Below are 144,179 nucleotides of genomic sequence, written 5' to 3'. Positions count from 1 at the left end.
GCTCTCCTTGCTCAGCGTGGGCTCGGCACTGGGAAACCAGAGAGGAAATTCTCCGAGCCGCGAGGGAGCCGAATCAAAGAGCCGGAGCTCGGAGACCTCTGGCACACTGAACTCGGACGTGACCCCCCCCCCGACAATCCTCCATCTTGCTCGCAAACACACGTTCAAACAGCCACTCACAGAGATCAATTCATGCCTCCGCTACAAACTTTGGACTATTGCTCAACGTTTTTGGACTTGAGCCTTCCCTTTCATTCCATCCTTAGTCATGTGTGCTTCACTTGGCTTCCATTTTGTCAAAAGATGAAATGATTGATTTTTTGCCAAACTTCCACTGGGTACAGGAAACATTGATATTGGTGGAGCTAAAAGTAACACTGCAGTCCATTTCACTGGCTAGCAGAAAATCATTACTCAAGTCCTATACAGTGTTCTGACTATTTGAGCTCATCCATGGATGGATGGATGGGAGTAATTCAGCTGCATACAGTTTCGATCTGGCATTTGTGGTGTGGTCAATGATATCTAACATTGGGAGCGTTGAGTTTGAACATACTCAATGATTTGGTTAAGTAAAATTTATCAGTGTTTTTTTTTTCATTAGTTTTTTTTTTTTTTTAGACTGGCCTCGCATACTCAACACACAAATATTAAATATGTTTTTTTTTTTCTGCTCATATACAGTACCTGAGCTTATGACCCTCTAGCTCAATGTTCTTTCACCCCTCTATGCTCAACTAAGGTTAATGAATTACAATTACCTAAAATAAACAATTATTTTAGTACTTACTATCTGAAGTAAACTTTAGAACCTAAAGTATTTGAGTACTTTGCACTTGAGTACCGAAAGCAATTTATTAACGCGGTACTTAAAGGGACAATGTGTAAGATTGACACCCTTTTCGTTATGGAAAGCAGGAGGTGCTGAATTAACCATTGTCCGTAACTATAACAAACATGGCAGGCTCCGGAGAAGTTCCAACCTCCATGTAATAACATTTCATCATAACTATACCTACGATTATATTTAAAACATAATGTTGGTTGTTAAGAACACATTTCTTTGCAAGTTTTTGCAACACTGCATTTATTCTTTTTTTAATAAAAAACGGTCTAAATCTTGCACAGTGTCCCTTTAACTAACAAACATAATTACTTCAGTACTTAAGTAGCTATAAACTATGCAATTAGTTTAGTTTTACTTTTTTACGACATATACATTTACTTTTTTTACTATATATATATATATGTATATATATATATATATATATATATATATATATATATATATATATATATATATATATATATATATATATATATATATATATATATATATATATACATATATATATATATATGTGTGTGTATGTATAAAACCTACTGCATAAATATCTGATGTTACGACCTGCAGCTTATAGTCCGGTGAGGCTTATCTGTGAAAAAAATGTTTTTTTGCTCAGTTTTTGCTGCTGAGGTTTATATGCCAGTGCATCTTATAGTCCAAAAAACAGTACATTTTTCCTAGACTGATTAACCTATTTACTTGAGTACCTAAAGGAATTGATCATTGTAATACTTTATTACCTAAAGTAATTTATTACTTAGTGCCATAGTAACTAAAGTAAGTCCCTTTACTTTTAGTATATAAAGCTTACTTTAATTCTTAATTAATTAATTGATTAATTCTTAACAAATGGGCTATTTTTTTTTTATCCTCATTGACCCAAACACTGGGGAAAAACAAAGAAACAAACAAACCTAAAAAAATTATTACCATTTGATATCATTTCTGTGGATGATCAATAGTTTACCAACACTTCCACGCTCCATTCAACCCACACTTTGGCTCCCTGCAGTGTTCCATTCAGCTTCATAAAGATCCTGCAATTTGTAGTACGAATATTTGGAATTTTCGAATACTGCGTTGACTTGGAGGCCACATCTATGTTATGCTTTGTCAGGTGGTTATTGATGAAAACACAGAACTGCCTTAGCTCCTTTCCTTGTTTAAGATGTTTGTTCTTATGCTTTCAAACTTGATGATTGCAGCTGTTTTCTTGCTGTTGAAATTCTCCCCGGATGGAGAATAGCTTTTGTTCCAATTTTGTTACAGCTCAGGTTTGTTCCATTGGTATGCAGGAAAACAAATAGCTACAGAGCTAACATTCAGCTCCCGAGCTCACGGCTGGTGTGAACGGTCACCGCCCAATCGTATCGATATTTTTTGGTATGGACATCAGTGTACTGTTTCAATTCAGAGTTTCAACAAAGTTTTCCAGAAAAACAAGTTGTTTATTGTTCTACTAATTTGCATTACCACGGCCTTTAACTCTACCACCATATATGACAGTAAAAATATATTCCTGCTGCATTCTGACAGCAGAAACATTTGCAGCGGGTAGCATGAGAATTTATTTTTTTCCCTTTATTTCCTCTTACAACCTAACATTGTCTGAGTTTCTTAATATTACTGGCATGGTCCTTGTGATTTTAGGGGAGGTTGTTTGTAGCATAAAAAACGTTCATTGGGGTGACCTACCTAGACACAGAAGCAGTTTAAACTACAAGACATTTCTATGTTATTGTCTTTTAACTAATTCCCTGCCAGCCCAGTAAAAATTGAAATTTGACATATATGGGCATTGGCAGTTGTGAATGATTGAATTAGTTAATTTTTCTGTGGCCAGGAAGGATAGGAAAATAAAGTTAGTCGATATATATATATATATATATATATATATATATATATATATATATATATATATATATATATATATATATATATATATATATATATATATATATATATATATATATATATATGTAAATATTACCCACATTTGTTCACGGGGCAGTGAGGTGCTCAGCCAAGAATCAATTAGCCCTCATTATAAAACTCTCCAACAAATGCGAAGACATGGTCGACTCGTGATGATGATGTAATTAACCACGATATCCTTAAAACGCCGTGTTGCCAGGAAGTGCGGCTATGCTTCGTGTCCCTTCCAACCTCTCAGTTCTAGCGCAACACAGGACAACACTGCGAATCTTTTCCACCCCAGCTCTTTCTTAAGGGGACTGTCCACAATGGCCACCACTGGGACTGGGTGCGGGGGGAGGCTTCTTCTTCCATACCAGTGAACAATTTGAGAGCCGGATGGATGAAGTCTCATCCCAAATGAAGTTAAAGACAAAAAGCCACTGAGAACACAAAACTTTGTGTCATACTCTGAGTCCATTTATGATGAGGCTCCAGGTGAGGGAAAGGGTGCAGCTGGCTCATCATGAATGAAAGGATGGTCTCCCCTCTGACCTTTGCATGTCTGTGCAGTGGAGTAGGAGGCTGGGGAGGGGGTGCAGCATGGATAGAGGGGTACAGGGCATGAGGGAATGGACAATGCAACGTTCAGATGCCACCACAAAAACGTCAGGACGAGAGGAAGAGAGCTGCTCAAGCATGGCGCCTTGTTCAATCCCTTTTTATCGCTTTTAGAAGATCTTCTGTTTGGAGGATGGGAAGAGTTATAATGACCTTGTAAATGATTGTTCCCTGACAACCTTAAAAGAAACAAATTCAAATAAATACTTGTTGTTTGATTTGAAACAGTTGGATTAAACACAACCCATTATGGGGCAAAAAGGGACAGGACCCATTGAAGTTTTGTTGTTCATTTAAGACAAGAATAAATTAATAACTCACAAAACAACCCAATTTGGGGGATTATTTTGTCCAAATTGACCCGACTATTTAGGTTGGTTTTATTTTTTTAGTTTTTAGTTTTTCTCATTTAACACTTTGACACTTTGCATGAAATTGATAACCCATCAAGTTGGATCAACTAAATAACCTAAAATATAGCCCAAATTTGAGGGGTATTTTGTACAAAACCACTCAACATTTTTAGGTTGTCTTCTGTGTTATTAATTTCACACAACATGTATAATGAAAGTGATAACTCAAAAATTAAGGTCAACCCAGTAAGCAACCACACGTTTCAGGTTATTTTATGGGTTATTCAGTTCATACAACTTTTTGGAGAGAAATTAATAATGTAGAAAGTAGTGTCAATTTTGCCCAGGTGGTAGATGGCCTTTTCTTGACCCATCATTGCAGTGTTTTTACCCAAACGTTTTCAGAGAAGAGGTTATTTGAAGACTCAACAGTGTCCCAAGGTGTAAAAGTTAATCCATTCCAAAATCATTTGGTTTAAAAAAATAACCCAATTTGGGCCAAAGGAGAATCGATCCACCATTGGTATGGTAATGGTTTAGCCAAAGGTTTGGCTTGTTTTAAATAAAACAACAGTTAAAACAAATAAAATGAAAACACACAACAGTTTTGTGCAATACAACCCATAAATTAGGGTCAAATTGACTTTCACAATTAATCAGCCCTTTATTGAACAAGATTGGGTTATTTTTGACCCAACTGGTTTTAGGGTGTAACTTTTCAGATGGACACCAAGATGGTGAGGAGGTGACTGGATACAAATCAGCTTGCAAAGCGCATCAATCAAGATTACTTTTGATAATTTAACAAATAAAATATTTCTAAATTGAATCATGATTAACAATCAATGGTGGTGATCCAATTTCACCATGGAATATTCTCACCTGTTATATACCTTACTTCTATGCATCTATGTGTGAATGAGGCTCAACTTTTGGAACGATGTGACCCTTGTGTTGTTTGAATGGTAACTTAAATAACGTGAGAAAGTCAGTCGTTGCCACTTTAAAAAGACAAAACATTTAAATCCTGCGTCCTACTTTTGTACGTGATAGGACAGGATGCAAAAAAAAAAGAGATGAGCAACATTGTTACTCTCTGGCTGATAAATTCGGATGTGAGACAAAAAGCAATGTTAAAAGCACTGAGGCGTGAAACAATTATGTCAGTAGCAAAGTTGGTAAAATTTTGTTAAAAGAGGTTAGACGCTGTCCTATTTTGCTTCATAGAGCCAATCAAAGCCACTATTGGATGATAATCATATGCCTTGGATGCTTCATGTAAACAAGGTTCATTTCACTCAGTCATAAAAGTGTAATTGCTCTTCACCAGAGTTTATTCAAACATCTTATCTTTTTTTTTTTGTCAACTTTGTTGCTGTAAACATAATCATTGGCTCCAATGTTTGGATTTTTATGGAATTAAGTCATCCTCTCTCCGCTAACTAAATCTTAATGACAATAAACATTTACCCATCTTCACCCAATCTTTAAACTTCCAATCTTCGAATCATTTCAGAGATTAGCTATCATGAAAGTGTCATTTCTCCCTCTCACATGTGTCGTCATGCTCTTTGGTCACAAAACGAAAAGGAATTAAGGTAACGACTGTGAGATGGCCTGTCTCTTTTTAAACAAAGCTTTTCAGATGAATTCCTCTTTTCTTCATGCCACGCCCGCTAGATTTGATGCTAGTGTCTGCCACCATTTTCATAATGACAGTTTTCTCTTCGTCCAGTCCAGTTTTCACAAATTCAATTTTTTTCTGCTTGTTAGTAAAATCAAGTTTGCAAAATACCCCAGACGTGCCTGAACTAAGCGCTAAGGCTCATTTAGAAAAAAGAGAAATTAGTCGCTTGGTGAAATGAACCCTAATATAAAAAAATATAATTTGATGACCAGAAATTGAAAGCTTGAATCCTGTTCTTCATTTTTGCCCCATGAGAGCCTTCAAAAACAAGGTGTAGAAAGGTATAGAAAAGTACAGCAGCAACAAGATTTTGATTTATTTTGAGGTCAATTGGTACATATTGATGCTTTGAGAAATATGTTAAATCTGTATATAAACAATGTAATTTTGAACAGCAACAATAATATTAATAAAAACAACTCTTTTGATTTGCTTTAAATCATTAACAATTTTATGTTATGATGGCAAGAACAGATGTTTTGACGCTCTTAAATGCAACATTAAGGTGAGCCAGGAGGATCCTTTAAAAGACAACAAGATATAGTGGCGGCCTTCAGGCACTGTTTTGTTTTAAACTGTGGCATATACAGTACACTGAAAAATGAGGTTATGCACCAACCCCTCAGCCCCTCCCTCACTTTCAATAACATAAATTACATATATATTGAGTGAAAAAGGCTCTGCAGCTTTCGTTTATCCATCAATATCATACGTAGAACTCCCGACTGTTCTCCCACTCGCTCTCCCTGTGTATCCTTTTTGATCTTCACCTCACTTTATCAGTAAACACTTGTTCCTCCCTCCCATCAAGGAGGCGAGAGCAGGATGACTAGAGGACTCCAAATAATGCAATTAAACACTGACCGCAGGGTTCAGCGCTGCTTATCAATACACCCAGCAGGGGACCTGAGGAAGGCTCGAACCGGAGCGCCGGCCGGCTACTGGGAGGAGACGAAGCGTTTTATTAGAGCGCCTCTCAAAAACCCACTTAGCTGGAAATTAGACTGGAGATGGCAAATAATGAAAAGAAGGAACAGGTAATTGTTAAATTCTAAATTAAACCTTATTCTCAGGTGTGACAGAGGGACAAGGACACACAAGGCAACACACCTCATAAACTTTCACTTTACTGCTTACTGTAAGTTAAATGACATAAAATTATGTTTTTCTAAATAGATTCTTAGGAGTACATTCATGGACCACAATTAATCGATAGTGCATATGCAGTTGATGGGTATACACACACACACACACGCACGCACAACACACGCACACAGTGTTGGAAATAATCCATTCCAAAAGTAATGTTATTACTGCAATGCATTACTTTTTACTGTAATGCAGTAATGTAGTATATCACACACATAAAATAGTAATATTGTAATCATTACAAATGAGAGTACAGTAAAGCATTAGAATGCATTTTTACAATGCATTTTTAGCTTGAAAGTGATGTTTCCCCCCAAAATTTGCCAAAAACAACGCAAGATCGAAGAAGAAAAGTCTGGGGCAAAATCTTTATCTGCAGATCTACTACAGCTGAGATGAAACAGCAGGTTAAATATAGACAATATGTACACAAGATGAACATATGACCAATACTTTCAGTTCTTCAGCGATAAAGACAAGAAGAATATAGTCATTAGGTGCACTTTGTGCCCGACACCTAAAAAGCTGTCCATTTCGCAAAATAGGACCAGTAATTTGACAAACCATTCAGAGAGGGGCCATAGTAACATGAAGTTAGCGATAAGGAAACAAGTGGGGCATTGTGCTCTCTGTGACACGTCAAGAGGTTGGGAAATTCGTTAGGATATATGCTGGCGCTTTCCACAGTGGATTCACCAGCATTTGGAAGCCTTGTCAGCAAGATCCCTGTAACAACTAGCAATAGTGACAAGGTAAGCCAACGCTAATTTGCATTTACAATTGCTATTAATAATACTCTATAAATAGTTCTGGTCAATGTGTACCAACATGAAGCATACAACACTCATGTTAGTCAGTACATTAACCACCTTAACAATGATGTAGGCTAGCTGCTAACGTTAGCCTCACCAAAATGATCTATTTTTGAAACATGTCTCTAACCTAGCCAACTGATCTTAAATTTGAATGTAAACATTGAAATTGGGAAATGCGCTAACTGTTTTTGCCTACAGTTTAAACAATGAATCACTATGCTGTGAAACTAAATTTTAAAGGAATTAAAATACAAAAAATATTTTGTATATTTTCTTTAAAGATTTACAATTCAATACAGTTTAGGTGAAATGTTTTGTACGGGTTTTAGGCTTAATCCAACCTTTCACTGGATGTCTAATGAGTGTAATGAACTCCATTTAGAATGGCAAATGCATATTTTCCAGTTATGGTGGTGAGAGTGATACAAAAGTAATGTAATAGTAGTGTAATGCATTATATTCCAAATACAGTAATGTTGTAACGTAACTAATTACTTTGAATGACAGTAATACATAATAAATAATGCATTATAGTTTTGAAGTAACTTGCCCAACGCTGTATTTTGTGTAGGAGCCACTATTTGTGGAAATATATCTTAATTTGAGTTCAAGTCCGAATTACTCACCAAGGGCCTGACCAATTAATTGGCTGACCAATTAATGGAGCAAGTCTGAAAATAAATTTTACACACGAGCTTAGGAATTGCCGTCCAAAATTGTGGGCCAGTTAGAGTTTGGAGTTGAAATGTTAGGTGGTAATCGTGTGTTCATAATACAAGCCATGTTGCACAAAGACACCTTCTGCCGACTTGCTTGGTTCCGCCTGGTTCCACTCAAAGGGAGCGCAGGCATGTTTAACACACTGAAGCATATGCTAATTAAAAATCCACACGGCACCGCCCAATCAATATGCTTAATTAATTTGTCTATACATCACCTTTGCATGCATTTGTTTTTGCACATACGGTATGTACCTTGCTTTAGAAATGACTTTCAAATATTTTTTTTAATATCCTCATCGTTCAAGATACACATTCTGACTCAGTTTTGTGACCTACCTTTGTCATAATGGATTTTATAATGAATCATTACATTTGACTTCTTGGAAGAGGCAGCTCATCATCCAGGAGGTGAGTGAGAATGATATACATTTCACCTGTGATTAATGTTAATGCAGCTTTGGAGCTAGCCATGCATGTCTGGCTGCTCTGCACCCTAATTAATTCTCCCTGAGAGTTGGAAACACGGGAATAGTGCTTTCCTCCAGGGCTGGCAATAATCAGAATTGTTCCCTCCTCCACCATTCACCCTCCCGAATATTCTCGCACTTCAACCCAGGCGGGAGCTCAGGATTCTTAATTCAGCACTCCAATTTCTTTAGAAAGTGCTAATTTGATGAGATTCAAGTATCAGTGGGGAAGAAAGGGTTGTTATAGTCCCGTGGACTTTTTGCTATAAAAAGATTGCAATTTAATTTTGAAACACAGGTGAGATTTTGCATGCGATATTTTTTGTTACTTTGTCCCACTTTTTAAATATTTTTCCTGGATACATACGGGACAATTATCATGCCTTTTTTTTTTAAGTGGCCTGCATAACTAATATAAAGGATATGGGTTGAGCACCTTTATGGAACTTGCTGTAGTAAGATATAGTGGCTGTTTACCACACCATTTAATCATTATGCCGAAATTTCCATTTCATTGTGTTTTGGTCCTGTTTGTATAGTATATATATATATATATACAATCAGCCCCCTGCTTACGAGCATCCCGATATGCGAACATTCCGCCTTACGAGCGTGGATCAGGGAGAATTTTGTCCTCCGCTTACAGCAAACCTCTCGTCTTGCGAGCATTCCGACAAACCAGCCATTGAGTGTGTAGAAATGTTCTCGCCTAACTGCGTCAATATATTCAGCAGTTGCGTCATCTACAATCATTAATAGGTACTTATGGCGGTAACGTGAACGCTATTGGTCTTACAATCTCACACTGACTGTCTCACTCACGGTGTCTAAATATATTACCATTTAAGTGTAGTGTTTGTACAGCTAAAGGGAAAAACAGCTGACATGAAATTAAATGTGCCGATTGCAGGACAAAGAATTGTCATTGGTTTAAATGTGTGTTTTTTTTTAATTAATTGTCAATACATTCCAACCGTTTAAAAAAAAGTGCGAATAATTATCAGTCAGTCAAGGAGACGCCAATATGCTATTGGTCGATTAAGGTCACCCGGTCTCACTCACGGAGATGCTATTGGCCGGCGTCACACGTCAATCACAGAAATGCCGATGTGCTATTGGCCGAACGCCTTTATCTAGCTTGATGGGACAGGATGGAAGGAAGTAGAGAAAAACGGAATGTTTTGAAGACTTTGCAAACTTTATCTGTTAGACATAGCTTCTAAAATTACTAGCAGCGGTAAAGGAAGAAATAAGAGGATGATGTTTTAGTATCTCCGTGATTTGCACCATGACTGAAAGAGTTACTGTAACACTGTAAGACCAATAGCCTACCAGCGCTGCCGTATTAACTCAAGAGGTTAATCTCTGCACCCTATTGCGGGTGATGTTACAGCGCCATATAATGGTTGCTTGACAAGATTGCATATCAGGTTCGTCGGCGATCTCCCAATGTGCATTGAGACAGCGTCATTGTTGCAATTTTGTGAGTTGTAACGAAAGGTGAACTGACGCTCGAACAAGCCATAAGTGTGCTGCCTATAAAATGCAACACACACAACCACCTCTCCGCTTCCACCGTGCTCAAATCACGTCGGGAAAAACAGTTGACATGAAATTAAGTGTGCCGATTGCAGGACAAAAAATCGTCACAGATTTAAATGTGTTTTAATCAATAAGATGTCAATACATTCCAACCGTTAAAAAAAAAGTGCAAATAATTATCAGTCAGTCAAGGAGACGCCAATATGCTATTGGTCGATTAAGGTCACCCGGTCTCACTCACGGAGATGCTATTGGCCGGTGTCACACGTCAATCACAGAAGTGCCGATATGCTATTGGCCGAACGCCTTTATCTAGCTTGATGGCACAGCTGGTTGGGATGGAAGGAAGTAGAGAAAACCCTGACTGAAAAAGTTACTTTGACACTGTAAGACCAATAGCATATCTGATTTACCGTATTGACTTAGAGCATTCATCTCTGCTCATCTCTGCTTATCTCAGCACAAGTCACGTCTTTCCAAAGGTAAAAGTCATTTATCCTTTGTATTTGTTATTTAATGGAACTGTACAGTAGATTATGTCACTTAATATTAATTTATGTATACAGCGTGATGATTTTACCTAAGGCTTCTGCGCGGGTTGCACGCACTCACGAATTAACATGGGTTTGGATTGCCCGCTATACGAGCAATTCGAGATACGAGCGTAGCCGCTGAACGGATTAAGTTCGTAACCCGGGGGCCCACTGTATATATATATATATATATATATATATATATATATATATATATACTGTATATATATATATATATATATATATATACAGTGGGCCCACTGTATATATATATATATATATATATATATATATATATATATATATATATATATATATATATATATATATATATATATATATATATATACAGTGGGCCCTCGTGTTACGAACTTAATCCGTTCAGCGGCTACACTCGTAACTCAAATTGCTCGTATGGCGGGCAATCCAAACCTATGTTAATTAGTGAATGCGTGCAAAAACCTTAGGTAAACATCACGGCTTTATACACATATTAAAAATTAGTCACGTAATCTACTTTACAGTTAAATGAAATAACATAAATATACATACATTTACCTTTGGGGCGACGTGACTTGAGCTGGGTGGAGGCGGAGGGGAGCAGAGACGAACCCGCAGAATTTATTGATTTATTTTCTTAAACAAGAACTTTTCTCAAACTAGAACATATCACCAGCGATTTCCTTCTCTTTAATCCATAAGAGAAGAAGCCTCTCCATTTTGTTGTTGACCGAGGTCTGTCCCTTGGCCAGGTCAGTCTTGCCCTTAAAAGACTTGCTTGCAATCATAGCTTCCTTGTTATTGATATGTACATATTGCCGAGCAGTTACGGCCATACTCACTAGCACGGTTAACTATGCGTGCGCCTCCATCGTACTTTTTTATTATCTCCTGCTTGGTTTCTCATCATTGTCATGATCCTCTTAATTCTTCCTTTACCGCCACTTGCAATTTTAGAAGCCATGTCTAACAGATAAAGTTTGCAAAGTCTTCACAACACACAGACCAGCTGTGCCATCAAGCTAGATGAAGGCGTTCGGCCAATAGCATATCGACATTTCTGTGATTGACGTGACGCCGGCCAATAGCATATCCTCATCTCCGTGACTGAGACTGGGACTGTGAACTTAATCGACCAATAGCCTATCGGCATCTCCGTGACTGACACCGTGACTGAGACAGTGACTGTGACACTGTAAGAGCAATAGCATGTCGGATTTACAGTGACATGTGAGAACAGTTTATTTCGTTCATGCAGCAAAGTGAAAAACATAGCACGGTCACATTGACCGAAATCTTAAAGCATGTTGCATTGTTCGTAAGACGAAAGGTTCGTGTGTAACAGGGGGATAAAAATCGCCGCACACACACACACACACACACACACACAGTGGTGGGTCCCTGTTTACGAGATTAATCCGTTCCACACCTGTTTACGAGATTAATCCGTTCCACAGTTGCGATTGTAACTCGAATTCACAGTATTTGGGCAGTCCAAACCTATGCTGATAAGCTAGTGTGTGTAAAACCCCAGGTAAAAACATAAACATTGTATATAAATATTAGAAACTGGTATCAAAATAGTATAGTGAGTGCTACTTATATATAATATACATGTATACAATTAAATAACATCATAAATGAAAAATATAGAAAGGATTTTTTTACCTTTAAGTTACTTGACGAGGTTCTTATGGCCATATTCCATAGTGAGTAGGCAGTCTAGGTAGCCTAGCATAGCCTTCGTCATATTTCTTGATTATCTCAAGCTTTGTTTCCCTATAAATCAACTTTTTACTTCTCTCTTTAACATCACTAGCAATCTTGGGACCCATGGCTAACCAATTAGAGGTTGAATCAAGCACCTCTATGTTTTTTAAGCACTCACAGGGCACCAAACCTTTAACGTTCCGCCATTTTGAAAACCGTGGAAGTAAATTGACAACACCCATATCCAAAATATTTGAACCGGAAGAAAGATGCATTGTGCTTTTTTTTTTTTTTTTTTTTGTAAATTCACATTAACATGAATTTTGACAATGAAACTGCAACGGCACTACCTGGTACTGTAGACATGTAGGTACACAACACAGCGCAAAAGCAAAGCCCGTTTTTCCACATACACACCCTGCCGTCGCATGGCCCCTCTATTTGAGGACTCATCTAGCCCATTTTGAGGCATTCATCAAATTTTCTAATATTAGGGAGTGCACCTCTCGAATTTTAGAGATTTTTATGTTCATCTTATTTATTTTTTTTTACAAGCAAGAATTTTAAAGGAAAAAAAACTTACAGTACAATGTGTGAAAGTAATATTTTACCAACAAAAATACAGTACATCTCCTTTTGCTTAAAAAATAGTTAGATCTACCTCACCCCTGCCACTGAGAGTGCGACGCAAGCACCACCGCAGCTCCTGTCAATGTAGAAAATCAATGTGTAAGCGTACCATGCTTTACCCAGAACCATGGACAAATTTCTTACATTCTATTTGACATTTCTTACACTCTATTTAACATGTGTTTGGATGTGCATGCTTGTATAGACAGGTAGCTTCATGGGTACATAATTGTTTTTTTGGGAGACAAGGGCCAGGTTTAGGTAAGAATTAGCCTAATAGATTGAATGTTGTATTTTTTAATAATGTAAATTGAATCAATGCATCAATTTGTCTTATCAGTTATTAAATGCATTGTTTGTTTATCTGCCTTTTTGGTAGTACAGAAAGAATGAGATGGCATAGGAAGGGGACTTTATATAGCCTTTATACTTCATACGGCCTACTGTATTTTATTATTTGACAAATTAGTTGACATTTTTATATGTATCCTCACATTCAATACCACATAAACACTTAACATATATCTGTTGACCATAAAATATATGATTAAACAGTGACGGGCGGTGAGTTTTGGACCCGAGACTTTCATTTGTATTAACCCTGCTGTTGGGGACATGGCCAAAGTCTCATTTTTTTTTTCTTCCTCCTCCACCCCTTGTGTTTTCTCTCCTCATCTAAGTGCTCTGTAGTGAATAGTGACAGGCCTTTCTGTACTGTATACCGCTTTTGGGCATTGTCTTTATATGTTTCTTGCATGGTATGAGTGTCTGAAGTGAATTTCGTTGACTTGTACTTGTGCAGGTGTAATGACAGTGAAGAAACATTTTGACCGTTATTTTAATTTATTTGTTTTTCCTTTACTTTTATTTTGGCTTTCATAAATCCTTGAGATGGAACAGTTTTACCCACCCACATGAACACTGCTTAACCGCCTGGCATACATACACGGTTGAATCACACACACTATTGTGACTCAGTATGCACATGTTTGGACGTAAAAATGTCCGTCTTCTGTTCACATCGTGTTTGTTAATTGTATCCGAGGTCATTTGGATAAATGTTATGTGTATCTGTGTGTGTGTCTGGGAATAACATTAACTGTAATTGCTGTCGTTGGTGATGTCCATGCATGGTATATTTGTTTGCTTCTTGTCTCCAATCAGGCTCATTTTGCTTGAAGCAGCCCTGCAGCGTTTCTTCGCTTTCCTAGTTTAATATGACCCTGTAAAGACCTCTTTTTCACACAACACAGACACATACACACACGTACATGTACACTTACAAAAACAGGCACACACACACAGACTACCTACACGCACACAAATGCACATACACGGTTGATTTAACCTGACTTGTTAAACTGCTCGTACAAAAGAAAAATAACTAAACTAATAAAACATGTAGGCTACTTTACTTGAGATAACTGACCTAAGTGAGAGTCAATATCTGATTTTTACTTTTTGTGAGACTCCTCATTTAGGTTAGAAAGACACCATATGTATATATATCTTGTCAGCAATCAGACCCATTAAGATACAATTCAATGGACGGTTTTGTTTAGAAATAAAATGACACAAAGTTAAATTACTATACCAAAAAAATCAGGCGAAGACCACTTGTGAAAGGTGACTATGATGGATCATGTTTTCCTGGAGTCCCTGCAAAGTTGTTGAAAAGGCATGAGGCAACATCTGTACACACACACTCACACACCTACATACACACACACACACACACACACACACGCACACACGCATAACGTAAACACAAACAACAGGCCTGCTGAGTTGGATTTACTCCTATCAGCTGCTTCTGACCACAGTGGCCACCCTGACTCTATATGCAACACTTTGATCAAGAGGGAAAAGTGGGGGGTGGAAAAGGGGTCCAAAGGCTGTGCTGTCGTAGGGCAGTATGGGATCAGAGTGGGTACCTCTACCAAATTAAAACACAATCAATGTGAATCACTCTACCCAGTGATTTTTTTTTCACAGTCACCCCTTCATTCTCTTGAGGCCCGATCCCCGGCCCCCAGCACCTCCCCAAAACTACTGCCCTGCCCCCGTCACATGCACACCCAGCAGTGCCATTGGGTAGCCTTAACTTCAACTCAAATGGCAGTCAATAATTACAAAAGAACCACAAGGCGGTTCAGTAAATTGTTTTTTACTTGGAACAGGCATCATTACACGATTTTGTTTTTTCATACATGTTTGCAACATTTACTACAGTATTGTGTAGAAAAAAAATGAAACATTTAATATGCACACATTAAACCATTCCTATCATGTCTCAAATGTAAGCCTAGAAGATATTTAAAAAAACATATTTTTTTGTCTTTTTAATATTTCTTGTTCCCACAAAGCACATTTCTGGGTAAACATCCGTATCACTGTCCCATTTAATCTCACCCAAAAAAGTAGCAAAAGTGATACTTGTATGGGCAAATCCGGTCACTCTCATGCAAGCGTTTTTCTTATTGTGTGAAAACTCTAAGTGAGAGCATCGGGAGCCGAAAGAAAAGTGACTAGCACGTGTGTCAGAAGTGAGAATGGAAAGGTGAGGTCACATGCATGATTATGATGGAGGATGCTTGTCCATGGAGCCGCTACTAAAACACCCACAAATGAATACACACACACACACACACACACACACGCGCACACACACACTTTAACATGAGGAGGCCTAAGCAAGGAAACATACTGTAGGTGTTAGGAGCCCCAGAGGCAGTTTTGCGTGAGTAGCAGCAGGGGGAGCAGCTCCACTGTGATTCTGAATGGATCATGGTTCAGCCCAATGGGTCAGGAAGAGTGCGTGTGTGTTTGTGGGTACTGCGTGGGTTCAGCTTTTGTGTGTTTAGCTGTGGTTTTTGCCTCTTTTTAACATGGCACTTTTTTTTTTTTCTTAGCAGGATGGCATGCAGACTTCCACAAAACTGTGTGCCGAGACAGGGCTTACAGTAACTTCACTTATTCAGTAAGGTCAAGATAATGTAGCAAAATTCAAGCCAAAGCTAGGCATGTCGGTATCTAGAAAAAGTCTACAGTTTCTTCATGCAAACATAAAGTAAGTGTGCCGGCAGCATGACTCAGTGATAGAGTGATTGTCACCCAACCAAGGGTTGTGAGTTCCACCAACACCAGAAAGATTTGGTACAGCTCACTACATTGCCGTTTTTGTTACTATTGCTAGCTGTGGCTGCAGTTACAACTGAGTGCTTTGCATTGATGTGTCAGTCTAAACATGTGGCGCTTCTCTAATGAGCTACCTCCTTCTTGTAAAGAGTGCAAATCATCTTGATCAAAAGTGCCACCGGAATGTTTTTTTTAAATTTTTTATTTGATTGCCTTTTCATCGAACTGAAAACTATCACATGCTCTTCCATGTTTACGTTTTCTTTCTGCTCCTGAACTTGCCTCCCCACAACAGGAGCCTATCTAGTTATGTCCAACACAATTACAGCCAATCAGTGTCCACTTTAGAGTGTGATTGATTTTTGTTTTTCAAACCTCAACAACTCAGGCACAAGAAGACCGATGCATAAACACGGATGTAATCAGCATTCAGGAAACATGAACTTATGGAGAAAAAAAATGCATTAAATAATTTTTAAATTATTTAAGTAGAAGTGCAATTAAATGATTAATTAATATCTCATTTAATACTCTTTCTGAAATCTCACACAAAATACCACCCGTCAACTGTGGAAAAGTGCAAAAAAAGAGAAGACCAATATGGCGGCTTACCAGTCCTTCTTAATTTTAGCCTCGAGTGCAAGAGTCCAAATACGACCTTGTTACATCTCTCTCTCTCTCTCTCTCTCTCTCTCTCTCTCTCTCTCTCTCTCTCTCTCTCTCTCTCTCTCTCTCTCTATCTATCTTTAAACTCTCTCTCACACTTTGTGATACTCTTACAACCCCCTCAGTAATTCTGGTGCTACAAATGTTGACAAAAAGAAGCCTCCTGTTTTGGCGGCTGGCCGCTAACGAAAGTGTTGACAGTTTACGATGAAGGCTAAACAAATGCTGCTTTCAAATGCATTTGAATATTTCAAAATCAGGCAATATTTTGTCTTATTTACAATATTACAGTATCATCGCGATTGATTACATATTTATTGATTCATTCATTTATGTATTATCAATGATCTATTCCACTGTCCAATTCACCAGGCATGGGTTGAAGAGTATCAACGCTTTTTTTTTCTGACTTCAAGCACAGCTATAGAATATGGACTAATGAATAAAAACAAGAAAAAGATTGTTTGAATTTATGGGTGACTCAGAGCAACTTATTTCCAATTTAATAGAGATTTCTTGTAATTTGCTTAATGAGGATGACACTGACACCACATGAGCTGTGGCGTCTCTAGTATGAAAGGCTGCGTGGGGCACCAGAGTGGGATCGAGTAGCAAAACCAACACAATAAATTTTATTTCAAATTTCATTTGGAGCAGTGAAAAAGTTTCAGATCATGCTACATCATCAACTGCAGCAGAGACAGGGTGTTGCCAGTGTGCAACTCTGAGTGACTGTACAGCAGATTTTAGTAGTACAGTACATTCAAAGTCAGCACATGGAGATGATTTGCTGAATAATGAGCAATACCGCTCCTCCTTTTAAGCAATCCACGGTATCACAGGCTTCATTCATAATTTCTGCAGTGTTTGTTTTCTTCTGTATCATCGGTGCTGTCTTTCTCTCCTGAAAGATGTCATCCACTTTTTCTATCCCATTTCCAGCAACTTTCTAATCAGTTAGCCATGTTCCTCTTGAACCATTGGGTTGAATGTGCAGATTTTGTTCTTTCCTGCTTGAACCATGATAAAATCCAGTGATGCAGTGCTAAACCTTCAATTTCAAATTTTTGCTCGAGTGGCAAAGCGATAAATCCTTGATATTGATGAGTTGCATCATTGCATGAGCTAGTTTGCTGCCACTATCCGCCAAAACGTAACCAGTTTGTTACGTCTTGTGTCTGACGTATGTCACTCCAATATTTTATTTGGCTGATTTCGGCCTTAGAGTCAAATTGACCGGGCCCCCCCTGGCTGTCTACTCAGAGCGGTTAAAGACATGCGCACTACGGTTTTGGAGGCTTGTCAGTTAAACAAACACTCATCTTTTTTGTTCAGCAACTAAACTAACATTACATAATTAAAGACAGCAAACAGTTTTGAAGAAAAAAAAACAACCATACTGTATATTGACCAATAGTACGGCCAATAGAATTTTTTTTAAATAGTGACTTTTTTTTGTTACATTTAGTTTTTTTTTTTTTTTTTTTTTGCCACTCTAGGATCGTCTGACTTCATGTTTCTGAGATCCCTTACTAGGTCTTGCCCCTTAAAGTCATACATAGCCATCTACAGCAGTGAGTGTGTGTGTGTGTGCGTGTGTGAGTGTGTGTGTGTGTGTGTGTCTTTTGCCTGATATAGACTCCATAAAACAGTTTACATGCATATTTCTCTTGATGGTTTTTAGTGGGCTGTAAAAGAATAATGGTATTGCATTCATTATTATGTTTTTTCATTCAGGAAATATTTACATCCAAATTAAATGATACAGTTGAAAGAATTAAGATTCTTATTCTTATGTTTCAAAGCTATTTATTTCTAAAATCAAACAGCTTTTCTGGAAGGTTCTTGATGAAGGTCAAAAGCTGTCAGGAAGATGAGCCTGACACACACATGCAGTTTCCATCAATCTTTTCTTTCATTTTTGCCATCATTCTCTTCCCCGCTGCACAGACCTGAGTCATTTGCCATTGGCCTTCTGTGTGCTTGTGTGTGTGCGTGTCCCTTCACCACCAATGGGACGTGCCACCTTGCCCGCCACAGCCCCAGCGACAATGACCTTGACTTGGTCCCCCACACCATTAATTCTGACGCTTTCTGCCCATATCCACCTCAAAGCCTCCATCTCTCAAACCTCATCTCCCATGGATTCACCTGTGTCCTTTCCACATGTGTTTGCGTGTGTGCGAGTCTGCAGTGTCTCCCGCGGCTCGGTGGGTCCGTTGAAGGTGACACCTCGCACCTCGTGAGGGGATAATGAAGGTTTTAACTTCACGAACCAGACCTATCAGATTTCAGCAGCGGCCCTCGACACGAGGGAACAGGTCGTCGCCCTCCATTTCACGTGCACCCGAGCGGCGTGGAAGTTCTCCCCCACCCAAAAGGCCTCTTTATCCTTATCATCACAACAATCATTATACCAGTGGTTCTTTTCTGGTTGTACATTTGGCATAATGTTTAAGAAACCGTCATGGCACATAAAGAGTCAAGATGTCAGTGAAATCATGAAAATAAGTCCATCCTCAGGGCTCCTTTTCCAAACCTCCGCTCACCTATTCGTTCTCCTTTCATTGGCCAGGCCTCCTTTCCATAATAAAAGGAACCTGTAGAACTAATCCTTGCAAATCTCCTGTGCTTTCTTTGCCATACCTCCAGGCTGCACAGCACCACTGAAAATCCCCATTTGCATGCCTAAACTGTGCTAACTGTGAATAAACCCTTTTAGCTGCTAATGTAATAACATCTCCATTTCAGGGGAGGGGGGAAAAGAGGGGGAGGAGGTTCAGCCTTCAGAAGCAAACTCTCCCTCCTCCGTAGTACAATTGGGCCGGCGCATGCATGTATACAGATGCTTATCAGGCTACATCTAAAGTGAGGGTCATCTGCAATCTGGAAGTGAAGCCTTGATGACAAGCTGATAAGGCAGCACACACACAAACTTATTAGTGAGCAACGATTGGCTTGCTTTCATTAAAACGCTGCAGAACATGTTTTTCTGTTTTTCTTTTTCTGTTCACACATAGATATAGTACATACAGTACATGGTAGTACTGGCTCTTTACTGCTGCAGGTTATGGTGCTAGTAATAAAGCTAATACTGCTATGACCACTATTACATTGTGTGTGATATGTTCCACGTTTACTTGCAACAATGCTAAGAAACATGTTGTCGTCGCATTGCATCATGTTTGTACAAGCCATATGAGTCTCATATATCACTCAGAGATCACTTGTACTTAAAATGAGCTGTTTTAAGATATGTGTAGAATTGCTGAAAATTAACTTGGTATTTTTTCTGCTTTAGGGACGTTGGAGTCCTTAATGCATTCTGGTAGGATTAAAATGGTTTGATTCGGGGTATAGACAGGTATGTTTGCTGTACACACACAACGGCCTTGTGATGACAGATCTGATGGGTTAAAGACATTTAGATGTATGTATATTTGTTTGATACAAGTTTTGTTTTGGATATTATTGAATTGTGCAACTGTAACTAATGTTAAAGCAGGTGAGTACAATGCTGGGTTTGGGCTTTTTTGGGCTCATGCCTGCTTTTGAGAGTATTAAGCTAGCAGTTGTAGCTCACCTTGGTAGTCAAAATTTCAGCTTTTGCTTTGGGATCAATGAGTGTGACGAGACTCCTTTAAAAAGGAAATAAGAACTAGGTTCTTTTTATCTCTATCCAGAGCACAATTTCCACATCTTATGATGACAAGTCCAAAGGTGGCGGATTAAAGATTTTTCCAACATCAAAAAAGGCCCCAAGCAGTAATTTTACTTTTTTGGAGGATCTAATTGGCTAGTGGAGCACCAGTCACCTGACAGAACCTCGCCACGTTTCATGTCCAACTCATTTACATTAGCGGCACAAAAACAAGCAGGCTTTACCACAGCAGACACACTAAACTAGAAAACGTACAACACATCACAAGCTTGTATCTGTGAGAGATGACACGCGGTATCACATTAATTGTCCAATTACATGAAATAAAACCTCCTGCTTCTCCTCCCCAAATGTTCTCCTTCGACATGGTGAAGATAACTGAGACATCGCTTATGTCTCTCACACGCATACGCACATACACAGACATCACTCCCTTTGAGAGTAGGGGGTCCATGTGAATAATATTAACTTCAAACTGATTTTTTTTTTTTTTGAGCAAGCCATCTGATCAAGCTGTGCAGTACTGTATATCAATGTGGCACGCCTCCTCTAACACAGCATACACACTGCCACACACACATATATACTGACTGTATCTGCTGACGCATAAAACATCCATTTATGAGAACTCTATTACTTAAAAAGACCCCGGTGACATTATTATAGCTGCAAGACAAAAATCTATTATTACCACATTGTTATTGATATCGTCACTGATGGGGTATTTCTACACTCACCCAACAGTTCCCATCTAGTGACTTTGTGCAGGTGAGTGTAAATGTGTGTTTGCTTCTGCATGTGCCTAAAGCCAAAAAAATAAAGGCATTTTTCACAAAGGAGTCACTATAAAACAATTTAACATAAAGTTCTTTCATGTTCCAATTCATTTGCTATTAATTTGAAACAAAAACCATCCTTTTCCTATCATAGCATTTTAAGTAATCATATTAGATTTTCTGATACCAACAGAGATCCTGGTAGAATCTCAAATGCACACAAAAAGCTTTCATGCACCCCCAAGGGTACTCATACCCCTTTTTCAGAACCATTATCATAGAGCAAGCATAGGTAACAAAGGTAGTCAGTATTCCTATTGTGCTTATATGTCCCAATATTCAGGTTGGATAAAGGATTACCCTAGGTTATTATTCTGTATGTTTCTACGTTAAGCAAGTGACCTTACAAAACTCGAATATTGCCAATATTCAGGTTTGTATTAAAAAGCATATTTTACCACGGCTACTGCAAGTACAACAACTTTTTCTGCTCCTGTTGCCGAGCTACAGTTAGAGGCAACTACTCATAATGCATCCTAATAACAATAATACTGCAACGACTATCCCATTAAATATGTTTTCAGTCCAATGCAACGTCATATAAGAACGTGAATAAATATTAACCACATCTATTCACAAAAGGATCATGTTGGTGCATCCAAGCCATTGAACAACCATCCCCCTCCCTCCCAAAAAATGCCCAGTGAGCCTGGAAACACACACATGAACAACTTATTGAGGTCTCTATCGCCATGGCAACACAGAATAGTTTTGATGATGCTCCTTCCCAGCCGGCATGCAGGCAGGGCCTCATCCGCCGAATCACAGCACAGATTGGCGCGCCGCGGCTTGTTACTAAGGGCGGGATTCGAGCAACAAGAGCGATGGGGCCGCAGATGGTTGGACCAATTGGCACTTTGAAGGGAGCCCCTGCCCACACTCACAACTGGGTCCTGCAATATTGATTTGAATGGATGCAAGGGAGGGAAAGCCAGTTGCCTATGAATAAGTAAGTCCTGGAAAAATATGAGCTAAATCAAAAGCTACTCAAACTCAATCAAATATGGGCTGTCCATTGCCGTTTTTCTGGAGGCCAGCCTGAAACAGTAGAAGGCAAGACAACAATCGCTGAAATCTCTTAATAACCGAGATTGTATTTGACATTGTCTAGAACTGAGCCAGCAGGTGTGTGCCAAGTAGAAATACAATAAATGCCAACTTGTCGTCTTTTCTGAGTGTCTATCCAAATAGATAGTTCATGTCTCTGCATCCCACTTCTTACACCATTCATGGAAAGTAATGTATTAACTTGGACAATGTAAAAAGACACTAAGTAATCAGCATCTCTGGTGAGAAGAATGTAGGCCTTTTGATCTTATTTATTTATTCATTGGTCAGGTTAATTTATGAGTATTGATTCTGCCCTGCTCTGTATGATGTGACAGCTGTATATTGTTATACTGTATGTTAGTAAGGTACTGATGATTTCTATAATTGCAACACAGCAGGGGCAATATTAAGGGGTGGATTGAGTTGACTAAGTCCACACTGAAGATCCCAGTACCAATGGGGTAACATGAAAATGGTGTAACCTTTGATAATTAATATATATATATATATATATATATATATATATATATATATATATATATATATATATATATATATATAAGGTCTGCACTTTTGGACAAGTTTGAGAAGTGACAGAGCATACTTTCATAATTTTGGAAGAAGAGGCATCAAAGTGTATGGGAAAAAGAAAAGGTAAGATTTATGATTGTATTGAATTGAATTTTCGCAAATACGGACTACGTTAAAAACATAATTGTCTTTTGAAGGCTTCAAGGCTACTTTGGGGCAGTTAATTTATTTTCAGAATGTATTTCCTCTTTTTCATACAGCTGAGGTATTGTAAAATATAACCATAACTCGTCCCTGCAATTTTCATGTTTTGAATGATTGGAAAAAAACTTTTGTTGCATTATCATCCCTACACTTCCTACCCATTAAAAATAGTAACCTCTCACCTAACTATATCTATACTTGAACTTAGAAATGACACCTGACACCCGTGCTATAAAGTATTTAGCTGTTTTTTTTTTTCTCCTGAGAAAGCAGATGGTAAACTTACCTGCACACACATTGCAATCACTGGTCTAGATTTTCAGTGTGGACATTTTCCCTTATGAGCCCACTCAGGCTGTTATCTGAAAGCAATATGGCGGTTGCACATACATGTTGTACTGGTCTAAATACTGTATCGCTCTTTTTTGCATTTTTAAACAAGCCTCTTACGTGGCATGTCACACAGGTACAGTACATTTTGTAAATATTGCAAAACATGACTGAACTTTGTAAACACCTTCAAATCCACCATATTTCTCTCCTATATTTCTCCCTAGATTGTTACCTAAGTCTATGAAGAAATGCACAAAGAATCATTTCCAAAAGTTAAAAATACCTACCGTATGTTTATGATTTTAGATTCTTTAAAGTAGGCACCTTTCGCCAAGGTTGACATCTATGCACAAGTCAGTTTTATGATGTGAAGGATACTTTATGAGCGTGAATGACTAAAAATCTGCGGTTTTAGATGTGTGTCAGAAGTCTACAGAAAGCATCACAGTGGACGCTGGGAGGGGCCCCAATACAAGTCACAAGCTAGCTGGACACCATGTTTGACACGACGGCGCCACTGGCAGCATTTCCACAAGCGGCTGTGTTCAACACCGTCCCTCTGTCATCTCCCCTTCTTTCACCTTTCTCAGCTGTCTATAAATCCCGCCACCCCTCCCCAAATCAGCCCTTTTTCACTTCAACCTCAAAGCACGTGGCGACATGGCAGACAGGCAGCGATGCAGACAGGTGACCGTAAACAATTAATCAACATGGTGACACCTCTGCATCTGGCAGGCCCAACACATGGAGGGGGGCTGTCAGCTAGCAAAACAAAGCACCCCAACTCTTTTACACACTTAAAAAAAACACACACAATTTGGCTCCTGAGAAAATAATGAAGTATGAATTACAAATTGCAGTCTGAATTTTGTCCATTAAGAGTTATGCATCAAGGAATGAAAAATTAGGAAGGACAAATGCCTAAAACTCATAACTAAAGGGAATGTGAATTTAATGTAGCATCTTCTTTTGTTTGTTGTTTCCTCAATCTGCCTTTTTTTGGTCCTAAAAAGGACGTATAGTGTGTATTCCTTCGTGGTCACTCCTGGGGGGGTCAAGGATGTTTTCCTTCATATGCCACCATTGTTTGAGCCCATCCCCCTCTTGGCATGGAAATGCCCTACAGGCCTGAGAATGGGATTGAGCAGCATATTCATATGGATGAGTAACAGGTGATGGATGTCACAGAACCGCTGGTGGTCTTTTGTTGCCATGGGACCAACCACATTGTGAGGGAGGTAGATGCTCATCGTCATTGAAGAGACTGAAATTAAACCACATTTGCGGTAAGTGAATACAGAAAGGCCTGAAATATTTTTACTGAAATTTCATACATCGCTGAAAACATTCTCTCTCTTTTTGACTTTGCTGCCACTTTTGGGTTATTTGGGGATGATTTGTTACAGAAACTGTAAAACAATAATACCACAGTGAAAAATTAACAGCTTTAAATGATACATTACCAGTCAAATGTAGAAACAGTTTTTAATTCAGTGTTTCTTTTTTAAATGTTGTGATGTATTTATTCATTTTCTGAATTGTAGATCAGTAATCAGTGATCAGCATTATGTAGAAATATTGATGGAATTATTTGGTAAGCAAAAAATTGTTATTCAAAACAGAATATGTTTTATCATTAAGATTCTTCAAAGTAGACACATTTGGCCAAGATAACAGCTTTGTACATGGTATTTTCTCAGTCAGCTTTATGATGTGAAAGTTGCTTCATGACTTGAAGAGGCTTTTGCTTCACGCTTGTGCATTATCAGTTAAAAACCAGAATTTCTTGATCACTTAGTAATGCATCACATTATAAATCCTATACTATACAGCGTTTGTTATATGTGAATATGTAAATGAAATAAAAATATCTTCAGTGAGCAACACGGGTTTTGCAAACAAGTAAAGATACAGTATACTGTATTTTTTTGGACTATAAACCATAACGTTTTACTGATGATTTCACTTTATAGTCCAGTGCGGGTTATCTGTCGTTTTTTTTTTTTTTTTTTTTCTGGCTAGCCACCATTTTACAATCCACCAGTAAAGAACATGTGTCAAAAAAAAAGTAAATATTATATATATATATATATATATATATATATATATATATATATATATATATATATATATATATATATATATATATATATACTTTTTTTTTTTAATTCTAATATAGCTTATATACCGGTGCGGTTTATAGTTCAGAAAATACAGTACATAAAATCTTTCTGATTCAACACAATTTTAACTGAAATATGGGCCCTTATAAAATACAAACACTATTCTAAAACAACAATATTTAAAAAACATGATCAAATCAATCATTCAACTAATATGTGTATCGATTAATACAATTAATAAATCGATTACTCAATGTGAATGTATGAGGACTACTACCCTGCGTACACACCCACGCACACGCAAATGAGCTCCCTCTGTTCTGGCAAGTGGATGAAATCATACACTGCTAATGTACGTTATGTATTGTATCATATGACATTTGGATCGGGGCATTTTGCACCTATTATTGACCGAGACCGCTACTACTGAAACATCACTTGAGACAGCTTGTGGTAACCGTCGTTCATGTTGAAAAACACCAGACACGCGTTTAGAACGGTGCTTTCCAAGATTGACTCTGTCTGACGTTCAAATGCTGTTGGTTCATGTTAATGTTCCAAATGCCATCTGCCGTTTTCTGAAATAAACATTGGTCGCTACTGAGCATCTAGAAATGGCGCTCTTTATGATGCAGCTAGGCGTAAAAACCGGCGTAAAAAATGGTGTTCCAGATGCGTCGCCTACAGTGCAACAGATTAGCGTTGTATAATTTCATCCATTTGCCATATCACTCACTTACTACTAGCTCGTAGTTCCCTCTCAATGTCGCTTCCCAGACAGCCGACTTTGTTTATTTGGATGGAGGGAAAAGTTTGATTCATTCACTTTTTTTGAGACACTTCAGTTTTGTTTTAGTTTTGGTTTGTGTCATGGTTTTCTGTTCCTCTCTGTTCTGGGTTTTTGTTGGTTTTTGATTAGTCTTTGCACATTCTAAGTTGTTTGTTTTTTTCTTCATGTTTCTATGGATCATTGTGTCCACCTGTCCTCATTAACCCTCTTGCATTCCCCTCCCCTTTCCACCTGTTTTATGTCCAGGTGTTACGTGCTGTCACTTTTGTTTGAGTGTATTTAGTTTCCTGTCACCTTTGAGTTCTTGTCGGGTTATTTTCTAACTGTTGTGGTGTCCTATCAAATCGTTGCAATGGTTTTGTTTTGTTGCTTTGTTCAGGGAGTTTTTAGTGTTTGAGTATTTTGTAGTAAGTTTATTTCCGAGTTTTGACGACTTGAATGATTTTAAATAAGCGTGACTTCTAAAACCGCAATATATTGCCAACCTGGGGTCCATTCCATGACTGGTTTGCATCAACCATTCATAGAATATTACATTGCTATAATACATTGTGATTGACTCGCTTGTGATTTGTTCCCCATGGGCTTATTGTTCAATTTCATTGTTGCTGGTTTTGACGACAAGATGCATATTAATCTTTGAAACCAATAAAAATACACTTTTTTTGTGTTTCACTTAGGATGTATAGGTTATATTTCACACTAAAATGTGAACATTTTTTGATATTATTTTTTTTTCTTCCTTTATATTCCAGAACTTTGCATTTAACAGGGATTTATTGATCTTAAATAAGCATTCAGACTAAATGGTCATTTTAGTAGTATAAAATATTTTGTTCGCGTCAACAAGGTGTCATGATCAGATTGTATTTCATCGTCAATTATTTTTCTTTTATCATTTGTAAATAATAACATAATTGCTGCATAGGGTTTGTTTTTTTCAAATTCTCAGTGGAGACATCAGCTGCATTAGCATTATCAGTGATAAAACTTGGTTCATCATCTTAAATGGCAACCAGTGAAGGGTGTCTCCCACCTTCTGTCTGAAGATTGCTGGGATAGGCACCAACACGCCAGCAACTCTAATGAGGATAAATGGCTGTGGATGGATAGATGGATGGATGAATTTGAGATTTCTGCCACTGTCAGTGGGGGGGCATTAGTGGGATGCATTTTTGGGGGCTTGTTGTTGTTGATATGAAAAGACCCAGGAAGGTAGATTATGCCTCTACACCAACACTCCTGGGGATGCTAATAACAATGCTGGGGTCCCAGGGAGCCACAGAGGTGCGAGAGCTGTCAGGCCCTTTGTTTCAAGAGCCCACTCATTACATTACAATCCCAAAGATAAGGCTTCCTTCATAGGCTACAGTAAAACCCACGGAGGAGGAGCTTTTGTTCCTCACTGCATGCACACCTCCGTGCTTTTGTAAATCTACAGGAAACGTGCTCCTGTAAGAAGGAAAAAAAATAAAATAAAGGCAGACCGATGCAGCCCTATGAAAAGATGGTGGGGAAAGGCAGCCCTTCACCACAAGAAATAAGAGTGGGTCTTCTATGAAGGTGATCATTACTCTGCCAGTAGGAAACTTGTGGGATGAGAGCTGATTGCGTTTGAAAGGGAGGTGACGTGCAGGGTGGTGGGCAACATGTTTGCAAGGATTTGGGATTTTTTTTTTTTTTTTTTTGCAAAAAAGTGCTGTTGGGGGGATGTGGTTGGCTTCTCCCCATGCATCATACTGAAAGTGTCACATAAGAATGTACGGAAAAAAATGAGACTCACATGACAGAGGGGAGAAGTAGGTGTGAATTGGGAAGCAAAGGGGGAGGTCTCCACAGGGAATGTGTGTTTTTTGGTTTATATATGGCAAAACGTGTGCATGTATGTTTGTGTGTATTCGTGGGTGTCTGTTTGAATCCTCATGGGTTATCACAAAATTACTGTTATCGTGTCGCCTAATCAAACTTCTAAGGATTCATCCACACCTATCAAACCTTAATAATAATCTTTCTTTTAAGAGTTACCCACCAAAATTTGGTGCATTTTCTGTATGTTTTTAAAAAAAAATTTTTTTTACAGGATTAAAACCAATAACTTGGCTGTATGGTTGCTGCAAAATTGGTGGATTGCTGACTCATACTAACGAAGAACATTTTTCAATTTGGAAAAATCAATGTATGGAAAATAAAACACAACCAACTATTGGAAGCCTTTAAAAATATATGGTAAGACTTAAAAATACATGTAAGACATGCTTTTTTGTGTATGTGTGTGTGTGTGTGTGTGGGGGGGGGGGGGGTAAGAAGTTTGTTTGTTTGGTTGGTTGGTTAAATATGAAGAGTGAGGACGATTGGGAAAGGTAATTGCCAGAGTAATTACAATGGAAAGTGAGGGTTTACTATACTTGTTTACCTGTTGGGAATTGAGAGTGCAAAAGAGAGGAGAGTCAGTGGAATTGATGTAAGGGCCCAGGAGCGATACAATTAAGACATTAATCTCTTGATTTTTAAAGACTTTAGCTCCAGGATGACAAAAAAATGTACAGAGCTTTTTTATTTAATTGAGAGTCGACACGACAAATCGAACGACTTAACGATTAGCATCGAGCCTGCATTTTCAGGAAAAAACTCATTGTGTTTTGATTGAGATCTAATTTTTAGGCAGCTCTGTGTATAGAGATGAACCATATCAGTACTAAGTGCACAAGGCACAGCACCTCCGTCATGGCATGGTGGATTAAAAGGATTCAGTTAAACAAGGTTGAGCCATAGAGGGATAAAGCAATTTTCAAAAGGATCGTGTCAACTTAAAACAGTGCAGTCGTTAAAAAGGTCTGCAGGACGAATCCATAATGAAAGAAGTCGCTCATGCCCTTTCATCACCTCGCTGACTTTTCTCAGCTTCTTTTAATGTAGGCCAGGCCGGACCTTATGCAAAGATGAAAAGATGATCATTGATATTTTTTCTCTGATACGTACATTGCTTAGGTTGAACTTGCATGCATTTACTCACGATATACTGTATGCTGCTATATTGCTGTATCAAAGATTTTTTTTTTCTTGGAAAAAATATGAGTGATTTTAAGTCCCCACTTTGATAGAAAAACTCTTGTGTGTGTGTGGGTGTGTTTGCGTGTGTGCATGTGCATGTATGTGTGAGTGCAAATCAAATTCGATTTATCACAAAACAAAGTTTTAATCAAATTAAAAAGAGAGGTGTTAATGCTGTTGGCTGAAGAAGTTCACATACTGCGATGCATATCAATGGTGAAACAAGTGAGTGTGGTTCCCCCCAGGTGCTGGGCAAATGAGTGTGAATATACTTCTCCTTCCAGTAGACTCTCACGACACTATATCAGCCCTCCCTGCTCGAACACTGAGCATATTCTTCATCACATCAGATGATAATATCAATATATCGATACGTTGCAATACAAAGTGATGCAATACGCTTATTGTTTATTGCTTAATGTGTGCTCATGTTAATGTATGGCTTCTGAAAAAGAAAATATTGAATTTGTCTATTTTAATAATGTCCGTGTGTTTTTTAGGTCATTTTAATATAATATAATATAATATAATATAATATAATATAATATAATATAATATAATATAATATAATATAATATAATATAATATAATATAATATATTGAAATGAGCCTTTGCTGTATCACAATACATCAAATGCACTAAAGACCCAATACCCAGCCCTAATATATATATATATATATATATATATATATATATATATATATATATATATATATATATATATATATATATATATATATATATATATATATATATATATATATATATATATATATATATATATATATATATATATATATATATATATATATATATAGTTTTAGCCCATTAGAATTCAGCTAACTTGTGTCGCCTGTATGGCTGCATGTTATCTGCCTTAGCCAGAAGCCAGGGCATTCGCATCAACACGGTTTCAGGCTTTTGCGCAAGCGCAAATGGATATGTGAGTGGCCCGTATGACTTAATTGACAGTAATAATAGCCAACCGAGTAATAAGATTGCTATCTAGAGGCCTCACGTTGAATGTGACCTGAGTGGATACTCACTGCAGGAAGGCAGTGCAAAGCTCAATAAGCAAGCTAAGCGGTGTTGGCTTTGCCAGATTTCTTTAGAGGCGTAATATAGCTATTGGGTAACCTGTCCCGATTTGGGACATAGGCGTGAGCTAACCCTGGCAAATAGTTCTGCTGGGAATGCCTTTTGTTTGCAAAGGATCAATTGGGTATTTGGAGCTATATTGGATTTGCAAATCTCACTTGTTTAAACAATGCAGCAACGAGACACCAAAGCAAGCCTGGACACATGTGCTACAGTGGTTTTAAGAATTCCTTGGGACACCTTAGTGGATGTGCAGTACTGTACACCTCAGTGCGAAGAGAAAAAGAGCATGAAGAGGCGGTATAGAAAAGGCTGATCGATAGTGACCGCCGTTTTTTTTGGTGAATGCAATCTTTTTCTTTTGTTTCATTTTTAATATGTTTGTGTTATTTTATTTCATTCATATTCAGTTAATAGTAAAAAAAAAAAAAAAAAAGAAAATGATGTTCTTCTTATATTGAACTGCGATTTGTAATTAATAGTTTTTGACAGCATCACTTATGACAAGTTTTATTGGCTGATGCGAGTTTATTGATGTTTAAAAGCTCCGGAAAATAGCCTGTGTAGCCCAATGCGTAGGTATATATATATATATATATATATATATATATATATATATATATATATATATATATTGTTATAAGTTGTATATATAATATTATAAGTTGGATTCAGAATAAGGATACTGTCACCATTGTGAAACCACTACCAAATCTTTATAAAATAGGCGTATGAATTAGTTATTCACTTCATCTTCCAATCATTCTTTTTTACCAGCATGTGTATGGATGTTAGTGGGCCCGAACTTGCATTCGATATTGATCCCAATGCAAACAAGTTGCCAGTCCTAAACACCACATCAAGAGTCATCTGAGCACACCACAATATCAGCGCAACGGGACGTTTCATTGCGGGAAGCCACAGGAGTATTGGCACTACTGCAGGGGCTCTGTACGTTGTATTTGGCGTGTGCATGGACACATGCTTGCGCTGGTACATGCATGGGTGCACATGTGAGAGGCTAATCATCTGTGGGCTCGTGACTTGATGGCAGACATTTATCTGGTCAATAACAGCTATCAGGAATATTACACACTGAAATAACAATTGAGATATTATATTGTATGGACTACCTCACAAAGAAGACAATGATGATCAACTTCCTCCTTGATGGCTGCCATTTTTTTCCTTGAAGGTCCATGTTTTAATCCATTGAAACCCCTTTTTAACAAAATAGGTACTGAGAAATAATAATTATTTTCAATGTGCAACAATTTTTTTTACGTTTTTGTTTGGTCCTGCAATTTTCCGTGAAATGACAGTTTTTTATTAAACAGATGCACTGTATTATTGTTTCATCTTATGTTGTAACATCTATTGATAGAGCTGTCCGCATGCTATTTTTGTGGGAAAAGGCCTGTTCCTTACAAATCATACCCTAATAAATGTAAAAAATGAAACATTTGCTCTTTCTGTTATTCTGTCTTGAAAAGACTAAAGTAGTAAGATGGTTCTTTGATACAAGCAGAACTAATTGTAAACTGAATCAAATCAAATTGTTTGAATTGAAAGTTGTTTTTCAATCAAAAATCGATTCTGAATCAGAGACCCAACAATCATAATTGAATTAAATCAAAACACACTGAAAGATTCCCACCCCTTTTAAAAACCATTTGAGTTTCAAACTTGCGCCTTCAGTGGAGTTTTTGTCACCTATTGGTTAAGCCTATCAAGCCTTGTCTGAACAGGAAAGGACTATTTAAACTCGGATGTTCTCCCCCCTTCATTGTGTCAAAAATTTTTGTCCAAATGGCATTGTTTATTGAAAAGAATTGCTGCTACACAAATCCGCAGAGTGCGGTTTTATTCATTGACAAGAATGCCAAGCAGTAGAGTCGCCAAATCTTGTCTGATGAGAAAGAACTTCCATCTCTCAACGTCTCAGCTCGGGTTCATGCTTGATACATGCTAACGTGGATCCGGAGAATTTGGCAAATCTCCACTTTGGCCAGTTTTTGAGACCTTTGGTTTTGATGAAAAAAAAAACAAACAAAAAAAAAAGCCTGGGCACCTTATAGCAGATAGTGCAAACCAGAAACATTTACCACCTGTTTGCAAGAACGCCAGCTACATTTGTAGATTCACAGACATTAGTCTGTAGACTCGTTCCCAAACACTCTCTCCCACATGAGCAGAGCAGAGATTTTGGCTTTTGATGACTTTTATGTTGATTCTGAATAATTGATCTCTAATGTACCACTTAATATTGCTTTGGCATAACTTTGAAATATTGTTTTTGGACATCATCTAATACCATGCTCTTTCAATTTTATTTCGAGACAAAATTTTCACAGTTTAAAGTTCACTTTTATAAATTAACTTTGACTAGTATCTTTTGGAAGTGTTTTCATTCAGAGAAAATAGATTGGTTGGTCAAAATGTATTTTTCCAACGATAGATCATTTTGATTTCAAATAATATTATAGATATCTTTGATTACGCTGTATGTCAGGTGTTTACAGGACAAAGATGAGACAAAGGCCGAACAAGGACCTAGGACAGCCTATCCTTCCTTTTATGTGGTCTGCAGCTATAGGGGAGGCGATTATAACAATTTAGAAAATTGTCGATCATAATATGCTATTTTGCCATTTTGTCTCATCTGCTTGTCAGGTTGAGAAGTTCGGAGCAAAAACTTAGAAGACAAAACCGCTCAGGATCTGGATCTTTGTACACTTGGGAACCACTTGTTATAAAAACTGGTATACCAAGTGCAAGTTTTTACTTGTTATACTTTCAGAAAACTATAAACACACATCCTAAGTAAGTATCCATCGTTCATTTTCTGTAGCCACATATCCTCATCAGGGTCGCAAGGCCTGCTGTTCCCTATCCCAGCTGTCTATGGGCAGTAGGCAGGGGACACCCTGGACTGGTTGCCAGCCAATTGCAGTCCTTAAAAATACAAAACACATGTGCCTAATAAAAGCCGTTTTTGCCTCTTTAGACTGTTGGCCGAAAGCAGCTGCTGTGCCCATTGATGGGTTAAAATATGATTAAAAAAAAAAGAAATGACTTGTGATGATTGGCTTCCAAATGAACAGCCCCTTCAAAGAGCCTAAAGTCCCATTATTATAACGAATGAAAGGACGAAGAAACTCACTTATCACAACGCCAACGATAAGGCGCAGAGGAGGCGAATCAACAGTATGATTGGCTAAAAGAAGACCCAAGGATTTCTACAAGTTGTGCGTGTGGTCAATGCCTACACTCTGTGAAGGCATTTAAAGGAAAATACAGTATTTGCATGGAAACACAAAGAAACTCAGAACTGTGTGGACAAAAAAAAAAAAAAAAAAAAAAGATCTCACAAGAACTTGAAGCTGCATGGCCAAGACATACACTAAGAAATAAAAAGAAAAAGTCAGCTGGGGATAACTATTACCAATTTAGGTTTGTAATTTTCTGGTATTTGGGCTCCCAGAAGAAGCCTTGAACGCCCTGACGGCTCACCACTGGTAACGACCCAGTTAAAATAAATAAAAAATCACTGATCGCGAAGTCAGGGTTTCGTTGTAATTAACAAAACATGGTTGGAAAAGTTGTTGGAGAATAGCAAAATGATTAAAGTCCAAACTACTTTTTTTGAAACAGCATGTGTCTCAAAGTTGGTCAAGTGCCACAAGGCAACCATTTTAAAGCTTCTCGATGGCACAGTGATAATTTGGGGGTTTGGATAGAGGAAACTTCATATCGGAACCTATGACCTCTACTTGTGTCTTGATGCAGGTCCCCTCGGGTGGGAGAAAATCGTTCAGACACCACTGAGCGAAGGAGCGAGCGAGCGGGCGGGCATGGCTGCAGCCCACCAGGGTCAGATAGGAAAAAGGCAAGCTGTTGGTGTTCTTAAGGTCACACTAATTGTGGCGGACATACGGCATGCCTATAGTTAGACTGTGCTGAAGAGAATGGGGGTGGGGGCATGTGCTGGTGTTACAGGTGTGGACCTTTAATTAAATATCACTGAAAAGGTTAATGCGCACAACCAGGAAACTTAAACACATCTTAAAGTACGAGCCACACTGAAAGCACACTGCAATTAAAACTATTTGCTCCAGCGTAAAAAAAAAAAGCACAAGTTTAAAAGTAAAGTCCATTTTTTTAAATCCAGTACAATATTTGCTATTTTTTTTTAACGACGCAAATTTCTCACAATAATTTGTTGTATCATAATTGTTTTGTTACTCTTGATTTCGCACATTTTAGCAGCGTAGTGTCAACTTTCATTATGTATAATGATTTTGTTATAGTTTGAGAATAGTGTCACTCACATTGCTTCGTTTCACTGACCTTACTTCACTGCAAGCACTATTGCTTCATATCCCATCAGCGCAGGTGGGAAAGTGTGTGTGGAGCTCTACATTATATATTAACAACAGTATATAGCATTTTAAAGGGAATTAAGTGTAGAATTAGAATTGAAGACTAAGTTGATTTATAATTTTGGAGAAAAATGCTTGATTTTGTGAAAACGCATTGTATAGATCTTAATTTCAGTCTGAAAATAAGAATGAATCTCGCAATATTTGGGATTATTTAATGTTAAAAGTGTTCATATGCATATGACTGAGTCAATGCTCCCAATATTAAAATAATCCAAAATATTGCAAGTTGCATTAAAAGGACTCAGGCACATTATTTCTGTTCCTTGCAAAACAATAATACATATTTTGTATCAATTTTTTCAAAAGAAGAATGTGAAAAATGGCTGGGCTGTTGGTTTCCTCCCACGTTCCCCAAAACATGAATGGTAGGTATATTTGACTCACTAAAATGACCTTAGGTGTGTTTGTGAGTGTGAATGGTTATTTTTGTCTGTGTGCCCTATGATTGGCTGACAACCAGTTCAGGGTGTACCCCGTCTGCTGCCAAAGACAGCTGCGATAGGCACTAGCAAGCCCGCAACTCTTTTGAGGACAAGTCGTTAAGAAAACGGTCGGTTGCCTCCATGAATGAATACTAGATGACACAATGCAGCATTTTAGAGCATAACGTACCATGTAAAAAGTGCAAAATGAAGCCGCTAGTCCCAACAACATGGCGGTAAAACTTTCCAAACAAAAGAGTGAAATCAAACACAAAATCACCCAAGACATATACCATTCATTTTCAAATGGTTATAATGAACATGAAGAGTGTTTGTTGGAATCTTGAGTAATTTATTTTATGCTTACCTATATTCAAGATTCAAGAGTTTTATTGTCATATGCATGGTAATACCACACAATTAAATTCTTGTTGTGTTCCCTAAGCTGACTACATTCCATAATCGAGCAAACAATAAGGTAGGCAATTAAAAAAAATTGAATAGAATTACCCTTGGCGGCAGTCACTCCAAACTTATCTCAGTCATTTCCAAGGTTTCAAATGCAGCGGCATGCCTCGAAGCTGCCGCCACACCGGCTGTGAGCGCCGACTCTGGCCTCTTTTCAGATGCCGCGGTTGCACTCGCCCTCAAGCTCTCACTTTGCCTCCCTTCTACATCCTCTGCTACCCTTTGGAGAGTGCCCAATAGGGGCAACCAAAGCCGCCATTTTGACCCTGTTGGATGAAACCGGCTTGCCAAATCATCAACGCATTCCCAAGTAACAGGTTTGATCATGTGATATTTATTGTACGAACTGTTCTATAAACGTATCATATCAAAAGCATTTTAGTGTGTAAACCCTGACTGAACTAATATCAATATAAAACCCTTAATTTTTTGTGTTATGTTTTTAAATAAAGGAAAACAACTGCATTGTGAAATAAATATAAAAACAAGGCATAACAGAGGCGACTAAAGAAACTGAGTTTTAAGAAATGAGTTTCATAAAGAGTAATTAAGTTGAATGTCATGCACACACTGTAATAGTTGTCTGCTGATTTGTCTTCCAAGACTTTCAAGCATTTGGCTTGTTAAATAAACAGCTGAAATCTCATCTATGACTGTTACTTACTTTCCTTGTTTGTTTCCACTTTACTTTGGCTATCTGCAACTCATTTAATGAAAAAAATAAATCAAAAAAGAGTGAAAGGCAGCAATAGGAGATTTCCTAATACTTGCAAAAACTTCAAATTCTATTTCTGAGAAGTCACTTGAAAAAAATATTTGCATTTCGCAAAACCTCGTGCTCACTAATTTTCACCTCAGTTTGAACTAGCACCCTGTTGGGAAATTACTGTCACAAATTAGCTTATAATTAGAACTTGCTCATAATTTAATTTGCAGCGCCCGTGAACTGAACATCACAAATGATTATCATGTCAAACATATCACAAAAGATGCGAAGTTCAAGGGAAAAAAAAAATCCTCCTTGATGAGTGTGAAAACAAGAGGCATCTAAAAATGACACCAAACCTCAACTTGCGCTCTTCCAATTAACAAAGTTTGTTTTTCATCTTAACTTCATACAATACTTTTAACTTAATTCTCCAATGGATCGTACAGAAAAGAACCTGAACGGTTCTCTTGGTCATTGCAGCTTCTTCATACAATATTGTTTATTCATGCTGATTGAAGAAGCAACATTCAACAGCAGCTCTGTGCTGGCACCCTGGGCAGAGCGGCATAATTAAATGTATTGACTTAACGGGATGCAATGAATATCCAACACATATTCGACTCAGGCGTGCAGATAAATTAAAGCTAAGGGGACTGAAGAAGGAAAAAAAAACATTAATTTATTTGAAGTACTAGAGGAGTTTTAAAAGTAAGTGAAAAAGAACTGTGGGCTAGTCATTTTCTTGCCATTCTTTAATTCTTTACCAAAGAAACGTTTGGAATCATTTCCATTAAACATGTTTGAATTTACACAGGTCAGGCGTTGGGCCTCAAGGACATGTCATCTTTTGTTGAATTTTCAGTTGTTTTTTTTAAACCTGTATATGATTGGTCAGCCTACAAGTTATTTTTACATATATAGGCAAAGTTTGTGTTGGGTTTTGTTTTGGTCCTTGCGGTTCATGTTTTTTGTCCCTTTTCAGTGTCTTTGCTTTAATTGTGTCCATCTGTCCTCGCCAAGGGTTAGCCAATCAGCTCCCTGCACTCCTTGTGCCTTGGTGTTCATTGTTGTCTTGTCAGTTTGTTCTTTCAAGTGCCTTGGTTTCCTTCTTTTCAATGTTTTTCTTGTGATTAAATTACATCATCAGAACACACCCTGCCTCCCTACTTGGGTCCACAAACCCCCATATCCATTTCAGCCTGACAATTGCAAAAATATCTTTGGGAAAATCCCTGCACCTTTAAAATAATCCACAAAAATGAATCGAAGTCAATCGACTTTCTTGGTTGTCGAAGACCTTTTCGCTTGAAACTATAATTATTCGAAGAAAAATTAGAAAAGCGAGGAGAAGTAACAATCACAGCGAATTAGCATCTTTGAAACTAACATTTTAGATTTCCAAGATGTTCTTGAGTCCATTTTTCTTCAAGACAACTTTTTGTCAAAGCTACATGGCCACTAGAGCTCATACTAGCGTCAACTAGGAAAAAAAAAACAAAAGAAAGTATAAAAAACTCATAAGTAGGAGAGCACAAGTATGAAACGCAAGTGGGTAGTTTATGTACCGATACCTACACTAATGTGCAAGTGTGCGTGGTGAATAAAATAAAGTGCATGGTAGGTTATGTATCAGACTAGATTTATTATACATCCTTTGTATGGTGATCAATACGTAAATTGGAAGCCCTATCAACCATCCATTCATCTATCCATTATCAACGCCCTTTATCTTCACAAGGGTCGTGGACGTGCTGGAGCCTATCTCAGCTGTCTTCGGGCATTAGGCGGAGTACATCCTCAACTGGTCTCCAAATTGGTGCCCCTATCAACCAAGTGAAATCAATTTAAAAAACAGTCTATTTCCCCAATTTGATTTGGTGCATGAAGAAGAAAAAAATGGATGGATGGATGGATGGATGGATGGATGGATGGATGGATGGATGGATGGATGGATGGATGGATGGCTGGATGGATGGCTGGATGGCTGAATGGATGGCTGGATGGATGGATGGATGGATGGATGGATGGATGGATGGATGGATGGATGGCTGGCTGGATGGATGGATGGATGGATGGATGGATGGATGGATGGATGGATGGCTGGATGGATGGATGGATGGATGGGTGATTTCTACTTACTAAGTTAATAAAGTGATAAGGTGACGGTTATAATAGGATGAGCAATCCTGTTCATTACAGTGTGGTAATTAGTAAAGCATTGTGAGTGTGCATCTGTTTCTTATTTGTTAAATAAATATAGAAATAGAAATCAACTTTATTTATATTGCGCAAGACAGCGGACTAGAGGAGTTCATCATGAGCTGTTCATTTGTCACCATAAATTCAGTTTTTTTTTGTTTTGTTTTTTTTATACTTAACCTCTATCCTACCTTTGTTTTTTCTTTTGTGCATGGAATTATTTGTGTGCAATTGTGTGCATGGAAAAATTGTACAAGAATAATTAGAGTGCAAGACTATGCATAAATCATATAAATTTAATTGTGAATGTGCCAATGTATGTCTGAGCAGTCTTTTTTTGTTCTTTGGATATTTTTCTCATTATTCTGTTCAGTTCTGTTTTGCAGGATGGCAGTTGTCATAAATAACAAGCTAGAGAAGATATTGTATTCATCCAGAAATAGATTTATGACAGTGATCCGGAATTCTGTAGATTTATAATATAACATTATAATTCTAAAGTTGTTATTTTTAGGACATTTTTTTACAGCTCACAGGAAACACACAATTATGAAATTGTCACTTCAATTGGTGGTAGGAATTTTGAACTGACACAAACATGATTATTCAAAACTAAAAACAAAATGTGTTTTATGGGAATACAACATCGGTTGTTGTTACACAAAAAATGAATTAATCCAATGTGTTATTTAGCTGGGAATCCTTATAATTCCATCCTCCAATCTGCTATCTTTCTTATTTTTAGTTTTTGTGAAGGAAATACCACTTAATGTCACACTCTCAAAAGAAAAGAAGGCAAACATAAATATCATACTCCCTTCTCTTGCACTGATAATGAATTAAAGCCCGTAAAAATGTTGCATGGAAAAGCAATTTTTGACACTGTAGCATAAAGAAACAACAAGCGGGTGAAATGATGTTCTCTGAGTAGCCGTGAACAAAAGCTACAAAAAGCAATCCCCAGCCTCCCACTACTACTACTACAAAGACATTTGCATAGTGGGCCCAACGATGACTGCACATTGTGATGTAAAGTGCAGGGCCATGAATCTAAATCCAACGAGCACTAAATTGTCCAATTCCAGTGCTCTTACAGTGCCATCGATTTAGAATGCATCAGCATTAGAATTGCAGAGGAGTGCTCATGTTAGGAAACACTCGAGGGATGTCTGGATTACATTCAATTGTTGGAGCTAGGCTGAAAAAAAAACACAATTCATAGTAAAGGTTGTAGAAAATATGAATAGTTGCTGTGCATCTTAATGCAAGGAAGTGCATTCTATAAGTGGCCCATTAAGCATTCCTTCAGGAAAATGAGTGTTCCAAGCTCGTTTCTGTTTTACGGTCTGCCTACTGAACAGTAGGTAAAGTAGATTGCCTTGAAAATCCATTTTAAATCCTAGGAAACCATAGTGGGGTGTGTCGCAGAATAGTTGATTTTTGTCATGATGGACTTGCATACTGGGTTTTTTACTAGGTTTTGCTTTTCTGACTGAAACGGTGTTTGCCGTAGTTAATCACACAAATTATATTTTGGTACAATTATTTCTTTGTATGCCCTTCCTGATGCGGCCTACTAATTTTTAATCCAATCTGGGGACCAGCCATGGCAGGAGTGAGGCAGTGATAAGGAGAAGATTGTATTACCACTGTCAGGAGCTCCAGTCGTGTACAAGACTGATGTTGTGGAAGTTAACGTTGAGCCCTTCTACCTTACCTTGGTGAAGGCTTTTGGTTGTCTCTATGAACTTAGTTGTCTGGCACTTTATGCCCCTGGTAGAGTTACCAATGGCAAACGGGTGATGAGAAAACAATTTGACTTCAATTTACGTGTGTCACTGACCCCCTACGTGGGGATCTGGAGAAGGTGTTTGACCGTGTCACTCTGGGAGTTCTGTGGGGGGTGCTTTAGGGGTATGAACCCCCATTAAAGTCTGAAATAGTGTTTCAAAATGGAGAGGTTCTGTTTTTAACTTTTCATTCAAGTGCATTTTCATACTAGGGCATCTTTTGGAAATGTGAAACAAACTGATGAGTTCTATGGTATAAAGCAAGTCCTTTAAGTGTTCATTTGTTTTAATTGACTGACACTCATACTAATTCTTGCAGTGTTCCATTGTAGCTACATGTACACATTTTCTACAAAAACTGTGGAACGGCAAACTGTATATTTTGCCGTGTTGTTTGCTGGTTGCAATCAAACAATGCAGTATTTGCTTTACCCGGCCAGAAGCACAAACAACAAGGCTTTTTTTTTTTTTTTTTTTTTTTTTAATCTTGCAAACTGGGTAGGTTGGCAGTGACGCCATTGTCACACGGGGCATACCTCAAGCAGAGGTGGGGCCACTGTCCCTTGGGTCTACTATCACAGCAGGTTAACCTGGCACTGCTTTTCTAGAGGACTGATTGCCAGGCCCCCTGCCGCTCCAGGTAAACCAACAATTTTCCATCAGCAGGGAATATGGCTTTATTAGTAAACGTAAGGGAGGGGTAGGAGTTATATGCAGGAGAAAAGTGAATATAAGTTCATAAAGTGGTGATGGAAGACCTTAATCCTTTTAAGGGCACTTACTGAAGTACTCAAGATTTTAAATTGCAACCCAAGACGATTATTAAAGTAATCTTTATTCCTCTTGAACTTTGTGTTTTATTTGAACTTTTCAAAATATATGTACAGTAAAACACAATTAAAAACGATGGTCTTTAGATTTTCCCTTTTTTTCAAACTAAGTCTTTTTTTGGATTCATAGTGGAAAGGGCGCTAAAGGGAAAGTCAAACCCCAAAGATTCATTACAATAATATATTCAATGCACCCCCTAATAGTCTTAACATGGCATTTTGGTGTCCACTGAATTTAAAGTAAGCACCACAATTCAAATGTTTTTATACGTCTTACGGGGCAAACATTTTGTTACTTGCTATGGACCAAAAAATATTTTCCAGTTAATGATCTGGGCTTCGGTGATGACCAATTATGGATCACCTGTTTCCTGAGTTTGAAGTGACATTCACAAGATTATCCTTGATCAGTTATTACCTGAGCGCCAAGTGACCATGATGTAATTTTCAGTTGACAGCAATTGTTTAAATGGACGCCACCCGAGATGGATGAAAATGCATGGATTTTGTTGCTTAATTCATACTCTGTAAACCCAATCAGAATACTGTGCATTGACAAATTTGGCTGCACACAATATATTGTGATTTTTTTTTATTTTTAAGTTGAGCCCTATTCAGACTTACTTCATATTTAGCAAATATGTTCAAACTACATTTAATTATATATCACTAATAGTTGATGACATTCACTTCAGTGAAGACATTAATCATGTGACTGGTTTTACTAATTATATTAAAATCAACAATTATTTAGGTTATCTAATAGATCTCTATGACATTAATATTTAAAAACTTTATTTGAACATCATTCCAAAGAAATAACAAAACAAAAAAAAACAAAACAAAAAACAGATCTTCTCCTACAGTTTCTCCCCAGTAAATGTGTCTGTCCTACCTGGGTCATTTTACTCTTCCCTGCCTGAAAGGAGAAGCGATGACTGCTGAAAGCTGAGCGAGAACGTTGTCTCTCACTGCAGTTGGACGAATCTGAACAGCTCATGTGTGTATTTTCATTAATTTTGATGACTAAACTGTGATTACTAAATTGTAATATCACTAAAACATTGTTTGGTTATATCGCTGCAAAAAACTAGAAAATAATTGTATATATTTTTCTGTATTTTCACAACTACTCAGGAGGAGAGTGGAGAAGCACAAGGCAGAGTAGTGCTGTGTAGAAACTGTTGGTAGAGAGGCAAGTTACCCAGAAGTAGCCCTTAAAAATGGTTTAAACACATTGAAGAAGCAATTAAATGAAAATATAGGATATTTAACAGCTAGCGTCCATGCTAACATGTACAGAAAACACTTTTTCATAGATACTATGTGTCTTTCAAAAGCATCGCAAAACTCGATACAATTAAACTTTCATATCATTTCTTGACAGACCTGCCAGTGTGAAAACATCCACCGAAACAAAATAACACGGGAAGAGAATCAATAGCATCCTCCAGACACTTGAATTTCAAGAAGGCAACATCACCAAAAAGATATAAAAACACAATTAGATCATTAAAAAACAAACAATTACAGAGACACGTTAGAGGGCAAACAAGACGAGCCGTATGGTTTTCAAGGTCCCCATTTGTTTTTCTATGTTCCATGTCAGGCTGGTGAGCCGTTGAGGGTTCAAAGGCCATCATTGGGATTACAGCACATGTAAGGACCCCATACTGTGGTTTGACATGTCGACCAGCTTACAGTGCATTTTTCTCTGACAAAGAAGGGTCACACTCGGTCGAGAAGGCATGAAATGCTTTCAAACATACACCCAAAGTGTTGTCAAGTCTTGAAAAAAAATGGCGCTTGAGAGGTTGTTTTCATAAAGGGTCATTTTTGAGGGTTGACAAAGTCAAAATGAAACATCCACCAGCTACAGTGGAATGGCTTGACATCAACCAGACACAGTGAAATGTTTGTTAACGTATGAAGGCATACATCTGTTGTGCTTTTCCACAGCTGACCCTCAAGAGAACCCATATTTCTTATCTCTTACTTGTGTTCAACAATACCCTAGCGCATAATCAAAAATACTAATTACAGAAATACTAAATGAACTGTTGGAGGAAATAAAACAGTAAAATTTACACTTGTATTTTTTCTGAATATAGTTTTTTCTCCTCCAAATGTATATTTTACTTACAAATGCGATAGTTTAAACTGAGAACAAATGTAATCTTCTTCCATAGGAAATAAAACCTTACTTTTTGCTTGTAGGGTACTTGTAGGTGACAGATGACATAAGCTCATATGTGAATTTTGTTTTGTCATAGCAAATATCGTTTCAAAGAAAGGCTTCAGCGGATGAATGCAGTCTGAAACACAATGATGTTTCATAATAGACATGATAGCTTTTTGTAGTTCAGTTCCAGGGGAATACATTGAATCAATATACATCACATGTGTGATTAAATGCATCCAAGGCATTATAGTGTGGGTTTAGTGTGTTTTGTCAAAAGTCAGCCTACCTAGCTTTGGCATTTGTGATCAATTGGCTGTAAATTTAACCTTTATTATCTTGGGCAAGGGTTTTTGTTTTTTTTTCAGAGGATGGGGGCACTGTGGCGACCTGCGTGATGATGAAAATTTGGCTGATCGACCAACGATTACAGTTTGGGTAAACTTCCAAAAACGAAGCACCGATGATGCGCAAAAAGGGGTCCACGTACAAATGGGACTGCGGTAAATAAAGGACCAGAAGAAAAGTTTAAAATGCCCACCTATGGTTGGAAAATATTGTTTATTGTTTCATTAAATCTTTCATTCAAACAAATATTCCTTCTGCCATTGCTCATTGTAATTTTTATTCTAATGTTGCCATTTGAAAGAAACAGACATTCACTATACAAGGGATTTTCAAAAATAAATTCCACCCATTGAAAATAGACCAGGATGTGGCTTCAATGTATGTATTCAATGCACACACATTGAATTGAAAAAAAAAAAAACTGGGAAAAACAGCCATAATTAAAAATCCATATTGATTGACAGGGTTGCGTATGAAAACACAACCTCCTCTGCCGAGGTCGTTATGTCTCACTAGTAGGTGCTTAAAGGCTTCTTTAACGAGGCCCGTTTGTGGATCAACCATTACTCTGGTGTTAATGAGCGGCCACTGCGCACAAGGACACGCCGAGGGCCGGGTGGTAGTTACCGATCAGCATGGGAGCTCCATAATCCTTCCGCTGATGAACTCATCTGTCTGTATGTCCACTCCACCCTTAGACGTGTGCTAACATGCCATGAACGCTCCTCGCTACTGCTCTTACCCGGGGGCACCTCAGCCACCTGATTAGGACCCGGGCTCCCCAATGGCTGTGCCGCTTAATTCCACCCTTCGTCTTCTCTGCGCCTTGTCCATTAAACGGTGGCTGTGGCGAGGGAGGGAGGGCAGGGCAGGGCCTGCTTCTCTCTCTCATTGTATAAAAAAAAAAAAGGAAAGAAAAAGCCTCCCAGGATTATTTTTCATCATCTTGCAGTAGCACCACTCAATCTGTTTAAAGTGACTCACGAGAACGTGAAAATATGTATGCCACCGATGTCCTTCTTTTCAAGCAACTGCCGCCACTGTAAGCAACATTCAACAAAGTGTTTGATTTATTTGTCAAGCTTCTATGGGACAGGAGTTGCTCAACCCCCACAGGGAGGGCAAAGGAAACTTCAGCCTCCTCCCCTACTCAAGAGACTGAAGGTGGCAAGTAAACTGAAGCAACACCCCTGGAACTCCTGGGTGCCGTTATGCACATACCAAATCAACGCCTCCTTTGCACGAGAGCGAAAGAGCCAAAAAAAAAAAGACAGAGAGAGGACGGCATGTCAGACTGCAGTGCTTAAAGAACCTTTTTTTAAGTCATGTTTATATTCATAAGTGGAAAAATGAATGCAGATCCTTCAAAAACATATTCATCAATCTGACAGCACGCTGATACACGCATGATACGCTGACATTGTTTACATGCGTGTAAACACATCACTATCCATCACATGATGTCAAGTCAATGTCCTACAGTCATATCTGTGCTATGAAATCTTTGTTACACATTTGCTTGCACATTGGGATGAAGCGCATGACTCTCATGATGCTGGAATCTTATTGTGATTACAGTTAAATGAAAATTGACATTTTTATATGAAGATGACTTGATATTAGTTTAGAATTTAGGTTCTGACCTAATTTGGTGCAATTCTGTAAACTAGCATGGTGGGTATAAACTACACAGACTTCACATTAGTGTTAATTAGCATTGTGATATGATGCTAATTAACAGAAACAGTGAAAAACAGCAAAGTGTGAATACACGACACGTGACGAAGAAGATGTTTAGAGTCATTTTTTGCAACTCTGGAATATCATTGAAACGCAAACATTCTTGCAACCTTTTTCTCATGATTTGAGCCCTGCGATATTTAGGAGATTGCGGCTTATGAGCAGGTTTTTTTTTTTTTCTTACCCTCGCCACCGGCAGGCACTCCAACAGTAAAACAACTGTATGCATGTATCAGTCATTTTGTGGAACATCTATGAAATATAGCTGAAAAGATGTGACTCAAGGGCTTTGTTCAAAAAGAGTTTTAAAAATATAGTATTAGTATTAGTAATACTAAAATGTATATAAAGCAATAATGATGTATAAAATATATATATATATATATATATATATATATATATATATATATATATATATATATATATATATATATATATATATATATATATATATATATATATATATATATATATATATAAATGTGAAATATGTGAAATATATGCAATATGTCGACTGTTGCTGTAAGCGGGCAATTAAAAACAAAAAGCTTTGAAAAACAAAACATATTTACACAACTTCCATGTAGTGCCATATTTATGCATAAAAATCTGATGACATGACCTGCGGTTTATAGCCTGGTGCGGCTTATCCATGACAAAAAATGATTCTTTTTTTTTTTTTTTTTTTTGCTCAATTTTTGTTGGTGCATCTTACAGTCCAGAAAATACAGTATGTCACCTCAGTCACTGACTTACTGTCATTGAGAATTACAGTATTAAAGTAAAAAAAAAAAAAGTCAAGCTTGGCTCGCAGGGACAGCGTTAATATTTGTAGACCATTAATAAAGTACAAAATAATAATTAAAAAAACCACCAAGCTGTTCAATTCATAAAATATTAGGTGACACCAAAGCTTCACTCAAATGAAACTAAATCATAAAACATCTGTTAACTTGCTGCCAGAAAACCTAAAATTTCCAACCCTGAACTTTAGTGGATATGACTCATTTAACAAATACTAAATTATTAAATAAAAAATGGAAAGTTGTATTCCTTTGCAGTTGCAGAAACGAAACTAACATGTAATCATATTACACCTATATTATTTTTCAAATTGGGATTATTTGGCAGATTACAATTGCCATGCGCACAGCAAGGTGGATGAATTCTCACAATATGTCGCTCAATAGGCTTTCTGCTTCCTCTAGCACCATAGTTGTAAGCAAATAGGGGAACATCAGTGAAGTGGCCGTTTTTTTTCATCCAAATGCTACTATTTTAAAAGCAAAAAATGAAGAAAGTGATGACCTCAGTTTATTGTTGTGATTCTGCTGAAAATAATTTAGTTTTGGTAGCACTGACACAGAAGCATGAGCTTTCTTTGGGTGGAACTAGCTGGCAGACCGCTCACCTACGTCAAATGCTTTACTCTCCTGTCATCACCACCGGATTATTGGTTTGAAATTTTTGAACTTCACTTTACCAATAAAACCTGATAAAATTGTCATCTGGACTACTTGTTTTTTCTGGGGGTTTTTTTTGCGGACAACACACATCGTGATCATCTTTGTATCGTATTTATGGTGTACACTATATAAGTGCACATGCATGTGCGTGCATGAGATGAAAGCAGTGAATCCATTTCCATAGTACAGTGAAAAAGTGAAATATATATTTGTTTTGATGTTGAACTCATTTTGTCCTAATTCAGCCTATTTGTACAGTGGCTGATGGGCAAACAGGCAGAATGTATCACATAGAGGAATGAGGCAAACAAAAACAAAAAGTCAAAACACAAAAATACATATAGCAAAGTTGGGTCACTCCTTAAAGCCTTTCTTTTTGAATCTCTTCACTTCAATTCACACATAAATTGTCACAAGTATTTCTCTGCTGTGCTTGCCAAGTGTTTGAATTGTTTTGTTTTCTGCTGCTTTTGTTGTTGCCTCATTCATGCGTTGGTAGATTTTTGGTGATTGCCATGTGTTTGCCTCCATCTGCCACTGTAAATTTAGTATTGGAGTAATCCAAAAGTAATTAGAAACACTTTCCACCCCTCAAAATATAGTCGCATTTTTCAAAGACAGAAATATATGCCAGCTCTCAAGCAAGGTTAAGTAAATATAAACAGTAAATCAGACTTAATCTATTGTACGACTGACAGGAAAGCACTTTCCCCATTTTGATTCTACGGTTGTAATTATTTGCAATTCATCACAAAATACTAAAATGTAAAAAAAGTGAAACAGCACTCGAGCAATTTTTAACTAGTTCTAGACAGCAAATAAAGATGTCAATCTATTAAGTTGCTTGTAAGCATCCGGGTTCAATCAATGACACATAAACACAATCCGTCATGACAAGAGTGAACAGCACATTGACGTGTTGAGTGCTAACTGACTTGCCGTCAATACGCTTACTGACCAGAAAGGTCTCTTCACCGTGGTGAAGACAAACAAAAAAATGGAGGTGAAAGTCAATCAAATTAGTTCCTTGCAAGCCGTGGTGAGGCCTGCACCGGTTAAAATCTAAATCACCAACCGGCAACTTCTCCAAAACACCAAATAAAAATATACAAAGACAGGAAAAACTAGCAAATGGTCGAGGGAAGAAAATGAAAGTTTTGCATTGCTCATTTACATGACAAAGCCAACACTAATGTTGAATTTGTTTGTCTCCTGAGGTGACGGGAACCCTCCGGAGAGCAGCAGACAGCCAAAATATTGTCCAGATCACAGTGATAATGACTCGACCAACAAGAGTCTACCGAGGTGGGGACCGCGTCTGGTTTGATCCCTGTTCCTCTTTATCTCTGTTCCTCTTTCATTTGACTATCATTAGGTGATAGTGACAGCCTTTTACCACCGACATGACTTAAAGACGTTAAAGGTTCGATGCAGTCTTGTCACAACATCTTTCATTTTAAATAATCACCAATATATAGAGAAACTGAGCTCATATTGTTTGCACCATGTTGTTTTTAATATCAGGCATGTGCCGATGTCTTAGAAAGTCTCATTAATAGCGTTCTAGAACCTGTTTTCAAATATTCTCAGTGTTTGTCTGGGACTATTTTGTGGATCTACTTTTTTGGGACCTACCACCATTGCACCTGAATTAACTAAATGTTCACGCAAGTTGAAAAAGTGCAGTGCATCATTATACGAGATGGTGTCAAAATTAAGACTTTTGTTGTCTGATCTCATCTAAGGAGACTAGCACAGTAGAACGAAAGATCAATTAGATGTGGTTTATTTAATGTTTTATTTTTAAATACACTTTTAAACCAGTGACCCTTGTCATTGACTGAGGAGAACAAACTGAATCTTCGAAAGAGATTTTGCACTGCTGGCGGAATAAAAATTTAATTAAAAAGAGGGCACTTCAAGCCATTCATTAGATCAGACAATTCATGTTACATTATTCAATACTTTTTAATCAGGCATTCTTTTTTTTTCCTATAAGTTTGTCTAAGAATTCTGAGAGCAAAACAAACTTTCACAAATGTTTTGTAGCAATGAAGAAATGACTATTTTGTATCTTAAGATATGTGGTTGTAATCCATTTCTTTTGATGAGGCAAAAAGGTCACACTATCAACTTTTAAGTGTCTAGTGCATATAAAGGAATCAAATTTTTTTTGTGCGTGAGAGAATCCACAGTATCTGATTTTTTGGCACTCCAATGTATTCTATTCGTGGTAAAAATAGACAACATTCATTAGTTCTTCGTTATTTGCATTTTTCAACTTATCACGGTAACCTTTGTCTTTGTCACCATATTTTTCAGAAAATTATTTTATGTGGCCTGTGGGAAAACAAACTGCTCTATCTGTATGCTTGTGACTGATATTCTTTATAATTCCTTTATAGGTGCAGTCAAAGTTTCAATATCTACTTTTGCTTATTTCTTTCGTATTTTTGCCATCTTTATTTTGTTTCAATAATAAAGTCTTTTGATATTGGTACATTGGAAGTATTTTTTAATAAGACAAGTACTCATCGAATATTTTTGAAGCATCATTTCAATGTGACTTTAAGGACACTAAATAGCAGGTATTCTTCGTTGACCTTAAGTGATAATTGCTAGCATGCTAATGTACATCGTAATTGCTAACTGGTCAGCATTGTGAAATATTATTGGTGTCCAAAACTTCATATGTAATGAATATAATAAATAAAGAAGACGTATATCCACTCACTTCAACTCATGTTCAACCTCAACCATTTTTGTGATTATTCAAAGGTATAATCAATAGTATAATCAATTTTAAAAGGATTGAATTGTGACAGGTTGAGATATTTAGTATGTCACCTTTGTCCCAAATTGCAAAAATGCAAAAAAAAAAAAAAAAAAAAAAAAACATTCCACATTATTTGAAATGCAACAGATGCTATGCATTCATATCTGTCACAGGTCGAATTGTCCCAACCACCTTAAACTGTTTGTAATATAAACAATGTTTGACACACAAGTTGAGAATCACTAACAAATTAATCTTTATATTATCTTTGCTGTGGTCCTAAATTGAACAAGTTCATGAATTGAGCTCTGCTGTTACTGCTCCTGTTTCTTCCGAAGTGGCCTTTCACACCAAAACTTTCCCAGCAAGCACCCGCCCCAATACCTACTCTCCTCCCCTCCCTGAAAAAGATGTGATGCAAAATAGCCACAAGATTTGTTCCACTACTTGCCAGCTTTCCCTATTAAAAAAAAAAAAAAAAAAAAGTCCACACCACCCAGTCACCGTCCTTCACGGGGTCCCTCAGGGCATGTTCCTGGTGTGTTTGAAGATGAAAGGAGGCGAGGTAAAGGCAGCATGTTTACAGGTGTTGGGTAAATTGAAAATTTCCTTGGAGAAGTGTGGGGCTGAATGGAGAAGGAAGTTTCTGCAGTTTGTTTTTCTTTTTTTCTGGCATCTTGCTCACATTCCAATCCAAATTCAAACACAAGCCCCAAGTACAAGGAATATAGCTTTGTTCTTTTAAAATACATTTTTTTTCTTCATAAGAAATACCTGCAAAGAGTTTGGGTCAGAAAGTAACTCCCATGGGTGGAACTAGCAGCCAGCAGGCCTGTTGAAGGTACATTTTGGTTTTCCGGGAATGTTTTATAAGCTGTGATTTAAAAAAAAAACAAAAAAACGTTCTACCCTGTAAAATCATTGTTGATAATTATTGTGAAGAATCTTTAACATGATCAGTAATGGGTTGGACATACTTTCTCGTACTAATACAAAATTATTAAAGGTAACATGCAATTCAAAGTTTATTCAAGGTCAGCTGAAGGTCATATGAGCCATAATAAAAATGTTTAAAAAAATATGTCGAATTTTTTTTTTTTTTTTTTTTTTTGTGTGGAGTGTGGTGCTCCGTGCTCCTTACAAAAAATATGAATGATCATCTGCTTTACTTTAAAATTGCTGGAAACCCCATGCAAGGCTCAGGTAATGATCAATCACAGCTCTCTGTGAGATTCAAAGCTAAACTTTCATGTCAATTTAAGTCGACAGAAAATCATTAATGGCACGTGAAAAAGAATATTTATTGGATGAGAATTGGATGGGAATTTATTGAACCAAAAAAAAAAAACTTCCTTTAAATTTGCTTATGATTAAAATGTACCAATCCAGCATTTGTCCTTTGAATATTTTTTAGGGAAATTCCATCTGTTTAACACACTCTAAATGTAGTAATAATAGTGAAGTCAGTAATTATTAATCAAAAAAGAACTGAATCAATATTTGGCTTAATTTTCTGGGCGTTTTGAACAAAACTATCCTCCCCAAAAATGGTAGTTTTGTACAAGAATACCTAACAAACTGGGTTGAAATCAACTCAGAATGCTGGGTCAAATTGACACAAATATTGTTTTGCAACCCATAATTGGGTTCTGCTTGACACAACTATTTTCAGAGTGCACATTTTAATCATGTGTAAACTTTACAAATGTTGTCAGTGAGCTCCCCATTTGAAAACAGATTGTGGTTTCCACTGTGAAGCACAACTCCAGCATGAATAAAGTTATGAGGACAGTGGCTGGATTAATAAAAACTTCTCAAGGGTAGATTACACAAGATCAGTCAAGCTAAATGTGTCATTTAGTCAGCACCAATTCGCTTTTTTGGTGTGGTCCAGTGAAAGCTTGGAGGCGAATGTTTATGCTCCACAAATGGGAGGTACTTCCTTAAAGGAGTAAAGCGGGAGGGGTGGAGGAGAAGTAGGGTAAGGTGGGGTTGGGGGGTGGGGGGTGTCATGGTGGGTGGGTTTGTTTGTTTCTACTGTGTGCCAGGAGAAATGACAGCCATTCCGGCTCTGTTGCAGAGCTGCATTCATGTGTGTGAGAAAGGCGGCTGCAGATTTCAGGATGAAAGGCGGCGAAAAGGGGACGTTGCCTTTTGCACAGGAAGGCTGTGAAGTTGTAGTACGTGAGCCTTGATGCAAAGTCACACACACACAATGTACGACATGTCTTAGATGTAAGAGAGAGGGGAGCGTATAGGACAAAAGGGCAGAAAATGAAAAATCACACTAAAAGGGACACAAACATTCAAATATCTCGCCTTGATGTTAACATATGTGTACATATTGATAAAGAACACCAAAGACAACAATTGACGACAGCAGGCCATGTGCCATTATGCCTGATTGATGACCATAAAATTGCAACAGCATCTTACTCTGACAATGAAAAAGGGAACTATTCCGTGTGCTTAAGTCAGTTTGGAAACCTTTGACTTCAATCAGCAAATTGGCCAAAGAGTCAAATTATAATATCAACAAACATTTTAAAAAATGCAATACAAGTATTTTATTTACAATAAAAAAAAATATATTTACTTGCATGATGATGATTACAGGGTAATCCCAAATAACAGAGGGACTTTATCGCTGCAGCCCAAACAAGAGCTTGGCTCCCAGGAGATTACTGTAAGATCATTGCACTTGTATAAATGCCTCCTGAATCTATTTAAATGCCTTATCTACATATTTATGCCATATCTATCAGTGGGTCAAATCATAGAGTCTCAGGGGATTTTGACATTTGTGTTGAAATCCTGTTTACAAATACAAGTCGTAAGGATTTTAAAGCATTAAATAATCCACCAATTTGAATGACCATCAATATCAAAGAGAATTCATACGGGGGATTCATACTGAGTACTCTATATTACTGGTTGGGGGTGCGATATATATATATATATATATATTTTTTTGTGAAAGTTTGTGAGAGTTTTTGTGAAAGAAGCAAATCATACCCAGCCAAATGTAGTGTGTGTATATATATATATATATATATATATATATATATATATATATATATATATATATATATATATATATATATATATATATATATATATATATATATATACACACACTACATTTGGCTGGGTATGATTTGCTTCTTTCACAAAAACGCTTCACCACATGCATTTGTTGTGGTGCATGGTTAAACAAAAGTTCTTTTTTGTCATTATTTATTTATTTTATTACTTATTCACAACGGTACTAAAGACACGCTGGTTAAACTGATCTAACGTAATAACAGAACTAATTTCTTGTTCAAGTTCAGCAACATTGATGAGTTTTGCTCACGGTGTTGGCTCAACAAGTATTATTACTAAACGTCAAGTCATATCAACAAAAGGAGCACAGGGTGTCAGCGTTCACTGGGGACTCGTCCTTATTTTATTGAAAAGTAATTTCATTTCTCTAATACCTCTGTTTTATTTTACAGTTGAACCCGTATTTATTTTTACGATGTGGATAAACAAGTGGGAGATCTCTGCAGGTACAAACACGCACACAAGCAAAATTGGCATGAAACACATTTTAATGTAGATATTTTACTGGTGAATATTTATATATTTTTTTTATTATTATATTTTGCTGTAGATAATAATAATAAAACTAATTAACTCTTGCTACAACATGCAGCCTAATAACGGAAACATGCACAATACTGTCGCAAATTGTAGCGTGAATCAAGAATGATTAAAAAAACAAAAACGTATGTCACTTTTTACTTATGAACGAAAACAGACTAAAATTGTGCGACATCGTTAAAAACCGGGGGGGGGGGGGGGGGGGGTGCTGGTGCGGAAATGCGCACGCGAGTTTTCATTCAAAGCAGCTTGAGCACAAAGTTATGCATGGAACGATAGGACGAGTTGCATTCATCCAAATTTACATGAAATGACTGCTACACACAAAAATTGCAAGTTTAATCAAGTGCATAAAATAGGTCTTGAGGGAAGAAAATAGAAGAAGAAGCAGTTCTTCCCTTCAAATGTGGATCGATATGAGCCCAGCAGGAGCCGAACAGGAACCGGGCGGCTTGTGGACCCACTGAGCATAAATGACCTTTCCCCGCTTCCCTCCCTACAGCTTGTGGCTCCTTCCTCCTCGGAGGTCACTGGGCCACTTGCTTATTATATAGAAACCCAACGTGATGCTTGCTCGCGTCCGCGTCAACATCCGCGCTTCACTTGCTCATTTTTCCCCCAATCACAATATTGCAATCCAAAGTGAGAAGCACTAAGAAAAAAAAGGGGGGTAGCGAAGATGGCATATAGCACATGTTGAGTATGAATAACGAGTGAACATAGCCAAAAACTCAAACATTTCTTTTAAGACCAGCCAACCTGGAACTCCAGGAATCGCATCCGCTGGGTTTGAAAACCATTGGCCAAGGCAAAGCATCGTCACATCATACAATGCTTCAAGCCCCCCTTCTCTCTCTCACACAGACTTTTCATTCAGGACTGATGAGTCGTCTATTTTCTCAGTTTCTATAGTTTACAGACTCATAATGTTTTTTTTAATAAAAATATTTTTTCCTGCTTCATGATATCTGATTAGTAAAGTGGGCAGACGGGATGCAGGGTAAATATGTAGGGATTCAAGTATCTGCTTGTGGACGAGCGAGGTCAATAGACAATATATTTTGACTACAATATACAACAAGTGAACTCAAAATAACACACACACACACACACACACACAGTATACAGTTGATATGCAGTATGTATACACACATACACACACCTGCAAAACTTAATTTTATAAATTAGGCGCCTAGCAAAACGCAATATGTGCAAATAGTTCGCCTGCTACATGCAGTAAATCCCAAGTTCAAATCTAAAGTCAAAATTTAGTGGGCCAGCCACAATCACACACAAAGAAGGGAATGCTGTGTGCACACTACAAGCTTCTACGGCCTCAAAATGATCTGAAATCAGATCTTACGATTCAACGCTACCACCCAAAAATGTCTTAATTGTTGAAGGACATATTTTGTAGTGATATCCAGCTGAAGGCACGCAGCAGCTCACTTATGTGCAGTCTTGTTAAGGCCAAAAGTATGTGCACTAGTAATTTTGGTTAAACTGTTTTAAAAGACATATTATACAGCCCAAACACTGACTAGAACGTATGATAGGTGGCCTGATCTGAAATCCACAGAAACAAACGTGGGGTTGTTTTTATGTTGATAAAGAACATTTATGTCATAATATAATAATTCATAGTACAAGGCTTACTGGGATGAGAGGACATCTGGTTTTGAAAAGTTTTATACCCTCCCAAAAGTTAGGGTGTTACTTGAGAGACGCGATCGCAAACAGCGTGATGCTAACACTTGAAAAGAACGCACAAGGGAGAAAAAAATAGCACTTGAAACACTTTTTTATTATACTTATATGGAGTCAAATGTTTTATCACAGTCAGGATGAAAACACCTTTTTAAAACTTTTTTCAAAAACAAAAAAAGCACGACAAAAAACAACTGCCTCAGGAGTTTTTAAGCTTTTAAATTTTACATATTTATAGTTCAAAACAAAAAGAAACATTCTTCTTATAAATACTGTTTCATCTGTAGCAAGTAAATACCATAATTTAATTACAAATGGATAAATATGGCAGTTGTCTATTTACACTCACACACACATACACGCCCACTTACGAAACAGGAAGGAGTTACAGGAAAAACAACAAAGTTTCATTTTCCCTAACAATCCTTCCACATATAGCATGTTTGTTTATCACAATTTGCAGAGCACAGGAAAAAAATGGCACAAGTTAAGCCCAGCAAACTTTTTTTTCTTTAAAAAACAAAACAAAACAAAGAAACCAAAGGAAAATGTACATTCACAAGCATGAGAAACGTGGTGTGTCCGTGTGTTCAACTTTGGCACGCTTTTCCGTTCATAGCCGTTTAAAAGTTTATAGTATAGTACAATCAATTTGCCCGTTTAGATCACAATATGGAGTACAATTGTTATTGGATTATGTGCACTAAGAGTCCAGTTAGAGCAATAGCTACCATTGAAGAAACATCTAGACACCGAAAAAGACAAATCTAGCACAACCAAAGTGAGCCACTATTTACAATAGGAATCTATTATACACATTCCCCTCTGTTGCAGTGGAAAAAGATCATAAAATAAACAATATGTGTCCCAATCTCCTTTTAGGGTGGTCCAGTGCTGTGAAATGAGTGTGTGTGTGTTTGTATGTGTGCGTGTGTGTGTGTGTCCTACACATACCATTGTATGTTGCATTTTCCTACACATACCATTCACTGAAATTGGACGAGAGGCCGCTGTGGCTGGTGCTGCTGTGCACGACCGAGGCCGGCGACAGTGTGGTGTTGCTCTGGGTCTCGGTAGTGGGTGACACCAAGCCCGGCGGGGTGGATGACTCGTAGCCCGAGCTGGCCGCCGGCGAGGAGTCGGATGCGGACGGGGAGGACTCATGCACCTGCAGGAGGAAAAAATTAAACAGGAGAGTTAGAACTTACGCCAAGTGGTTATTACACCATTTTTATTACATATTTATTATGCATCTATTACATGTTTCTGACATTGCATTTTATTGGTGATGAATGAAGAAGCATGCCCACATTTTTTTTTCCAAAGGGGTGTGGGGGGGGTCTGTTACTTGAAATTATGCATCTGTTATATAGATTTTATACTGTGAGAAGGGGATATTGATCAAGCATTTCATTTGTGTGTCACTTTAAAGTACATACATTGTAATTGCACATCTTTTACATGTTTAGTACATTACCTATTTTACTAGATGTTGTGCAGGAAGGAGCATTGCTTTTTTGAAAAGGGAATGTCTGTGTTTAATATTTGGCATGTAGTTTTTGTATACAATGCTAATGTATTTGTATTTGTGTGGCTACATTTTAATTTCTTATTTACTGTCCTTTTCGTTGGCATTTTATTACACATCTATTATATTTTTTAATTTTTTTTTTATTTTTTTTATGAAATGGAAATTCCTCAAGTTTACATTGTGTGGTATGTGGGGCATATTTTATAAACTAAATGGATTCTGTTCAAAATTATATACAACAGGAGAATGCATGCCATCTGTTTGAATAAGAACGAACTTTTTTAGAGACTTAATCAAGTTGGTAATTAATCACATATTTTTGAACCGCCGCTGCATGCCTTCTTTTTACCTTCATGTGTTTTCGTAGTGAGCTGGGGTGCGTGTAGGATTTGTCGCACATCTTGCACAGGTAGGGCTTGTCCGAGGTGTGGACGTGCATGTGCTTCTTTCGGTCGCTGCTGTTGGCAAACCTCCTGTCGCAGCCCTCAAACTCGCACTGGAAAGGTTTCTCTCCTGTTCAAAATAATACAAAAAAAAAGTAAATGCAGTGAGGAACCAGTATAAAACGCCGCAGGCTGAAATGCATGTGAAGTGAAAGGGGGAGGGAAGATAACGCATGCAAGCAATAACAAAAATAACAGCACTCTTCCTACATATGCAAAGCTGGATGGGGGTTAGCTTGCATGCCTTGCCTAAATAATGCGCATATTGATTTAGGGGAGGGTTGTTTGGGGGGGCGCACAGGGCCATCGTCAGAAGGCCCACAGAAGGCGCACCATTTGCTTGGGAGACAATAAAAATCTAATTAGCACCTGGCCTTTTTCACGGCACCCATCATGCATCTCCCAAGAAGATAGGTGAATATGTGAAAAGGCTGCGAATGGCCTGTCTAGCACATTACGACACACACACACGTACACGCACTCACACAAACGTGCACAAACTCACAGTTTCAAATCCTACTATCCAAATCACTCGCGAACGCATTTCAATCGAGAAGTGTAGCGCAAAACGAGATCGTTATTATGTGTACATTTTAAATGCTCCGCAAAACTAAAGCAAGACAGGAGTAAACATTACATGCAAAATTTCAGGAGGGTAAAGAATGTGTTTCAGCACAATTCGGCCTATTAAAACATGCTGAAATAGGAAAATGCATTTGGATGTTTGTTTGGGTTTTTTTGCCCATAAAAGAATGAGGGCCTGCATCTCTGGTTCAAGATAATTATGTTTTTCTTCATCATTTTTTTAAGATTACTTTAATACAAAGTTAAGCTATCGTTTTAGACGTTTAACTCAAACGATATCCCAGAAAATGTGCTCCAGAGTGGGGGTGAAATATAGTTGCCAGTCAATTTAGGCAGGAAAAAAAAACATGCGATTTTTTTTTTAAATTCAAATTATCCCCATGAAACTTGATTTAGTAGAGTTATTCCAGGCATACAATACAAACAAAATACATGTATGTTGTGCCCAACTTTGCACAGTAAATTAGGGTATACAAATGTAAGAAATTGTTGAAGTTGAAATATAAAATTAGATTCGAGGCACTTAGCCACAATTGGATAGATCTGTAAAAAGTCCATGCAAACTCAAAAAAAAAAACGCTGCGAGTAAAGAAAGTGAGTGGCTTCCTCCCTACGCGTCAGGCACTTGAACGGATTAACTGGATTTAATATCGCACGGCAAATACGTCACACAAATTAGGGAATGGAAAAAGATCAAGTGTATTCCTGGTTACCTGTGTGGGTGCGCTTGTGGATCTTGAGGTTCTCGGAGCGCGCGAAGACTTTGCCGCAGCCGGGGAAGGGGCACGGGAAGGGCTTCTCGCCCGTATGCACCCTGATGTGGTTGACCAGCTTATACTTGGCCTTGAAGGGCTTGCTCTCCCGCGGGCACTCTTCCCAGAAGCAGATGTGGTTGGTCTGCTCGGGCCCGCCGACGTGCTCCACCGAGACGTGCGTGACCAACTCGTGCATGGTGCTGAAGGTCTTGTTGCAGCACTTCTTGGGGTTGCTCAGCTGCTCGGGTTCGATCCACTTGCAGATGAGCTCCTGCTTGATGCACTGCTGCCGCATGTAGCGGAAGAAGGCGCCCGGGTGGTGGTGGTGGTGATGGTGGTGGTGGTGCGCGGCCATGTTCACGTTCATGGAGCCGTACTGGTTGTGCAGCTGCGCCGCCGCCGAGTACGCGTCGGCCCGCGGGCTGGACACCTGGTGGTACTGCTCGGATCGGCCGAACACCTCGCCGGCCAAGCCCAGCCGCATCTGGCCGTTGAGCACGTTGCCGGACGCGTGGGAGCCGTGCTGCTCGTGGATGCCCGGGAACAGGAGGTGGCCCTGCGGCGTGTCGGCGTGGTGGTGCGTGGGGTGCAGGGAGCCCGCCGCGGGCCCAAAGAGCGCGTGCTGGCCCCCGGCCGGGGAGCTCTCGCCGAAGCCGCGGCCGCGAAACAGAAAGTCCCGGGTGGAGTTGAACGGGGAGCCCGCGTAGGAGGAGACGTGAGCGGCGTGCGCCGCGCCCAGAGCGGCCGCTGCCGCCGGGTAGCCGGGCGCCTGGCTGCTGAAGGCGGAGCTCTGGCCCGCCGGGGACAGCTCGTGGTTGAGCTTGAAGGCGCCCATGTGGGCCGAGTCCACGAACGAGTTCTGGGCCAGGCTCAGCTGGTCTCGCTCCTGCATGTCTCCGGCCGCCGGGTGGTGGCGGGCGAACGAGCCCAGACCCGGGAACTGGTGGCCCGCGTCCAGCAGCATGGCGCCTCCCCTTGCCTGCCGCCTAAAGTCACTCTGGCCAAATTACGCGCGGGGCCGTTCGGAAGCAAGCGACGCCGAGGTGAGGTGAGACTCTCACGCGCTCGGCTTGGGAAACCGCATAGCTGAAGGATGCGTTCCACGCGAAAACAAACGACAGAAGAAACGAAACACTCACTTCGCTTTAAGTTTAATTAAGATGCGGCAAATCCTCCGAATGGTACGGCCTCCTCTTGTGTGTCCAGATTTTTCCCGATCATCAAAGTAGTTTAAACTTCAACCAAATCTTTCTCTCGCTCTCTCTCTCTCCCCCCTCTCTCTCTCTCTTTCTCTCTCGCACGCGCGCCTCGCTTGTTGTGCGCTTGTCTGGTTCGCTCTCGGGGTCTCTTCTCGCGCAGAGGGTCCCTAAAGCTCCTCCGCGGACTGGCCCTTCCTCCTCCAACACCCCCTTTAACTGGGGCCACTTGACGTGCTCCTCGCAGCCTCATTGGTCGCCGCGCCTCATCAATCCCAGGTGGCCCTCCAATGGCAGGTAACGCGGCGTTGTTCCGCTAATCATTACCGCCTACTTTTTCCTTTTTTAAGGAATCTTTGCCAAGAAGACTGGAGGGTAAAAGGGAGAGAGAGGACGTGCGTGTTTTGCGTCGTTTGCATCGGCAAGTTGTTGTTTTTACTGCATCTTTAGTGGAACTTCAGCTACCCTTTTTGCTCTTTTGTATAAGCGTGCTAGGATTTTTTTCCACATGCGAGACGCAGGAAAAATTACAAGTCTTTAAAGGGCAAAAGAGTAAAAACGAGTGAATGAAGGAAAATAAAAGACGAATCCATGCATAATGGTTCAGCATAACACAGATGCATCAATAAAACAGGCTATTAAGATGTTTAGTGAATGTAGTATTTTGAAAATAAATGACCAGGGATTGTAATTTTTTACGTGGTTGAATAGGATCGTATTATACTCTGAAAAAAGTGTCGCATATGCAGCAAATGACTGTCACGCGTTTATTACACATCTACTACATGTTTATTGCACCTACTGCATATCAATGGTTGCATCCCCTGCACAAATAATACAGTAGTTAGTAATGGGCAAATGCCGACCGTTGAAAATGCTGTTTTAAAAAGAAGTTGTAATAATAACACTGTTATTACATAATTTTAAAACACTTATTTTTTTGTAGAAAACATTTCAAATGTATAAACGTCAAGCTACATAACATTTTTAATACGTAAAATTAAGCAGCACAAAATAAAAATAAAAAAATCTGATTCGTGGAATAATGATACACTTTGCACATTAGGCCATAACCAGCTACTTTTTGCTTCTGCAGACATAAAAAAATACAGTACATAAAAAATATTTTTATATGGCGGCATTTGGTGTCCTAACAACATTGGATTAAAATATTGTTACGCTCACATGATTGTATAATCAAAATAGCTAGTTTCCAATGCATCATGACTGTAAAGCAATAGTGTAATTAAAACCATGAGGTTTAATTTTGATGCATTTAACCGTTCCGCCCATCCGTCTATCTATATATGTATATATGTATTTATCAACACAAGACTGTATTGGGAATAAAGGCAGGAAGTAGCAGACTTGGGAGAAAAAAGTTACAATAATGCAGGATGGCATATGATATTGCAATGATTTTTCCATCCATCCATCAAGTTTAAAGACATGCAAAATATAAGGGGAAAACTACCCCCCAAGGAAAAACAGAGATGTCGTTTTATGCAAATCTGTTTTAGTTTAAAAGCCTTGCCTAAATAACCAAATTAATTCCCACCATATGTTCAATTAGTGGCTAATTAGTTGTATTAGTTGTGTAACATAATAACAATTCATGCACCAAGTCAGTTAGCAACCAGTTCTCTCTCCAGTAGCTGTGGAGCCATCGGCAACCACCAAACCACACAACGGGGCCTGTTACTGCTTGTTGGTTTGCTCGGCTTTTACCACACGTTCCACGATTTCTCTAGTGACCACGATTCTCCCCCAACCCCCACCTAACACACACAGAAACACACACTATAAAGGAGGCGCCATGTTTTGGTAGATGCTTGGAACAACTTAAAAACAAAACCACCAGAGAGGTCAAGCGCCATATTTGGGAGAGCTGAAAAGTCACAGTTGGGTCTGCAAAGTGTGGCCCGAGAGCTTTTTATGAGCTGTGTGACTATCAATATTTGGCCTATCATTCAATTCCTAAAGCAAATAAAAAAAAATCTTAACCCACAGATTCTCCTAGCATAACATACCGTATGCGTTTATAAAATTAGAATGGTCCTCAAAGGACAGCCTTTGTGAGTTTTCAGTAAAATTCACACAGAGAAAGGCGGGTTCGAATGTTAATATTTCTAGCATAGAAACAGGCTTTTTTCATGTCACTTGAAAAGTTCAACAAGAAAATTGACTTACGTTTTTCGTACCTCTGGCTGCCGGGTTCAACCGTTGAAAATAATCAGGAGGAATTTGTTGTGCCGTTTCTCTCGCTGCACAGCCTCCAGAGTGCAGCCTCAATGTTAGGGGCATTCTTCGTCTTCTCCTTCTTCTTCAGTCTGTTTCAGGCGGCACGGCGGGAAACGGAGGAGCTGATCCAAGTTCAAAGTCAGGTCCACCGACCCCTCATAGAAGAACTTCTTTCTTCTTCTTGCCTGGCCTGCATGGGTGGAATAAAGTGGGGGAAAAGGGGGACAATTAGTACTAGAAGAGGCGGGAGAAATTTCCAAGTGTTAGCTTAGACTTTCACATTCCAACAGGTTTGAAAATGATGAATCACACATTATGAAGGAGCCCCCCCACACTCCTCCCCTTTAGGCCCCAAGGGTCATCTAATACTATGTGACATTATCAATATGTTGCCACGCCGGGAAGGTGGCTGGTGGGCTCAGCGTGACCTTGTGGTTTCATGGATGTTTGAACTCTGACCCCCTTAAGACCACATATGCTGCCCTCTCGACTCCTCGCTGTAAAATGAGCCTGTTTGTTACAAAGACACTTTTGTTTTTTTTGTCTTTTTTTTTTTGGGTGGGGGGGGCATTTCCCGATACATCCCTACGCGATGCCTCTTCTGAGACATTCGATTGGTCATAGATGTACATAATATAAATTAGCTTTCTGTACAAATGAGGGATCAGATTTTGATGTGGGCAATTAAAGCTAAATTGTTAATATCTCTGCATGATGAATATTTCATGAAGGACAAGAGGGTCTGATAGCGCTCAGCCTTGCAGTCATATCAATGATTCCTGATCTTTTCGCCTCAACACCCTATTAAAATGTTTCATTGACAAATTTGAGCATTTATTAAAATATATTGATACAAAATCTGCAAACATTTTGTGGCTCCTAAATTTAAATGATAGCAAGGCATCCAAAACATGTTTATGCAAGTGAGGAGAAAAATGTACACAACGACCGCCCAAAAGTGTAATTTAGACTACATTTATTCAATAAATATGTCCAACAAGACCAAATGTGTACAATAAAAGTTAATATCTAAGAAATGTGAGCAGATACAGATAATATAGTCCACTGAATTTTTAGCTCCAAAATTACACAAAATCTGTGCCCAGGGATACAAAAACTTAACTGATCTCTAACCACCCACGAAGAAATAATACAATATTTAAGCAAAAATATAATACAAACAGAATGTACTGATGCCAGTTATTAGTTTCACATTACAAATATATTGAAAATGTTCACACATGTATGCATGAGTGCACATGTACATACACTTCATAAATCATATTCTGTGCTTTTGAACAATATTACAAAAAATACAGATAAAAGATAGATAGATAGATAGATAGATAGATAGATAGATAGATAGATAGATAGATAGATAGATAGATAGATAGATAGATAGATAGATAGATAGATAGATAGATAGATAGATAGATAGATAGATAGATAGATAGATAGATGTGTTTGGAGAACAGATCCTGTTAAATTCACCATAACAAGCATGACAAGAATGCCAATAAAGACATTTGAGTGACAGATCGCCAGACTGTCAAATCAAAGCATGCGTGTGCACGGGTGAGTGAATTTTACGTAGTTGCACCTACATGAAAAAAAACATTTGTGTGCTGGATATACGTATGCGTGTGCATGTACGAGCTTGCGTGTAACCATCCCATAGCTGAAAGTAAATAGTTGATAGGAGATACACACATGCACGTGCATGCATAGTCACGCACACAATGAGTGGAAATGATATTGATGCTCAAGGTTCTATTTTTTTAATAACTTATTGGAAAGTGGAATCAAATTGTGGCATATATATATATATATATATATATATATATATATATATATATATATATATATATATATATATATATATATATATATATATATATATATATATATATATATATATATGTGTGTGTGTGTGTGTGTGTGTGTGTGTGTGTGCGTGCATATGCGTGTGTGTATAAGGTATATTCTCCAAATGTATGAAAAAGATTTTCTTGGTTCACGCTTAGACGGAGCGAATTCGATTCCCGGCCAATGCCCTTTATCTGTCACTGACTCTCAGAGCGAGGTTAAAATATAATGCTTTATAAATTAAAATAAAATATAATGAAATAAAATAAAGTAAGAATGCGCGGGTTGTGTCAGAAAGGGCCCCCGGCGTTAAAACAGCACCAAACAAATCATGCGAGTGAATAGCTGTGGCGACCCCTTGATGGCACATATACTGTGCTTAACATAGACCGTTAGATAATTTTATTCGTGATCACGTTCTGCCAAACTTAAGTGTGTAAAAACGTATTGATAAACCTAGGCACTGTTAGAACGTTTTTACTATACCTTAGTTTTACACTATGCTCCCACTAGCTGTTTATTCATCCTTCCTAGCGATCTCGCATTCTTTTAGAGGCACTCGGACATGATCAGAACCAGACCGTAGTGCAAGCTGCAACTTTGCGAGTCCCAACTTTTTGTAGTGTGGCGGGGACGGCGTGCGGAGGAGGAGGAAGAGGAGAGGGGTTGGGGCGAGGGGGGGGGGACCCCCGCTGAGCCCCTCGGCTGAACGGCAGCCAATCGCCTCGTCCGCCGTGCTGCCACTCACCCAAATCCGTCCAATACCCGCGGTGGCATTTCTAAAGCGGGTCCCCCCACTGCGTGCTCCAACTGTTGTGTGTTCTGCCCATCGCTCGAGGACAGAGCGAAGGGGGAAAAACAGAGTTAGAAGCCGGACAAAAGAAGTTCTAGACCCCCTTATATCCATATTTCCATGCGTGGTGCATGAGGGCGCGCGCATGGAGTAGTCATGGAAGCCCCTTTGAGCAAGAGGAACCCCGCGTTAAGATTAGCGGATTTGGCAGCAACGCAAGTCCTTCCTCACCAGAACATGACAGGCTTCCCGGGGCTAGGGGGGCATCACCCTCTCTCCCACCATGCCCACCTCCACCCTGGGGAGCTGGCCAACGACCCCGGCGTGGCACTCACTCCATTCGGACCCGAGCACATGGCACAGACAAGTGCTCTCAAACTCAGTCCCTCGCAGCACATCCAGAGCCACCACGAAGCGCAGACGGCGGCAGCAGCGGCGGCTGCGGCGGCGGCGGCGGCGGCGGCGGCGACCGCAGCCTCCTTCGCTCCGGCGCAAAGCTCCGTGGGCTTCCCCGTGGCCCACCACCCCCACACCGGCTACTCCGGCAGCAAGGACTTGATCCTCAGGAGAGAACTCTCAGCCTCCGCCATGCACGCGCTCGGCGACCAGTCCGCCGCCTCCCCCCATCCCCACCACCACCACCACGGCGTCTTCATCTCCCCAACAGGTGCGTACGGCCACGCCGACAGCGGGGCCCACTCGCTCTTCTCGGGGCTCCACGAACAAGCGTCTCCCGGCTCGCACCCGCACCACCACCCGCTCAACGGCCAGATGCGCCTGGGTCTTGCGGGGGACTTCTACGGGAGGTCGGATCACTTCGGGGCCCGGCAAGATCACTACGGAGCCCCCACGCTGCACGGCTACAACAACGTGAACGCAGCCCACGGGCCCGCGGGGGCCTTCCTGCGCTACATGCGGCAGCCCATCAAGCAGGAGCTTATCTGCAAGTGGGTCGAGCCGGAGCCGCACAGCCCCAAGAAGCCCTGTTCCAAGACCTACAGCACCATGCACGAACTGGTCAACCACGTCACGGTGGAGCACGTCGGCGGGCCGGAGCAGAGCTCGCACGTCTGCTTCTGGGAGGAGTGCCCGCGGGACGGGAAGGCGTTCAAGGCCAAGTACAAACTTATCAACCACATCCGAGTGCACACCGGAGAGAAACCCTTCCCGTGCCCCTTCCCGGGCTGCGGGAAAGTCTTCGCCCGCTCGGAGAACTTGAAAATCCACAAGAGGACGCACACAGGTCAGTCAATCCACTCTTAAATCGGAGGTTTAAAACATAAAATTGTGAAATTGGTGACTTGGCCCTGCGCAGTTAAGCGCGCAAGAACCGAAACGGAACTGCAAAATTGACTCAAACTTAGAAAAGCAGCATGTTAAAAATAAGACCAGTTCTAAGAACGAAACGAAAACATTTACGCAATGCTTATTTCAATGCGTTTTTGCGCACGGATTTTTATGCACATCTCCCGGTCTTCATTTGTGGTTTAGTTTTGGCACTACAGGTGACTTAAGTGTTCGGGTGGAGTTCTGCTACCAGAACCAGAAAAGTAAAGGCTTTTAAAACTTGTCGAAACAAACATCCCCGCACACCTCCCTTAAAAAGCCAATGGAAATATATCGATCGTGATCAAACTTATCATAAACATTTCGACTTTTAAGTGCCAATGCGCATGTGCACGATATAATATGCGGCGCATGTGTTTCCAACTTCACCCTCCTCCTCTTCTCCGCCTCACACATGTAACCATGAGGCCTTGAGGCATGTTACACGTGTTCACACTGTAAAACATGCGATGCACATGTGAGGAGGGGGCTCAGGGGCGAGCGCGTTCATGCGTTCACAACGCTAAAAGAAAAATAATAATAACTCTTCTGATTGCCTCTTTCTCATGCAGGTGAGAAGCCCTTCAAGTGCGAGTTTGAGGGCTGCGACCGGAAGTTCGCCAACAGCAGCGACCGGAAGAAGCACTCGCACGTGCACACGTCCGACAAGCCCTACTACTGCAAGGTGCGCGGTTGCGACAAGTCCTACACGCACCCGAGCTCTCTGCGCAAACACATGAAGGTGCACTGCAAGAGCCCCCCGCCCCCCAACAACGCCACCACCTACATCCCCTCCTCCGCCAGCAGCAACCAGCTCGGGGAGCCCCTCTCCCCGCAGCGGAACCGCTCCGCCAGTCTCTCCCCGCAGGTGACCAACCTGAACGAGTGGTACGTGTGTCAAGGTAGCGGAGGGGGTGTGCACCACCAACAGCACCAGCAGCACCACCTGCACTCCCCCTCCAGTGACGTGCCAACGACGGAGTCTGAAGATGAGGACTCGTTTAGGGACTCCGACCCCAGGACGATGCTATGATTGGCACCTCCTGGAGGAGGAGGAGGAGGAGGGGGGGGGGGGGGGGTTAAAAAAATAAAAGCACTCATTCAAAGTGGATGCAGTTCAACAACCAGCTCCGATCAAATTAACACTTTTTAGTTTGATGATGCAAATTGAAGCAATATTCAGATTTCATCAACAAGTATCTTGCCGTCCATTAGTGGTTGGGCCAACGATTTAGTATCAGTGCCCTTTATTTTAATGTCGTCTCAGAGGAGCATTCAAAATTCATGGTAAAAAAAACAAACAAAAAAACTATGATCTTGACATTTTAGAAGCCGCAAGGTTTTCACTCCTTATATAGCGTGAAAATGAACTACTTTTTCAATTTTATGAGCGATCGTTGATCACGATTAAAGAAACCCACAGGCTACATGTTTTGATAACAAAAAATAATACGTTTCAAAAGTTCTCGTTGTGTTTTGGATGTTGTTTTTTGTAATATTTAAGAGGTATTTAAGTCTATATTTTATGCAACGACAAGAAAAGTCCAGGAAGACCCTAAAAAACACACTGACAGGCTTGGTCGGATTTCTACATATGCGAGTGTACTCATCTTTGTGGATGTTGTAGGTTTTATTGACACTAGAAAAACATACTGGGATTTTTCCTTTTTTGTATATTGTAATTTATTTGCTGGTTTCAATGTTGTACTGAAAATACAGAGGCACCAAAGAAACAATGATAATAATCATAATAATAATATACCAGTTTTTGTGGTAGTACCCTGCTGATATTTTTGTAACTTTTGTTATATATTTTTTAAATTTTAATTTGCAGATTTTTAATTACATTTTTGTTATGTAAAAAGACTGACTTCAATAGGCTGTGTAATGTGAAACGTTTCTTTTTTTTTCCAAGAAATCTCTCGCATGCCTTTGTTATTTTTTAAATATCAGTGATGTGTCTCGTTGAGGTGCATGTTGCCATTTTGACATGATGGATATTTAAAACGAATATGAAAAAATGGGGAAAGTGACTGTACGGACCTTTGATGTTTCAAATTTAATTTACAATATAAAAAAACAAAAACAAAACAAAAATAAGGAACAAAGAAATAAATAAGGAAGGTGAAACTATGTCCATGGCGCAGATGGTTTTGTGTGTTCATTTTATTTTCCATGTGACATATTCGAATCAGAGCGATTCTCACCTGCGATTTCTAATTAGTTATGCCAGTACAAACAAAATCTGCTGAAGAAAAATCCTGACTACATCAACAATCGAAGCGATTCTTATATATTCCCCGCACTGAAAATGTAAAAGGCCCAATGTGGCCCTCTATAGAGCGGCCTGCGCATGTGTTGGGCCCACGCTCAGCTTCAAAGCAACTCACAGGAAGGATTCGTGGCCTCTTAAAAAAAAAAAAAAGTGCACTGACACTGATGCTTACATGATTATATGCATGAGGTTTTAAATGGCGTTTGAGCAAAGCAGTAGCAGGATCATCACCTGCAGGATGGTTAGATCCCAAATTGCTCAATTAACAGTCATCTTAGAAATATATATATGAAATTGAGATTTTTTTTTTTTAATGGAAACACAATTTGTCCCACAATCAATGCACGTCAATCCTAATCTCCAATCAAAAGTATAGAAAATGACGTATCCAAAGGGGAATAAAACATAAATCGGGCGTGCATATTATTATATTCGGATTAAAAATCATATTATACAGTGTAAAAAAGCATAAACACGCAATACGAAGAGTACATACACTTTTGTTATAATGTATATTTCACTCGTCCTGAAATGTGACTGCCCCGATAATATAATTAGATTTTACTGTCAAAAAAAAGAACGTTCATTGCGCATAGATAATTTCCGCTGCATTTTTATACATCATGCGACATTATGGCTGTAGTTAAGAAAAAAAAAGTTAATGACTATGAAAGCGTAATGAACGTCTGGTTTTCATCTCCTGTCTCAATGGTGCTTGCGTATTCATATCTTCCTAAAAAATAGAAATCCAAGCAATAGCACATATTTTATGTCTACAATCAATCGTCATAAATATCGAAACCATCTTCTATCGTTGCTTCATTAAATACATTTTCACATTTGATGGAGAAAACAAGCACACGCATGCATGTACTTTGGATGGAAAAAACAAACAAACAAAAAACACAACCCAAAGCAGAATGAGCTGTTTTTATTTTTTTATTTGCATGCAGTCGAAATTGGTATGAAAAAAAACCTAACCGAAAAAAACGAAGAAAATAGCAAACAATTTAACAATTTCACAGTAGTTGACTCACTCGCTACTTTGTAGTGTTTTCATTATAAGCTATGTGACGTTGACTCCTACTCAAATAATGACTTTTTTTAATACAAGGCGGGAGCAAGGTGCCTCTTAAAAGCCACTTGGTCTTCTTTTTCAATCAAGAAAATCAACATAAACATCCTTGCTCTTATACGGCGCGAAGAGGAGGGAAGTTCATAAAATAAAATGGAAAAGAAGAACAAGAAGCAGCGAGGCGGCGGTCACCCTCCAGTGAGAAAGCCTTTGAAGTGGAACTTATTATCCCGGGAATACTTTTGGGGTTGTCCTAACGACGCGGCTGAATGGGAGAAGGCGCGCCTTTGTCAGCGATTTGTTCTCCTTTCGTGGGACGCCCGTGGAAATGTACTTACACGGGCCACCTTAACACGCCGCCTGCAAATCAGTAACGGGCCGAGTCAGACATGCAGACGCCACTATTTGGACCGAAGGACAAAGCAAGAAGAAGAAAACAAAACCACGCACATTAAGAGGAGAGAAAGAGTTAAATGGTAATAACGCAGATATATGCACAAACAAAACTAATTGAATTGTCGCCAAATTTTGCTTCTAGTTGTCAATTCAGTCGCACCTTAAAAAATTTAGGAGACAAACACCTGCACACTCCGTAGGGGCATTGCAAGGCTGCCTTTTTTGGGAGGGGTGACTCGGACATGGAGTAAACTTAATTTCCGCGCGTTCCCTCCATCATCGCTTGGTAGTATTTTTAAACATTTTTTGGCAGAAAGGTGCATGGGTTGTGTGTATATGTGTGTGTGTGTGTGTGGGGGGGGGGGGGGGGGGCGGTGGGCACATAACAATGCCTCTATTTTAGAGGGCATTGTAAGGTGTGTGCATTAAAACCCTTTTATTTTCCACTTTAATGTCACAAAAATTACCTTCAACAATATGAACGAAACCTTGCCAACGTAGGCGGCAGATTGGGGAAGGTAAAAGGGGCGGTGAAGTAACAAAGCCTAAAAAAATTGTTGTGGTCATTTTCTATGTGCAATAGAGGGCATTTGCCATTTGTTGGCGGGGAATTAAACTATGATTGTTTTTTTTCTCGTAAAATAAATAAATAAATAAATAAATAAATATATAAATACATTGAAATTGAAAAACAAATCCTCATATGCATGCAGGACTACCGTTCCATTGACTTATAGAAAGAGGAGCCACACCTACTTTCTTGTGTAAGAATGCGTGCACATGGTATTAAAAACATTCGAAAGAATACCTCTTATGTGGATTACTGTCACATGGCTAAGTTGTTTTTTTTGTGGAGGTAAGGGGAAAAATAGCTATACAGACCAAAACATTTGTATTTCAATTGAATGTTATAAAGTCAGACCTTCTTCAAATGTCAGTTTTTTAAAAATGTGCAAGCAGGGGCACCTTGTAAGAGGTCACCAACTTTTTGAAGGTACTTGCATGAAAAAAGGGCAACCAAACGAAAAAAAAAAACATCACATCTGTCCATCCATTTTTTCTCACTAGGATCGCTGGCTTGCTGGTGCCTATCCCAGCCCTTTGGGCAGAGGGCAATTGCAGGGCAAGTAGTCACATGTCACTGCAAAAAAAAAAAAAAAAAAAAAAAAAAATGTATTTCAGGGTGGGAACAAAAAATCTTCTACAGTATTCTGAAGGAGTAATTATTCGTGAGGAAGTCACATAACTTTAAAAAATATAAAATTGGATGATATTTTCTCTGTAAATCCTGGGCACCACTCCACCATTTTTTTGTGGGGTGAGGTAAAAATGGCGTATACATATTTCATCACAAAAGTCGTTATATACTACTACTGACAAGGCTGCAAGGTGGCATGGCTGAGTGGATTTTCTCCGGGTACTCCGGTTTCCTTCCGCATTTCCAAAAACATGCATGGTAGGTGTACTGATTCGGTCACTCTAAACTGTCCTGAGGTGTGATTGGGTGTATGAATGGTTGTTCGTCACTGTGTGCCCTGCAATTGGGTGGCAACCAGTTCAGGGTGTCCCCCATCTGATGCCCAAGGAAACAGACACTGGCATGGACACCAGCATGCCCGCAACCCTTGTGAGGACAAGCGGTTAAGAAAATGGATGGATAAAAATGCAAATAACTTAAAAAGCTCATATTTCTAATGTGCGTTACTAGCACCTGGCAGTGGGTGGGCTTCTTCTCCTGGGAGTGGGCAGGGAAAAAAGGGGGTAAGCTCCTCTCAAAATACTGCACTCATTCTTGGCACTTTCTCTTCAGTCGAATGAATTGCACTTATTTCCTGCCTTTGTGTTGCTTTTGGGGGTACAGAAGGATAGATACAGGTGTGCACGGTTGTTTCGTCGTCCACGCCTGGACCAGCTCAAAGCTGTTGTGCATTCACTTCTGAGGTTGAGAGGAGTGAGGGAGTTGAAACATGTGACAATGCATGCTCCCAGGGGGGTCGCTTGACTGACCTGGACCCTTCTAGGCTTTTCATTGCAACTTCATTAAATCAATTACTCAGTGAGCACATCAGGATTTTTTTTCTTGTGGTTGGGAGGTTTTCATATCGAGGACAGAAGAAAAGGAGGACATTTTGACATGAGACATTTTTGGTGGAAACCCTAAACCAATCACATTCAAACTCATGTCAAAACAAAGTGGTGGCATTCCTCTAATGATGAACAATGTTATTTTGGTCCCAAAATGATCAGTTGGAATCATGGCCACAAAGTCCCACCTTGGTTTCATCAGCCGTAACAAGAATATTTTGGCCACCCAACCTCATTGCGCAGACAAGACATTGAAAGATTGTTGTCATGTGCACCATACACCCAGTACATCAAATTGTTGGATGCACTGCTGTTGTGGCATATTTTCCCCAGTTAAAACAGGTGTTTCACTTCTTGCTAAAAGTTTTCTGTGTGTGTGTGTGTGTGTGTTTGTGGGCGGGAGTAAAGATTTTAGGTTCGCAATAATAGCGGAACAAAGTTTTGAAGTCTGTCCACCTATCTGTTTCCCCCACCCGCGCACCCCTGGTTAATATGTGATGATCTTATTTTATTTATTTTGGTCTTTTATTATATATATATATATATATATATATATATAAATAAAAAGATTAGAAGCTGAAGAACACATCTTAACCAGAGGTACCTATAAATACGAAGGGCAGGCACTGTATGATACAGTACAGTGTATTAGTCGGCTCAGTGGTATACCTTGCGGTCATTGACAATCAGGCAGTTCAAATTAAGTTCCTAATTAAGTTAATTTCAAACAAAGTAGTCTGTGATGACATGTATATCAAAACAGGGTGTTTGGAGGCAAAACGTGCTCGTCCACAATTGTGCACTTCTGATTAAAGTGTAGCTTATACATAGCTCACAATAATAATAAGGTACATTTTTCTAATAATCAATTAGTGGATGCTTGGTGTGATTCATCGTGCTTGTCTAAAACCATGACTCTCTACGTTGGGAGGCCAATGGACAAAACAGTAGGCTACATAACACATGGTACAAAACAAAACAAAACAAAACAAAACAAAAAAAGAACACCATAAGTCTATAATTACATGAATACATTTTGGCTGGTGAAGCTAATGCTCTGTAACTATTTTCATTGTGTGTTCCGCAAACCAATCGAATTGATAGTCCCATTAGCAATTGGATTGATCAAATTCTGACCTATTTATATGTAACCAATCTCAGCCTAACCAAGACAAATGGTAACCTTTTTTTAACCACTCAATTTTTAGCGATGTAGCCATTCAACATACCTACATTAGAGGCATCTCTCATATTTTTCACAGACAAAAAAAAAAATCTTCAACCTAAACTGTAAAAAAAAAAAGAAAAAAAATATATACACACACACACACACACACTGTATACATATTTTAAAGGCTGCTTTGGCAGTCGTGCACTATTATCTGCAACAAGACAATATATCATATTTGGTGGCTGGCTAACATAACATCTGCGGGGGTAGAGGACTTGGTTCCGGTCCAACAGGCCCCATCCCGAGGACTGGGAGCCACTCCAAGCCAGTAGGTGAGCAGAGAGCAAGGTCGTCCACGGACGAGTCGCTTCCTGCTAGCCGCTCCTTCTGCAGCTTGCCGCCGGCCACAAAGTCGATAGTTAAGTGCAGATAGGCGTGAGCAAGCTCAGCCCAGTGAATGACCAGCTTGCCCTAAAAGCCTCTAAATGCAGGATGTAGGCTTCAGCATACTTGGAAAGAGACAGAAAACGGCCAGGTGGAGGGAGATGGAGGGGGGGAACAGAAGGAAAGATAAGCAGATGGACTTCTTACGGGATGGACACTCTTGATTTGTGCCCAGGGATGAGAGTGGACAGTACAAGGAGCGGCTTCATCGCCGGAGTGTGAACAATATCCTGCGGTGGTCCTTTCAAAATAAGTCCCGTCCCTTGAAGCCAAATTCATTGCACCTCACCAACATGCTGCAATCAACATGCTGTAGTGAAAACCACAAAATATATCCTTATGACATAATCTCAACTAAATAATGAAAGAGAAAATCTCATCAAAATAATCAGAAAACCTTATATTCATTTATTTGACAGGTCATGTTGTATTAACACACTGCAAAATCATTTAAACCTATCGATAAAGTCATTCAAATGCATTGCTAAAAGCAAATTCAAATTTTATGCACAAATCAATAAATACCCCATGGTGCTTGAGAAAACTGCTCTTTTTAGCATTAGTTTGTGTACTTTTTGCGTGTTGTTTTTCCTTCTGATGTACTATTTTGTTATTTGTTTTTGCATGTACTAAACATAATGGTAAAAAGGTTTCCTGTTTTTATCTTATCAATTAACAATAGAAAAAACAAACAAACAAACAGATCTCATGCCGCTGAGTAGCGATGGATAATGAGTGTGAAGCTAGCGGCTATATTGATTGAGTCACAATACCCCTTAAGATGCTCTTAAAACATTCTGAAACAATTTAATTGTTCTGAAACTAAGACTTTCAGAACATCATCAGAACAATGAAGACCATCTCAGAAAGTCTTAAGAATAAGGGAAGTACAATTGTGACCTTGAACGAACCTTGCCAAATCCCTGCTTCTGTCAAAACTTGCATATGTTTGCATTTTAGTGGGATAGGGGCTTTATCTGATATTCTATTATATTCACATAAATAAAGAAATAAAACATGGTCATAATTTGTTTCCTTCAATCCATCTTTGCCTTGACCTGGAAGATGTTTTTCTTTTGCTTAGTTTTCTACAACTGCTACAGCGGTGGTTTGCTGCCCCCTGTCATCTTTTTCAAGGCCTCCGCTGGACAAAACAAATGACTCCATCGGTCTCACTGGTAAAAAACATACAAAACTTTTTCTGCTCTTTGCTTTGTGGCAGCCAATCATCAATTGGGGGACATCCAACTGCACACACAGGGTTCTGTACAGGCAAAAAAAAAAAAAAAAAATCATGGAAGTTTGTGGCAAACACTTGCAGCTTTCAAAATTGGGACAAGTGAACACAGGCTTGTCGAATGGAATGGTGAGCAAGGAACTTAGGATACCGGGAAAAGGCCCAGTCAAAAAAAAAAAAAAAAAAGTGACAAGACTACAACTTCAAAGAAAAAGAAAGCTCTTATCAGGCAATACCAGAAGCCCCACTTAAAATAATTATTTCTCGTGGTAAGAACTTCGAGCACTACTTTTTAGCTAAAAAGGATCCACAAACTGACAAGGAATGGATACTCTACCTTTTGGCTACCAAGCCAGATAAGATCGCAAATGGCAACAGCCTTAAAAGTATGTTTGAGACCCCCCCAACAGCCCAACTGTGTGAAGAGAGAAACGAGCAGAGAGCTCCCATTGGTTTGTCCCCCACAGACGATAAAATTGTCAAGCGTTGATTCACTCCCCCTCCAGTCCATGCTAAAAACCTCAAGCGTTGACCGGTCCGTACTACGAAAGACAACCATTCATTTTTTTGGACACAAAAGTAATTAATTCCCTTTTAGAACAGGCTCTAGTGCCATCCATTCTCTATTATTTTGCTTCTCCTCTACTTCGCTCTATTCCATTATATCGCAGGCACAGACACACTACAGTATCATCAGAGGGAGGCCTTGAATGCATCTCGTTTGCCTGCGGGAAAAGGTCAGCTTTTGGACATGATAGGAGGGATGGAGGAAGGTGATGTCCATGATCATAGAGAAGAGAAGCTCAGATAAAACCCCTCCGCCTATTATCATCTCAATGCAAGTCCACCACAGACCAACTTCAGCATCACTGTTGGAGCTCTAATCCATCGTGATAAACCAACACACCGGCAAAAAGGGGGGCAAAAAAAACCTTCAGTGAGGAAGCATTGCATGAGCCCTCAACCATGCAGAGGAAGGGACCTCCCCTGGATTTCGGTGGATCCAAAAACATCACAGGCGACATACACCCAAATGGCTTGGCTTTGGCAATGACTGATATGGGCCTAGTTGGTCAGAAGAAAATGTGCTGTCTTGATGTTTGCAGCCTGCCTGGGATAAGCTAGAAAGGAAGCACAAATGGCTGGATAGGCAATGGGATTGAGATACGGGGGTCTCTATTTGACCCATGGCTTCAAAGGGAATGAATGAGGCCCCAGAAGAGGCTTAGGACAGAAATGATTGAATGCCAAGATGACCTATATGGTGTCTGCAAAATAGCACCTATACTCCACTTGCTTGTTTTTATTGGTCTTCTTTGATAAAAAGCCCCCAAAACAAAGAGCCAAGTCTATGGAGAGCTCTTCTATGACTTCTCTAATGTGTCCCACCGGACATTTTGCTCTAGAAAGTCACTATCACAAGACTAATTGTGCCATTAGGACAGCCCGAGCAGAGGAGGGCCACCTCTTGGCCCTCCACAGACATATTCGGTGGTAAATGGCAGCATGTTTCGGAAAAGACCTCATGTCAGATCTATCTTCGTGACAAGCAGAATGACACTCAAGGCCCAACCACTCCCCAGTTTGGATCAGCACCAAAATCTACACGTCGCCTCCAACTTACTTTCATGCAGAAATCCTGGGAAAAAAGGGTGTTTCTGAGCTGCTGATGGCTGGTCTCAGAGCGACAATTGCTTTCATGACAAAAGGATGGGTGTTCAACTTCACACACCTGTCCCGCCATTTCAGAAGTCGCTGAAGTACAGGCAGCTGCTGTCTTACTAACTCTTAAGCGGGAGACTGCTTTGTCAAATTTGTCACCTTATTCAAAGCAACGTCAGAAAAAAGCTGTGTGAAACAGGAATCTGATATGACTCATTTTGGCTCCGAACTACTTCAGAAGGCAGAAAACTGGCTGGTGTTCTTTGTCCAAGATTGCCCCTCTTCATACAAGAAATTAGCTGTAAGAAAAACTAACTTCAGATGTGCAGGCTCACAGAATGAAAACAGTGCATCACCATTGATGGATGGCAAAACTGATGCACAAATTCTGAGTGTAATGTACAATTTGAAAAACATTAAGCCCCATTTCATGCCATTTTTATTTATAAAGAACAGCAGCACCGGTAGAAAGCTTAGAAATACCGGCTTTCACATTACGCTTGTGACAATAGCTACGAAAGCGGAACAAGCTGTTTGATGAATGTTTTTGATCCGGCCTCATTAGATTGAGCATTATGGTATAGCCTGAACTCACATTTCATTCGGTGCCCGCAGAGAAAGTACTCAAAACAGATAGAAAGTGAAACTTGTCATGCTGCACAGTTTGACCGTGACCCCAAAGGGCAAGTGGCACTCCATTAACCCCAACCCCCACTTTTACTGGAGATGTTCTTAACTCCCAGCCAACCCCCCCCCATGTTCTCATATAAAGAGGATTTATGTCTATAGTCCATCAGTTTGCAACACCTTCCATACAAGTAAGCTCGGATCTCCGGCTGGATGCATTTAGACTGGAATTAAAAAAAAAAAAAAAAGCTTGTTACTTAATAATTATACAATTTTCCAATAAGAAATAAAGTGAAGAGAATTCATGAGTTCCGATTCCACAAACTAGCTTCATAATGGAACTTTTATTAAATGTTACAGGCCATCCATGAAGTAACATTTTGATATTTAACACTGTTAGTCCTCCTACAATACAGAAACAAAAAAAAAAAAAAAACTTGAATTTTGGTTTGTAGTTAAAAGCAATTTTCAGTATAATACAATGGCTTCATGCAACATACAATTTTAATATTTTGTTTTGTTTTGGATTTAAGATTAAAGTCTACGAAATAGGCTACTTAAATCAGGTGTAGACTAGGCGTGTCAGATTAACTGAATGATTGCATTCAATTAATTACAGTCATAGTTAAAGCTGTTTTTATTTAATTGTGTTAATATAATTTTTTATCTCTAATTTACTTAATGTATGATTATTAGATTTGTATAATCCATTGGGTGTCTTGTCTTGTATTTTTAGGGGTTGGAAAACAAAGGCCAATATTTAATTTTATTTTCTTAGTGATTGCCAAACAGCATAATTGCTCTTGATAGTCAAAACTATTGATTGCAGCCAGCATTTGTGCCTAGTCTCATGAACAGCAGAAGGTAAATGGTTACACCTGCATCTGTTAGTCTGTTTGAGAAAATAAGTGATGGAAGCCACTTTTTTCTTGTTGTATAATTATCTTTTATATGCCACAATTATGAAAATGAAAGAAAAAAAAAGAAAAACCTGAGGGTTTTTCTCAGAACATTTTAGGTGAGATTAATAAGAGATTCATTAAATCAAATAATTGAAGATTTTAATCTTTTTTTTTTCTTTTTTCATCTCACAATTCTAGTTTAGACCAGTTCTTCTGAAGTAAGGGCGGGTCCCACTGGCGGGAAAGTTAATTTTTAGGCTTAAAAGTTAAGGCTTGTTGAAAGTTTATTTATATTGTTTTTTTTTCTTTTGTTAATGTTCAAAAGGATACAGTTTTAGGTATACAAATACACTTTTTATGTATTTATTTTTTCACAGATAATCATCTCATTCATAGTCACCGGCAAGCCCAGGGGGGTGCTTGCAAAAAATAATTGAGAATAACTGACTGGTATAGGCTGAAGGAAAATAAAGACAGCAACTGTCCCATTACCTTTGTTTGAAATTGCATGTTATCCAACAATTTCGAGGCACGAGAAGACACTGAATACAACGTGATTATTTAGTGCTCCTCATTCAAACAAACTAATAACTGTCACTACTTTTGAATAAGCAGTCCCCCCTCCTCCTGTTTGCTTGAAGGACCAAATTAACAGGCTGCCTTGCACAGTGATGAGCACCCCTGAAAAAAAAAGCGGAGGGGGTGTCAGGGGCACGATATATACAAAGCTTGAGGACGAATGAGGTCTTTTCTTTCACTGGTAGTTCGTGGCTGGGATTAAGAGAGAGGGCTCTTGACTCCTTCCTTTCACGCTGGAGCACAAGAGTGCTTGTCAGCGACTTGTGCGAAGAAAGAGGAGAAGAATACCCGAGTGCAGGGTTATCGTCTTTTTAATTGGATTAAAAGGATGTCGTATTTGAGTCCCGAGCGTGACCAACATGTCGCCATCCACTCTGTCCTCCCCTGATAAATCAAATACAACACACACACAAAAAAAGTGAGACGTTGAAGCAAGGGTGGGCAAGGTAAGGCCTGTGGGGCTATGTGCGGTTCATTTGAGCATTTGATCCGGTCTTTATCAAAGAAGAGTTCACAAAAAATTTTCACAGTCAGAAAAAGAGTTGGATTAGACTTTAAGGGACCAAAAAAATTGTTTGCAAGACAAATTGCTTGAGTATTACAGTGGCACATCGCTAAAAAAGATCCTTTTTTTTAACCCATGTGCACACAGTTTTGCAAACTACATTTTTTTTCCCTAATTTTGTAAATGCTTTCAAAGGCGAAATAATTATTTATGATATTTTATGGCATACAAATCTTGCTTTGATATGAAGTTGACATATTTGCTAACTAGGGTGAGCAAAGGTTTGGGAAGGAAGCTTTTCTTTTTTTTTTTTTTTTAAAAAAAAAAAGGGTTTTAGCCAGTCTGAGGCAACAAAAAAGTTAACTCCCTGGCTGCACTTTCAATATTAAACATGCAAACTAATCGACTGGTGTAGTGTATGTATGGCAATATACTGGATGTGGTTATTGTTAACAAGGTGCAATGTATTGCAGCTGTACAAAAACAGCACAATAAGTGGTGACCTACACACTGCAGTTTCATTAGAAATGTTCTAAAATCAATGAATGCGGAAGCGTGCCGAGTGATGTGACTCATGAGTAAGTTGAGTCGACAACACTCCCCTCTGCCTTTTTGGATTGCGATCAGTGGCAGTCTCATCTTTGATCAAATTCTCTATAAATGTTTGTAGCTTACAATATTGAAAAAAAAAAAAAAATATTGCTATATGTTGAGCACTTGTCATTTTCCCTTCTGATGTTTTAAGTGTAAATGAGACAAATGCAAATAAGACATTTTAAATAACATATAAGGAAAAAAACAACTGCAATAATTTCAAATGACAGATGGACACTCGAGTTTAAGGAAACAAAACAAACGAAAAAAAAATGTTATGACTTGTATGTACGCATGTACCACTCACTCAACACTCCCCCTCCCAGATCCTAATAGGCTCTGCTACTGCCTGATTACTCGATATGGGCCATGAAAAAGGGTAGATTTTAGAGCAAGTGGGGGTCTGACTGTCAAAAACGTATTACATATATGTCATTAAAATTATTATTATTATTTTTACACTGCAAATCAAATTAGTATTTTGACACAGGCAACCCCACGGCCTCTTTAGGGGGGCCTTCTGAAGAGCTTAATTGAGCCTCATCACCTTGTACGCCTTTTACCATTTAGTGCAGAGGCAGTTTTTATTAACTTCATTATCTCAAGCATTTGTCTTCTAAAATTAGTTTGTTTGAACAAAATCCGTAAATTCATACAAGGTTAGGCTAAGAATCATTCAGAAAAGTCCATCTTTTTGAGAATCCAGTCATAAACGGTACAAAAAGTTAATTTGAACCGAAAATAATGATGAATGTCAACTATCTCAAAATATATTACTGAGACGATATGCGCAATGTTTAAACGTTAATCCCGATTGATCAGAACGACGTCCAGCAGCAATTAGCTGCTCATATATTGTCATTAGAAGTCTATTAAAACATCAAGTCATTATTTGGGAGCATCCCCAGGCAGGGAGGGGGAATTAGAATAAAAGCACACACATTTTCCTGCCACACGGGCCCCATTAAGATTAATGGGGAAATATGTAAAACGCGATGTTTTAATTCTCCTCCGATGGTGTTTTGCATACGTGCAGGCACTCGACTGACACCGCCCCCTCGTCATTTATGAAAGCAATCTCAGGCAACACCTCACCAAACACTGCTCGCAGCCTAATTGATTCATGGCGCAATTTGGGCGAGCTTCTAATCGTGTTAATTGTAATTTACTCTCTGCGCCTGTCTCTTGAGGAAACGCCGAAGACAGGCGTTTAAATAAAGCAGTCGAGCGGGATGGGAGATCATATCAGTTCCATGCATAATAGACATATCATGTAGCACTACACAGGGATCTGTCTAATCTGCACAAATGTCAGTAAAGCATTGTTTCAGAGGCGCAAAAACGGATAAAAAGGGAACGGGTGACATGAACTTGTTTAAAAAAATGGAATGGGTAATAACTCTTCCTTCTCGGCATGGGACACCTGCTGTCAACTGGCAAGTTTGGCAAAGTTCAGCGAGCTTACGAATAAGAAAGTCCCATGTTAAGCTCAGGGTTGAGAAATTACATCACTCTAGCGCCATAGGGGGAAGGAGTGCTATTAATAGAAAAATAAATACATCAATTTGATAAATAAATACCCTAGGGGACAGGCTGCCCCCCCATACACACACATTTTGTGAAAATGTAATTAGAAATCAGTTAATTGAGGACACCCAGTAAAATATATTTGTTCTTATAAAATTATGATTAGATGAGAATTTTGTTGAAAATCACACAAAAATTGAAGCTAAGTACTATTTTCCTTTGTCATCAAGTGGCTCTCAAAGAGCTCAATGCCTTGTGAGGTTGTAGTACAAAAGTGCACTTAAATTAGGCAGGCCCAATATTACGTGCTTATCAACACGAGCGTCGCTAAACTACCACCCACCAGCGATGAACCCCAGAAAAAAGTGCAAAGCATGTCAATCAAAATCTGCAACTTTTGCCCCAAAATAAAGTTTTTTAAATCAAGCAACTTCAACTGAACTGCTACTGTAAACAAAATTCACTTTTAAAGATAACCTGAAAAAGATTTGTTTGTGCTAACCTGCAAAAGGTAAGTTTTCGACAAAAATCATACAATTCAATGAGAATTCTTGCCAGGAATTGTACCGAAAAAAAATCGAAGCCCAGTTTGTTGCCCCACAGCCCACCCCCTAAATAAAACAGCAACAAACATTCCGACATACTTTGCCAAAATGACCATTTGCTAACAAAAATGGTTTGCCAAAATTACGGCATTTGGGTTCAAATAAAATAAATGTGCTTTTTCTATTGAAGTTAATGTCTGGATTGCATTCTAATTGCCAATTGTTTTCAGTTTCTGCATACCACATATTTAATGCGAGGCATATTAATTAAACACCAAATGTAAAATTTGCACCCACCAAATATACCCCCTCTACAAATTCAAATGCTTCAAAATTGTTGCAATGTTAGGCTTTGAAACATTTCAGGGAACATGAGCCAAGATTAATTTATTAGGAATTTAAACCCTATGGGCTTGTTAATTATGATGCATGGTTTTCTAAGTGATGAATTCCTTTGGAATGCACAAAGCATTCCAGAAACATGGACAACTTGCGGTTTAGAGTTGTGTGTCCAATTCAGTGTTTTTCCACTATTTATATAAAAAAAAATAAATACATAAATCCTGGATTATTTATCAAGACAGACAATGTCCAATACATTAAATGAAATGCTGTTTGGAGAATCAGAAGATGTCTAATATTTTAGATTTTTCAAAGTAGGCCTGCATATAAGTACATATAAGGCATATAAGTACCTTTTGTTCAAATAAGAACTGCACATCGTGCTGTTAGGATTGTACACTCAGAAATAATCTGAGAAGGGTCTATGAAATGATTACACCCCAAACCTTCTGTAAATATTCACCATTCAATTTTTGGGGTTAACCAAATATGTGGGCGAAAAACAATTATTTTTTTAATGCAGTTAAAGCTTTAATGCTGTTCTCAAAATTAATCCCTCAATTTGAACGATGAACCTCACGTAAAAATTGACAACACTACTATACGAACAATTGTGGAAACAAAACATTAGCAATTCTTTTTCCCATTTAACAGTAGTGTATCTTAAAATGATAAAAAAAATATTAAAATAATCCATTAACTTCCCCACGTACTTTTGGGCCGAGCGTGTGGAATCACCACATCTGAGCCTTAAAACGTCACAGCAGTTTTGTCAGCCGACCTCTGCATCAGTTGTGAAAACAAACACACAAACGCTGGTGAATAGACTGCAAAAAAGTGGTGCAGGAGTGGGAGGAATATTGTGGCCGAACGCCAGACAGACAGCTTACTGTTGGGACCTTTGGCTTGGGCACCGTTTGGTCTTTTTTTTTTTTTTTTTGTCCAGTCCGGTCCTGGCTCAGACCCGGGTCTGTCTGCAGACACAATAGATCATACAGTGGCAAGAAAGCGAGGGGAAGACGAGCGGAAGAGGTGGGGTGTAAAGGGAGCTTTTCATTGCCATGGTCACCAATGGCACCGTGAAGCACTCGCGACACCCCCCCTCAATTATCCTCAGGAGAAGACAAAAGAGAAGATGGGCTGTGCTGGGGCAACAGCGCTCCTCCAGCACTAGGGTTTGGCTGCCCGCAATTTCGCACTGACGTACTCTATGTAGCGTGATAGTAGGACACACACCACCGCTGGGGCCCGAGTACTGCGAGAGAGCCCGCTTGGAATAAAGTGGCTTCACCTTCAATGAGAGATCAGGCAGCTTTTATTATATTTGTCCACAGTTAGACCCGCGGGCTGCCGGCGCAAAGGAGCCGCATGACTTTTGCTCAAGGGACCCACACAAAGACGTTAAATGGCGAGTTCACGTTGTTCTGCGTTTATGAGCCGGCCCCAGAATAGGGCGGAGGGGTGGGCGCGCTGAATGGATCTCCCGCAAATCAAAATAGTGTTTGTTTACCCTTTTCGCGCAGCGGTCCTGACCATCAAGATGCTTTCGCGGTGACCTCGAACAGAGTGGAGGTGTGAGCGCGTGATGGCCGTATGATGGCGGCCCTCCACCACGAGCCTCGGGCTAACAGGTTGTCCGAATGTATAAAGGGTCATACCTTTTATGAAAAAAAAAAAAAAAAAAAGAAAAGAAATAAAGGTGTCCTCTCGGTATCAGGCAAAGTCCAGTCCCTGCCTGGCTCCTAGACGGGGCCCACCATCGCGCTTGGTCCCTTGCGGCCACATTATTTCTGTTGCACGGCAGCAGAGAGCGTGACGATGTTCTGCGCTTGCTTCAGTGAGGGCATGTCAATCATGCTTCCGTGGAATGTGAACGCACCCTGGGAAGGATAAGAGAAGAAGAAAAAAAAAAAGACACCAAATAATGCATGTTAAACTTTCAAGTTGTAAACGGGCACAGAACGGGTTGAGGATAATGAGTTTATTTGTGGATTGTTTTATCCATTCTTTTGTAGTAAGGCTGAGGCATGAGAATTTAGTAGGATTTCATCCAAAACAAAAAACAATTTAAAAGTAGAAAAGTGACATTTGGCTTCTTTGAAAAATGCATATCACAAGTGCTTTGAAACTATGGGCAAACCATTTCTTTTTGATTGTTTTTTTTTTTTTTTATTTTTACTCCGTAAATGTTCATACTTATGATGTTCATTTAAAATGTGAATTTCACATTAGGAAACACAATTTCATACACAAAAATGATGGTGTTCAGTTTCAAAGGCTTAGAAGTGTAAAATTCCAATATATCACAGAAAAAAATGACATTTAGGGCACGCCTTTGTGGTATATGATGCAAAATATGAAATTACAGAACTTTTTCATAATAAGGTTTCACAAAATCCTAACCAGAAAACTATAGGATAATTCACTTGTGAGATGCATGTGTGGAAGCTTAGTGTGAATTCTTAGTAAAGCATGCAGCAAAGACTAGAAATCTTACTATTTGGGCGGATATTTGATTTAACATATGACAGTATCGGATATTCATGGTTTAAAAACTCTCTCAGTGTAGTCCCAACAGGAAGTGCAGTTACACCTAACTTCTCTTAATTTTTAGAGCATGTGACAACTAGGTAGGATTCCATAAAATAATCACCTGTTGCCAATTATTTTGAAACACACTATACTTTGAAACAAATATATCCTCTTTTGTTGGTTTTCTATGAAAATCTCATGACAACCCAAAGCAATTTGCGAGAAATGGAGATATCATGTACTCTGTGGGGGTTGAGGTGACGTACAAAATTAATCAATAATAAATAGAAAATACAATCAAGGACCTGCCATGTCATAAGACAAAAGCAAGCAAGTTCTCTCAACATCTTACATTTGCACACACACACACACACACACACACACAGATACAAAAAGGGACGGGCAAGCCTATATGAATCCCTGGGGCCATGAAGGCTAAGAGCCGTCCTGGTGAGCAGCAAGAGAAAGAGAGAGCATTGTGGGCAGATTGTGTGTTACCTCAGCAGATAGCCCACCGAGCCCAACACATAGGATCCAACCATGCACTAAATTAGGAACAATAATATTGTACACTTAATTGGCCTGAGGATCTCCCCTCCCCCCATACCTCCTCCTCTTCCTATGCAGTCTTTGAGAATCACCCAAGGCTTTACAGTCCGCATTATTGCGAGCTACAGAGGTGTGCCACGGGGACATACTCGAGTACACTCGCGTCACACTTTTTTTTCTATTTGGATGTCGGTCATTTATGAATGCTTAATTTGCTTAAGCCCTGATATAGCTTTGGAGAAAGCATTTAAATTGCTGCGTTTAGGAGTTCAACTGAGCTTTAAATGAGGTTGCGGCTTCAGTGACTTAATGGTTGTGCCGTCCCGCAGGGAAAAAAAAAAGTGCATGGGAAGCACAAGAACAGTGGTTTCATTTTGTGTCGTAAAAGTAGACAAACATGCAAGCGTTGTTATCGAAGAAAAAACAAATCTGGCAAACCTATTTAAAAAAAAATAAAAAATACCTTTCCGTCATTCTGGTGTCGCTCAAATGCAGCAATGAGCTCTTTAGCCCACTGGACCCTGTCCTGACTGGGTGAGAATTCTTCTTGCACGGCCTGGACCTGACCAGGGTGGATGACCTGTTTGCCTAAACCCAGAGAGCATTTTCAAATATGTTTATACATTTGAAAACATGGGGAAAACAAGACAACAATAATAATATTAATCGTTGCGATAAAAAAATCAAAACAATAAAAAGTGAGTTACACTTAAAAATTTATAATATTTTAGGGGGTCTCAAAAAATGACAGCAATAATTGGGAAAAAAGAGGGGGGAGAAAAACACAGAAGCTTCTTTGTATCACTGTCTTGAGAAAAAAAATAAACCTGAAAAAATAAAATAACCCTTTTTTTCCCTGTGGCCACTCTGCCTTGTCTTTTTTCACTCACGTGAATTTTTTCTTCTTTGTTTCCCTCCAGTTTTCTTTCAATTAGTTTTAAAGGTATCGCATACTCTGCTTTACTATGCGATACCTTTAAAACTAATTGAAAGAAAACTGGAGGGGATGAAAAAAAGAGGAAACATTTCACGTGAGTGAAAAAAGACAAGGCAGCGTGGCCACAGGGAAAAAAAAAAAAGAATGGCGACACACACGGAGAAAATAATTTGGCCGGCAGAGGAAAAGTTAATTGTGTGTGTTTATATTTGAGGCGTCTGAGGAGGGCCAGTACCAGACCCCGGAGGACTGTGCGCATCATTAACGAGTGCACCCCACCGGCCCACGCTTACTGCAAAACACTTTACAGAAGCACAACGCTTGCATTTAAAACAACAGATGCAGCAGAAAATGTTGACATCGGGAGATGGAGTGTGATTTTTTTTTTTTTTTGTCCTATTTTCACTATTAGGTAACCTTTTTTGTAATATATTTGCCTTTGTTTATGTAGAAACGTTGAGTGCAACGGGGTGTCACGTTAATTCACACATCATTTCCCTCTCATGAAACTGTGACATGAAGATAAATATTACATTTAGTCCACTTTTTGCACTTCAGATACCCATTAATTTACTGTCATTTGAAATAATTTGTCTGGCAATAAATCCAAAAGGAGGCCGGGCAGAAAAAAATAATGATGTGCTGCAGCAACGAGGGAGGAGAATTTGGAAAACCAGGATTTTGAATTTTTTCCCCATACACGTGCCCTTCTCATAGTTAGATGATAATGATGAAGTGCAAATTATACCCATATTAGGCACACGAAAAAGAAGAATTTAGCAAAGTCATATTCCAGACAACCCGCCCTATAAATGAAATCCACCAGAGAGAAATTTCCTATTTAAGGGAAAACTTCATTGCATTTTGGCAGTCACATATTTTGTATGGTCTTTAAAACACTTTTAAAACAATAAAAACAAATAAACTATATTGAAAGGTAGCAAAAAAAAAATGGATAATGCATGTAATTGAATAAAAAATACGGTTTATAAGGGTCATAACGCTTACAAAAAAATTGTTCTGTTCTGTTCTGTTCTGAAAACAGAACCTTGATAAAGTGGAAGGGTACTGCCGTATATTTTTGCTTAGTTTTTTCCACTCTCAAAATACAGTAACTTTTAATCTTATAAAAACACATTCCCTGCAAATAACATAATAAAAATAATATTGTGGTATTACGAAAACTGAGACTTTTCTTGTGAAATTTTCATTTTAATACAGAGAAAGACTTCTGAACTTACGACATAATACTATAATACTACAACTTCATTCTTGTCAATGTTACAGCTTTGTCATTAAATCATAACCCCAACACCACAACAAAAAGTATTACAATTACTCAGGAAATCACACCTTGATTTTAATAAAAATACAATTAATGTAGTCATAAATACAAAACTATATTCCAGTAAATTGACAACCTACTGTAAAAAGTACAAGTTAAGTTTTCCAGTAGCATGACAAGCACTCACTTAATACAATGTAAAATGATAGTAAACAGTGGTATACCTACAACCTTTTACTCATCCTACTACAAATTAATTCATATTTTTTTGTCAGACATTGAACTGCTGCAGTTTAAGCATGATAATTAACAACCACCTTTTGCCAGATTGCTTAATATGAAAGTCACTGCCGCATTTAAATCTTTCATAAGTTCATAAATGACAAATCCGGCTGAAAACCGACGCCAAACTCCAACGCAATCCTCTCTCAGTATTTACCATACCCCCGCCCTCTCGGGCCAAAAACCACCTCGCGGCTAAATATGGTAAACGCCACAGACATAATCCTGTGTACATTTGCAGATCAGACTTGTCTTGATAAGTTACGCCAGTTATGAAACGTCTGGTGGCGGAGCACAAATCTTTATGAAAAAAAAAAAAAAAAAAAGGTGGGCCAAGACGAAGGAAGCAAAGCAAACGGGACAGAGTGGCGCAAGGGGGGTGGGAGGCGGGGGGCACTCCCTCCATTCAGGCTGCTCTCACCCCGGTTAACCCCCACCAATAAACACCCATACTGTATACACACTCTCACACACACACTGCGGTTACAGGCTGTTGAACGTCTCCTGACATCGTTAATTAGGCAGCAACCCGTCAACGCTTTTGTGTGCTACTAGACATTTATTTTTAAAACACTCATTGCACGTTTGCATGGATGTGAGGACAAGTGCATTAAAGGCGGTGCGTGTGTGCGCGTGCGTGTGTGTGTGTGGTGTTCAGATGAGAGACTAACTACATACACACACTTGTTGGCTAGGTGAGGAGTCACTCACTAGGGAGTATCAGGGGCCATGCAAAAAAAGAAAAAAAAGACAAAATTTAAAAAAAACAACAAACAAAAAAAAAACTAACAAAAACTAAGTACCAATATAATACAAATTTTATTTTATGGGAGTTTTGGGGCGGAGGATTATCTGCACGAAAATATAATTTATATATAATATAATTTTTTAAGTGCAATGATTAATAAACAACTAATCAATTACCAAATTAATCAATCATTATTTTTGCTAGTCAAGCAAACATTAGATACCTTAAATTGTCCAAATGCACAGATTTTTTACTAGAAATTTTCTAGATTCCTTTTGTCCTCTCTGAAAGAAGACTAATACAACAAAGCAAATCAAACAGCACTTTTACTACATTTTTTCATTTTTTTCTGACATGACAGATCAAACCAGATCAAATAATTTCAAAACATGTTTTTGCACAATTTAAAAAAAATCATATTTTGATTAAAAAATGGGAATGGAAGCTTTTTTTTTTTTTTTTTTTAATCACAAAAGAATCAAGAATGATTTCATTCACGCAATGGACAGCTATAGACATCCAAGATACATTTTCACTGCGCTGGCAGTGAATGAGTTTAATTATTGTACTTTCCTCAACATATCGCTGGCATATATCGAACAATACATTACTTGCAGTAAAATAATGCCAAATGCCATAATGTCCATAGATGTCAAAAATCCTAAAGTTTTACTGGGATGGAGGTGAACACATTAAAATACTCAATGGGTGCAGCTCACCTATTTTTATGCTAAATAGCAGAACTTTGGTCTGCTAAAATGACACTTGAACAAATTTACAGATGTTCTCTTTTTTTTGGTCAGTTTATAAACAATTATTGCATCTCATTTTCCCATAAAGTTCATTTCCTGGACTTCCAATGGCCTCGACATTTGACATTTCAGTGTTAAGGTTAGTGCACACTTTAACTATACCGTTATGCAGCACAACAACACATGCTCAATTATCACCCTACTCACAGTTTTTTTATTGATTATTTTATATATCACGGCCATAGAAATGGAAGTGTCAAAAGTCCCTCTGTAAGTGGATTTTATATTCAAAACATCACTTTTATTAACTTTTAATTCAACTTCTCAAATCCTGACGTTGTTTCCATGAACTATGTTTTTCCTTATGCACTTTTGTAAAGTAAGCACACCTGTTAAAAATATTCATTCACAGTTATGTTGAGTGTGTGTATACAATACAATGAAGGGTTTTTTTTTTTTGTGCAGCCACAATAGAGTGAAATGTTGAGTTAATGTGCGTGTTTTAAAAATCAAGTTATCTTTGGTCATAGCTGTACATTGGAGAACGTAGAAGCACGTGTGTTAACGGCAGCATAGGTAGGGGTCTCAGGTAGCCTCGGTTTTAAAACAAATTGCCAGCCACCACAACCCCTTGCCCCTCTCACCCACCTACCCCTCCTCCCAAAAATGCATCATGCATGCCCGGCGGCCAATCGCGGGCTGCCATGTGGTGCTGTCGCCTCATTGGACGGCAGCTATTTGGCAAAAATGCTCTCAGGCGAGTTGATGGGCAGGGAATGGAAGTGGAACATTCTTCTTTTAAATGCAGCAGATTTTGTGAACTCAAACAGGCAAAAAATTGTCTTGAATAGAGATCACAGAGATGTGAAATGTGGTGCTTCACAGTAAATAAATTCTAACTTTAAGGCAACCGTATAAATCCAATTCCTCACCAACAACAGGATTTTGGGTTGGTGCATTTTCTGTGCTCTGCATTAGTGGTGGCTTGGATTGTGCCAAGATCATTTACTGCTCAGGTACAAGGTTTTGACTGCAATGCTTTATTGCATAAGAACTAGTAATACTGTAGCTTTCAAACCAAGAATCCGGCTGCATTTGTGTGGATTTCAAGCTTTCATTCACAGGACCAAATATACAAACTGAGAATTTTGTGATAAAAAGAGCCCAGAAATGAGAGTTGTATCAAATTAGTCAGTTATCAAAGATATTTCAGTTCCATTTTAATTAACATAGCCAGAGCGGCATTACTCTAACAGCGTGCTCATTATCATGGTTGTGGTTTATTTTATAACCACAACGAGAGTTGTTTGTTGTAATGCAATTTGCCTAATAAATAATTCTAGAAAAAGCTCTCACTGTAATATCGTGTAACAGTTTCATGATCTTTCTGTTGAAACTAAACATTATTAATATTTTGTGAAGATAGAGTATCTGTATAGGATCTTAAATAGACTGTGCATGCCTAATGAAGTGGCTGTGAGCCTAAATTGCTTTACTAGTCCTTAAGGAGAGAAAACACCATCATAAATATGGACTCCAGGAGGGGTAAGGGGGATTGATTGGAATCTCCCTGGAGTCAACCGTCCTGCCGGCATGCGTTGCACAAGCACGCACCCACTCAAGGTGGTTGCCTGGCTACAGACTCGCCGAGTGCCCAGTTAAAGTCGTCTCCGCTCTCGGCTGATAGCTCACTTTATTCTCACCTGCATTTTTCACTTAACGTTTGCATAGAAATGTCATAGCATTTAAGAAAATGGTGGCTTGGATGTTCGTAATTAGATAAAAGAAAAAAAAAATACACGGGCTATTTTTTCCATTTGTACTACGGGTCTATAAAAGTTTACGGCATACTGTAATGTCAATGGATAATTTTTGAAACACCTTAACATCTCGACAAGTATGCTGCCTTAAAGAGATTTGAATTAGAATAAAAGTGAGAAAAATCACATTTTTGTGTGCAAAAAAAAAGTAAAAATATTTTCAAAATATCATCATAAAAAATGTAATATGATGTAAGATACAAACAAGGAGTATAGGATAATAATGCATTTAAAAAGGGGGCAGATTAACATGGTGGCCAGCCTTGATACCCTTTGGCCACACCTGAACCTTAGAAAAAAAAATGATACATGTGGTTTTTTCATTAATTTAATATGCATGCTGTATTCTTAGACCTTATGATTCCTGCCACAAGTTTTTTTTTTTAGCTGCATATTCAAATTTGAATTGATATGAAAACAAATGTAATAAATGAAATGGTATGATTAAGAATGACGCATGCTTGCCTAGTGAGATGCTGCGTCACCCTGGCCAGCCCATGAAATTATTTCTGGCTTCGCTCCAGGTATGAAATTATTCAGGAAATCAACAGGTCTATTATCCATGCAAGTTACATTGTAGTACAATGACACCCCCCTAACATATAATATGATATATGATATGATATATGATATGATATGATATGATATGATATTAGATTTCTTTAACCAAGCCGGATGAGTGTCAAAAATTTGGTAAGGTTTGGTTAAGTCTCTGAAAATTTGATTTGTCTTGCAAAGAAAAAAAAGTACATGCTAATAAGATTATAAATTTCTAAAAAATCAATAGGGGCCTCACAGTGGTAGCTGGTTGGGGCATAATAGGGTAAAAACTACCTTGCCATCCTACAGTATGAGGTCCAAAAATCTTGAATCCACTTTTTTGGGTCAAACACAATGCTGCATTAAAAAAAAAACAATACCAAACTTACCTAAAACAAAAACTGGTGAAATGTGAGTGGATTGAGGTTTTTAAGAATGGAAAAGCAAGCATGTCCATGAATCTGCATTTCCATATCTATGCTTCTTTTGCCGTTCTTTTTGTATGTGTGAACCAAATATGCTAGTACGTTAAGTCTGTAACTTTATTTACGTATCTATGATAGATAAACTCCTCCATGTAAGGTATTGATTTAAATACAATAAAAAGGGTTGTTGTTACGTTTTTGGGGGGTATTTTGTGGATGCTATTTTCACTTTCAAAACAAAATTAACTGTACAACACCATTGGTTTTACCTGTGAAACCCATGAGAGCTCCCTCTCGGGCCTGCTGCCTCAGCCCCTCCACGTCTTTGTAGTCGATGTACACTAGGTCGATAGCCTGAAGCCCAAAAGCCTTGGCGGTGGTGACCACTTTCTGCCTGGCGTAAAGCAGCTCCTTGGCCTCCTTGGTCCGTGTGGCGCCTTTGGGTAAACACACACAGCATGCGGGTCACGTGTCAAGGTGTGAAAGGGAGCCGAGCTAATGCGAAAGGAAGCCAAGGGGTGCACAGGAAGTGAGGATAGCAAGGGGTGATGAGTGAGGAAGTCTGGAACATATACAGTACCGGTAACAAATGTTGCTCTCACACAGGGGTGCATTACAGGAAAGTAAACACAACCATTTTGCTTTTAGAGAATCCAGGCATTAATCTTGTTTACCTTACCTTACACACCAAGTCATATTAGAGTATTTCTTATAATAGCTGCGAAGTAGTGCAACAATAACTAATGGATTTTTAAAATAATGCCTTTGGAGAGGTAGCATTTTACATTACCTTGTATTGGATTAAAATAATCTTACACTGAACAAATGATATTAGATGTATGTTTGTAAAGATACAATTTTACATAAGCATTGCGTTTTGGATAATTACAGTGCCACCCACATACTGTACAGTATGTGTCTGTCTATGAAGTGTACCTCAAAAGGTCAACTAGAGAAAAAGTACATTTATATTCATTTCTGTTTTCACAAAACCTGGCTTATGTCAGGGAAATGAGTTTTAAGTTATTGATGAAAACACTAATTTTCGACAGGTATTTCGGGATTTAAAAAAAACAAAAAAAAAAACAAAAGAAACTGTGCACCATTGAAAGATGAATGTATGAAAACTTTAAAAGCACTTTTTTTCTAAATTAAATGGAAAAAAAAATAAACTTGGCACTATAATGAGTCTTGTAACTTTGTCCATTTTTGAGATACCTTCATGTGTCATATATCATTTTAAAGAGTGTTATTAAGTGCATTAAAATACATTGATATTTCTATTTTCAGCTACAGAGACATAAGCCTGACTTGTTGAAAACAGCATATTTGAAAATTCAATTTTTTTAATGCCACTGAAGTCAAATCATTTGGATTTTGACTGCTTGTTGTACTACTGTAACATTAACATTTTTACTATGTTAATTATAGACAAAATATTAACATGTTACTGCTTAGAATGAAAAAATGAGTAAAGTCTCCTGCTGACTTCTTCTTGGGATTTTTTGTTTATATATTTCAAAAGCAGAACAAGCCTCAACACTGGATGTTACAGTACATCGGTAATCTATATCCAAAACATTAAGACCATAGCAACATTGTTTCTATTTCAACACACATGCCGTTACTTCTCTTTTGCAGGGCCAATTTGAGCTACCGTATGCATACTTGAGGGAGTAGGCAGAAATGTTTGTTTCCCTAAGGTGCTCAGAAGGAAGAGTATACAGTATACAGTATATGGTTTAGCAATAAAAACTGGCCAAAAAAATATACCAAACATACAGGACACAGCTTTGTTGACATCCGTTATTTCCTTTCATTCATTGCGCCTCATTTTCTTAGTGAGATTGTGATGCGTACTGATGAATTGCCAGACCTTCTGTCAGTATTGAGTTTGGAAAAGTATGAAACTTATTTAGCATAATCACAATCTTACGAAGAAAATAATGCACATTGAATGGGAGACGATTAGAAAGGAAGACAGAACTCACCGAGGTTTTATGGTACTAATTCCGTAATTGCTACAAACAATACATGACTTTGTGGCCATTTATACATTTCAGATGGTAGAACACAGACAGTTAGCACAGTTAGACAGTTTCCCCCACATTCACTTTTTTTTTTTTTTTTTTTTTTTACACTTTAATGACAGTTGTTGAATGTTAATTTAAAAAATGTTTGATTAGAGTTTTTTTTAAAGTTTTTTTAAGTGGAAAAACATTTACAGCTTGATTCCATTTCCAATTATAATAATAATTTTTTTATTATTATGTATTATTTTATGGAAACTGTTTTAAAATCCGAACATTTTGTTTGTCAACCAGCATTGAGGCATGATTGTGTTTCATGTTGGATGCTTCACTGTATTTGATAGTATTTATCATAGCCTGTAATTGCTTCTTAAAATAAGACTAAAAAATGTACTATTTGTTACACTACTTTTTAAATATCTTCTCTTTATAGCAGCAGGTGGGTCACCCTATCACAACGACAACGGAAGCCCAAGGCCAAGTCTTCATTTCATCCTTATACTGGAAAAACAACGTATTTATTTACCTGCGTCACAATCCATCATCATTCCACCAGGTGTCCACTGCAACCAATTCACAATGTTGGAATCATGATTAACACAGGAAAGTGGTGCAATAGTTACCTATACTGGCGCAGAAGTCATCAGAACCAAACACCACACCATCGTGATGGAGGCCCACCTCAGGTGCGAGTCGATGGATTTCCTCGCATACCGCCTGAGAAGCAAGGCAGTTGCGTTACATGCTTGCAATTAGTGGGCAAAATGGGGGTGGAAATCTTAAATCTTATTATACCCTAGTGTTTCAACTTCAAACAGCCTGCTTTGTGGTTTGCCTTCACAAAGAACATAACAAAAAAAAATCACTCATTACAAAAGTACATTCCCTCTTATCAAATACGCTAATGAAAGCACAGCCTTTACTCGATATCAAGGGTAAAAATGAGAATAGTAGACTAAATAGTAAACTCAGTAAGCTGCCAGTGGGTGCAAACATGAAGGAAATGTGCCAGAATGCTTCCCCTTTTAAATAGTGAAAAATCTCATGATTATGTTTAATGCTTATGGACAAGCCTTCCTTAATATTATTATTGTTATTTTATTATAATCTGCTTCTTTTTTATCATGTTTAACAACAGAACTAGGGGTTGACAACTAATGTCCGTTAAATATGGGGAAAATTATAACTATAATAATTATAATGTATATAAACATAATGTATTGTACTATATCGAGCTAATTTTATTGTAATTATTTGTAAAAATACTTGTCATGTGAGAGCAGAAACTGAATTGGACCCAAAAGCAGACAGGACACAGAAGTGGAAAGTGGAAATAGACTTGTGTACATACTGTATATGTGCGCCTTATAGTGCGGAAAATATGGTAATTGTTCTCCATATTTTGTTCTCTTTGTGTCACATTGTATCCATTTGGTTACGCTCCTTCCAGTGTTGTAGTTTGAGGTTAGAGTTTTTATCCATTTATAATTCATATATAACGTGTGTCACCAGGCTGTATGAAATCTGCACTGCGGGTGTTTTTGCACTGTAAGTGAACGGGAAAAAAAAATAGCGAATTAAAACATACGACAGAAACAGGACTGGACAGATTCAGCTTTCAGCATTGGCCTCCATGTTGTTAAAAAAGGATATGTTGTTGGAACTGAAACGCACCGACAAACTGTACAACCAAGTCATTGAAGTTGAAGAAAGACAGAAGAATGCATTTTGTGTTGAAGTAAGTATTTTGGGAGACAGACGCTTTGGTGCGTGCAAGCATTTCATTTATTTATTTATTTTTCCATTTTTAATAAGTTTTGGTAATTTTGGTAATTTCATTCATCTTCAATTAATGGTAAATAAATACATTGACAACCATACAAAACATGGAAAAATACATTCTCACTCTTCTGCAATGTGTAAATGATGTGCATTGGCGCAGCTCTGAGATGGTAATGTAGATGTGGTGCAAGATTTACCGCTCAGCTAATTTTCTGTCATCCTTTATTCGACAAATCTGAAAAGTTTTAGCGCAAATTATAGCTAATGTAAGCGCTGGATTTATATGAGGTGTCCCAAGGGGATGACGTTAGTGGTAGAGTAAGCGCTTGTTGCCTGTTCAGCTTTCAAAGACAGTAAGAGCTAAATCATTTTGTGAGATGCTTGTGACCAAAGAAGTTCAAGTGCTGTGTTTCCTTCCCGTCTGATGAAAACTGTTTCGAACAGCTCACGCACGAAAATGCTAGACTAACAAACAAACTGCTCAAACCTCTCAACCCCGGGGTTAACTGAAGCTTACTGAAGTTGTAATCCACCCTTATACATCTGTATATAGTCTTACACAGAATTTGTTTGAAATGCTCAAGATAAAACCAAAACAAAAGATGGCATACAGAACGTTAGCAATTGTTTTCATTCTTTTAATTCCTAAGCATTATAAACTTGACAGTGATCTTCGTTATACAACCAAACTAACCAACCGGTAAGAACAGGTTGTAATAATTCACCGAAATCTCCTTTGTTGCACTATTTTTTGAATGAATTGTCTCCAGCAATTTTTCCCTCCGTGGTTTAACAGATGCTCGTCGACAGACTTACTACACAACTTTGACTTTCGTCAATTATGAACAGAAGGAAAAAGTAAAGTGCACATTTGTGTCCACTTGTCCACCAGCGTTACCTCACTACAAGCCTTTCAAAACAAGAATTTAGATTTACACTTTAATCATTTTGAATGAATACAAAAACATTACAAAATTAATTCTCAAAGTTTTAATCTGTTAAGATGTTTTTGATTTAAGCTGTCCGGTTCAGTATTTACAACTGATGCATTTTCTTAATAAATATTTTATTAATAAGCTTTTATTTTGTGATGGCTATCTTGAGGGGAAAATGCAGGCTCTCTAAAAACATCATATTCCATGAAAATTTGGAAGGAGTTTGGGGGATGGGCTGGTAGTCATTTTTAATTTACCTTAAAGTTGAGCAGGCCCACAGCAGTTTCCACAAAGGTCACGAGACGAACAGGTCCCGTCAGCGACCGTCCTTTCAAGCTGCGCTGAAACCTGTCAACGAACTGAAGAACACAGGCGCCGCAACTCATTAGCTCGCTGTTTGCACGAACAGCAAAACAACACAGCACCGCACAATTACATTATATTAATTTTGTTTGAAGGACAGCCGTACAGACATTTTGTATCCTCTGCAGAATTTAGCGGTAATAACAACAACCCCTTGCCATGTTTTGATGATTCAAATTCATTTGTAATAGACGCTTAAATGAATAAATTAAAAGATGCGCCATACTCCGAGGGACTCTAAAGTTGCTGCTCCTCACCGTGCAGCTGCCACCTTAAGTGCACTTACCACTGCATTATTAGCCCACTCCAAAGAGCTCACACTGCGCTATTGTGGGGGAATTAATTCAAGGGGTGAAAAAAAATAAAATAAATAAATACATTGCAATAGAAATGTTCAGGTACAAGTAAGTGATATGACATCTTTCAACATCCGTCATGGAGTAAAAAAAAAAAAAAAAGCCCATTTTGATATTCATCTGAGTACACCGCTACCTGCACCGCTCACTTAGTAGCCATAATACGAAGAAACAGAGCCGAAGGTTCAAATGCCAAAGAAGCAGACGAAAGGAAATAATTTACATGAGCACCAGGGAATATTTCTTCATTTCGTGTGAAGTCTTTAGAAACTGCATGGCGACAGAGACTTTGCATGCTCATGTAAAAATACACATAGTGTTTGCATACACATCAAGGTGCGAAGAAACAAGATTTGAAATGTCTTTTGAAACATACGCGGGCACACACTTCTATCAGTAATAGTGGGGCTGCTGAAGCAACAATGCGACACTTCTGCCTCCTGTCTTTTTTTTGCTCACTAATATGCGAGCTCACCTAGGCAGATCTTAAAACTGGAGTTTAATTCTTTTAAAGACCAAAGTGTTTCTTTTTTTCCTAACAAACCCGTTCACATCGAGCCTTGGGACTGCCGGTGGGATATCCCAAATTCCAAAATCTATCATCTGGAAACACACAAAGCCCCCCCCCCTTTCATCAGATATTTCTTTTCAAAGCCAGTACCCCCCTTACTCGGCAAACCAGAGGAAAAAACTTTGTGTCCCCTTGCCTTTTTCCATAATAATCTCAGGTAGGCAACCCAAAACGTGCCCCCATACTCGCTTGTCTGAAAGAACGAGGCCCCCATTGAAGGATTTCCAAAATAGGGCCAATTTTAATCATCTCTCCATTCAATCACAGCCAGGATAAATCATATCTGAGGAGATTTGCATAAATACAAACCCATCAAAGACTTTTCATCTTCAAAAGGGTCTTTTTTTCTTTTCCAAGACCCCAACAGGCTTTGTACTGTAATCATCTGAGGTCACAACCCGGTGGGAGCCTGGCTGCCATAGCAACGTGAACGCTGGGGGCTTGGTTGGGCATTGAGGCGGGTGGAGGGGAGGGGGAGCGGTGCGTCTGAGAGTGTGAAAAGAGGGTGTAAGATAAATCTATTTTTGTGACAGAAGAAACAACATAGATAGTTGGCGGGCCATTGAGGGGCGATGGCGCTGATATCACACACAACAACGGACATTGTCGGGGTAGCCTAAGAAAAAAAAAAAACACACACACACTTCTATAAGAGCTTCCAAGTGTCTCTGATTACATGTTTCCATCCCCATATTCTCATCTTCAGCTATTATGCACTTGGAGAGGCTGATTTACACAGCATAAGAGGTGCTTTCATTGTGCTTCTCTTATGTACAACGGCCATTAGATGTCAATGGCTCTCACGACTAAGGACCTTTAATTGGGACTCAATTGGGCTGGGTAAAAAAAAAAAAAAAGAATAATTTCTTAAAAAAAAAAAAAAAGGTGGGGGGGGGGGCAACGCCTCTTCCAAGCAGACTCTTAGACAATTCAGCAAAGAGCAAGAGAAAGGAAGCGATAGTGGGACAAGTTTCAATTAATTTTGCTTCAAAAGGAGGCCAGATTAAATGTTTCCTGCCTGCTGAAGTGTTCATTTCACAGAGGGGAAGCGGAGAAAGGGATAAGGGGAGGTTACGGAGGAGGAGGAGCGGGACGGGGGCGCCATTCTTTTGGCTACACCAAATAGTGTGGCGGGGCAAAGAATGCTGCACGGCTCTGAATCTGTGTGAGAATTGTCCCGTAGACAAAAAAAAAAAAAGAGGGTTACTTTGGGAGGAGGGGGGGTTACGCCTGTTACAGCCCAATAAGGCCCGTCAGTCACAAAAGGGGCTGTGGGGGTGCGGCTGAGAGGAGAAAGGCCCCCGCTAAAGATTTTCCACACAAAAGGAAACAAGCGAGTCCATCTTTTAGCGACAAATCAGTCTGGAGGCTCCTGGGCTAATATCAATAAAAAAAGAGAAGAAAAATAAACAAGTGAGGGAGGGGGAACATGGGGAGGGTGGGGATTTTACTGCGCCTGCCTTACAAGAGTGGAGAGAATCAGACACATGCTTGCAACACAAGACGCCTCAATGTGCATGCAAAAGCAGTTGAAAAGGCCAAGACCACAAAGGAAGAAAGAGGAGTTTAGGTAATAGAAAAGGAAGCATCCCCAACAACACGTGCGCACCCTCTGATGTATTAACACATTAAAAACAAGTCACTTTTGTTCTCCTTTTAATACACTAAAATCTTACAAAAAAATCAACACACCACAAATACATTTTTGTGTTTCGGCTCAAAAAATATGAAGTATGAAACAGATTAAAAACAAAAAAAAGATGATGGCTTACTCTAAATTAAACCATGGAGTGATGGCCACTGTGATTGGCTGATGTGTGAAAGGAGGCAGGACTTTGGGTTATCATACAGATCTGTAGTTTTCGCAGAACTCTTGCGAATACGAAGCACAGATAAGGAGGACTGTCAGTGTTACTAATTGTCCAATAAATCTAGTGTGCCAGGAGACGAATACTGGTAATGACTCTCACCTGTTTTGTGAGGGAAACAAGATAAACAATAACAAAACAAGAAATTCTGTTCTCAGGAAGCATGGCTGCAAAATTTTATCAGGCAATTACAGTGAATAATAATTATAAAAATAAAATAAAATGTAAAATATCTCTGATAAATAAAACCGATGAATTAGACGTCTGTTTTACACACGTACACACTTTTCTTGCTCATGTCTGATACCTTATATGGAACTGCAAGTAAGTGGTGAGCGATGAGCGGCGAGGCACTGAATCCTCTAGAGTCGGACATTGTCCATAGAATGGATTTGAACAGTTGTCCGATGGCGCTAAAATTGGCTTTCTGGTAATTATTAATCTTGTAAATATTTTGTGATATAAAATTAAATCAATTCCATTACTATAATGGAAATCTAGTTTGACAAGTGCTCTGGAAAGGATTGTGTTTCAACTAACGGCTCAATTACAGTATATAGTAGTTGTTCGATTATGAATGGGCGCACACCAGGTTGATATAAATACATTATTATTTATTATTCCGTCTATAAAGTCGTATTGAGTGATCTAAGGCAAATGGCCGGTTGTGAGATCCATTATGCTTATGAAGCAAATCTGCACAAATGTCTGCCTCTTGCGCAGTAGCCAAGAAAAACACTACGGTCAATCCCTGAGTCCTGCCACAGGGATCAATTCCCACTTTTACTGTGAAATGAAAAGCATGTTATGATTGCTTTGAAGATTCCTGCGGTTTTATCTTACTTCTTGAGTTTGTATAAGGATTCTACTACATATTATGGAGCCAGCGGACAGGAGACTAAATATCAGTTTAAGTTATGCTCTTTGCAAGCACAATTTTGTTTTGTTGAAATACATAAAATATAATTGTTTAATATTGTAAAACATTTTTTAATACATTTAACACATTTATTATGTGTAGAGTAAGGCTGAATTTGTAGGTTTGCTATTTTGTGAGAATTGGATGTACACTTTTTTAAATGTCTTGAATTACTGTTTCCATAATGTAAATGTTTTGCCTGTACATTTGGAAAGAACAAAATTACTGTAACAAACACATTTATTAAAGGGCTACTGTTTCAGCAGTGAAAAGTTACTGTTTTGTCCAAAGTTCATTTGACATTATTTTTCATGTAAATTAATAATACATTTAAATAACATTTAATTGACAAACACATTTCGACACTTGTTTTTGACTGAAAATGACACACACATGCGGGGCTCAAGTAACAACCAATCATGGCTCAACTTGCAAATGCCACATGACTAATGCCAGTGAACCCGTGAAATCCACAAAGTAGAACCCACCCATCCAGGTATCATTTTGTAGGTATATGTGGGTAAAAAATATTTTAAAATGTGAAATATTTATACCACACATTTTTGAGACAAAGATTACTACAGTACACATATTTACTTAAATCTTTCATTATTAAACCATGTACAGTAACTGCCCTCTTATACCTTCCCTTCCATCTCATGGCTGTCATTGAGAAACACGAAGGGCCGGAGTTGCCCTTGGACAATTGACCTAGAGTGGAGCCCGTAGCTGACCAAACACGATAACAGGGAAGAAGAGTTCACAATATAAATTCCAATTATTACAACTTGTAACATCTTCCCAACGCTCTGTTTTGTCCTCACCGTATTGCTCCTGCTGCACATTCTCACTTGTGCGTAAGGTGGAGACTGCCTTTGGAGGTGCAGTCAAAAGCTTGGACAAGACTGGCGAGACAATCAGTCAATCAGCTCATTAATAATGAAATAATGCTTAATGAAAATGCTTTAATAAGGAAAATATCTCTGTAATAGAACTAAGTCTTACAAAATGTAAAATACACATTGAACTGAAAGTGTAGTAAGTGGTCTTGTTAAAAGTCTGTAGTACAACAAACAGTGAAGATTAAATGGTCTTTCACTTTAATTACCCATTTTTACCTAAGGTACTCAAAGCGCGTTACACCAAGTACTAGTTTGTGTACTGACGACAGCATTGGAAACAACTGGGGGTTCAGTATCTTGCCCAGGGGCACTTCAACAGGGTCACAATGGCCGGGGATGGAACCCAAAACCTCTGGGTTGGAAGATGACCGCTGCACTACTTATGCTGCTCAAAATCAGGTTCCATAACATCATGCTACTTTTAAATATTTCCATTGTAAACGATTTGTGTGAACCGGTTAATTCTACAGAATGGCAAAAATAAACACTGCAACTTTTTGGATCTGAACCAACAATAGAAACTTGTAAGGTGCAACGATTTAAGAACTTACCCACTGAACCTCTTGCGTGTCTTCCACTTTGGGCAACATAAGGGCAGGTGGGAGAACCTCAGCCTGCAGGACAACTTGAAGGTCAGCTTCAGCTAAACCACTGGACACAGAGTTAACCCTCACACACTTCTCAGTCCGGCCCAGGTTCAGTTCAGCCAGCATCCTGGGAATGTTTTCCCTGGCCTCCGTCTAGAAGAGCGGAAAAAAAGTTTACATTAGGACATGTAGCATTGTGAGTGATAAATTATGATGAGAAGCAATAATCGCACATTTAGGCACACAATACAGCAAAGTGCTTGTGCTTTTAAAGTAAACACTCTGAAAAAAAAAAAAAAAAACGGGCAGGAAGAGAGGTGAGGGCCAATTTAAAGAAAAAACCTGCCGTTCCAAATTCCACCGGTGACAAAACATATGCCGCAATATTTAAAACAGATGCCAATGAATGAAAAAAGGGGTGTCTGAACGGTGGGAATGACGTCCTGTTACTGAGAGGAGTGAGCTTTCTCTCTCTCTAGGAAAAATGTGGTCTGAGTTAAACAACATACGGAAACGGAAGCTTATAAGCTGTCAGGTTTGATGAGAGACTGGAGTGGTTGATGGGCCATTTTGGGTTTTCAATAACTCTATTCATTCTATGAGAGAAATTACTTTAAAATGAATAAGAATATCTCAGCGTTTTTGAAAGCTAAAGCCAAATAGTTAGGACGGGCAACAGTTTTAGTGATCCTGGAGTTAGTTAGCGTGATTAGATAAGGTTAGATAAAGAAATTTATGATCAACAAGAATCATTTCGCTTTGATAAAGGCAACTTGTGAATTTGTATTGGTTTTGAACCTCAGGCTCACATCCTTTGTTTTTCTGCCCTTCTTACACTTGGTTCCTTAAGATTAAACAAGTGATGATTCACAGTTAAATTGTTGAAATTTGCATCCAATATGTTTTCATGTCTACAGTACAACCAACCAAATGAATTTTATTATAAAGTTCAGCCTCCTGGTACAAATAAATAAATAAATGTGTATGTGTGTACGAAATAGAAAATGTATATATGTAGAAACATATAGGAACATTGCGAGCCATACATCAAACTTTCAGTAAAGTGAGGTTGATTTGCTTGTGGGGACCCACTCAATCTACATGGGGACGCTACTGACACAAAAGTTCATATTCTGATCATTTATACACACACATGTACGGGGGTCAAGGTTGGTCATCTGTCGGTGGCTTCAAAATGAACATGGTAAACTTGGAACTTCTCGTTGCACTGTTTTACCGTGACACTCATGAGTCAACAACGAGTCCAGGCTTCATCTTTGTAATTTAAAACGTAAAGGGTTATTTACAAGGCCATAATTCACGTTTCATAAAACTGCCAGGACATCTGCTGTTCTTGGCGACCGTGGAAAACTGATTCAAGTGAACTACTGTCTGACATGGGTCACCAGACCAAATCAACTGTCATCTACAAATCAAACAGACTTAAATATTGTTGGATCAAATAGACAGAGAAAAGGTGAACGGTTTTATTGTAACTAGAAACCAATCATTGTAGCACCTGTCTTGTAATGGCATTCCTGAAACTATGTTACCAAGGATGCCAGAGAATATGGTCAGCACACTGAACATTTTTTTTTTTTGGTCTGTAAAGTAAGGAATGTTATTCTACAAGACACCTTGACCCCCAAGGGTTGAGCTACTCAAGGCTTGAATAAAACCCTTTGAAAAGATGGATTTTTACATTAATGGACAGCCATCCAACAAGTTGCTTCTAAGCTCTCTCCACATAACCCCTGGTGCCCCCACGGAGCGCTCTCCCCAACAACAGCCCCATCTCTTCTTTGATTCCCACCATCATCTTCATCATTAGAAGATGACATGCAGGGAAGGCAGGTGGGCAACTAGTCAGCCAGTGAAGGCAGATTCTCTGAACGTGGAAGAACAAGCAGCTTTCTTAACGTGCATCCTGAAACTCGGGATCCTGCCGAGTCCAGTGTACACTTGACACAGCATGGCTACCGCCTTGTTGACATCACATCCGACAAGAAAATGAACATGGAGTTAAAGTTCAATAAGGAGGATCTTCTCCCTTTCTCTTAACGCTACCGGGAATTCCTGTCTTCAACAGACCCTGGCAGACTCCGGCGTTTCCTCCTTCCCACAGTCCCAATTCCAACATCACTATATGTAAAATGAAAGGGCCATTGCAAATTCAAATTTGTAGTTTCCAAGGCAGAGGCCCTTGAGGTGTTGTGTTTAAAGCCTAACAGTCCTTGCAGCCTACTGACAAAACTACTACCCCAAATGATTTTATTCTTTTTTGCTGAATTCAAACATACAGTAATTGCAAAGAGCAGATTTTTGATCAGAAATAAGATTAACTCAGTATAACCTAATTTAGCTCATTAAGATTAATCCTATAATTTTTTGGTAATACAGGAAGATGTTTGTATATTTATTTGGATTTGCACCAAAACAAAGGGGGTTCTTTGTGCATACACTTTGTTCAATCCAGTGACAAAAGTCAATGGAAAACACTTTTACAAAAGACCATAACTAAACTAATCACCCAGCTTTGATGAAACAACCCTTACCCTAAGTCACTCTCACCCATTTTTTTAACAGAAAACTACCCACCAATTAATGCAATGGGTTACTATATAATAATTACATAATAATAATTACATACTAAGTTTTAGTATTGAACTATTTTGGTCATGTGAAAGCACTGATTAAAAAAAAAAGGAAACATGAAGTAAACAATAGTTTCTTTCTATAAAACTTCTGCCAGTAGGTGACCTATACAAAAACCTTTGAAACCATGAACATTTTACTGTCAAAAAACAAAACAAAACTCAGGGCTGTTGTCTAGAAGTCTTAAAGTTTGAAAGTCATAGCATATTTTGCTTGAGCTTCTAAATTCCTTTTCAAACCTCCGCCAAACCCATTTGTTTCCTGTACAATCAAAGCTTACTAAAATGGAAAAAAAAAGGTCTCCACGTACTGTATGTATCCTTTTAAATGACATGAATAGGATGCAAAATGCCTTGTGAAAAAACTTGCAAGAATACCACCTTAGTAGAGTATATGTGGAATCACTACTGCCACACATTATCAAGAAATATAACCTTCTAAGCTTCGACTCCGTTGCAGAATTATGCTTTCTACAATTAATCTAAAGATGTAAAAATAATCTAGCAGCTGAGTCACTCAGTCACGTTGTTGAAAGACACAACAGCAAGACCAGAAGCTCAGTAAACCCTAATTTCAAAATTACTCTTTGTAGAATGAACTTGGGACAGTCAACCTTCTCTATGAAATGTAAACCATGGAACACATTGCGATTAGAAAAACAATCCATCTAGAACTTTAATATGGACGTATGTGTAAAGATAAACACTGGCTAAAGAAAAAACAAAAAAAACAAAACACTCATCTACAGTATGTGTGGCTTGCATTAAATATTTAATTTCTTTTAAAATGATAGACATTGTACATTTTAGTGTAACACTTCTACGGAGTGGATATCTATGTAAATGGGATTATTTAATGTTTCAATTGTGTACTTTCTTTGGTTTTTGTATTTGACGTTTATTTAGAATTTTCAGTCACCATGTCATTTCTAACCTGTACATGTGGCTGGATTAGTGTGTTACAGGTTTCATTTGCCAATAATGTGTTTCCGCTTCATAACCTGAGCACCTTAACACCGCACCTGCAGGTTCAGCCATGCAAGCTGTTCTCCCCGCAAGGCAGGTGTGCTCATTTTCAAACGAGCAATTATCATCTAGATCACAGGTTTATTATAGTTAATTTTTTCACTTGGTTAGGTTTTGAATGGACAATACATTTGTGGTTTTGAGGGGAACCCTCTCTAGGCCATTTATTTAAAAAAAATAATAGCAATGTACATGCACTTCCCATGCCTCTTTTCTATCATTGAGTTTTGTGTAAACATCCAATGTTCACTGACATTGTTGAATCACCAACATTCATACTCCAGGTTTATCAAGTGGCAGAGACCTAGGCTAGAGTCACACTGCAGGGTTTAATGCAATATTTATTACTTTTTTGTGAAATCCGATATTTTTGTGAAGTGAAAGGGCCCAAAAATGTCCTGCATGTGCATGAACATCAGTGTTTACAGAAGTATCTAGCAATATTAAAATGGAGTTAGAACATTTTACTTCTGTCAAATTTAAGAAGTATATTCCATATTCCATTGGGTGGGGGGGTGGGGGGGGGGGGTCATGTCATTGTGTGCAGTGCCAGTAACATCACTTGGAGCAAGCGTGATCAAGGAATGACAAAATACACCTAACTCACCCTTTTTAGAGCAAAATTGTGACATTTGTGGCTTGTTGAATACATACTAGTCGGAAGAATAAGGGTAAGTATGCAGTGTGAACTTAGCAGTCAAGAGAGATTAATATTTATTCTGCTGATTTACTGCCACAAAATCTGACACTGACATTATATTTTCACCAAATACATATACTATACTAAGCTGGCATTCTTGCAATCCTACATATTAAGACAGGGCATTTTGCATCCTATTGATGCCATTTAAAAGGATACATACAGTACGTGTAGCCCTCTTTACGTAGTGCAACATTTTCTACTCTTTGTAAAAATCACTTTTTAAAGTTTGCACCTGCAACTGATGAGTTGTGCATATCCAAGTTAGGTCCAGCGAAGCTGTTTTTAGTTAACTTTCAAACTGTTACTTTCAAATTTTAATGAAGGGGAAACCCCTTCATTAAAATGATGTATAATACACCAATAATACTGTTTGGTATGTATAAACTGAGTTTGAAAAAATACAGGTCTCATTTTTGCAGTTACAAACAATAAACACCACTGTTCCCTATTTTGCAGAAAATCTTTAAGAAAGACCTCAGCAATCCTATGTACAATAGAACGTGTCATAGCTCTCATTCACTGTATATGAAAATGTTAGAGCTTCTGTGGCATCTTCTCTGGCTAACAATGACCCTAAATGATACAAGATATAGACTATGCAAACTACCAACTGAAATATTTGGAGATGATGTTTAGGAATGACGACTTTATGATTGAGGAGTGAATTTATCTACTTGATGGAAGGCTCAGTCATCATTTGCGAGTTTTGGCAGCCTGTTAGAGAATTTTCCTCAAGTCGCTTGGGCCTTTTTTGGTGCCAAGCACATATTGAAACCTGGAGTTAAACATACCCACATACTTAGAATGTTAAATACAAATAATAAACAGTGTGTCCATGGGCGAAATCAATATTTCCTGGGAGCTACTCAAGAGTTTAGTCATTTGAGACCACTTCAAGGCAAAGCAGATCTTTCAGTGTCCTCAGTAATAACACCCCAAGCACTCAACTGAGGTCATGTAGCAGTTGACAGTTGGCCGCATAATTTATGTAAAATTGAAAATCTCTGGTGTCGGACACCAGTTCATGCATAGGCCATAGCTCATATCATGCCTGTACTGCCAACAGCAAAAAGGTAATAGCGCGTAATAATGTCATGCACTGAACATCTAATCTCCACTCAGCTGCTTGCACCACAATGAAACAGGTCCTTCTCTGCTTCACTGGCTCATAGCAAGACCAGCAGAAGGAAAGGCATCAGTTTGCTAATTCATATGCATCATTGACAATGTTAAGCCCTGTGATCACCAGGCTATACAGTTTGATACACTTTTGCACATTTTAAGTTACAAATAACAGCACATTGCAATTAGAGTTTGTTGTTTTAATTTGACATTAACTTGTTTACCTCACATTTGGGATCTGATTTAAACTTCTTTGAATCATACACAGTTTGTCCCCCACTGCTTAAACTAAATTGACAGTAGGTGTGAATGCATTTTGTGCACTGGGACTAACGAGTGACTCATCCAGGGTATAACTCGCATTTGGCCTGAAGACAACTGGGATAGCTTCCAGTTACCAATTAATAATGTGGTCAAACTGAAAGTGAGTCGACCTATTCCTGCATTTTAAAGCTTTGACTTACTCAGAAATTGACAGTGCACCTTATAATCAGGTGTGACGTATGTAAGGATGTTGAATTTAAGTTCAATGAAATTTGACTCATCTGCTGTATTGGTTTGTTTCCTTTTACACGCCCTAATGAGTCTTTTGACAATGTGTGCCCTATATTGCCGCAATCAAAGATCACGTACAGTAATTGTTACTGTAACTGCCAAGCTGTTTCTGCCGTAAACTTGTCGGTTGCAAGCTGGTGGTGGACTTCCTAAGCCCATAAGGTATCCACACAATGCTGAAAAAGGCTAACAGGCAAAGTATCCTTGAATAAAAGTAGCTCAGGTCAACAGTGTTTGAGCACTTGCCTGGTAAATGTGCGCATGTGCGAGCATATGTATAAGAGTGTCTGCCTATGTAGGCCTATGCAAGTGAGCGAGGTGCCTACCCTCCCTCCTACCGTGTCTACTGAGCCACCGTGCCATCTGGAGAGGAAATCGAGTGTGAAGTACAGTATAGTTTGGGAGCAAGCTCCGTAGCAGTGGCTCAGCAGTTAGTTCATTAGTTCCAAATTTCCAAGGATTAGGACTGAATCTCTAAGGCAAGGAAGACTGAGGGGGGCAAGGGGTGGAGGATAGAAGGACCCATGTGGGGAAAGGAGACAGAGAGACACACGCCAGGGAGGGGAAAAGTGGACTATAGGGCAACGAAGAGACCAGGCGGGATCCCTCTTAACCCTAAGGAACCTGCAGCAGGGGGACCAGGACAAGAGGGGGGTAAAGAAGATGGCGAGGAAAAGATGGGGACATAGGACAGGTGTAGCTGTCAGTTCCGCTCCAGGGTTTCAACTCCCCCATCTCCTCCACCCCACTGATCATAGAGATATGATGAGATGTGTAAGAGTGTTAGACCAGTCAGCCTTATCTTCCCTCCCTTTTCTCCCCTACGGGTCCATGCTGACACTTAGCAAGCTCTCCGTGGCTTTGACCCTTTGGTCCATTTCTCATCCATGCTTCCTAAGCAGCCGGTGCAACTGCCAAGATGGAAAGTGGACATTTTGGGAGTCAAAGTGGCAAGAAATTAATGTGGGCGCTCAGAAAGTGTATGCTCTCAGAACAACAGTTTCACTTTAGAAATGGTGTCCAAAATAATGTTTCAAAACCTGTTGTTGGAGAGCAAATGGGTTTAGAAATAAATGCTTGACTGAAAACTACTAGGGAAAACTATGATATTGACTACGACAGATTTACCAAAGAGTCTTGGGTTCCATTTTATTTGTGTATGTTTGGTATGGAGAGTTTAGGTCATTTCATGTAAGCAAAGCATCTTACATTGAGCGGAATCCTTGTATTAAAAAAAAAATCATCCCTTTTCAGGATTTTTTTTAAGTTTGTGCATCCATTAGTATTGCACTGAAAAAGGGAACAAGCTCTTTTAAACACTTTAACACAACATTAAGATTAAGGTCTATTTCCCAATGACAATACAATAACAATATTTTTAGTATGATTAAATACTACTAAATACTATTTTTGACTTATTGGGGGGGAATGTGTGGACTCCCAAAAAAGTGAACTGTGCAAATATAAACAGTATAAATATTAAAAATACTATGCAATACAATAAATGTGATGCAATACACTACTGGATACAACCACCACAGTAAAGAAATGATATGGTATGCCTCAGCATTACCAACATGCATTGTTATTATGGGGTGCGTTTTGATATAGCTGTAGCACTACATGTCTTTGCTTGTTTGATGTACATACAGTCAGAATTTGAAAATTCCTTCTCCAGCCTGAATGGCTGCATTCCTGTGGACTAAAGCTGTGACATCATCACGGGGTCACAACTCTGAGCTGTCAGTCACGCGGGCAATCATCTTATTGTCTTTGTCAAACTACAGGAACGGCCTGCAGCCATATCAATCATCTTTATTATCATGACTTAAAAACCTTTGTTAGCTCACTTTGTTTTCTTTTTTTTGTACCCGGTCCCACTCTTTATCCCGCTCTCCAATCACGATTTCATGGACAGTTCATGAGGGCCAATGGGGAGGTGGTGTGGGCGGATGGAGAATGCTTTTAACCTGCTGCATCTGCTGCTTTCCCGCTGCTTTCCCAGTGGGACATGGTCACCTTGTTTTAAAGGAGGCTTGGGAGGGGGGCACCGCTGCTTTTATATCACCATAATAGGGAGAAATGTGCTTGTTTTAAACATCTTATTTAGGTAGTTTGCCTTTAAGGGATTGAGTGTGAAAGCACCTGTTGGTCCAAAAGTTCTAATTCATCGTAGGTCAAAAGCAAAACCATTACTGAAATCAAAGTTGGGCATACGAGTGAATTTGTTCAATGCATATAGATATTAACAATGAAAACGGAAACAAATAATATTTTCACAAATCTGCACCTTTAACCAAATGTGCACCAACACAAATGTTGTTTCCTTGTCCTAGTGGTTCCTAGTTGTAGTTACGACAGTGATTTGGTGAAACCATGATTGATTTAATATTTGCATCATCTTTCTCTTGTGCTAAACAAAATTAAGCACAAAATTAACCACCGTCAGGGGGAGTATGAAAAGAGTAACAGAGGCAGGACAATGATTTTGTGTCAGTCTTTCTGGGAGCATCATACGATGTTCATTAACTGACACTCCCTTCGCACACTCTGTTGAATTGAAAATACATTTTTTAAAACAGTACATGAGATGCTGGTACCAAAGTCATTGTGTGTTGGAATACCACTACTTCTGTCGCAAAATGCTCATGCAAAAGTCCTGTTAAAATTGAGTGGAACATTTGAATAAACATGGTAGAGTAATGGGTTACCAAAATTTTGGCAGTTGGTTATTTATTATTATGATTATTATTATTATTTATTTTTTTTTTTTTTTGGGGGGGGGGTGTAATCTTACAGAGAAACAACTTGATTTGGTAACTTGGGATCGCTACCTTCTTGTTGAGGGCAACACCATCCTCACAGTCCAGGACTGCACAGTCAACATCAAGTGTAGCCAGTTTCCTCAGCTTTCGCTCATCATTGCCGGGGCAGTAGAGCACGGCTCTGCGGGGTATATAGGGCAGTGCAGCACCTGCAGTGCCATGGTGGTGACGCCATCCACTGGGACACAACCTGAGCCAGACACCTTCACTGTTAACCGAAACAGATATGCAGAAAATAAGCACACAAATGCACATTAATTCACATATTTTGGCATAAATTAGAAGACCTTATAAAGTATGATTGCAGGGTTGAGGACATTGAATAATTTAAGGTTGTTGTTGCATTCATTTTCATAATATACACAACCTTTATGGTAAACATAGTGACTTCAGTGAAAGTCTATTGATGTTTGTTTTTAGGTTCTGTTTTTTTTGGGGGGCCCATTTGCCCTTCAGTTGCTCACTGAATTGGAGGGGGATATACTGTATGCGTTGACCTGGGCTTTACTTTTCTTTTGTTGAAGACAAACTCACCCAAACACTCAGCCACTCATATGCAAATGTAGGTACACGGATCAGTGTCTGGGGGAGTTGCTTGAGGTGGTAGTAGATGTAGCTTAGTCATGGAGTGGAGCACAGATCTCAGGGAAGGCCGAGTTTAAATGAAAGCAGAAGAAAGAAGATGATAAGAGAATGAAAATATAGTATATGATCCTATGCTCCCCATCCGTAGAGCCAAGTAGTCTATGCAGTATGTTTTGTCTGAGAAACATAGCCCGTTTGAACTTGTAAAGGAAATACAGGCCAATGCAGCAAAGCAAAATGGGATGGTGAAAAGAAAAAAAGTACTCTAATGATAGGGATACAGAGGTCATGATCTTGCTGATTCCTGAGAGTAATTATGTCAAATATACACCAATTGAAATAGAGGACGATCAACAATTTCCTAAAACCTTCTTAAATCAAAATTTTCAATTTCCACACAGCGGAAGCAGGACATCACTGACTGCCTAGGTGTGCAATACATGGACTGCCACTGCAAAATTATATACAGAGGAAGTTTGTTTTGTGGATGTCCTGATTCACAAACTTTTGTGATTGGGGGGGGAAAAAAGGTTCAAAGTGAAATAAAGTGGGGTTACACACTATTTTTGATCTGTAAACGGTCACTGGCCCCAAAACCATAATTTGGCTCCATGCCTCAAATATTGTTTGGTCACACAATCCAGTCAGAAAAGGTCTGACAGAAAACTGCTGAGGTTTAAATGAGTGTCTTTACTACTTTCAAAATAAACCTATTTCACACACAGTGGCTACTTGAAGCACTAAATTGCAAGAGATACATTTAATAACAGTGAGAAACTTATCTCTCACCTCTAAATCTCACTGAGGAGGATCATATTGTTGCTGGATTTTGTCAGTGTCCCTTTGTGAGATGGCTACAAAGGAAGGATGAAGGGCTTTTCTTTTCTGGTTTTACAAAAAGGGTGGAATTATTCTCTTCTTCACTTGTCTTTTGCTTTATAAAAAAAAAGAGATAAAACCACTTCAACAGCCACTTAATCCTGTCAACAACGCTTCCACATGCCCTCCAGTCAATACTGGTTCTAATCTGCGTGTGACTTGTGTAATAGCAGATCCACTGACTTCGGAAGATTCTTGCATGAATTACATAAGAATTTGGATTGTGTGCAATAAGCAATCAAACTCACTTCAGGCATTCAAGAGTAAGAATAAGATCATGTCCAAGATTATATTTACAAAACAGATATGATGACTGTTGTCAAGTAACTTTCGAATCTTCTGCGACACATAAGAAAAAATATTTAACGGGATTACTTTCAGTTATAATAGCATCTTGCTGGTAATTTTTCTGTCCTGCATAAAAAAAAAAAAAAAAAAAAAGGTCGCCAACATGCATTGCTCCCGTAATTACTGTACATTAACAATGTATTTCTCTTCCTGTCATTTTTCCGGTTTTCATATGTAAGGTTATGATAACAGGGTTGTGAGGGTATACAAGCATCTGTAAAGTGTTGGGACAAAGCCACAACAGCGGCGTTTACTGGTATGAGATCAGAAGCGAGTGTGTTTGTGGGTTTATATGGTCCTGGTTCTCATTAGCAATAATGGCAGCGACCATGGCAGCAGACACAGGCCAAATGGCACTGAAAACAAGGCAAGGATAGGTGGAAATGTGGGTCCATGTTTTTGTTTCAAGGGTGAAATTAGTGTATATATTTGGGAAACACTGTGTTCATCCTTCTTATTAATTGGTTAAGATGAGCAACACAGAACAACAGAAATACATACTGTAGAAGGCACCAGAATGATGACATTAAAACAGAATTAATATCCCATTGCGTGGCGAATACAGTTCAAAAACCCACAATTTTATGTTGTGTTTTCTTTCTATGTCACCCGTGTGTTGAATTAATTAGCCTGCAGCAGTTGTTTTATTATCACAATGTTATAAGCATTTCCTGTAACTCTACAGACCTCCAACTGGCAGCATAATGGCCTAATTCAGGTGGTAATATTCGTTGTACCACATGAATGATGGCAGATAACAAGAGGCAACACTCCAAAAAAGAGGATGACAACATCCATGCAACTAATATGTAGATTTACACAATTACCCCCAGCATGGAGTTGCAGACAGATGCTGTGTGGTAAATTTTCAAAATTAAAGATTTGCCCTCCCCTCAATAGTCATTGAGTGATGCATATGCAAACTACAGTACATTCTAATTTCACTGGTTCTAAGGACTGTCGTTTCAATTTCAGGAGGAGGAAATCATTGTATCTAAAAGCGTAATCATGACATCCAGATGTAGAAAATTGTCCACAGGTGGTGGTGGGGACATTCTGAAATAGGTCACCAATATTTTTCTAGTTTCATGGCAAACTGTTTGACAGTTTTGACTGTCAAATAAATGAGAGAAAATTTCTTCCCAGCAGGATACCCTCGCCACGCTCCCTTCGTGTGTAGTGAACACAACATGCTTAATAGTTAAGAATGCTTATTATTCTTCTTATTATTATTCCTACTACTATTAGTAGTAGTAGTAGTAGTAGTAAAAGTATTTTATATCCAAGACAGAACCTTTCTATAAGGAATCCTTGTTTGATTTTTTTTTTTTTTCCCAACTCATGACATCTCCTGTTAATGAACAGGGATGCACCTCCTCCAGTACGCCCTATGCACAACCACAAGAGTAAAGTAAGGAAATGATGTCTTGATTTGTCATACATTTTTGCTTAAACTGCTGCTAGGGGCCAGGCAAACAATTATTTTGATCGTTAACTAATCACTGATTATTTTTATGGGCCATTGACTAATAAGAACAGATGTAAATTACTGCCTTTGCACAAGCAAGCTGCGGTTCATAAATAATTATCATCAGCTTCTCCTTTGAAGAGTTTAAGATATTTACGTACACTGTAAGGTAAAAATAAAGACAATATGATGGTACATTCAACTTTTAATGAACTTTGTGGCTTGCAACATCATTCTAGACATGTTTATAAATTATGTTGTAAATCAAACTGAAGGCGATACTCTGGTTTTAAGAATAGTATCTGTAAACATTTAGTATGTTTCAAAATGAAACAAAAAACAACTTACTGTGAAAAGTTAGAAACAGAAAAAAAATATTTTTTATTTATGCTTTAAGTATATAAATCTAGCATGCCATTTGGTTCTCTTATTTCTAAGCTTTTAGATGCATCACTCTGTTTGCAGGTGCGCGAATAAGAAAGGGAGAGAGGCAGGATCACTAGAAAGCTAAAGTGTGTGTACTGTCTTATTTTTTGTTTTGACATTAGTTGTAACTGTAGAGTGTTATTGTTGTTGTCACACTTGAGAACCCTGACTAGTACCTCTGTGATACAATTGAGACGCTACCAGAGGTGGGCACTTCGTCAGCACTAACGGACTGTCCGCCAGTCTGTTGCCGACGGAACAACGAATGATGGGAATTTTTTAAAAAAATGGTGAATTAAAAATGTCGGCGTCAGGATAGACATGACATCAGATGTACGTCAAACATCCGTCATATGTCCGTCAGCCCACTACGCCCCTATTTGCTTAGTGAAATATAATTCAACTGACTTGCATGATTATCTCTTATATTGCTGCATTTTTATACTACTAACAGCGATCAGCATGCAGTCAATGTGACAATAGTCAATTTACAGCACCACCAAGAAGTGGAGAAACACGTTCAGTTGAGTAACATCTTGTGAGCATTTGGAGAACTACATTGGGCTGGTTTTGTTTGCTTGTTTGTTTTTTGATTTATTACAAAAAAAGGTTACCAATTTATAATTTCTACATTAAAACACCCCGAATGTGTTCACACATGCTTTTCAATTGGACAGCAAATAAACACAATTATCGGCAAAGTGCAGAGTAAAACACTTTTGTTGACAGTTTAAATGAATTTATCATTAAAAGTCAATTGAGAGGGAGGCTTAAAAGAGGTCAAATAAGTCGTTCCATTTGAAGAGAACATAAGGGGGTTAGCTTTTAACTTAGCATTTTTATTGACTCTGGCAAAACAAAATGAGCGGCCTCCGTAGGATTGTGTCCTCTGCATTGGCCATTCAGTCCTTCTGAGGCCCATTGTACTACTTTGAAGGCATTGAAAGGAAACCCCACTGGTGGAAATGCAGTGGAACAGCCCCACAACAGGCCACAACTGTTCCCTTATGCATGAAAGGCAGCCATATAAAAGACAAGATGGACTTCTGAGGTAGCAGCAAAAACAAAGACAACAAAAGTGCTGATCACGAGGGGATGACACGACTTGTCTCAGCAGAAGGTGTCCAAAGAAAGGGCGGAGGGACAATAGCACTCCTGGCCAATGACACGTTGAAGAATTGAAAAATCCACACAAGAAGTGTCTTTTCAATTCACTAAACCCACAAGCGTTGGCAGAGTGGCGGCTGGACCCTGATCAGACTGAAAGGGGGTGGACTAAAACAACCACAGCAGCGTTTTTCCTTTTAGCAGCATTTCCAAAAATATCCCCTGGTTCTGTCAAATCACTTGGTGATGGCGGAGGCACACCAGGGGAATGGCTTTAATAAGGATACACCAAAACCAAATCAATGTGGTGACTTCCGCTCCTGCAGCTTCCCCTTTATTCTTAATCTGTTGACCGTCAGAATGGTTTCTGTTTGTGATCCGCCAATAATTATGCTACGGCCAAAACGCCATGGTAACTGTCAGACAAACAAAAACATGTTTGCTTTCACTGAGTATGACTCCATGTTTTGGGATGGACTGACTCTTTTGGCTTTTAGCAATAGAAAATTTGGACTTATTATTTTCCCATGGGCTCAATCGCCATGAGGCATTAAATGTGGGAATTATATACAGAACACACATACACATACACACATATATTATATATATATATATATATATATATATATATATATATATATATATATATATATATATATATATATATCCGTTCTGCGGTTGGGGTCGTAAGGCTAATTTGCCATATGCCGGGCAATCCAAACCTATGTTAAATAGCTAATATGTTTAGAACCCCAGGTAAAAACATCAAAATTGTACGTGCATATTAAAGAATTTTATTTATAAATTTGTAATCTTTTGTCAGCAAAAAGAGAATGCTCGTGGTTTACCAACTTAAACGGATTTTAAGGCAGGGACATAAATGTGTTCATTCGTTTATGTTATCGGTGTCGAACGCCAGTCCTCGAGGGTTGGTATCCTGCAATGTTTTCCGGTTTTCTCTCCCCAACACACCTCATTCAAATGATTAGCTTATTAGCAAACTCTGCAGGTGCTTGAAAAGTATCCTAATCATTTGAATCTGGTGTGTTTGAGAGAGAGGCATCGAAAACATGTAGGATATCAGCCCTCAAGGACCAGAGTTCGACGCCTGTGGTTTGTGATAAAAGCGTTTGAAAATGCTCAAGATTTGAAAACAGTTATGCTACAATTTCCAGTAATATATAGCAACGTTGGTATGTGAAAATTATTTACCATTGGCAAACAAAATCGAGTGTACACTGGACTGTGATTCATTTCAGTTGTAAAGCCATAACTTCATTTTGGAGACTGAAAATGCAGTCTTCTGAAAATGCGTTTCAACATGGAAATTATTGACAAAACAGTGCAAAATATGCTTATGTAAAAATATAGTATAAATATGCTGTTAGGTTTGAATTTTACCTTGTATGCATTGAGCAATTTCTTAATTTTGTAGGAATTTATGTATGCCCATATTCTGATGTCAACTCTTTGAAAAATGGAAAAGGACATATGATGAGATTGTTCTCAATTAAACAAACCTGGAACACCTTTTTTCACATATTTTATAATGAATTAGCATTCTCAAATATTTTCTTACAAATTGAAGGCCTTATACAGGGTTAGGAACACCGTGGTTAATGCTGTATTGCCGATTGGTGAACAGTGTAACCACAAGTGAGAGAAACTCCTCCACGATAGCCCAGGGCTTATCCCACAGTTCTTCAGAAATACCCATGGGGCCTTTGACTGGCCACCCCCTGTCTGATTAACGGATCAATGTGGTAATTGATTAGTGAAGAGGAGGTGGGAATAATTACACAGGTCATACCCCCCCCCACACCTCTAAACCCCAAACAAAAGGGGAAAACTAAAATAAAATGTAGCAGTGATAGCCTGAAGCCAGGCTGCTACCCATCAAAGCCATGGCAGAAGTGAAATAAAGCCCTCGGCCCATTCTGCAGTGAGCCCTGTCCTCCCTCCCCAACTCTCCTTTTCTCTTGGTAATGCTGTCTGTAAAGTGACAGGAACCATTCTGGGAGCTGCTTGTCCACTCACCTTCATAAAACAAGCCATAAAGCAGCAAATAACAGGCTTATATGGCTTCATTATGCTGCCTTTGCAGGTTCACAGCCTCTGGGCTGGAGGGGTGAGGGGGTTCACTGGAGTTGTGCAAAGGCAGGGTTGACTGTTGGCAGGAAGGGCAGGCTGGTTCTCGTGGAACGCTTGTTGTCCCAAACGCTGTCAACATGTCCATGTTTGCTCAAGAAGATTACTTGACACTCCCTTTATCTCTGGACTGCCTTCAATCTCAAGACGGACAAACAAAGCGGTACGACTCACTCCAAGACTGGGAGCGATGCCATGAGTAAGGAGACTGACAAACCCTAATTGCAATGAAGCTGGGAGCTTTTTAAATAATTTTCAACTTTAGTCTATTGAATACTCCTAAAAATGTCTGAGCTTCCTTTGTTTTGGGAGGGCGGTGCTCTCATTTTGAATTTGATGCCTGAAACACAGGTTACAAAAACTGCAAAAGACAGGAAAATACACCTGTTTGGAACATCCCACAGGTGAACTGATTAAAAATAGATGAGTATCATGAAAGGAATATATATGAAATGCTTAGTTGTTTGAGAAGTTGAAATGTGTGAAGCGGTCTGGCAAGTTTACATTTTAAATATACGGGATTTTGAAAGAAAAGGACCACCCAGATTCAGCACAAATTTCAAAAGCCTGTATCTACTGTATGATGTTAGGGAGTTTTTTTTTTTTTTTGTCTTTTGTTGTTTCTTTGTTTTGTTTTTTAGCATGGGTAAGTTGCACATCTTAGAATGCACCAATAATACTAAAAGATATGTACGTAAGTTTTTGAGCAACATACATATGCTGCCATCCAAGTGGCATCCTTCTGAGGGACGTCCAGATCTGTCTATTACTGAAAATGTGTGCCCTATTATAAAGCTTAAAAAATGCAAACAAACAGATGCTAGGCAGTTGAAAAGCTTAATTTGTAGATCAAGCAAGAATTGGAAAGAATTCTAGCTAAGCTTCAACAAGTACCATTACTTTGTTCCCAAACACAAAGTGTTTGTAATATTAAAGGAAAAAATATTTATTGTATCATATTGAAAAACGCAACGAACATTGCATTCAATCAAATATAGAAGAGACGTGATTGAATATTGTTGGTTGTGTCTTTGGGAGATGATTCTCAGCACCAGCAGCCAATAAAACTGGGGAACCGTGCAATGGAAAATTAGTGACCAAAAATAAAAATAACATATACTGTAAAGCTTTCAACGTCAAACCTTCATTCGTTTCTAGAGAGAAGTAGGTTTTGCACCAAAACCTAAATCACAGGTATCAAACTCCAGTCCTTGAGGGCTGGTATACTGCATGTTTTTGATGTTTCTCTCTCAAACACACCTCATTTTCAAGGACTTGCAGAGCTTGATGATGAGCTAATCATTTGAATTAGGTGTGACGGGGAGAGAAAACTGGAAAATATGCAGGATACCGGCCCTCAAGGACTCGAGTTTGACACTTATGACCTAGACCAGGGGTTTCCAAAGTCGGTCCTCGAGGGCCGCTGTCCTGCATGTTTTCCAGGTTTCTTTTCCTGACATACCTGATTCAAATGATCAGGATCGTTATCAGGTTTCTGCTGAGCTTGCCGATGAGGTGTGAGCTTGCCGATGAGGTGATCATTTGAATCAGGTGTGTCAGGAAAAGAAACCTGGAAAACATGTAGGACAGCGGCCCTTGAGGACCAACTTTGGACACCCCTGACCTAGACCAAAAGTGGAGGGCATGACTTTATGAAACCCAGATTTTTAATAGGAGACAATATCAACCTGGAGGTAGAATGCAAAAGCTGAAACTCCCAAGTAAAAAAGGGGGAGTCGGAAAAGATCACTTTGGCCTTTCTTCTGAACTCTTTGCTGTACAGATCATTAACACTGGCACATCTCTGTGATGACAGGATGGCTGAAACACTCTCATCAGCATGACAGTTAAGAAGTAGTGCTTGGTCGCTTTACTACAGTCAGTGCACTATTAATCACCCCCATCAACACAAGATATTTCAAAGGTGCTAAAGCAAGAAGAGGGGTGGTGGGGTGGCAAAGACCGGTGCACATGCTGCATGTGAAGCCGACTGAGGGTCGGTTAGCAGCACCAGGATTATAGAATATGGCTAGAAAGGAGGCAAAGGAGAGAGTGGAATATTTTCTCCACAATTTATGGCACTGGGATAATCTGTCATCACAAAGAGGGACAGACAGCAGGAAACGATCAGCCCTTACTTTTAAGCAGCCTCTCGGTCCAGTTCAGGCCACTTACCTTAATACTTAGAAAGCGAGACATATGCAAGGAAAAGAATGACGATGTCTTTTATGACTTGAATGAGGACTACTCACTTAAAACTAACCCGTTCAGCCTGGTGGTTCAATACATTTCAAATCTTTATCTGGAAACGAGTGGGTGTAAATCATAGTATGAATGGCCTATAAAAAATAATCATCATCAATTAGGTATGGTTTAAAGCAACTGGGGGGATATCAAACAGGTGCAATAAGACAACAATAAAACCCTTCTGAGTTACAACTCTCAAGACACCCAAGTCAAATTTAATTAAAATGGTTAATTAAGCAAGATTCAATGCTACTGGTAAAATTCTGACTACCTTGTGAATGTAACGGTAACATTCCACAGCAAATTTAAGGAAAATGTCTCATTCAATATAATGAAGGCCATCATTGCGCCAAATCAAATTTAAAGACTTTAAAGTCCAGTGCTGTACTTAGATCTGGTGATGCACTGCTGAGCCTGAGACCAAATGACCAGCTTTTTCTATCAATAATTGAATGAATAACTAAATAAATAACAGAAATGACTTTTAATTTGTCCCATCTACCGTACTATTATACAGAAAATGATTGATTTTACCACAAGTGTTCCTACCAGAAAATAAAATTACTAGAAGAGAACATTTGAGGTGGTGAAAGGAACAATGTCAGAACAGAAGCTTGGCCAACCTGGGCTGTAATGATGAGCCTTGTATGTGGCTGCAGCTGAGACAGTAGGTCAGATGGTAGATCAGACCGTTAGGATATTTGGCCTACGATCTGATGTGCTCTGCCGTTTGCTTTACCTCCCTTCCCAACCAAAACATGCCCTCATATCACTGACTCTGACTTCGGAAACAGTCAAGCAGATGGGTGCGCATTAAGTTCCACTTAGGAAACAGAAACTTAAGAGAGGCGCATTGCATCTGAGTTGGATCTCTACAAATCAGAATTGGAACCACAACTAGAGAAAAGCAAGAGAAAAAAAAAGGAGGAACAATTGGACATCTGTGTCTTTTTTTTTCTTTTACTTCATCTCATGTGGGCCATGATGTGTCATAAGTTTTTTTTTTTTTTTTGGGGGGGGGGATTATGGACTGTTTAATTAAATGGACCACCATCACACAAACATTAAACGTGAATTCACTAATGCTCATTGCTGCACTCTCTCCCTTGTAAGTTGCCTGTGCCCCCAAGTGGCCACATATGAAAATGACACCTGTGATTCAAATTTGCAGACCAAAAAAACCCACTGGTATTTGTATGTTTTTAATTAATTCTAAAATGCATGTCAACCCCCCTAAGATACGGTCAATTTGGACATGTCACTACTGCCCAGGAAGAATTTTTAAAAGGAATTTAAGCTATAAGTTGATGCACCCTATAGTGTTGTAATGACAGACACTTCATTCTTTTGACCAACGGGGATGCTGCTTGCCCTCGACTTCTGCCCGGCCCCAAGCCTTTAATTAAGACTGGCTTAGGCCTGATTGATCCTGACACACCAGGAAGTTTCTTGAAAATCTGACTGCCAAAACCATGAAAGTATTATATAGGCCAAAAGCCCCCTCCAAGCCCCTTCTGGCACCCTACATAAAAAGATTCCAACTGAAACCCTCTACATTTTTGTGGTATGCTGTTATAATTAACCCTTAGCTACCTTCTGCCACCTGTCCACATTAATTATTATAGGAGATGTGCTATAATGCCACATTTCCTACTCTGGAACCCCCATATATTGGAGGCACACAGACCAAAATCCACCACGATGAAGAAATCAGCAGCATATTTCCCATAACAAAAGTAACATAAGTCGGAAGCAGGATTTGTCAGGTTTGTCTGAGCTTTGTGTGACGCTCCTGTTGTGCATATCTACAGGCACCGCATGGGGGGAACTTGTGCAGCTGTTTTCGCCACAACAAAGCCACAATGGACTCAGGCAGCAATAGCAAAGCCAGTTTCATTTCTAAATTGTTCCCATATCCTACAAAATGACTGAATTCAACTTGAGTGAATGTCTGAGCTCAAGGAAAAAAACAAACAAACAAAAGAACAATATTGAGTAATAACTTTGTGTAAGAAACAGAGCTTAAAAAGGCCAAATCTTAATGGTTGTCTTGGAAACTAAAGAACAAATTACAATTTTGTTGTTCTGTATGAAATCTTGACAAAATCCAAAATGCTGCTTAGAGCAGAAGACACTGATACATGAGTTTAAGGTAGGTATACAAAAGAGAAGAATGGTTATCAATGTCCATATTTTTATATTAATAATGGAAATTACTGATTATTTGAGAGAGAGAAAATTCACCAAAATACATTATGTTAAGGACATGTAAACAGAAAAAAAGCACTGTTTGAACATACAACATGAAATACCTCCAAATTCCACATTAAATAAATAAGGTTGTCTCAACACTGCATCACTGATAGCAAAAATATGAATAAAAGATAATGATACTAGGGAAAACTGTTAACGTAGGTTCCCATGTTCGTATTGGAAACCAGGGGAAAACAAAAACACACACACGAACACACACACACACATACACAAATGTGGAAAGTGTCAAAGAGCAGGATCATACCCTGGCCTACCTCCCTATTTATTAAGGGTGTGGATTCGGCAGGAGTGGGCATGAATCAAGTGCCCCCCTTCCTTCCTTTACAGGGTGGACCATGGAAACACATGATCCCATTTTTAACTTGATAACATATCATATCTCAGCATCAAATTGAAAATAGCAAGCATATTCCACTACTTCTGATACAATCATCAAAGTATTCAAGATGGGTGTAATCACGGTTCGCTTATAAAAAAATAAAACAAAATCATTGTAACATAAAGTACCATTTAATAAATTAACTGGATACTTCAGTGCTTGATAACTGTATGACTACTGTATTTCTTTAAAAGGCCGAAGAATGAGGAAAGTAAGGGAAATAGTAATTAAAGTGTTGATCAATAAACTTAAAAATCCCTTTCTGTCTATATGAGATGGCAATTATCATATTGCCGTTCTGTACAAACGCTACCGAAACTGAGTGGGACTACAAAGTTAGACTGGTAATTTCTCAATGTCGGGGAAGGTATCAGAGCAATAACAGAGCTGGGAAGCTACCTGTGTGAAAGAGCCTTTCAAATAAAACAAGTAAATGTCCGGGGTTTTATATTAAAATAATAAGATCCAATCTGCTATTGTGGTTCTGATGTACTACTTTTGATCTCTGTGTAAAAGAAGCAGATGCAACGAACCATATTTGAGCAGGATCTTTTTCAGGGTACTCTGAAAGATATGTGGGAATCTGATACCAAAAAAAAAAACGACAAGCTGCAATGAACAGAAATAAGAAAAGGTCCCAGCTGGAATCATATAGCAAAGAGAGTTTTCTTTCTTTTTTTCCCAGTACAGTGCTGTATTTGTACACAGTTAGAAGACCATTTAAAATTCAAGTTGGCAATGGTGTTTATCTTTTGTAGTGTTCACAAAACAAATCAGGAAGGCAATGCTGATGTAAAGGTACAGAGGTGTGTGTGTGTGTGTGTGTGTGTGTGTGTGTGGGGGGGGGGGGGGGGGATTCAGGAAGTCATCAAAAAGATTCCACTTGGAGTCAGTAATAGATTTCCTGACCATGGGTGTATTATGGGTGTTCGCAGAGTGCTGGTGGAAATGTCTGCTGATTGACACAGGCCACATTTGACGTGGACATGCTGCCGACTATTTGGATTGGAACGCTACAACATTTTAAATAAATGTTCTAAGGAAAATTGCGTTCGTCACAAGAATAATAGGAAATAGAGCCTTTTCTAGACATTTTTGCCTCGTGTATGTTGCTATTTTTAGCCTGAAACGTTTGTTATGATGTTCTAAAACAATGACAAGTGACACAGGCAGGAAGCTTTTAGGTCAACAAGTGGAAGAGGGAAGCTTTGAATGAAGCCTGTAAAAGTGAAGAACTAGGCGCTGTTTGGTAAGAGAAAACATTTGAAAAAAGAAATCAACTGAATTCCTCATTTTATTTGATTGTCTTATTGTATTTAATTGTATGATGAGTTTAATTATTACTTTTATGTGTTTGGTTTCACAGTTAATGTCAAAAGGATGCCCAGGGAAGTCAGAACCACATTGACCTCACATGCTTGCTGGACCAGTAACACCTTGAATCAGCGGAATTTTCAGATCCAGAACATGCAAGGATCATTTGGTACATTAAGCGTTTTCCTTAGAACACAATGTTTTTTTTTTTTTTATTATTTTACATATTTTTTTTTAAGATCCGTTGATGCCAAAATCAAAATGACTATTACATTTCAATTAATTACCTAGTCCAAGGAAAAACATGGACAGGGACAGGGACATGGACAGTAGAGCAGATCTTCCCACTCCACTTGCTTCATGAGTCCATTAACTATATGAAACATTTTAGTTTTAATCTTTCCCATGTTCTACTGCAAGAAATGTCTTTCAATTTTTTTTATTTTGTTATGTTTTCTGAATGTCATTAAATGTCTCCAATTAAAGATAGATAGATAGATAGATAGATAGATAGATAGATAGATAGATAGATAGATAGATAGATAGATAGATAGATAGATAGATAGATAGATAGATAGATAGATAGATAGATAGATAGATAGATAGATAGATAGATAGATAGATAGATAGATAGATAGATAGATAGATAGACGACTTGGACCGCTGAAAATGTTACAATGTTACACTATGTTTTCGGGAGCCACAGCTGCCCAATAGGGGCCAGAACAGAATGACTGCAAGATAACGTGTGCAATGGGAAAGCAATAGTGACAGGAAGCGATTGCCACGGATGCCAGACATGACAGACAGCAACAGTGAAACAGAGAGAGTGAGAGAGAGAAAACCTTACTGAGTGGCAGAATGTGTTACCCTGCATTCTGTTGGAGAAAGTTTTGACAGATTGTGGCTTGGAAAACAGCCGCCAAGAAGAGCATCCGGCATCATGAAGTAATTTAATGGGGACTCTCAGTGAACTCTTGACGTTTTACCACTGAATTGGAATGAGGATTTTCTGAAAGATTCACCTTACTTTACCCAAAATTGCACCAGTTCACAAGGCCTTTTTGATGTCATAAGCAATATGAAACAATGTTCAACCATGTTCGGATCTTTTTTTTTTTTTTTTCCTGTGGAGGAATGTACCCAGTGCTTTACTATTTTCTTACAAGTTGATGTATAAAGGTACATCTGAAAACTAACAATTGACAGCAATATATTGAAAAAGTAAATAAAATAACTTTTACATACAGGTGTTTTAGTAGTTAAAGAAAAACAGTTATTTGGTTAGTACCAATTAGGACATTAGTTGCATAAACCTGACGTCAGTCGGTACTCAACTGATTTGATAAACAGATATCCGTGCACAAACTTCAATGCCTGATGGGAATCCTGTGAGAGCTCTCCTGTGTTTGTTTCATCGTATTATGCTGATTTATTCTTGCTGTCCAATAACATGATTTTTAAGCAGTGAATATTTTACATCTGCTTCATTTAACGCCATTTCTTATGCCCATTGATATTCCCTTCGATGAACTGTTAGGCTCTTGCATTAATTGAAATGACCACTGCTTTAATGACTACTGCCTGCTTTTAGGCTCTGGCACTTTAAACCAAGCAGTTGATTCCTCCTTTCCATTTTTAGGCCGCACAGAGCATCATTTAGCTGTGAATTAATTTTCATGTTTGGATCAACCCTGCTGAGGTGTGATGCCACAAGTGCATAATTACAGAAGCGCTACGTAAGATAAAAGGTAATCTTTAGTCTTGTGGGTATTTACGGCCAGACGCTAAAATCCGAGTGAGGCGTCAGTGGAGGACAATGGAAGAATACATCTGCTGGTTTGTGAAAGGGCGTACGCGGAGGACTTGTGCAATTGTGTTCATGTGTGTATCTGGTCTCATCACGGGATGAGACACGCACCCACAGCCACAGCTCAAACACCAGCAGTCCTTAACAAGGTGTGTCTAATGCTCCTATTTAATGTTTGGGCGTTCAGTGGCGCGTGGCCTAAGGTTTTTTTTTTTTTTCTTTTGGCAGGGGTGCGCCAAGACACTGACAGCTGTGGCCCAAACTGCAGACAAAAGCCGAAAGGAAGTACCGCATCATCGAAGATTGGAGTAAAACGCTATACTGATTTGTTTGTGGTCAGGTCTATATGTCAGAGGCTAATTCAGTGCTAAACCTACTTTTCATGGTATGAAATTGCAAACAAATACAATCGTGAAAAAGTAGTAACATACGGAACGTTTAAAATAGAATGCACATAAGTTGGAAATTGCAGAAAAAACAGCTACAGTGTGAATCATTAAACTGTGAATTTGATAGAGTAACCACTAAGCGTTAAATATAGAATACCGGACAAAGTTTAAAAACTGCAAAAAATTCCATCAAGCCTTGTATCAAGTTTTGTTTTTTTGTTGTTGTTTTAATTCTCAGTGTGGACAAAGTGATGCAACACTTCCCCCTTTGTGCTGCAAGGGAAAGTAATCTGATGACTTAAGCTCATGCCAAAGATGTCGCTCGCTTGGGCTATTTTTTTTAGTTACTTGGGTATCTCAGATCCGTGTTTGAAAAAAACATTGGCAAAGGAAGGATATGCAAAAGTGCCATCAAAGAGTGGTTGCCAGTGAAGACAACAGTTCCAATACAATATCACATTTATCAGAGTGCAACTCAACATGTGCCACTCATTATCGAGGCAGATGACTAACTCGCGAGCATGGCTAATATCAGGTTGTTTCCACTCTGACGCTATTTCACTGAATGGAAAAAAGCAGAAAAGTGCTACCAAGTTTGGTAGAGTTTTGCTCTAACTATGCCAATAAGCATAAGCTCAGGATCCAGAACTCAAGTCCTAACCCCTAAAATTGTCCAATGTCAACACATCCGCCAGAAGATTGAACTGGCTTTTGAAAATATCAACCGGTTTAGCATGAGGGCATCAAACAGACAGCTGCGGATTTATTATCCTGTCAATGTGTGTTGTGTTTTCTTGTGTGTGTGCGTGTGTGTGTATATTTTTACAGCTTCACTTGTGTATTGTTCCGTTTTGTCCACAGCTGCAAGTGAATAAATGGCTTTATTTAACTTTATTGCTAGTAATGCAGACCTACGGTACCAATCTTGACTGACTGCCACCTCTAGAGGGATATCAGAATATTACAACAGGGATCAGTTCTCGGTCAGCCTAAACGTATGCATTTTAGAGAATGACTTCTGCACAGCTCTTAGAATTTATATGAGCTATGTCAATTTAAGGTAATTCCAGTGAAGAATTTGTGCTGATAAATGTTCATGCTGTGTGTGACTTCCCATGGAATTTTTGGGAAAACACTTGCAGCGATAACAAAATAGGATCTGAAACACCATTGTTATTATTCATCTTTTACAACACTTACTATGCTTCTACTTTGATAGGCCTACAAATAATTTTGAAGGAGTAGTAATTCCTTCATTACAACAAAGTAACATAAAATGTGTGTGGAAAAATCCACAAACTTCTGTCGAGTATGAGTCTGTCTGAACAATTTAATCAAAATCAATCTGCCTGCAGCCAAGTATCGCAAATGAGAATCTGCTCTCAGGTGCCTTATCTGCATCAACAAGGTGAACTAAATAAAATACAGTGGAGTCAAAGATGAAGACATTGGGTAATGGGCATTTGGCAAAATTTTCTCTATTAACATGGTGTGGATTTAGCTCATTATGCAAAAACTAACATTGCGGTCTCAAAGTTGGGTCCTTTCTAAAAGTGCTCCATAACTCCAAAATGTTTGAGAACCCCTGCTCTAGATGAAACCAAAGTTGTGTGTACTTGATCTGTTTAACTACAGCACAACCAGCCTAACCTTCGGGCAAAGCATGACTTCACTAGCATGACCAAAGATGCTAACACTGGTGAAATAAGAAGCAATCATCAAGCTACACTATAAGAGTGCAGACTCGAACTTCTACAAATGTACATATATATTTGTTGTCAAATTGAATATGATGCTGAAAAAAAGCACTTATGTTTGGCTTAAATTATTTTTTTCTTTGTTTTGTTTCCGTAAACATTTGCAATGAGGGTCCTTGGATAATTTGCTTTCTAAAAGGGGTCCCTGATTCAATAATGTTTGAGAACCCATGCTTTAGCGCACTGACGTTCGCAGCTCTGGGGGTCGCAGCCTAAATTATTTAAAGGTGATTGAAAAAAAAATATTTGGCAAACAGAAATCTTAAGGATCAACATCAATTAGCATTATCAGTCCAATTTAATGAATAAGGATGAGCATGCAATTAATCAGTTTGTCTGAGTTTAGTTTGTTTTGCATGCAAATGATTCACTTGTCCGATACAATAAATTACTAAATCATGCAGAAAAGATTAGAAATACTACCAAGACAGGGGACATCGATTACCGCAGCATAATCAACTCTGCATTTCTGCAAATGGTAAGAGTCTGTGTCTGATGAGAAAGTTCAGGCCCTCATTAATACGAGTGGCTGTGTCCTTAGAGGGCATTAGTACAGGCATTATCTTGTTGTGCCAGACAGTTCCGTAGTAAACACCCTGGCAGAGGGCCTCGTCCTCGTAGTAAACTGATGTGACTGCACAGTCGCGACAGAATTGTGGAGCCGTCCTGGCACAGAGATATGGGTCATGCTAGGTTGTCCTCTCGCTCACCCCGGCAGTCGAGCCCAAACCCTGATGAGATTAGCTTGGCCAGCCAGGAGGCTCAGTAGTTGCGAGAAGAAGAAAAAAAAAAAAAAAAGAAACACCACTGATTGTGCGGGCACGGCCGTTGGATCCCCTTGAACTTGCTCACTTTCCCTTGTATTGAGCTGTAACTTGAATGGATCCAACCATGACTGATATCCAGTAGGCGCAGGGTGGTGACAACACAACTTTAATATGCACCGCTTAAAAAAAGACTAAATCAACACCTAAACTGGGTTAGGGTTAGCCTTGAAGCTTAAGATTTTGGGGTTGTGTCAGAGAAATCTGACCTCTCGACCAGTCAGAGTTAAATTACTGCTAAAAAATGGGATTAGGCAGCTTTGAATGCCAGGGTAATCACTCCATCAGCACTGGCCAAGAGAGAAGCCCTCTTTAAGGCGAAGAAGGGGTGGCTTTTATATAGCAGAGCGCTTTGATTACAGCACAGTCTTAAAACCCGCATCCGATGAGTAAAGACAAGTGCTTGGTCCTCCTTCGCGTTTACTGGGTGAGTATGCCTCCTGGGTTCCTGTAAATAAGTGACGTCACAGAGCTTAATGATGCCCAGACGAGACTCAGCAGGGTCTAAAGAATGGAGCGAAACAGTCAACTGTACTAGTTCTTTACATAATCTCTTAGCACACTGAGTAATGAACATGAGTATACGCTATTCCAGGGCCCTATGGTGAAGAAACACATTCCCCTATCTGAGAATGACTGAAGTGAAGATGTTCAACATGATCTTCATTTATGAACACTGCTGGTGTGTGGTAGTGACAGTTGTTTCCAGTATAAAAAGGCAAATCATAAAGCCCGGCTGGAGGAAACAGGATAAGTGCTTGAGCCAAGGCAGTAAAAAGCTCTCTGGGAAACTTGAAAGCCACACAAATTAAGTCTGCGTCTGCCATCTGGAAACAATAAACAAACAAAAACCCAGCAGCCAAACAAACATCATGGAAGGCAGACAGCGATGCAAAGATGGGAGTGCAAATGAGTGACAGGGAGAGGAGAGTGCAAAGAGATGCGCATCATTAGCGGACACTGATGGGAAAACAGAGACGAGGCTTTGTCAAAGACAAAAAAAGGCTGATGCTAAGGAGACGACCCTGCTGTTTCGAATGTGTGTGGTAGAACTGCAACCTGGTTCTAATGAAGTGTAGCGCTCACAGGAGGCCGGCTGTCTGCAACTCATGCCAATGATGTGATGGGGCCGGCAACACAGTACCGAACCAATAGTAACCAATTTTTTGGAATTGTGAATCATCACTTTTTTTTTTTTTTTTTTTACATAAATCCCCTACAATGGACAGTACAAGCCGAAGACGAGTCATTGCTGTTTCACTGAGTCTATTATCAACATCTGAATCATTTGGAGACTAATGCAAAAAGCAACAAATGAAGTTATCATTGCCTACCCCTTATGTCTGTGGTATAAATATGAAAGGCAACCACGCCATTCATGACACCTTGTACAATACTGTTTATCCATGTAATGTCATGTACTACACATACTACAACTGTAAAAAAACAAAACAAAACAAAAAAACACTTCATAACAATTTCTGACATGCCTGGTTGCAAGTGCCAATTGCCCTTTGAATTGACATGTATGAGGACAAAAACAACATTGAAATCCTCCATGAGTTGGCTGACTCAGGGAGTGGGGATACCAAACAACATAACGTCAAATATATAAATCAAAATATATAAATATCCTATTCAGAAAATCAAGCAATAATGTTAATATTTTTCTGTCAGCTCGTCCAAAACCATTGTTTTTTTCGACGATGTTCTAGTTGTTTTAAATACATTTGCATCAAATATGGTGACAAGAACTGTAGAATTTTTAATTTTGACGAAACAACACAATTAAAAAAAAACCTTATACTGACTGTCCTTTGTCTTTTTTTTTTTTTTTGCTGTGCCAACACAATGACTCCCACCACAAGTTAAAGTACATTCAACTTATTTCCACTTCAAAGTTACATGAGAATTGTTTTTTTTCTTCTTCTTTTAAATACAAAATGTTGTGCCACACATGATTTGGGGTGGGCACAAGGGAATAAAAAAATAGTATTAAAAAGTACAATTTTATATATATATATATATATATATATATATATATATATATATATATATATATATATATATATATATATATACACATACACACATATATATATATATATATATATATATATATATATATATATATATATATATATATATATATATATATATTATATATATATACACATACACACACATATATATATATATATATATTATATATATATATATATATATATATAAATAAAACATAACATATGATTAGATGATCCTAAAAGGGAAAGTCACGTAAATAATTAGAATTACATTAAGACATTTATCATGTGTCATCACTAGTTTAAATATAGCATTCTGAAAAAAAAAAAAAATGACAAAATCCACCCATTTTTATGCATCCAGCTGTTTTGTCAATTGCTGTCGACTGAAAATTACATCCCAGTTGCTCAGCCATCAAACCACTGATCAGCAATTCAGCCAGGTTTTTAATGGTTTGGTACAACATGAATGAACACTCACTAAATGTAACTTGTCCTCCTTCAAGCATTACATCGTCTCTACCGTCCCGAGTGGATAATTTACACGCCTGCTGCCTTCTTGGATATGGTAGTCAATACTCCAATGGCCCACACAAAGAATGGCATCCATGTGGCTTCAACATTTCTTCTACTATATTGCTATGAGATGTATATCAAACATCCAGGTGGAATAGTCTAGAGAAGTTTGTCCAACATGTGCCCCTGCTGTGCCTCCTCTATAAAAAGTAAATCCCATTACACATTAGGGTGTTGCATATCAGAGAGCAAATGCTGCTAAATTAGAATTCATCGTTCTGGAACTGACTAATCGTCACCATGGCAATGAGCCAACTTCATAGGCGTGAGAAGACCAAAATGACCATCTTCATTACCCGACAACAGAGGTGGTTCCTGGGTTGCATTGAATATTCAAAAGAACCTTATTTAATAGTTTACAAAAATCTGGCTTACTGCAAACCTGGAAGTAATATCCTGCCCACACACACCTAAACTGCTAGCAAATTAATACTGCACTGCACTATAACAACAAGCTTGTTAAGGAGGCTATTAGAGATGATTACTCATACTGGGAGTGGGCAAAGTTGGCACCATAAATAAGTAAATGTGTAAATAATGTTTAGAGCACCACATTGAATGGGGTGTGCCGAAAAGGTTCCACGACTGGTATCTAAGTGAAAAAAACTTTACAGGTTTGTGAGTAATCACAGGATTTTCCATCAGTGATTAACCACTTCTAGGTTTTCTGCTCATCAATACCACATTCCAGCAATGTGTGCAAGGAGGCCCTGAGGAGGTTACTTGAGCAGGGTGATTTTTTTTTGTTTGTTTTTTTCTGCGATTGTACACAAAAGATGCAAAACTAATATGATGTTTGACTGAGAAAAACGCACGTTTTTTGTCTTTGCCAGAGAGCAGACTCACTAAATAAAGGTCCATCTTCATCTGTCTTTGTGCCAGTGACTCTGCTCTAAGTTTGGTGTCAAAAGTTGGCAGGGCTCAACTGCCACAGGAAGTAAATAAGACTAAGTTCAGGGCTTCTTTTTTGTTTAATGCTTTATAATGTAAGCAATGATATCACAGTATTAACAGTTAACTTTTACAGTCCTATTTCAAATCTAAAATGTTCCTCTTGGAAGTATTCCCACTGGTGTTTAAAAGTACCGGAATCAGTCAAAGTGAGTATGGATTTAGCAGTCAAAATGTCATTTTTTGTTATTTCAAAGCCAATTTATTCCAAATATCGCATCGCTATGCTTATTCGGTAGGCTTTAAGTTGAGGATGCAGCTAATGCTACTGCCCTTCTAGCCGCTGCAGCAGGATTTGCTTGCTTGCTTGCTATTTCTTAAGATGAAGTTCTACCCTTGCGTTTGCATGTGCCCCCTGGTGGAAGGATGACTATGATTGAAAGTGATTGATTTGACAGCCAACTTTTTAAATGTTAATATCACCCGGAATCAGCTTAATTATTTGTGGCCAATATCGTGATCGCGATTAAAATTCGATTAATTGTGCAGCCCTAATACAAACCTATCCGGACTTGACACGAGTTTATCACTGCCAGCATCAAATCAACTGTCCCTTTTGTTTGGCTGTTTGCATTAGATATTGCAAAAGATAGACAGTGATCACTTGTTATACATGAGATTGGATCAGCTGTACGCAATTGGGCAATATACTTGGAGTTCTCCACATTCTTTTATATCATGAATGGAAAAACATTTTAAATGTGGTACTCATTTGAACATATTCAGAATTCCAGAATTCTGACATAAAACCAACATAAAATCCATCCATCCATTTATTTTCTCGAGCCATATGTCATCATAAGGGTGGCAGGCTTGCTGGCGCCTGTCTTGGCTGGATACGGGCAGTAGATATTTCTCGAAATATCCCACAAGACATGAGCACACCCCACTGAGGTTTTCGATTAATATAGTCATGTCCAAAGTCCGGCCCGGGGGCCAAATGCGGCTCGTCGTCAATTTCCATCCGGCCAGAGGCCTGCGCCATAAAATCAATAACGTCTAGCCCGCATGGAGAATTAATACATTGGGCAGCAGCGCTTTTACCTGCGTGTGCTAAATGCTGCGATCTATATTCTATAGTTAGGAACAGCAAATTAGTACATGCGTAATTGACTGTATGAGCCCCTAATTTTCTAAAATGGCGACAATCAACATAAGGAGGAAAGTTGCGCTGCAGTGTGACGCAGAGAGCCGCGGTAAGCGGCTGCAGCTTCCTCTCGCCAACTTTTACCGACAGCTGGATAAGGACAAGTTCCGAGTGATTCGAGCATTTGGTAAGAAAATGCTAACCTTGTCCGGGTCGACGTATTCCTGTGAGAAGATATTCTTGGTTATGAACTAAATTAGAGCTGTGTGGCACGGCTATCGTACTCTCACTTACAAGACATTTTGCGCATCCATACTACTGTCATAGAGCCAGACCTTATTTTAAATGAGTCCTGCACTTGTTGATATGACTATTACTTGTTCATTTCTCTGTTATTGTGTTTAAAAATTCTATAAATATTAAACTGACGTGGTGAGATTTTGTTTGTTTGAAATGTAATTTGCACCCAAGAGTACAATTACTTCTGTTCAACTGTTACGAAAACGTTAGTGTTAAAAAATAGTGAAGTTAAGTGAATATTCAATTTCAATATTTAATGTCTATTCAATTTTTATATGCATGTTTCAAATTAGCCAAAACCCTTGCTTAAGATAGCTGAAATTAAAATAAAAATGCAAATGTTAAACAGAGAACGGCCCGCTGAAATATATCTAAATTAAATGCGGTTATATGTAAAGTACGCCCGCCAAGGTTGGCCCCCCTACATTTTTAACACACCAAATCTGGCCCCCATTTGCAAAACGTTTGGACACCCCTGGATTAATAGGTTAACTCAGGCTGTACTAGTTAGCAGCATCACTTGTTGAGTGAGTAGCATGTTTTTATAGTTGGTCTGACACGCATTGGTTTGACAGGTAAGGCAAATCTGTGAGGGAACAATTTTTTTAGTTGAGCTTAAATGTTTTAAAAAAGCTTGAGTGGGTGAGCAAACTCGTAAGATTCATTATTAATTCAATATTAATCACTTTTCAAAATAGTTAAAGTAGATGGTTTTCTATTTTATAGTGGTTAACTTTGTTGACAAATGACATTCACAAAGATTTTGTCAATTTTCAGTATAGTATTTTGCAGGTATAAAATGATAAAGCCGACAGTTAAAAAAAAAAAAAAAAAAACAATCTCGGCATGAAGTACGGCATGAAAAAGTATTTTCAAATTGTAAAAAATATGTGAGGTTATGATTAAGTGTACGTAACTGCATTTACTACAACCTGAGGCCAAAATTCCAACAGACTATCCCCAAGAGCAGAAACACACTACGGTTATGCTGTTCTGAAAAACAAAGAAAATCCCATGTTTCGTTTTAATACTTAACTCCAAAACATATATGACCTATTAGCCAAGAACAAAATTCTTTTGTTGCAATATTCACATATTCCTGCCTGATTCTGTTTGTACAGATGTGCAGTCCAAGGGCCCGAAGTCCTTTTTTTTTTTTTTTTTAACCCCTTGACGGCTGAAGATGTGCTGTTGATCAAAGGCTTCTGTGCTGGAGTTGAGACACTTGCTTTGGCTGTTTTCATTGCCTCTGGGGGATACAGGCTAACTGATCCATCTGTTGGCCCCATGGATCTACCTTTCGCCAGGACAAGTGTAGTGTGGGGCCCCTTCCCTCTCACTGCCTACCCACCCCTCCCCTCCATTCAGCACGTTTACTCAGCTGGCCCCCCACACCAGCCGCCAGAGTTTGTTTATGCATAGCAACATGTGTTAACTTAATGCTCTGTAACACATTTCAAAGACAAGCTTAGCTGGCTCAACAACGGGTAATGGAGCCATTTATTGATGCACTGCATTGAAAATGATGGTCATAAATGAAGAGGCTTGATGGGCGAACCATCCACATTAGTTGAGAAAGAATAATTACAACTGACTACGATGCAAGACCTAAAGCAGTGATTCACTGTTTATCTCGTGGAATATATTCCACAAACACCTGTAATAGGTGAAAATCCACAATATTAAGCGACCATATCATTTTATATAATTTAGAATTTTCTTTTTTTTTATGTAGTTTTACCTATCCCTTGCTGTTAAAACACACTTAAACTAGAGAGCATGTTTTAAGAATAATCTAAAGAGCCCGTTCTCTTTGTCTTACGTGCATAGTTCTCCTAATTAGATTTCATATTTGATTGCTTCACGCACTTTTTCCCTAGATGTGGGGTGGGCAGAAAGTGACAAAAGGTAGAGGTGGGCAGCCTCGCTACTATGGAGCTCTGCTGCTTGTTCTGCACTGAGCACTGCCCAACATGTTGCATCAAAATGTTGCATGACACTGAAGGCATTCAATTCTAAATTCTGACTCCAGCACAGAAGTATTCAAACAGGATTTCTTAACCAACACAGACATATGTAAGGTAGAGTTTCAAAAATATGTATTAAACACACAACAGAGGTGACTGCAAAGTGTGAACTTTGAACCACAATATAGTGGGGAAATCCTGTGTACCAATGAAACCTCTGAAGAACACAATTCAACAATTCATCAAACACAATTCATTACCAAAGGAAATAAAAGCAATGAAAATAATCCTGCCTGGATGAAACTGTAACTTTAAATCATAATATTTATTGACCAATATTTGGGTCAATGTAGTCCAGAATTGGGGGACATTTGGCTTGAAAATTCTTGAAAACTAAACCTTTTCTGATTTTCTGCAATAGTTCATGGTAATTGTTTTTATGACAATATTTATTTGGTGTGTAGACTATTACCATTTACGAAGGTTAGCTTTCGCCCAGGCGTAGAAGCTAGGTGTTAACTGGTGACCAAGAGGACATTTTATTTACTTATCTAAATAAGGAAAGAAAAACAAATGTCTTATTCTGATCAGAATCATACCCGTGTTGCATAAGAATGAGCAAGATATTCAATGAAGGTTTATGATGTTAAAATAAAATATAAAAATAAGTAGAGAGGATATACCTTTACTCTACACATTCTCTTGGAAAATTCTTTGATAATGTTAAGCCCAGCGAATGATTCACTGCTTTTGTCTTTTTTTTTTTCCAAAAAAAAAAAAAAAAAAAAAATATATATATATATATATATATATATATATATATATATATATATATATTTATTAGGTCAATAAACATTGAAATAGTTATTTTCAGATCTAGGAATTAGGCAAAAGATGGAAGTAGTTGAAGAAGTTGGTTACACAAACCCATTGGTTGTTTTCCCACCTGATGGGATTATGGCCACACACCCACAAACACTTCGAGCTCTCAGCTTCCAGTGCCAATCAATGAGGAAATGAGGTGTCAACACGCGGGTGTTTATTCAAACACTCATTTATTTTTCTACCGGAAGCCAAAGCCAGCTCGAGCACAGACGACACCAGATGAGTGAGGGAATTTTCATCGAGGATTTCCCTCTGCTATACAAATAAATCTGAAACAAATGTATGTCATTCTAGTATTAGGACTATTCAAGGCTTTACCCTTACAATCAGAAGTACTTGTAATGGAGAAAAATATCAATATTGTGATAGATGTTGCTATAATTCATGATGCAGATATGTGACAGTGATTTAAACTCTCAAGGAAGTACAAAGTCATCACCAATGTCAAACTTCTCTAAACTTTGTAGAATATAGACGATTATTCAATTATTGGAAAATTTCAAAATAAAATGAAATTTTTGGACAGTCCAAATTAATACTTGAAGCCAACACAACTCACTGGAATTGGATTAGCTTCCTTTTAAGAGCCAAAAGTCCCATCACAATTTGTATTTCTTTGATTTTACCAATGTTGGGCTTAACTGTACCCATTAGATACTAGTGTCTCTGATGATATATAGGCAGTGTGATGAACCGCATGTTGATTGGATAATCTGTCTGGGGCAGAATCTCTTTTTGATTGACACTGAAAAAAGCTAGTCAATATATGATGCAGGCCAGAAAAAAATGGACTTTCCTTGTTTGAATAACCAGCAGCCCTCCATGTAAGCAAACTGATTACCTTTATTTTAAATTAAAACATGTGGGTTTTTTTTTCTTTGGAATCAAACAAGTGACTGAATCATAAATTATTTAAGTCAATTTCAAACAATGGCATTTTTTTTAATAATGGCAAAAAAAAAATCACAGCATGTTTTTAAATCAATGTAATGAATACATTTTAAATAATTGTTACTTTCAGCTCTAATTATAGTTGAATCCTAAATTTAACATTGCGAGATGTTAGATTGCTCTTGTATACAATAAACAATGAAAATAATGCCAAAAACGATAAAACAGAAACCAGACTTTGCTAGGATCTTCTAATTTGTTGATAACCAGTACATAATCATTGTTCTGCACGTAAGGAGGAGGATTTGGACCTAGAAGTGGAAAAGTAGAAACGTTTTTGTACAAACACAAATCTAACGTAACTCCAGCAAGTATCAGAAACACAACATAAACACTGTATTGCACATAAGGAGGAGGATTTAGGCCCAGAAGTATCCAAGGTGGAAAAGTAGAAACGTTTTTGTTCAAAACCAAATCCAACGTTATGACAACGAGTATCAGAACCCCGACACATAAAATAGACTCGGAAACTAAGAAGACGGCTTGACGATCTGACAATGTGTCACTGAAAACCTGGATCTTAAATACTCGACTAGGAGACAGTCCATTCTAAATACAGTCATTGCCACTTAAAAAAACATATTTGAAAGTTGAAAAAGTTCTGAACCAATTGAGGCCAAACCCCGCCATGTAAAGCATTCTAACAAACATGGGCACTTGCCTCGCGTCTTGTAATTGAAAACGTTATAGGGGCGCATTACATTTGAGCTTTTTATAAGCATTACTATAAAGCCCTAGCAGGCCCAAAGAGGGGAAACTGCCCATTAACTTATGAGGCCCAGGCCTTGGCTTTCTTAATTGACAAGCTCCAGGCTACTTTCATCACTTGTCGACTTCATAGCAGAAGCCAACGCTTCCTCCCAGGATGCCTGTTGCATCTTTGACGTGAGGGTGTCGGTGACAAAGAGCAGTCTGCCGCCAGTGTCGAGGCGAAGCGAGGGCGGCTTTAGGCTGTTCATAAAACAAAACAACATGCACGCACATTCCTCTTTGCGGTCTCGGCCGTCTGAGCATTTAACCTTGTAGACGCCGCTTCCCTCGAGTCACAACGGATCCAATTAGGAAGATGTGACCCTTTGTTGAGGCTGTAAACTGCACCTATTATATTTATTACCTCCGCCAAGTGTTAAACGAAAGGGCGATGGGCATTTTGTTGGGCTGTTAGTCCGTAGGATTATGTAAAACCGATGAAACTTTTTTTTTGTTTTTTTTTTTTGGCAAAGACCAAATAATAACACAGCCACACAAAATTGAATGTTGTTTTTTTTTTTTTTTTTTTTAACATTTTTACCTTTACCATATATGTTGGGTCAGTTGAGATTTTTTTTTCTCATTTACAAGATGAACCTTGTTCACCTTGTACACACAGTAATTTCATTTGACATGAAAAGAGAAAACACAACCAACAGATGCGATGTTGATTCTCTCTAACTACAAATTGTTTGCAGTCTAAAGAATCACATACGAATCACATGCAAACTATGGAAGAAGAACCTATGAGGGCAGCATTACACTCTTCAAATCGACAAAAACAATGAAACATGAGTTGTGAATGTTCAATGTTCTGTTGAATGGAGTTGCCATAGAATTTTAAACATGTTCTGAAAAATCCTTTGATTATTCGCTAAAACGATCGGAAGGGGAAAGATAATTATCATGTAAGAATACTTTCTTCCATTTACAAAAATGCAGTTACAAATGATTTATATAAATAGTGAATCAAAGTCTGGTCAAATAATCATGCATCTACCATTTTTGCAGTTAGTCCACTTGCTTTTGGACCAATTGATGAGCTTCACCTTTATTAGCCAAAGGGAAAATAAGGCCTCTCAAATGACTTGTCAAGCAATCAATCCTCAAATAGATCAGTATTAAACCGTGTCATATCTTCACTATCTCTTGAGATGTTTTGGGTTAAATTCTCAGTTGGTCTTCGGCTCACTAAAGAAGCTACAGTGCTCTTGTTTGCCTGCATCCCCGCGTCCAAGACGCATTGTTTTTGATGGGGACATATACGTTCAAACCACGGTTTGAAATTTTATTAACATCAAAAGGTGGAGCATCATCCAACTACTCTTTTATTCAACAAAACTTAACGTTTTTACCAACATTTTTATCAACTTCCTCTGCCATGTTTGTTTTCATATCTCGGACAACCATGCTTTCAGGAAAAACTTCAAAATAAAATTGTCCCAATGCTATTCATTTAGCATTACTTGATAACCCACGTTTATTTTGAAGCATTGTCTGACTTTGTTACAGTCCTGAGAGTCCTCCCGTCAGCGAAGGGGGAAATCGGAACGAAATGAGAATCACAAGAAGAAATCGGTAAGTTTATTGTTTTGAATTGACTTGAGGTCTAACGCCGAGATAGATATCAAAGTTATTCACCTGGAGCAGAGATAAAGCAGCGAGGATTGAGGGAGGTAAATGAAGTCCTCGCTAGCTAGGCAACATAAGCCTGTCTTAAGTTCAGTTAAGATAGCTAACTTTATTGCTTGTGTCAAGCCTAACATATTCACTTGCTGTATGAGCTGTCGGGGGAACATGCATTAATATAGTAATTCATTGCAACTGTATTCAGTCCACATAACGTGCATGTGAACAATTAAAATTGTAATTTTTTCATGTGTAGCTGCATAAAACATAATTCTGCTGATGGTCTGTTGGCTCTACGTAGATGATCATTTTGAGAATGCAGCATTGAGCTTGTGCTGGCACGGCAATGATTAACTTGACTCACAGACTGTTGCTCCAGGAGCCACGGGTCAACACAATGTTGTTCTGAAATTATGTTCAATAGCTACTTCACATAGCTAAGAAATCACCTAATTACATTGAGGATTTATGAACAGCGCCTGTTGCCAGCGTTTATCACAGTGTCTAGCATAAACTGGCTGCTCGCTAGCAGTAGTCGAGTTCTTCATATAATCTGGCGAGAGCGGTTGGATTACCTGTCAAAAGGCAAGTTTAATCGTTGCAAATTACTCGTTTAATGCTGATATCCTGACAGTGCCGCTCGTACTGATAACTTTTGAACACACACTCAAATGTCGTCAGTTGGCCTTTACTTTGTTTCATTAACTATTATCTATGGTGAAAGAGATCAAATATAATCCCAGATTATATTTATGTAAAATAAAAAATGTGGATTGTTAAAAAAATACATATGAATTAGACATTCACAAGTGTAAATGTGTCATGTGGTCTTTTGTGTTAATGTGTCTTTGACCAATAATAATTTAAAAAATAAATCAATAAATACATTTAAAAAAAAATAAATAAATGAAAAAAAAGATTTGTCTTGTATTGTTATCCTAATACCAAAATGCCCAAAGGCTGAAAAATGACTGGAGATACAAGGATTCCTCTTAATGCCGGATTTAAACTAGGGATAAGTCGAGAGAAATATAATTTTCTATTATTGTATACTGATTTAAAATAAATAAATAAATAAAAAACCTGCTGCAGATGTTCTAAGAGTCAGTGGTTGACTGCTGTCCTCAAGGGTAAGATGGGAGGAAGAATCAGGAAGAACCCCTTCTTGCCTGGATAAAATGTAAAGTGGGACGTGTAATGGGTACAGCGTTGAAATCTGCCACCAAAAGGAGGACACTGAACAAGCGTCAGCCCAGCATGGCAAATCCACGAAGGAATTATATTTGTACGAGCAAGTCATGAAAGATTTTGAGCGAGCAAGAATAAATTTTGCACATCAAAAAATATCTTGAGCGAGCAGATAAATTTTGAGCACCGAAAAAAAATATTCAGCGAGCAATGATGGATTTTGAGCACACATAAACATTTTGCTTGCTCAAAATCTCTCATTGCTCACTCACAATCGCCCTCCTTCCCTTGCTCAACATCTGGCTCTCTGTGTGCTCTCTTTGGTACACACATTACGAATGTGCCACAAACCCAGCCAATCAGACCAAGTAAAAGTACGTTGGTTGACTGTTTGGTCTCCAATTAGATTCGTTGTTGTGTTCACCCAGAAAGAGCAAACTAGATTGCGTCAACACGGACTTGGGCAGAAGAAGGTGAACTTCTTTGGAATCAATGAATGGGTGTTATTTTTTATTTTATTATTATTACTGTTTTGTATCATTTGTTAGGAGTACCTTGTTAAGTTTTTGTACTTTAACGATGTAAGTCCACCTCCAGGCCAAGTCGGTGTGACATGATCTTGTTTGCTTTTTACGGGTGAATGTGACAAGCAATCTAATTGCAAAAAAAACCTATACCGATAAACTGGCCATATTTCTAAGGTATTGGTCACTCTCTCGGAGCATATGTAATATAATAAACAAGGAATTTCATATGAGAAGAAGAAAAGGAAAACTACATTTTACGGCGAACCTGGAATAGTAAAACCAGTAATAAACTAATACATGATAAAGTATTTATTAATACATGCATACGTAAGTAAAGCCCAAATGGATGCTTTAACATATGCAGTACTTGTTTCTTAAATGTGTAAACTGAAGAAGCAGCTATACGATTAAAAGGGAAGTGCAATTTCACAATATGGGGTCAATGGACAGCAAGGTTTCATCACCTTTCAAGTTGCATTCATGAGGGTGACATTACAGCTAACGAGATGATCAAATGACAGCAGAATGAGGAACGAGCATGACTGACCTTAGCGGACTCTCTGGCTGCAAACATTTGGAATTAATCCAAAAGTGTGTTCAATATGAAAGCCAAACCAAGATAAACAAATCGCCAGCTTTGAGGCCAGAACCATATCAATTGCATTAAACGAAAATTGGCATGGAATGCGCCTTCTTGGTCTTATATACAACAGAACCGGTTAAGTAAACAAATAAAATGAAGCCTTCCTCGCAGAGAATTTACTCCGAAATATACTCTTGTTCGACCACAAAACTAGTAGAATATGCACCACGATTAGTTAAAGTAGTTCAACCGGGCCCATTTTTAAAACATTTCTGAAGGCAAAAGCGTCTTACAGAGCACAAAAGCTTGACTTACTGTTGCAAAAGTCGTTTGACAGTCCTCCCGACGGGCGCCGCCATCTTTCTTTGTTTAACGCCAGAATGAAGCACGTCAATTGGCTGTTTAGTATTTCTTTTTTCCGTGTGATTGGTCACTAAGGTTTAGAGGGCGGGCTCTGATGAAACATCAGCTCATTGGTCTTGAAGTTTCTGGGAGGATTTCTTAAAAAGACGCGGAGCCAATGAGTGTGCCACGAACAGATACATTGGCTGTACGAATGACCGAATGACCGAATAGCTGAATGAGTGAATGACTGACTGACTGACCGAATGAATGTATGAATGAATGAATGAAAGAAAGAAAGAAAGAAAGAAAGAAAGAAAGAAAGAAAGAAAGAAAGAAAGAAAGAAAGAAAGAAAGAAAGAAAGAAAGAAAGAAAGAAAGAAAGAAAGAAAGAAAGAAAGAAAAAGAAAAAGAAAAAGAAAAAGAAAAAGAAAAAGAAAAAGAAAAACAGTGTAAGTAAAGAATCAATTGAACAAGTTATATAGTGTATTTAAAATTGTGTTTGAAGTTGTTTGAAGTTTCTGGGAGGATTTCTTAAAAAGACGCGGAGCCAATGAGTGTGCCACGAACAGATACATTGGCTGTACGAATGACCGAATGACCGAATAACCTGAATGAGTGAATGACTGACTGACTGACCGAATGAATGTATGAATGAATGAATGAAAGGAAGAAAGAAAGAAAGAAAGAAAGAAAGAAAGAAAGAAAGAAAGAAAAAGAAAAAGAAAAAGAAAAAGAAAAACAGTGTAAGTAAAGAATCAATTGAACAAGTTATATAGTGTATTTAAAATTGTGTTTATATAGCAAAACAATTAATTATTATGGTAATTGTACAGGTATAATAAATTGCTTTAAACAATTATCCATTGATTGATCTATTATCCAAGCTGTTTAGGGCACATTACTGTGGAGCCTATCCCTGCTGTCATCGGGCAGCAGGTGGTGGACAACTCTTGACCTGGTTGCCAGCTCATTGCAGGGCACACAAATATGAACAACTATTCATACTCACAAACATGCTAAAGGACAATTTAGAGTGCTGGACTCACTTATTGGAATTGTCTGGATTGAAGGAGGAAACTGGAGAGCCTGAAGAAAACCCACACTGGCAAGGGGAGAACATGCAAACTCCACAGAGGAAGGCCGGAGCAGGGAGTGAAAGCACGATCTCTCTCTTACTCTCTTTCTTTCATTGTTTAATAAAACACGGATAAAAATTGTGATGTTTGGGCAGCTGGGATGATTTAAGCATCTTGAGAACATTTATTTGATAAACTGGTAAACTGAATTACGAGCATGCACACTAAACTTGTAAGTCAGGGTAACATTATAACACTTAAAAGACTTTACTCCCCTCTTCTGCAGTTGACTGATTAAATATTAGCAGCCACTAAGTGGATGCGGGGAACAGACTTGCTAAATATTAATTAAGAAAGAGGAAAATTTTGAGGAAATTATAACTTGGAAGTTGAACAGCATCACAAAACGGACACGTAAA

General features: G+C 38.6%; 3 protein-coding genes across 4 annotated transcripts; 1 reads left to right on the top strand and 2 right to left on the bottom strand.

Moving 5' to 3' along the window:
• Positions 1–55,272: 55,272 nt before the first annotated feature.
• LOC148424025 (zinc finger protein ZIC 2-like) lies at positions 55,273–60,001 on the bottom strand. Its single transcript, XM_088414913.1, has 3 exons — positions 58,469–60,001; positions 57,077–57,240; positions 55,273–56,364 (listed from the first exon to the last, which is right to left on the bottom strand). Exons 1-3 carry the CDS (start codon positions 59,472–59,474, stop codon positions 56,170–56,172), a joined length of 1,365 nt encoding a protein of 454 aa, XP_088271039.1. The 5' UTR covers positions 59,475–60,001; the 3' UTR covers positions 55,273–56,169.
• A 4,528-nt stretch (positions 60,002–64,529) lies between these two features.
• Positions 64,530–67,013, top strand: zic5 (Zic family zinc finger 5). Its single transcript, XM_088414912.1, has 2 exons — positions 64,530–65,849; positions 66,505–67,013. The coding sequence occupies exons 1-2, from the start codon at positions 64,763–64,765 to the stop codon at positions 66,963–66,965; spliced, it is 1,548 nt and encodes a 515-aa protein (XP_088271038.1). The 5' UTR covers positions 64,530–64,762; the 3' UTR covers positions 66,966–67,013.
• A 16,182-nt stretch (positions 67,014–83,195) lies between these two features.
• LOC148424023 (citramalyl-CoA lyase, mitochondrial-like) lies at positions 83,196–142,704 on the bottom strand. 2 transcript variants are annotated; one of them, XM_088415447.1, is made up of 9 exons: positions 142,655–142,704; positions 110,976–111,174; positions 102,046–102,234; positions 96,773–96,874; positions 94,422–94,515; positions 92,038–92,205; positions 85,443–85,567; positions 83,656–83,778; positions 83,196–83,556 (listed from the first exon to the last, which is right to left on the bottom strand). In XM_088415447.1, exons 1-8 carry the CDS (start codon positions 142,696–142,698, stop codon positions 83,683–83,685), a joined length of 1,017 nt encoding a protein of 338 aa, XP_088271573.1. In that variant the 5' UTR covers positions 142,699–142,704; the 3' UTR covers positions 83,196–83,556; positions 83,656–83,682. The 2 variants fall into 2 exon arrangements, with proteins under 2 accessions (XP_088271573.1, XP_088271572.1); XM_088415446.1 differs by having other exon boundaries at positions 83,196–83,778.
• Positions 142,705–144,179: the final 1,475 nt, after the last annotated feature.

The sequence above is a fragment of the Hippichthys cyanospilos genome, chromosome 5, assembly GCF_059441005.1.
Source record: "Hippichthys cyanospilos isolate Australia breed blue-spotted pipefish chromosome 5, RoL_Hcya_1.0, whole genome shotgun sequence".
Lineage (NCBI taxonomy): Eukaryota > Metazoa > Chordata > Actinopteri > Syngnathiformes > Syngnathidae > Hippichthys > Hippichthys cyanospilos.
This window is presented reverse-complemented; position numbering and strand designations above follow the sequence as displayed.

Coding starts and splice junctions, on each gene's coding strand:
- zic5 (XM_088414912.1), top strand. CDS start 64,763: ATGGAAGCCCCTTTGAGCAAGAGGAACCCCGCGTTAAGATTAGCGGAT. Junction 65,850..66,504: donor CCACAAGAGGACGCACACAG/GTCAGTCAATCC, acceptor TTTCTCATGCAG/GTGAGAAGCCCTTCAAGTGC.
- LOC148424023 (XM_088415446.1), bottom strand. CDS start 142,698: ATGGCGGCGCCCGTCGGGAGGACTGTCAAACGACTTTTGCAACA. Junction 111,175..142,654: donor GTCAAACGACTTTTGCAACA/GTAAGTCAAGCT, acceptor TTCGGTTAACAG/TGAAGGTGTCTGGCTCAGGT. Junction 96,875..102,045: donor ACACGCAAGAGGTTCAGTGG/GTAAGTTCTTAA, acceptor TGTGTTCTTCAG/TTCGTTGACAGGTTTCAGCG.
- LOC148424025 (XM_088414913.1), bottom strand. CDS start 59,474: ATGCTGCTGGACGCGGGCCACCAGTTCCCGGGTCTGGGCTCGTTCGCC. Junction 57,241..58,468: donor CCACAAGCGCACCCACACAG/GTAACCAGGAAT, acceptor TATTTTGAACAG/GAGAGAAACCTTTCCAGTGC. Junction 56,365..57,076: donor CACTACGAAAACACATGAAG/GTAAAAAGAAGG, acceptor TTCCTCCTGCAG/GTGCATGAGTCCTCCCCGTC.